General features: G+C 38.3%; 3 protein-coding genes across 6 annotated transcripts in view; 2 read left to right on the forward strand and 1 right to left on the reverse strand.

The window, feature by feature from the left end:
- The first annotated feature begins 16193 nt into the window (after positions 1-16193).
- ELK3 (ELK3, ETS transcription factor) lies at positions 16194-38550 on the forward strand. Its single transcript, XM_026066085.1, has 4 exons — positions 16194-16401; positions 26256-27050; positions 32872-32994; positions 36914-38550. The coding sequence occupies exons 1-4, from the start codon at positions 16195-16197 to the stop codon at positions 37010-37012; spliced, it is 1224 nt and encodes a 407-aa protein (XP_025921870.1). The 5' UTR covers position 16194; the 3' UTR covers positions 37013-38550.
- Positions 38551-44193: 5643 nt separating this feature from the next.
- On the reverse strand, positions 44194-106163 carry CDK17 (cyclin dependent kinase 17). 4 transcript variants are annotated; one of them, XM_026066043.1, is made up of 17 exons: positions 104178-106163; positions 100119-100267; positions 86736-86900; positions 79924-80057; positions 62470-62595; positions 58723-58779; positions 57286-57400; positions 56656-56750; positions 55671-55733; positions 52363-52486; positions 49917-50037; positions 49276-49373; positions 48865-48970; positions 48023-48065; positions 46724-46814; positions 46398-46475; positions 44194-45967 (listed from the first exon to the last, which is right to left on the reverse strand). In XM_026066043.1, the coding sequence occupies exons 2-17, from the start codon at positions 100234-100236 to the stop codon at positions 45930-45932; spliced, it is 1572 nt and encodes a 523-aa protein (XP_025921828.1). In that variant the 5' UTR covers positions 100237-100267; positions 104178-106163; the 3' UTR covers positions 44194-45929. The 4 variants fall into 4 exon arrangements, 3 of the variants coding, with proteins under 3 accessions (XP_025921828.1, XP_025921827.1, XP_025921829.1); XM_026066042.1 differs by lacking the exon at positions 104178-106163 and adding an exon at positions 103233-103302; XR_003253532.1 differs by lacking the exons at positions 48023-48065; positions 104178-106163 and adding an exon at positions 103233-103306.
- Positions 106164-134563: 28400 nt separating this feature from the next.
- The window catches only part of CFAP54 (cilia and flagella associated protein 54), a 144703-nt gene continuing 139777 nt past the window's right edge, over positions 134564-139489 (forward strand). Inside the window, exon 1 of the mRNA XM_026066074.1 lies at positions 134564-134758. Within this exon, the coding sequence (XP_025921859.1) occupies positions 134564-134758 (195 nt within the window). The remainder of the gene's footprint in view (positions 134759-139489) is intronic.

Consider the following 139489-nt stretch of genomic DNA (forward strand, 5'->3'; position numbering starts at 1 on the left):
CAGGGGGCTCCCGCCTGCCTGCGGCAGCGCGGGGGGCACTGCCTGCCCCGGCGCGGCCAAGGGGCGCCCTGAGGGGGGGAGTGCGGGGGAGAAGGGCAACTCGTGCCCCCCCCCCCGGGAGCTGTGAGGGGAAGCAGCGTGTGCGGGGGGCGCTGGGCCGGGGGCGAGGCCGGGCCGGGCGGGGGGCGCTGCGTGACAGGGCGCCCGGCGCTACGCCGCGTCGTGTCGCGACCCCCCTCCTCCGCGGCCGGGGCCGCGGCTGCCGGGGCTACACGGGCCTCTCTCGTGCGAGCGGCATCCTACTAACGGCGTTTGGGGCCGGGGGTGTGTGTGGGGGGGGGCCGCCCGGGGGTCTGTCACCGCCGAGAGGGGCCGCGGCGCCGGCGGGGGGGGGCGGGAAGGAAGGCAGAAACTGCAAAAGGGGCTTAAAAAAAAAAAAGTGTCGGGAGAGTTTCTGGCTTGTCTGGAAACAGCAAGACTAATTGCCATGCGCTTCCGGTTTGAAACTGGCAGCAGACAACATCTTGAAAATGAGTCACTGCAGCTCACAAAGAAACTCTGTGGTTTTCTCCTTCTCAGGTTTATATATTTGCTCTTTTTACAGTTTCCTTTGTAGTCTTCAGCCCTCGACCCTGCCCTCCCCCTCCCCACTTTTCTTAGCCACCCCCTGCCCCAGGATCCTCTGGCCGACACGTATAGTTTCCACAATCAACCAAAAAAGCATAAAAAATGTTTGTTAAAAAAAAAAAGAGCGAGAGAAAGGGAAAGAAAGTGGAGAGTTGTTTTTGGATCTGGCTTTGCTGAAGGTTAGAGGGACTCTGATGCTGCAGGGGGAAAAAGTTCCCTGAATTTTCCACTGGCTGCAGGAAGAGAGCCCATTTAGTCATGGCTAAGTAATGTCTGCACACACACCAACTAATCTCATTAGGAGTTTCCGTTCCCTAACACAGGAGGGTTTTGTGAAGCCCTGTCAGCCTTTCTAACATTGCAGTTGAAAGGGAGACAAGTTACATCTTTATTTACTTAGGGGTGTAGCGCTACAACAAGTTTTTACATCGCAGCATCTTTTCAGGCACGAGGGCTCCAGCTTCAAAAGTCAATGTTTCATTTAATTTCAAGCGGAAAGCCTTGGTTCATCTCATATTTTGCTCATGCGGGCTTTTTGAATAGTTCAGATTAAGCGTAATTTAAGTATAAATACTTTCATAGGATGGAGCGTGAAAATGGGGTATTCAGAAGACTGGATTAAGATAAACATGTTCTTTGCATTTGAGATAATTGTATGTGATTGCATGATAAAATGACTCTCTAGTGCCAAGATATTGAGGGGGTGGGCACGTTTGAACTGTGTATTGACCCAGGTAATCCTGCTGTATTGGTAATTTACTTATTTAATTTTCAAATGATATTTATTTTGTACGTATAACTTTCAAATTAGCGTTTTCTGTAATTATTTAGTGATTATTTATTTTCATAAAAATCATGAAAAAAGTCTCTGTTCAGAATTAAAAAGATTTTGCTATGTTCCAGTGATTTTGAATTTAAATTAGAAGTTAACAACTTCTGCAAAAAAAGGTCTGGAGCAAACAAAGAAAATGGAGTCTTACTTGCAAGTGGTTTTTGACTTAAAGAAAAGTCCAAAAAATGTGAACAAAACTAAATACAATAATACTTAGATACTTACTTAAATTTATCATGTGATACCCTTAAGCTAGCAACTGTTGTGCAAAAAAATAATAATTGGATGAAGAACTAATTACATCATACCACGTGTTTACCTTTGAGGATCTTCAGTTTCCTCTACTTTCTATGTCCAAGCTGCACAGAAAGCTTTTTCATTAAGATCATTCTGCAGAGTTTTATTAGTGGATTAGTGACACTACACGCTATTGCCTCTTGATTTTGTATTGGAGCAGAGAAGAATTTTAAAAATAATATGTAAACCAGAAAGTGCCTGATCTCTGTTTCAGTCAAATGCAGTCAGTCACCAGGTAGTGAGAGGTATTTTCTGATTTAGGAGTTTTGTTCCTTTTGTAAAATTCCAGATTTTGGGGAGAGGTGGGCATAAAGTTCAACAATCTGTTGAATATAACCTCAGAAATTCAATGTTATGGAACAGCTAATGTGATGGACATACAACACCAAAACTCTTATTAGAGAGACTTTCCATAGCTCATTATCTCTGTTTGAAATATGCACATTAAATTATCCAGTTTATTAAATCCAGTTATTACATTAAATATTGCTGAATTTTCAGTGTGACATCTGCTGAATCAGTGTAGATGAAGCATGCTCATTCATACATACATATCCATATAGTATATCTACACTATATGAATTTCATATATAGTATTCAGTCAGCATAAGTAAAAATATCTTGGTGTCCTCATAGAAAAATAGATGTAATAGTAGTATATCAATTATATGCTCAGTGTATTTGAAGAGTGAATGAAAAACAATCCCTAAATGTGTTACAAGTACAGCAATTCTGTTTGGAAGAGAAAAAAATACAAATGTCAAATCGTATATGGTGTTTTTTCACTTCAGTAGTGAAAATGTCTTAAAGGTGTTTCACTATAAATATGATTTATTCTTTACCTGCTTTGATTTATGAAATACGAAGTTTGTAAGAAAAATATATACTATCAGCTAAGGGTTGAGTTACTATCAATTGCATATATCTCGATTTTCTGAATCAACTCCAGGAGTTGTTGCTAAAAAGAAAAAAATACATGCTTTTATGCTATTCGATATCACCAACTCCTCCTAGATGCAACAGATGAAACAAATAGCGCAATCTCAGAGGGAGAAACTCAGCTATAGCCTTGCTTGTAACTGTGTAAACTCAGTATGTTTGGCAAACACTGCACGCAGGCATGGATGCTTTTATGTGTAGAAATAAAAATCAGTTTCGTTTTACTCGTTAGCAATTCACACTGCTTACTGATTCACGGTGCTTCTTTGCTCCTGTTACTTAATGACATTTCATTAAACTTAAGTCATGAAAACAAATCAAGTATGCCACTGCAAAGACTGAAGTATTCCCCTTTGCTGTGCGCTATGTAAACTGTACCTTCCCACTGTAATGCTGTTCTTGGGATGGAGGCCAACTTCGGGGTATGTTAAGATAGAGGTATTGTTGTTATAGGAAGGCAGTAGTGATCAAGGGACTTAATATACCCGAAGCTGAAATGTAGCTTAGTTTAAAAATTTGTTATAGAGGAGTTATAGAATGACTGTTATTTTGCAGTTTCACCAAGTTGCATGGAGCCTGTTGTTGGTTCTGGGGGTCGTATGTTTACATGCAGGAAGATAGGTGTACATGATACCTAGGGACACTGAGGGCCATCAGCTGTATAAAAAATATGAATCTTAGCTTTGGAAATGCAATTACATGACAACATGTTTCTTCAGAAAATCAAAGAAAAGTAATAGATGTTGAAGTAAAAAGATGTTTGCTACAAAGGATAAAGGAGATTGAGCTAAGCTGGGGAGAACCAACGTACAGTTACTTGTAATGCATATAAATGTATTTTAGCTGGTCTATCTTGTTGGTTACATTGTATAAAATATATATGCTCATGTAGTTACCTCTGTATGCTGAGTAGTTCTGTATCATAGCGCTGAATAGCCTAAGATAGAAAAGACTTGATGAATTACTAGTAGTTCCCACAAAGACCTGGCTGGTTGGACTCATTTGTGCAATTCAGACTATCCGTCAGTCCATGGTTTTCTTCTGGTGCTGATGGCTCCAACCTGTAGCATGTCTGAACATTGCTTTTTGAGTCCATCGTAGAGCCAGGGCACTGACTGTAGGACATTGTTAGCCTGTGCTCATTTCAGGGAGTACCATAGGGTTTGAGTTGGTGTGTATCTTTTGTAACTGCACCCAATGGTTCATGCAACAGGCTGTCACTTATGGGCCTTTGAAAATTGTCTTGCACTGCATATCGTAGGATGGGTTCGTCATATAGTATTCTGTGGCTTTCTCCGCAGTATTTTCCACAATAGGGAATCTTGCAGTCTTGAATCATTAGACAGATGTTTACTCGGTCTGTGGCTTGTTAAATGAATCAACTGATAGTCTGGAGGCTGTTGAAAGCTCTTGAAAGGCTGAATATATCTGTTCTCATGTGGAAGGATTTTGCTGAATTATGTATGATTTAAGAATTAGTCATGATTTGCAAGAGAATGTCAAGGTGTAGTTACAGGAAGTCCAGCTCACTGCATTGCAAAACACAATGCTGTGTGTATGGGAACAGAGCAGATGAAGCACACAGTAGACCTCAAGGGTGCACTTCACAAAAAAAAAAGTACATCTTTGTCCCTGTAATTTTATTTAAGTGGATGTGTTTGGGGTTTTAATAGCTACTACCAATTATGTCAGAATTCAAGTTTTTAAGGATTTGCTTTTAAGAATGGATTTTAATTCAAAGCTTTTTCAACGAGACTTTTGCTGCTTTTCTAATAGCAAAATCTCAACAAAATACCTGCCATATAAATTGTTATGAAAATATCACTAAGGCAGTAAATGCCAGCTAATTCAACACCAGTTAATAACTGTATAGACATTCTGCATTTTTAATTTTATACAAATAACATGATTTTTGCAGTACTAAAAAGCAGCCTGTTGGTCTGCTTAATCAGTGTAATTGATATGGTCCATATCTCACAGTGTACTGAATAACTACATATTTCAATAATTATTTTAAAGTTGTATTATAGTTAAGAACATAATATAGCCGTGCCATAAGCAGATACAACTCCGCTGAACTATGTATTTTTTTTACTGCTACGGAGTTATAGTTGCCAATACCATGTCTGATTTTGGCTTGCTTGCTCTAGTAGCGCTGTTGTGACTATCTGTAGCAGTGGTTTTTGTCCTCTTCAAATTTGTGGATCTCTAATCTTTTCTGAGTGGTTGTGTAGATGTCTATATTGCAGCTGAGCCAACTGTAGTACTGCTGTGGTACTTTCTTGCCTTTTACCTGTCCTTTAGAAGGACCCCTGTACGCATGGGCTGCATGTTGAAAATCATTGAGCTGTATGATGACACCTATAAACTTTGAAGATAAATATCAATAAACAGCTTAAAAAAAAAGATTTTTAAAGACTATTTTGTGTGCCGCCTCTACATCTGAGTAGTTAGATACTCCTCAAGGCATTCAGGAGACACTGGGGAAGAATTTCTGTAGGAAGCCACAAACTTTCTTTGTTTTGATCTTGCAAAGCACTTAAGCGTGTATTTATTTTCGAGTGTGTCAGCACTCCTGTTAATGTACTGAGACTAATTGCATGTTGCAAACACTTAAAGGCTTTGCTAGATTAGGCCCTGAATGTAACCAAGGCATTGGAGTAGCTCCTGCTAGCTCCATGCCATCTTCCTGCTCCGTGGAAGTGTCCCCTTAGTCTTTCTTAGCTTTGCTGTAAAACTTGGCAGTGTCAGGATGTACTGAGTGCATGAATGGTACTGCCCGGTCCATGGGCTTTCCCCAAACCCATTTCACAGAGTCATTTGAACCATGTCTGGGTCTCTGCCTGCCAATTTATTATACCAGATTTGGAGATTCTGAGTACAGCTTTACAGAGCAGTTGGATAATCCTTGTAAATGCAGATTAGTATACATTAATACATTTTTGCTTTGATGCAAACAACAGTTCCTAAGTTTCTTCAATTTGAAAATACATATTCTTTTTTTTTATCTTGTGGCTCCTAACTGGAAGATCAGTTCGGGTAGTAGCAGAGGAAATCTCACATCATTCAGTATCAAATTCTTACACATAATCTTGTAGTTTTAGCTGATGTTAAATTATATATTGAATCATTTGATTGTAATCTTTCTGATTCTTACCAATCATTTAAAACCAATAAAGGCTTTCTAAGCATTAACCTAAGTATTAAATCCTGTCAATGAGATTTTACAAAATGGATCTTCCTTTGAAAATATTGGTGAGCAACCAAAAATAAGTTTATGTAAAATATACTTTCACAGTTATACCAAAAAAAATTGGAATTGAATTATATAATTCCTCTAAAGAATCTAAATGTTTTCAGTTTAATGCCCTCCTGTGAGCTTCCCATCCTCATTTTGCAAAACAGCTGACAGTTCGTCTACAAAACACATTTCTGTTAAACATCCATTTGCCTCTAATGTGGTGACAGCACATCTTTACTGTATCTCTGTATATCTCTTTTTTTTTTTGGATTTGAAGAAAATTGATCAGATGTATTTCAGTTTAAGCTTTTTGGGAAGGATCCTAATGAGCATTACTGTTTTTAAATGTTTGCATTGTGGTCGTGTAGAGTGGCCTCTGTTGTATCAAGTCAGTACAACACAAACAAGAAGTTTATAGACTCAAGTACCACTATTATCTGCCCAGCAATTTACAGTAATTCATTAGATGAAATGGTCTTTAAAAAGCACTTAGAAACTTAGAGCAGATTCCTATTTCAGTCATGGTAGTGGAATGTGGAGAAAGTTGACCGCCTTCAGAGGATTTCTTCCAGGTTAGGCTAGCGCAGCTGAGATGGCAGTGTGGGTTTAGACTCTAGCTCTAGGGCCTCTCTGAAGCCTGGTGACTCAGAGCACACTCAGAGCTCATCCCGGCGTCCGTGGTTAGCTTAGCAGGCTCCAGTGCTGGTACAGAAAGTGTGACTGCAGCCCTGCTTCACACCACCGTCGTTCCGTGCTGAAGCTCTCCGACACGCATGCGTCCAGCATAGAGCTGTATCAAGGCTGGGTTGATCCCAGCCTTCCCCGGGAACAGGGTACAATAAAACTGACTCTGTAATCTGGTCCAAGCTGAGGAGAGGGGATATAGTCTTTACATTTTATTTAAGCGTGGAATCTCCTCCAGGACTCGGTGTACAAATGAAAATAATGGCTGTTATGTATCCCCAGCAGCAGAGACACTGGCAAACCAATTGGTGAATTGATGTCATTTCTAAACCTAGGCTGTCCAGGCACTTGTTCTACAGTGAAGTTTGCAGTAATCGCTGAAATACCGTCCCCCTATTTGTCTCTTCTTCATAGTTTGCTGCAACCATGGGAATTGGTTTAAGTTGGTTTAATACAGGAGAGTAAGAACCGGATGGTCTGTTGGCAGAAATCACCTGTATTTTAGAATACGTTCTGTTGGGTGTTTCAGCGTTTAATGAATGATGTTAGGGGAAAGGTGTAGGTGTGACCTTCGGGTTCCTATTGGTATGCTAGACAAGTGAAAAATGTTAGAAGATAAAACAGCTGTTTATTCTTTCAATTAGGTTTCAGTCTAGCTTAGCACATGGTAAACTTGCGCAACAGAACTTTGATTAGCACTGAGAAAGGAGAAAGATCCCAAATTTTTGAGATAGGACATGTTAGAGAGATTCTTAATTTAGATTTTCACTATGAGACCATTACCCACAGGATTAATACAGTGTGCAAAGTGAAAAGGATGCACCTTGACTAGTGCTATGACTAACTGCTGGTTATTTATGAGTAGGGATCATAAAACCTGGCTCCTGCTCCAAGAACTATTGCAGTAGCGCTGACTTCCTGGGGGCGAACGGTCTAGGTAAAATGGCTCTGTCTGTATGTCGATTACCATCTGCTGAATTGTGTTACACCATTTTCGGCAGAATGCTATGACTGAATCCCCTTGCGACGTGAGAACATACAGGTAAGCTGCTTATGTTATTTAATAGTTTAATGACTCATCTTGCTAATCCAGCAAATTCTGAAAATTCAGTGTGCCGGGGAAGGCCGGCTCAGGCTGCCAATGTAAGCTGCTATCATCTTGCTGTGCCTCAGGTTGCACAGAAACTGCCAGCCACCTCAGCTTGCCAAAACAGAGCTACCGGAATTGCATTTCCTTTCATTTTTACTCTGTTCCTCTCTAGCCACAGTGTTATAAAGGTCTGCTTGTTTACATAATTTTCTAGTCTAGGAAAAACCAGTCAAGAGGGGAAGATTAGTTTAAAAATCTAAATATGAAATGTGTGAAAAGTAACATTTGGTACAGTTGATGATTGTATTATTACACTATTTACAGTGCTAGAGGCATTAACATAAGTTACAAAACTGGAAATTTTAATACTTCAGTTTAAGAAAGGAGTACAGATAAGGAAAAAGTATTCACATTTGGGAGTAATTGTCACTTGATACATGAGAAATGAGCTTCTTAGAGTAGCCTGTTTCTGACGACTGTATCCTCTGCCCTCTTCTGTCTTTATCTGGTTTTTGTTTGCATGCATATTCTCCCTGAATTTACAAAAGGGACTCTCAGAGATTTTGTATGGGATGGTCAAATAACCATGAACTATGTCCTACTGATGCTGGCAAAAATGTAAGAGAAGCTCATATGGGGAAAATAAACATATAGAGCTGGCTTTGAAACCAGAAGTCGTTCAGATTGCCGCGCAGCGTGCTTACTGCCAGCACGCCCCAGATGTGCACCACATGAGCAGGCAGCCAGTGGGGCGAGGAGTCTGCCTTCATTTTACGTCTTCCCCAAGGTGCATGGTTGGGGCCGTCAGCGATTTACGTAGTTCTGTTGAGGGCCAGCTTTAGCAATAGTTGAGCAGGTTGTTCTTCAAGCCTTTTGCAGGGAGGCAACTAGCTGTATTCCCTCCTGCTAAGGGCTTTTACTCCCTTCTAATTAAAGCTGTTTCTTGAACTGCATCCTTACAGAGAAATCTGAAAATCCTCACGTTTTAAGGCTGTGCCATCACACCTCTCCTTGGCAGGCGACCCTTCCTTTGCTGTGTTAATTTGCTGGTTGTAGAACTTTCCTCCTCTGGCCATCTGCCTCAGTCTTTCTTTGATTTATTTAAAAAAAAATTTTTTTGAAAACATTGTGGTATCAGATTTGCCTGCCCCAAGCATTACAGGCCACGTGTATGAATGCTTTCTTTGCTGCAATGTAACTTAATGTTGTCACATAACATTTTGCTGGGTCTCGCTGCTGTCTCTTTCGTGGTGCTGCAGTTGCGGGAGCCCGTTTATTTTTTTTAAACGTGCAGGGGCCAGAACAGCGGGTGTTGTTGCTTGAGAAGGTGACCCTGTAAATTCTCACACTTTATTGTAAACAATCTTTTAATAATAATATAAATTTAAGAGAAGGCTATTAAGCAGGAGTGGCAGGGCAGGTGTACCTCATGTGACTCCCTTAAGTACAACAGTCAGCAAACACCCTCGGTGGTTTTTTGACACCTCCTTAAACCGCTTTGGATTTGTGCAGTGATATTACTGTAGTCCCGAAGGCAAATCGGAACCTCCGTGCTGGGCAGTCTTCAACTTTCTCTAATGTTTCCACTGGGTGGTGCTGCAGGAATTCCTATTTTTTTTTAACTTGAATCTGCATTTCCCAGAAAGACGCCTCTAAAGTATAATAGGAGGAAGTCCTGATTTAGAAAGTTTTTGCAGTTTCAACACAATAGAAAAACTCTGAGGATGCTCTGGCAGGAAATGTCCCAGTTGCTGGATATGGAAAAATTACTAGCATACTGTATCATACACACACAGCAAGTTCCCTAAAGTGCTGTGAATATGGGTTGCACCATTAGTTTGATTTATTAACAGTTAACGGAGAAAGTTCTGCATTGAGTTAAACCAGGTATATTTACACACTTACTTGCGAGTTTATTTTTTCAAAGCCAATTAAATTAGCAGGACGATCTCCTTTGATGAATATTTGACAAAGTTTCTAAGTAAACAAATTGATATTTGTTCTTCCTCCTTTCTGGCAGAATTGCTAACTTTTCACCAACCACATCCTATTTATCATCCTTGAAGCATCTCTGTTGAGAAATAAAATGTGAGGACTGACTCAGACTTTTGCCTTGTTCTTTTAAATGTGCCTTAGCAAACATTTGGATGCTTTTGGCAGTTCTCTTTAACCTCTCATGATAAACTCTGTGTTGTACAGGCCAGTTTTCAGTGGAAAGAATTAAGTTTTGCTGATTTTTTTGATTATTCTAGAAAAATATCTTTTCTCGATCAGCTCACATTTGCTTCTGGAATTAAGTACAAAATAAATATGCTTCAATTTTGTTAGAAATGAAAATGTAAAATAGAAAAATTGGCGTGGGACATCTGTAAGCTGTCAGACTTTCTGTACGAACATTCACTTTAGCACTATGTTAAAAAATACATAGCTAAAGCAGCTAGAGACTGCATTATTCTGTATTTTTTTCTAAATATGTTATTTTGTCCTTGATATTTGTCATTACAGAATTGAATTTTTTGGTAATTTCAAAAAACTGTTTTTAAAACTCACATGGCTGTTTATTTTATAAATATTTTTTACTTTAGAAATGAGTGTAATTTAGCAACACCTCAATTTCCAGCAATGAGAAACTGGTTAAAAAAAATTATCTAAATAACATAAGTAATGACAGAATAGCTATATGCTTTCACATGTTAATGCCAGAGTCACCTCAAGGGTTAAAATGAACCTGAGACACTTAGAAAAATAAAACCAGAGCTGCTGTTACAAACTGGGACAGATGTAGGAGGCCAGGTTTCCTGTGGCCCGTTTTCCAGTTTCCTGGCTGCAACCTGCAGAACTAAAGGAAGCTGCGTGCTAACGTGAATGAGACCCTAACAATGCCCAGCGTCACGTTGCTCCGAAAAACGTGCTGTTCGCCAGCATTCGCATACAAAGGCAGCAGGTGGATGTACAAAAAATATACACACGTTTTCCAGACCAGTTGAAAAGGGAAAAAAAGGCATCTGTTAGGGAGAGATGTGGTGTGCTTGCAAATGCACACACTTTCCTGTGAGAGAAGTGGAAAGGGAGGTGTGTGCCTGCTGTGGTGGGGCATAAGAAGAGGAGCTGAATCTTTTGCAGCTGCTTTGGCTACGAAAGAAATCAGTCGTTTTTTCATACGCTCGGTGAAATTAATTTCCCTGCTCTGACTCTGTGTCTTAATCCTTTTCATGTACATGTCTGATCACTCTGGGATTACCTGTAGTGCATAATGCCGGCTAACACCTTCTGTGTCTTGCTCATTTAATTGATTTTTTCAGCCCCTGGGCTTCCCCTGTAGCCTCTCCCGCTCTTCTGTCCCTCATCTTCCCTGAGTCCCATGGCTGGGTCATGGCTTGGAGTCCCAGGTGCTCCTCTGCCATCTTTCTAAAGTGAAAAGGGGCTGGTTTTGTTTTTAATGATTGGAGGGATCCCCACTTTTCACCTTCAAAACTTGTCCAGGGCCAGCAATATTTCTGTTTATTTTATAAAGTTTATGGAGGGGCTATGGAGAAAGAATCCCGTTACAAACCTTGGTGTATCTGTCTGGGAGAAGGGAGGATTTGCAGGCAGATGCAACAAGGTCATCTGAAAGCTAAGGACCTGCACCAAGGTCCTGAGTGCAGCAGTGCTGCTCTCCAGCTTCCTCCGCCACCTTCAGGCTTTTCCTACCCAGGAGCTCTACCAAACTCAACGCCTCAAAGAGGCTCTATTTATCTGTCTCGCAGTTTGTGTCATAAACCTTTCTGGTAATGAGTATTTTATTTAGTTATTTTGCCTCTGCGCCTCCTGGTTTTCTACTGCCTGGTTTTTAAGATGAGTTGCTTATTCGTTTTATTTTGCCCAACAGGTTAATGACTTATTTTTGTAGCCTTAATGCCACTTGGCTAACACTTTGTCATGTGGGAAGTCATGTGTATTGTCTTGATCAGAAAATGGTAATACAGCCCATCAGCATGTGTATGTCTTAACCATTTCTAGTGCAACTTACATAATGTTTTCATAAGACTTGCACCTTCTACTGAAAGTCAGCCGCCATACTCTGAGGTTGAGAGCCAGTCTTTGGCCTTTGGGCCTGTAGTCGCCTCTCCTCAGTGAGGAACTTGGGCCCCCCTTTACAGGAAAGCCAGGTCTTAGATGGGACAATTTTGCCTTTGGAAGCGTCTGTCCTTCTCTACCCTTCTCTTTAGGAAGAATTTGCAATGCTGGCTTTGCTGCTGCTCCAAGTTTAGGCATTTGAGTTAGGCCGTTAGCCTGGATGAAATGAAGGGGGGCAATATTACAAGCACAGGTATTCCAAGTCGCATCCGTCCCATCTCAGTCCTGAACTTAGTTTGGTGCATGGAGATCACATTGCGTCATACTGATCACCCAGTTAGGGGCACATCTGCACGAATATGAATTGGTAATGCAAATGATGTGTTAGTGTGGTTAACTGTCACCGTTGCCTGAGAAATGGACTGTCAGAAAGCTCCATCCTGAAATATGCTTTTGCCATGTAACACTGTATTTCCAAGTATAATTCTTTCTGGCTATGCCAGTAATTATTTGCATCAAAGGTAGTGAGTGGAATTGATCAGGGAGTAAAATTACTAGGCTATTTAAGTCAAGTCAACCTAGCAGATTTGTTTCATGGCTTAGAAAATATTGATGAGTATCAAATGCATTGTATAAATGTTTAAAAAATAGTATGATTGCAAAGCTACATGTGTTAGACCAAGAAAAAATTAATTTTGACTCCTTTGTCTATATCCATTTGATTAGACTTTCCATGACACAATATATATTTCTTCCATAGGTTGCCTGTCTCATTCTGTACCAAGAATGTATGTTACTATCTAAATAAGTGACTTTTTAAAAATTATTTTTCTTTTAATCCTTGTTCATATTTTAGAGAATGGGAATGAGGTACAAAGATTAAAGCCAAGTTTATCAAATTCAAGATACTCCACGTGAGATGCCTGAAGCCTCATTGTTTAGAGTGTTTAAGATTCTATATGACCATATATGTTGAGCATAAAGCTTCCATTAAAGGTTGTTGCAACTGTTAATATTCATAGTTCAGCAAATCAGACCTGAAGGCCTCTTGCTGGGTGTGTAGAGAAAAAGGAACATACAATTAATGATCAGCTGAAAATGTAGTTTGCATGATTTGCCTCAATTAGGAACTATACATCCAGTTGCTATATAAACTATAAACAAAGCTTTATACAGGAACTCAGTGGCAGATGGGACGTTAGGATCTAATGCAGCATTGAGCTGTTTTAATCTTATTGCTGTACGGGCAAACTTGGGGGATATCCAATGGAAGACTTAGGACATACCAATGAAGCGCATCAATACTGAATTTTTAGGTGCACAGGTTCTTGATAAAGCCTGATCAGAACTATGCCCTTGGAGAGGTGACCACAGCTTTCACCCAAAAGAGGGCAAGGCAGGCAGGTGGTGAGGAGCTGCCAATGACCAGTCCCACCACAACCATCTCCCCTGGATCCAGAACCCCAGAAATTATGTGCATATCTGAGCTGTTTAAAGAACTGGTCAGGATGAAACACCATTTTCAAAGGCAATAACCTTTTATATAACAGCCGGCTGGAAGTCACCTCCAGTCGCCAGGACAGGACAGACAGCAGCTGAGTAGGTGCTCCTGTGGCATGGTCTGCTCAAACAGTCTTGCACTGCTCATGCATTTTGCGTTATGCATATGGCTCAGTCACCATGAGGCCAACACTTATTAAATAAAATGGAATCCCAAACTGTTTACATTTGGTAAAATGATAGTCATCAGCAAACAGGTTCATAACGGAAAGTGTAGTGCGAGGTTAGCCGTAGGTGGCTGCGCTGCGAGCGTTTCTGGCCAGAGCTGAATGGGGCTGGAGGAGGCTGCAGCACAATACGTTTCATCCTGGGCGCAGTTCCAGCCAGCCTCTGTGCGGAGACATGGTCTCTGGTGAGCTGGAGGAAGACATAATTGAGGTTTGGAATGAGGAAACTGCGTCTCTGAGGTATTATAATGTTACAGCTAATGTCATGGGGGTAGAGTTTGTATTGGTGCTTCTGTAACCGTCTTCTCTCTGTCATTTCTTCATCATAAAATTCTATAGACAATGTTTCTAGCCTGGGACCCCATGTGTATTTTAATACAGGTTTGAAATGAGATATTAATAAGTTTATTTTTAATTTTCCAGAGCAAAACATGTTCCATTTCTGATTCCTTATTTAAAAGAGCCATATGATACAAGCTGAAATTATTCAGAATATCCCTGTGTAATGTACAGTATGTAGAAACTAAGATTATTTTTAAGCAATGTGGCTGTGTACACCTACACACACAGAGGAAAATAACTTGAACAATTGAGAAATTAATGAAAATGTATATGTGATACCAGATGAATAAGGACACTTTATTAGCTATGATGTTGTAGATAAATAATCCATTAGGGATGCTAACAGTCACACAGATTGTCTAATTTAAAGGAAACTTTTAAGACTGTGAAACAAGTATGTCACTTTTAGATATATTTAATTGTGGCTATACATTTCCTACGCTGGGTGGAAAAGGATTTATATAAAGTGCTGAAAAAATGCAATGAAGTAAATGCAAAACCTTTCAAAGTGCCAAAACCTCCATATAGGGAATTCTTAATATGTATTTACTTGCTCTTAAATACATGTTCCTTCATGGGTACATAATAGCCCTGTGAGGCTTTGCCATCCCTTGGAGGTACTATGTAGTCATTCTGTTACACAGCTGGGTGCCATTAGACATGTATTTCTGCCCATCTCATTCAAGCTGGATTCCCAATTACTTAGGGAAATGAGGCTTTTGCATGGATAATAAAAGCATGACCAATATTTGCAAACTCCTTTTTGGACAGTATACTTAGAGCTTATTTAGACCAAAGTAAATCTCCAACTTCTGTTTGTCTTTTCTGTAAAAGTATTTACAACATTCTCTAGTATCTTTAACTTGTTTTTATAATAGCCTTAGTGAAGTTTATGCAATTTATTTTCATTGTTAACTACTCTATTTCAAAGTCGAGCATGTAGTGAATTAGAAAAAAGAAACATGATTTCTTTAGTGCTCTAGCAGACTTGAATAGGCAAATCTTATTTCCGCGGGCTGCTTTAGTTACATATGATAGAATAGTTGGAAGTTTTATGCCCTCTTGTGGTCAACACACCAAAGGAAATGTGAGGCCGTAAGCCTGATACACACTGGCCATGTAGTGTATTAGGATAAAGAGAATAACATTTTAGGAAACAAAATGAGCAGAACAATTAAAAATTAACAGTTTGTTTGGGTAAAGCCAAAAAATATCCATTGCTGCATATACAAATATCTCTCAAGTAATACTTAACCCAGTAGTCAATCAACCCTGTAATACTGGCATTTTAAAATGTGCATTAGTTAGATATAACATGTCAGAATTAAATATCAGAAGAGACCAAGAAAAAATGATTTGATACAGTGTTAATATGCTAATGCTGTCAAAGTTATTGCAAGTGGGGAATAATCTCTGTTTGTTTAAAAGGTCAGTTGCAGCTACATCTTTTTACAATAGTAAATTGTCTTTGGCACCAACAGTTCCAAGTTTTAAGTTGTGTATGTGCCTCAGCTGAGTTGGTATATAGTCATTCTTATGTTTGTTCTTCTATTACAGCGTGGACAGTTAGCAGGAAAAAAACTATTCAAATGTCCTTAGAAGTGAGACTCAGGCACTGTTAAAACATATTCCTAACTTTCAGCTGCATGTGTGATAATGAAAGAAAAGACCCTTGTTACAGAAAGGTTCAGGCTAAACAGTGCTTACTTCACTGTGGTTAAGTGAACTGATCATTCATCATTTCTGCAAAATATATACAATAATATCTTTTGAGCTGGTTGAATTAGCAAGCAGAAACACCAAGAGCCATTTCAAGCCCCCCCAAGCAAAATACAAAACAGGGCCAGCTGGTGCAAGTGTTGGGAGGAAGAAAGGGTCTGGGTTCTGGTCTTCCGACCAAAGGCAACGCTCCACTCTTCCCCTTTCCTCCCCTTCCTCCCAGTGACATAAACTAACAAGTTCAGTCTGCTCATCAGTACAGTAAACATCAATTTTTCAGTTGATTTCAGTGGGTAATTATGTCAAGCCCTAATTTTTTATTTGCTATACCTTCTTTTGAAAAGTGCCTCCCTGCACTGAACTGGAGGCGTCGACTGGAGACGACCCTGTGCCACGTGAACTAAGTGGGCAATACTTACTCTATTTTAAGTCTCCCTTCAGACTGCAGCAGTGGAAAAAATGCTGAAACGGGAATCCAGGGCTTGCAGGTCTTCTGGGTTTTTGGTTGCCAATGATACAGTAACTTCCTTTGCCAAATTGCACTCTTAGGTAGAGCTTATTACTGAGATGAGCGCTGGCTGGGACATGTGCTCCCGGATGTTTTTCACACCATTGCTCTCCTTTGTCCCTTCTAGGTATGGAGAGTGCAATCACGCTGTGGCAGTTCCTTTTGCAGTTGCTGCTAGACCAGAAACATGAGCACCTGATTTGCTGGACATCTAACGATGGTGAATTCAAGCTACTCAAGGCAGAAGAAGTGGCTAAGCTGTGGGGACTCAGAAAAAACAAAACTAATATGAATTATGACAAGCTGAGCCGAGCGCTCAGATACTATTATGACAAGGTAAATTTTGTTATTCTCGTGCAGACTAAGAAAATAGAAACACTGCTGTTTAATATTTCATCTCTATGTGGAAGCTTGTTAAAAGTTCCCCTAATTAGTTGTTACAGTGGATAACACTACTGGAGGCAATCACAGTAGAGGTAAGAGGGCAGCTAAAACATGCACAGGAAAACAAGGCACATCTATTTATTTCCTCAGAAGGGGAAGTTTTGACCTAGGTTTACACTTACTGACGCTTACATGTGTTTATGCATTTGGCTACCCAATACTTTCTGTAGCTTTTGACAACAATAAAATACGTGTTACTAATGAAGGACTGTTTGATTATTACAGCCTGCGTAGGATCTTCTGGAATGCAGGAAGGTGGTAGAAAGCAGTAAAACTGGGATGCCGCAGATAGATAGAGCGGCAGCTTTGCCAGCAGATATTAGCTGTCTTAGGACAAGGAAAAGACGCAAAAACCCCAACAGTGTGGATAGTGGGTTAGAATTTCAAAGTTTTTGTGGGACACAGTCAATTTTTGGCTAGTCTTGCCTGATCTTTCCTGTAAAACTTCTTTTTTTACAATTGTATTGGGACCTAATTGTTTTAGTTGGAAATAACAGTGTTCAAACATTTCTAGAATTGTTATGGCAGTGCAGTATTACTTCACAAGAATCTCACTGTAACTCTTCATTTGTTAACATTTAGTGTTTCTTAAAAGTTTGGAACTTTTCCACTAAGTCATTTTTAGGACAAAATCTGTGTTAGCTTCAACAGTAGTCTAGATTATATGTTGCTATGATTTAATTAGCAGCAAAATATGCAAGTGAGCACCAATTGGATGTCTTACTGGAAGTGCAGACTAAAAGTAGCAAATAGCAGGAAAAGCAGCTTGCCAGGTGGTGGATGTCAGAACAGGGGTGTGTTTGGGTGTGTTTGTCCAGGTAATAGTCTCACGTTGAGCTCACCTCAGGTGAGGACTATTTTTGCAGTAGAATGTTAAATTTACACACACTTGTGACATTACCTTCTGGGCATCTCAAGTAAAAATAGTGGAGTGCATACTTTGGTCAAGGTTTGTTCCTTAAATTTATTTGCCCTTGCAAAACCTACTTAATTTTGCCCCTCCTTCATGTTGACAAAAGAGGTCACGGTTACATCTGTTGAGGTTTGATAGAACTAATGACACCCAAGGCGTCAGCACAGTTTAGACTCCAGCCTTATAAATGGCAACTTGCATGTGATTGTGCTATGCTGTGTGCTCTCAGAAGCCACTACCAGACAGATAGTGTAGTCATGCATACACTTGGTGCAGAGCCATTTTCAACCTGTTTGTTTAAAACTAAAATCTGAAATAATAACATCTTGGACATAGTAATCCAGAGTTACTTAGATCACTCAATTTGCTTCTGATTTTCAGAGATTATGAGCAGGCCCATAATCTAGAAGAAGTCAGCAGAGGGTACTGGTGGCCAGCACCCCTGAAAATCAGATTTCTTGAATATACTGGCAATTCGTAAGATCACTCTCATGACTAAATCATCCACTTCAGCAGTCTTTGGACTCAGCTTGAAGTATGGTGGCAACAGTATTACAGAGAACTCAAAGATTAGAACAGGGAGTAACCACAGTTTGTACTAGATTGGCCAGACTAGACTGAGAGTCTCTCAGATATGGCAAGACACTAGAAGCAAAAAAAATTAAAGAACACAACTCTGGATCAACTAAAGTATCTTGTATGTTCTCCTTTCTCAATTTCAAACTCTAACAGATTCAAGGAGTTTCCAAATGTTTTTCCAACTTTTTTTGGATTAACATTACATTGATTTTTATTAATTAAAGTCATTTAAGGATTATTTCCTCTTAAATGGATAATTTTAATGATACACCTGAATTAATTATTTTTACTATTTCCTGTGTTCTCAAAGAATACATTAAAAAGGAGGGCTCTCATAGATTGGTATATTAAAAAGAAAAAATTCATAGCCACATTTACTTGGTCTGTTCTCATCCTGATTTTCAGGAAAGAAAGATGAGACTATACAGTGACTAACACTAACGTTCAGCACGGTTGTGGCAGGCTAGCTACCTATGCAAGGCAGAGGAAACTAGATATATTCGTTGCTGAACTGAGCTCAAAGTATAATTATTGTGTATTATTTGTAGTGTACTAATTCCTGAAGCATCCAGTGGTGCTGTGCAGCCAGGCTAACACAGCAACTAAAAATATATTCACTGAGAATTAATTGTACTGAGCAGAATTTGACAGACTTTTTGTTATTCACATTGGAATTGGGAAGGGCTCTTTCTAATATGCTAAAAAACTATTTCTAGTTTCAGATTTAGAGCCGTAAGTCTTGCAATAAAATGTTTTGAGTATTTTGTCCGGTAGAAGTCAGATTTTTGTGCTCGAGGCCTTGCAAAGTTGGCCCGCCTGAGCAGGCACAAAGGGATTCAGCAAGGACAGTGCAGTGGGTATTTCAGTATTTCAAGCAGCTGGTGTGGTGAATTCCCCTGCACTGAGCGCTAAAAAGGCTTCTGCTCAGTGTGGGGAAATTCGCTTCATTATGTCACTCCAGCCCTTCTCATTAGAGACCTGACTGGGATCAATGCAGACAGAGAGCCTGCTGGTGAACGAACATATCCAGGCAAGTCCAAATACACATTCAGTGGCTGAACAGATACTGCTTGAAAATAGGAGAGAAGGTGTTTATGGCACTTGTCCTTTGAGATTTGTCTCTGAAATTTCTTCAAATCAATAGAATGCAATGACTTCTTACTTGAGGCTCCCTTTCTCCTTGTATTCCCTACCCCTTTACCATTTTTTTTTTCTTCCTACTGCATAGCGTTTTCAGTTGCCTTGCCCCCACTTTGTCGTCTCTTTTCTCCCTACCCACTCAGCACCTGCTGGAGGAGTGGCCGTACAGTCTCTTCACCAGGTTTCTTGCTGAGGTGACTGCTCACTGTTCTTACAGCCTTATATTTTGCTTTCCTGGAATATGTGCTCTCTCTCATCTGCAAATTTTATCTAGGTGTGACACAAGGATTTGGGCCATTTTTCCACAAGTTTTGCAGCCCAGTGGAGGCGATCGCTCCTGGATGGAAATAAGGATAAGCTCCTCCTTGGCAATTTATTGTGATCTGGGTTTGAGCCCCAGACCAAAACCATGGCTACTGCTATTTAAATCGAAGGACTAGCTCCTTTAGCAAAAAACAGCAGGAGCCTCTTACTCTCTGTGGGGGAATGGCATGTTGTGTCCCACTGGGTCACAGGCAATGGAGAAGGGTAGATTATTAGAAGAGTGCAGAGGGATAGGGAGCCTGCCGCAAGGTTTGAAGCACGAGAGATCCTGGCACAGGACAGCACACAGTGAATCTGAGGGGGCCAGCAGTGAGTGCTTAGCAGGGGATTCAATCTTCAACTCTTCCCCTGCCTTCAGTTCAGCCTATGCTGCATGGCAGAGAAGGGGAAGAAGTCGAGGAGGGGAAAAATAGCTCCTTGGCTTTCTCCTTTCCTTTCTGCACAACAAAATGGGAAGGACTGGTGAAGGCAAACAGCCCCCCTTAGGATCTTGCACTCCCCTTCCCCAGACCTTTGGCTGATTTGTGTGTTAAACTGAGGGCAGTCTAGACCCTGAGGTAGCCTTAGGGAGCCTTGTGAGATCCTTGCCACCTCCCTCTCTGCTGTCAGTGATAGACGTGTTGGCAGCTCAATGTGCTGGGGACGAGCATGGTGGGCAAACAGGATGAACGTGGTGCTATGGGTTGGGGAGCAGCTGCAGGAAAGGTGAGATGCAGGACCGCTGAATGACACCTCATTTGGGTGGTGGTCTTGTATGTAGAGGGACTTACCTACCTATAAGCCAAGTGATCTGGCCAGCATGTGAGCTTGAGACAAGGGCAGTGACCTTTCAGAAGTGGCAGAAGCACAATGGAAGATCATTTCTTTCTCAGGCTGCCCTGTGCATGTGGCTGACACTAACTGAGTTAGCACTTTATGGTTTGTCTTTGCAATTATTCACTGTAGAGAAATAAAACCTGATCACTGCATAAATGGAGGTTATGGGCTCTGCCATTTTGCTTGGGGAGAACACTGGCTTGTTAAAATTCATCATATGATTCATCTGAAGTTAAAAGTAAATTAATTCCAGTGTTGGAGCAAAATAACACAATTAGGGCAAGTTCCTTAGCCTGGCTTTGAAAGCAAGCATGATGTGCTGTTAAGACTGATGGCTAGAATTATCTAAAATTCAGATATAAAGCACCCCAGGAAATGTATAATGTGGCACAGCTCAACTGTAATTTGCTACCCTGATGCTGGTTGCTAAAGGTTTGTAGATAACCTAAAGACTTTGCATTTCCTGCTTTGTTTTGCGAACAGGTTACCCCACTTCTCCCCCCTCTTTATTTAATGCATTTCCTCTGTTGCCTTAACAGAGCAGCTGCTCAGATGACAGCGAGAGCGGAGGGAAGGTCTCCTGCACGCTATCTACCTGCGGCTTGAGCAGCAGGGCTGTCCCGTTACACGCTTTGGCCAGTCAAACCCTTTTAGGCAGGACCAGTAGCCTTTTTATTGGTAAAGTTGCCCAGTTGCTTTGTTTTTCTGATAGCTGAAACAGCAGATGCCTTTGGGAAGTCCCTACAACAGTTTCACGACTGCCTGAGGCCCCCCCATATCTAGCTGACACCACAAGAAGGAAGTTAGTGAGTTTTCCCGGTGAGGTTTTTTTGAGGGGGAGAGGGGTGATGGCAGGGTGAAGTTCAGGAAATTACATGCGATACCTACATTAATTGGACGTTATGGTTGTGAAAGTCAAGCCCTTGAAAGTTAGGAAATGCAAGAAGCACAGTTGCCTATGTAACCTTAACGTTTACATGGGTTACACTGCATCTTTAATTACACACTCATACTGTTGTCCTGAGCAGCTATTCAGTATTTTGGTATCCCCTCCGAACAGTATGTGGCCCCAGGCCTTACTCAGTGAGTGCTATTCAGCCTCTCTTCCAAAGACAGAATAAATCATTTTAGGTTCAGTTAATGGCTCCCTGCTTGTTTAGATGGGCTGGCAGAATAACATATAGTATATAAATAATACGGGCTTCTCGTCCATGTTTGGGGCAGCACAAGGGCCAGACCTTTTAAGGTGTTTGCCCTTGGCTTTCAGAGGTGCCCCAGACATTTTCCTCTCTCCATACCAGGTCAGACTAAATAGCCTGGTTCCTAGTTCGTGTTTTTAAAGCCCAAGTGTGGATGGCAGCATGGAAGAGTTGTCTGGGGAATAGGGTTCTTTGCTTGGCCTGCTTGCACAACTTTAGAATATAAGGTGATAGTGGAAATCACTACTTTACTTTTTGGAAGGTCTACCCTTGAGTTAACTCAGGGAAAAATCCAAGATTACAATGAAACAATACCAATGTGCTGGCGGTAGCTTACCAGCTAAGAGGTGTTGTAAGGAAAGACTTGAAGGAGCATTAGCAAACAGCTTTATGGAGGTATGAAAGGAGCTTCTTTCAAGACTGATGGGTGGAAGTCAAAAAGGTACTTGTCTGAAACGGCATAAAAGTAGTTAATGGATGCTGACCTTTTGGGAAGAAGGGAGTAAAGAGTTTTACACTGAATAAAAGATGATGGGTAGAGGAGAAGGACCCAGAAAGTCCCTGAAAAGAGAGACAAGATAGTTCATATTTGATGTGAGAGGGAAGGGAGAGCTCGCGAGCCCCAGTGGGCTAGCAGAGACCCTGGCCCAAGCTGCAAGCTAGAAGAATGGTCCGTGTGTCCAGGTGGACACGGGGGAGGAAAGACTGAAATCTGGCTAAATAAAAGTCTTGTACTTCCAAAGGTCCATACAGGTGCACAATTTAGTAATAACTGTGCCTCCATCAAAAATTTATCCGAATTTAACTTGTACACACACAGGGTATAGTAAGCATAGGGGCATAAAGTATCACGTTAACAGAATCTGCTTGCCTGCACACGCTGGTGTGGACACCTGCCCCATTTTTTGGAGCAAACTTTGCAGCCACAGCTATCTCCTGCTGGCTTACATACTTCAGACATGAGCATGAAGATTTCTTAGCTTCCTGTCTTGTTTTTGTAAGGATTACAGTAATTTTACCCTTCAGAAAGAAAAAGTAGTTATTCCACCCACAAGTTCTGGTAGATTCTCACTCACGTGGGCAGACAGCGTGCCTTGGACCTGTCCCCTTACTGCAAATGTCTCTTGGGGCGAGGGGTGGAGAAGGGCAGCCCTCTCCCTGGGCAGGCTTCCCAGCCTGGGGGCAGCCTGGCTTCCTCCTCATAAAGCCCCAGGAGGAATTTGTAGTCTGATCTCTGGGACTCGCAGAGCCAGGGAACTTGCAACACATCCAAATGGGAGCTAAATGCAGCAACTACAGCTCTGGCCCTTCTCCTTCTGTCCCAGGCAGGGGCCTAGAGACCAATTTGCCCTGTTCTGCTGTAAGTTTGGGGACCTCCGGCACCCTCGCTGTGTTGATTACAGGTCATTTCGTGAGAGGAGGAAAATAGCCCCAGTCTGTGTTCCTGACTCTGGAGTTTGAGGTCCCACATTAGTCTGGGAAGCTTAACTAGAAACGGGGTCACAGTTCCCAGGTCACTCCCCACATGGCTTCTGCAGCCAGAAGACTTGCTAGCTCACAGGGTCAAGCCAAGCCACTGAAATCCTTGTGTCACCCTGGCAGTACCATCAAGCCACAACTCCAAATGGCTCGAGCAGGAAATAGGAGTCAGCGTTGACTAGATTAAGAACAAAGAAAGAAATGTGTGAACCACACGAAAAAAAGAGAAACCTAAGCCTGAGTTGCACTAATACTCAGAAAATGGTCAAATAGCTCCCATTTATTTCTGGAGGGCTTCCAATAGTGGTGCATATGCATAGTTAAAAAAAACCAAAAAACCAAAAAAACCCACATTATAGCCTGGTTTAAGATGCAGGGGGACCCAGGCCACTGAGTCTTTGGCATGTAGTTCAGCCAGGAGAAGGAGGGAGTGAGACACGTTCCTCCAGCCAGTGGTTCAGTGCGCTTGCATACAGCTCCTGCTCCAAATTGGTGTTTGAGATCTGTGAAATAGTGACTGCAGCAAAGGCGATTATCCCCCATTGCAAAGGGTGTTGAGAGCTGCCGATACAAACCGGGTACCCCTATGTCTGCCGGCTATGTCTGCATCTGCCACGACGGGGACCGCAGGCATATTTCATACCGCATCATTTCAGGCACTCAGTTTCTGAGTGCCTAAAACGTCCGGGTCTCCTCTCGGGCAGCAGTGTGGGCCGGGTGGTCTCCTCCCCAGCAGCGCCATGCCTGGTGCTCCCTGCAGCCAGGGCCAGCACGTTCGCACTCGCTGCAAGCCTGCTCACGAGCTCATTTACCTGGGAGATTCAAACAGACGAAAAAGGGGGGGCTGAATATGCCCATATGCTGTCCTGCTACCAAGCGAGTGGCTTCGTCTCCCTGCAAAAGCAGTCCTTAGCATAAGGAAACCTTCTCTGCCCTTTCATACCAAGGGCGGAACAAGCCTGACTTGTCACGATGTCTGTCTGTGTCTTCTGCGGGCTGAGCCGTCTTTCGCAGTTCTGAACAGTTCTGACAGACCACTGAGGTGACAGTAAAAAAAAGAGCTGCTTTTTACCTTCACTTCAATTATTTGTCAGAAAAATTCATAAGTGACAGTGGCATTTCAAAGACAGTTAATTAATTTGCATCCTTATTTTCCCTTACATGCTGACGGAGGTTTCCTCAGGCACCACGTTTAATAGAAGCCTCCAAAGTGCTCGAGGGAGCTGCTCTTGAGTCCTTTTCATCTTCAGCCATCATTAAGTGGGCCTTTGCTGCAGGCTTATGGGGATGGAGGAGCCACAATGAGAGAGAGACCTTCCTAAAATATAGCTATATTTAATAATATCAGAGGAAGTATAAACTCACCAGCCCATTTGGTTGCTTTTTATAGCAAAAAGTTCCCCTGTTTCAAGCCAGCACCAGTGTAAAAATGCTGCCCTTAAATACACTTAATCTTTCCTTGCTGGGAGTCACATTTTCCAAGTACTATCTATCTCCGTTCCCAGTGCTGGATGCAGCAATAACTCCAGCTGCCAGGAGCAGAGAGGAGGGATTATTTTAAATTAAAAAGAACATATTAAAAAGGAAAACAAACCCCAGTCTGGATATTTCTTTTCATAGGTGAATTGTGTTGGGGTTTTTTGCATTTTTAAAGAAAAAAATGTAATATCAAGTTTGTGAATGAATCAAGAGTGCAGAAACAGTGTGTTCATCCAATGTTTCATCTAATCAATATAGAAGTACAGACGCCTCTTTCTACAAACCAGTCCTGCTTTTGTGACAAGGAAGGTGTAGTGCAGGCACTGCAAGCACTCAGAGCTATATGCTGTGCACATAAAAATAGGGATGATGTTTGCATTCCTTTTTCTTCCTTTTTTTTCTTTTTAAATCAATGTAACAAATATTTCTTCTACTAGTCTCCGATTCTGCTAGACAGTTGCTGGAAAAGATATTATTATTGAATGAAAAGTAAATTAAATTTTTAGCAATAATGTGAATGTTCATATTCCCTTACATACAGGATGGCAAATGTCTGTTTGCAGAGTATTAGGAGGAGGTATTGCAGATGAGTGCTAGCAGGAGAACCTGCCCCACTGAAAGGGTAACTTCTTTGAAAGTTTTTTTTTTAAGAAGAGAGTTACAGACAAACTGTCCACCAGGGACTTCAAGAAGACAGAAATCACTATTGAAATCTCATGAAAATTGAAATCACTATTGAAATCTCAGGAAAATTGAAATCACTATTGAAATCTCAGGAATTACTGCTCAGCTTAGGGTGGTAAATGCTCTAGTTCTTTCGTAGGCCGGGCCCCCTGACCAGCATTTAGTGCCGTAAAGTGCCTACACTGCTGAGCCCACACTGAGCCCTTCTAGATACAGCATGTTGTATTAGAGCAGCTAACATACCCATTCTGCCATAGCTAGGACTAGAATCAGGACCCTCTTGAAAGATTTCAGTTTCAAAAGGAATCTTTTTTTTTTCATAAAAGGAACACTTTAATTATGGCAAATATAAAGAAAAAAAAATAAACAGTTTGACAAACCTTTGAGAGGTTTGGGATAGTTTCTTCCGAAATCTCGATAGCCGGTTTAGACTGATGAAAGTGTTCTGCCCGCATCAGGGAGCATCCTGAGTCTAATGCATACCAGGAGATAGCATAGAGGCTACAGCAGGACACGAGTACTTCTCCATGGATGACGTGCAACCTATGCAAGATTTTTGCCGTTGTCACGGCTCATGACTGCTGAAGGAAGCACAGTCACCATCAGCTGAGGCCCACACCGCTGCACGCTGGAGGGGAGGAGAGAGTTAGCAGCGGGAGCAGGGAGGCGGTGTTTGTTTTGTCCTTAGCAGCCATTTCAAGAGAAGCGTTTCATATTGTGGGATAGCTGGTCTCAGTCTTGAGAGGTATGAGTGATGGCGCTTGCCTTCATTGCGAAATGTGTGGCGGAGTGGTCTGAATCTGCAAGGTAGCAGCAAAGTTGTTCTCACTGAAAAGAAAATACTCCCAAGCTGCCTCAGGAAGCGGGAGGAAAGTAGCCCACCAATAGGTCTTTAAAGCACAGAAATGGTAATTTTGTTAGACACCATGAGGAGGAGGGGCTGTGACCCCTCTGTTTGAGCAGAGGTATGGGAATGAGCCCAGGCTAAGACACATTTGAAGCCTCACTGAAATGTCCTGATCAGCCGGAGGAGGGAGCGGTGCCCGCCTCCCCCTGTGAAACCGTTTATGGTTGCTATCCTCAGTGCCTCCAAAATACTGACCCTTCTGGCTCATCTGCTTTTGTATTTACAGAACATTATCAAGAAAGTGATCGGACAAAAATTTGTGTACAAGTTTGTCTCCTTTCCTGAGATTTTAAAAATGGATCCACATGCCATGGAGATCAGCCGAGAGAGCCTTTTGCTGCAGGACAGCGACTGTAAGATGCCTTCGGAGAGCCGGGAGCAGCACAAGCACAGCTTGTCAGCACTGAAAAGCACAAGCCGAAATGAGTATATCCACTCTGGCCTGTACTCCTCTTTCACCATCAACTCACTGCAGAACCAGCCAGACCCTTACAAGCCAATCAAAACAGAAAAACTGGAGGAAAAGTCAGAAGGAAACACACCCGTCGAAGAGGTTCGGACTGTTATAAGATTTGTGACAAACAAAACAGACAAACAAGTTATGAGGCCCATGGTGTCGTTGCCTTCCACTTCCGAAACAGCAGCTGCCTCTGCTTTTCTCAGCTCTTCGGTATCAGCTAAAATATCTTCCTTAATGTTACCCAACAGTGCCAGCATTTCATCTCCTTCATCGTCATCCTCCAGGTCCCCGTCTCTGTCTCCCACCTCGCCGCTCCCTGCAGAGCACAGGAGCCTCTTCCTTGAGTCCAGTTGCCACGACTCGGATTCGCTTGAGCCTCTGAACCTCTCTTCAGGCTCCAAGGCAAAATCTCCGTCTCTTCCCCCAAAGGCTAAAAAACCCAAAGGCTTGGAAATCTCCACCCCACCTATGGTTCTTTCCGGCACCGATATTGGTTCCATTGCCCTCAACAGCCCCGCGCTTCCTTCGGGATCCCTGACTCCAGCTTTCTTCTCTGCCCAGGTAAGACTTGCCCATGCCGTGTACTCTTGCTTTAGCCAGCTCTCCCTCTGCTTGGCCGAGAGGGCCAAGCGCTATCCATTCTAATCACCCAATGGAAAAAACATATGGGGAAGAGGAAAACATAGCGGAGACCTGAATGAAACAGAGAAAGTAGGTTCCTCATAGCACTGTGCTCCTGGCTTCCCACGTGAATGTGAGAAAAGCCGTTCTAGTTCACAGGGTGCCTGGAAGGATCACAAGACGGGCAGCTGTTGGCATGAGTGAATCACTTATCAATTCAAACCAGCCTGCAGGTCTACAAAACGAGCAGAAGAAGGCCAAGAAGAAACACACAGGATTTCAGCAGGTCTGAATCTGAGCATGCGCATTGTGGGGTGCTTGGTTAGGTTTCTCTGCTAGATGTAGGATCCGTACAAAAAGTGTGACATTTTCATTAGCTGTCAAAGACAGAGCAAATTAATTGGTTTCTAAGACAAGGCTCTTAAGCCAGCTTCAATTACCAAAGTTTTACGGGTCCATAGATACTTGCCATAGCCTCCTTTCAGTGCAGATCTACTGCATAACCGTTTGTTTTTGTTCTTTATAAAATAACTGTTAATTGATCACATATTTCTGGGAATGTCAATGTCGAGTTCTCATTTTCTGGAAGATAGAGTCCATCAAAAAGCAAGTCTGAAAAAAACTAGCAATTCAGAGGACAAGAGGAAAATCACAGAGCAGAAAATGATTTAGTGTGCTCATCAGTGAGTTTTGTCTTATACTACCAGTGCAAAATCAAAGAAATCTGACAGTAAAAATGTCCCAGGTGGCAAAAAAAAAAAGAGTTGGTGCAAATACTATCATCAAATGAAACAGGCTGAACATTCAATAAATAAATACAAAGATATGTGTTAAAAGGTCTCATTTACTCAGAAAATCCAGGCTATCAAGGGGTCAGATTGTATCCGGAATTTCCCTTTTCTCTGCCCTACTGCAAAAGCCTTGTTGTACAGATCATGCCTGTAGTGCAGCCATGTGTTAGAGATCTTTCTTTGAGCTGGCTGTGAACAAGGTCTCATGTTTGCACAGCGCAAAGCAGGCCTTGCGGAGATGAAAGCACAGGTGTGCTTGTATGGCACAGCACTCTCTCCCATTGAGCTTTTCAGCTGGTTGCAGAGCGAGTTTGTGCAAAGCCGCCCAGTGCCGTGCACTTCAGACACACCTTTAGGCAACTTAGATATGAGGTTTTGTCGCAAATAAAGAGGAATTTTTGGGCCTTTATCTGTCATTTTTGTACATCATAACGCCTTTAAGTGATGTTATGTTTGGCAGGAAGAACAGAAGTGTGGCAAACCAAAATTGAGGTGCATTGACAGGCTTTTATAACCTCTAACTGTGGCATAACCACAGTTAAGTATTTTGCTTGCAGGGAGCAAATTTGACAAATAAATCATATCAGATGCCAGCCAGACACAATGACAGCATGAGTTATTACAAGCTTACTTTAATCTACTACTACCCCAAAACTCAATATGAACAGAGCAATTTCTTTCCTCACTGACATGCTCATTTTGTAATTATTTCTTTAGACACTTCACTTTCTCATTCATCTCTAAAACAGTGTAGCTACCCCTGAAACTAGGACAGGAATTGTGTAGATTACTGTGGGTCTCCTTTTGAAGGCTGTTTAGCTAAGACATTGATGATTATTATCTATCGCCATGCCCTTGCAAATCTATTTTTTGGAGGGTGTCCTATCACAGAAGAGGCAGCCAGGTGGGGTAGCCCGTGGGTCCACTTATTTAAACATTTGGCTGTGTAGCAACATAGCTTCTTTCTCTGTTTTAGCCTTCTATTTCCAGTATGGTTAAAACTCTCCCTGCATCCTAAATGCTTGACGCAGTGTCAATAAAATAAAAACTGTACAAGTGTGTTTAGATAACTGTAAAATCACAATGCAAAATAACTAAAGCTGCAATTTAGGCTGGAAATCTGCAGTACATCTCATTATCCTAGGGAACTGCATGCATTGTATAGCAAACTGTTTCTGATTTGTAAGATCCGCGTGCTCACACGGTGCAGGTGCAGAGCAGCCTGTCACGCACTGGCTCCTGCTCCAGCAGTGATGCAGGTTCAGAGAAGGTCACCCTGTCTGAGCAGGTAATGCCGAATGGCCTTCCATTTTGTCTTCTGACCGCGAGTAAAACCCTCAGGCAGAGCCCCCTGAAAAAATCACGATTTGCACAACCAATTTCAAAATGGAAAGACCGTTTCAAAGAGGTCAGGACATACTAGTACAGTTCTGTGTCAGAGCAATGTCAACTTTTCGTTTGGTGAGCTTTAGAAGAGGCATATTTAGATTTTGTTCGGTACCTGCTTCTTTTGCAGATTACTTACACTTTTTTTCTGGCCCTCTCTTGGCTAACGTGGACATGGAGTTTTGACCAACTGTTTTCTTCAGGCCTCTACTAGCATTTGTAACATTTATAACATGCTGTTTTCTTAGGGACAAAGTAATGTGCATGTAGCACACGTGGTGTGTGTGGTCTGTATGGTTTCCACCTATACTTTCCAGGCTCTGGTGCATACCTAGGAAGTAGTGTACATGGGACAGCAATTGTCCTTTATCCGACAGCTACACGTGGAAAGAAAGATTGTGCTTACATGCGTTCTTTTTCAGAAAAGTCAGAAGCCAAGAGCATCACTGCTTAATATAATCCTCTTGGTGCAATGAATTACTTCTATTTAAAATATTCCTGTGCTTAGACTATAATGATGTTTTTTAAGTAGGAACTTCCAACTGGGTTTCAGATCTAATATCAGCTATATGGCTACATGAGGGCAGAAAATGAAGTGATACATCAATTTCCCCATGTAGCTTTAGGACAGCCTGTGCTGTGGTGGTGTTTACACTTAGGTTTCCTCCGGTGGTTTTTCTGCTTGTCTGGTGGCCGCACTGAGCACAAGCCGGGAATGCACTGTGCTCCTTCTGCATTAAATATTAACAGAGTTGGAGGAGTGCTTTGGCTGGCTTTTGGCTCCCACAGAACTGGTAGGTGTTAGCGCTCTGATCATCAGCGGATGCGAGCTTTAGCTTAGCACTGCTGTTTTGCATGCTAACATGCAAACAGGCCCAGATGGAGTACAGCTCAGTTTCAGATCTCCTCTCTCTCTGAACACTTGCTCTGGCTGTATTTAGGTGTGAAGAAACACTTCCTAGTTTTCCCTATTACTTTTCAAAGAAGTCTCTCAAGAACTGCTTTCTAGTTCTGGATATCTGCAGCTTCTCTGAGAAAAAATAAAGCAGCAGGCCATAGCTCACTGGACTTCTTAGTTCAGTTTGCACAATATTATGGCCATAGTTGAATGTTGTTGGGTCTGGCTGCTTACATATTTGGTTTTAAGGCACTGACCTTTACTAGGCACAGCTGTTCCGTAAGTAGGTCTCTGAGTATTTATCCTGACCTAGTTAGGTGTGTTCTTTGTCCATCTCCTAAATCCCCGTAGATAACCTTCTGCCCAGGGCTGTGTCTGTGGTTCAGTCTGCAACGCAGCACAGGATAAGGGCTTCTGCTGGTACTGCTGTCTTCCTGTCACATGAAGCACCATGGGGCTGGAGGACTGGTCACAAGTGCCTGCTTGCCGAGTATTTCTTCCCAGATATCTTGACAAGAGCTGTCACTTGGTGAGACCAAAACAGAAACTTTCTCCTCCCTAAGCCTCCCCTCGCTCTTTGTCCCTTTTGATATGATCACTGATGTCACCAGCATCCAGGCATAGCTGCTTGGGCTTTCTCCCCATCCATCTGCAGCCAAATGCTGCCACCTCTTCATAATACTTCCAACCCCGACCTCATTGGTACTCCTGTGGCCGCGGTACATGTTATTTTACTGCGTGAGTACCAATCTCTAAATCCTCCCAGCACGCAGCTCTAGCCCTCTGCAGCTCACACAGCAATAGCTGCTGAATTGCTCATCACTTCAACGGGTAACCTTCTACTTCGAATTTCAGTTTTTCAGTGCATCAAACCCAAGCTCTATCGTCACTTTTCAAGCCTCTTCACAACCTTCACTGCGCCCTGTTCACCTGCTTTTCCAGCCTAAGGAGCCCTTTGCTCTGCCAATAATACCATGTGTTTATTGTTCCTTTGGATGTAGCTGTGGTTTCTTCGATTCTGTATTTATGAGCCGCCTTCCTCAGCACAAGGGAGCTGGCCATGTCCTTTCCCTTCGCATTTCTCCATGAACTCTGCTTCTTTCAAGATTCCTTGGAGAAGTCAGTCACTTAAAGACCAGCCAGGCTGTTTATATAAAACAGCCTTTCAGGTATCTGGGGACAGGATCCCTGGGAGGACCTTCTGCTTGCTGCTCCTTATCTCCCCCTTTCTTCCCCTCTACTGTTGTTAAACTAATTGCTTGTACCTTGTTTTGAATTCAATCGCAAGCACGTCAGAGCCAGACTGGGTATTCCCGTGCCTTTGTACAGAGCCTAGAACAACACAGCCAATTCCTTAGGCACCACTTCGCAAATAATACATCCGTCATATGCTAAAATATACATGACTTGTTGTACCTGCCTTTCTGAGCCTGTTCACCACAGAGTCTTAGCGACATAATGTGACGGCCTCCAGTGTAAGCAGTTGTCAAGTGAGATCCCAGTTGCAACTGCTATACGTGGGAGGCAGAGTTTAAATTTTTGTCCTTGTGGAAAGCTAGCAGGTACCAGAACGCATGACATGGCAGCTGTTTAGGGGCAGATACACACTATTCCCAGGGAACTCTCTATTGACATATTTTAAACTCCAGACAGTCAAACTGATGCCCAAGTTGGGCAGAGCACCGAGGCACTAGTCCTACCCAGTGGCACACATACCCACCCATTAGGAATTTGTGCACTCAGATGCCATCAAGCGCTTTGCTGAATAGGACTGATTTGGGTATTTGGCATCTAGATTACGGGAGAGATTAATTCAGTGTGCCAAATACTTTGTTCAGAACTGTCACATCACTTTCATGTTCCTTTCTGGAAACATAAAAGTTACTCTGGGTACAGAATAATTCACGTGACTCTTTTCCTTTGAACAGAGATTTGCATGTGATTTAACTATAGCTCCCCTCCAATTGTGCTTTAAAATGCCTGAGAGAATTCACAGCTATCCTTGTGAGTCCTGACATTGGAAAGAGCAACCTTAGAGCTGAGAAAAGCCTCGGATTCTTAGTTCTTTCGATTTTGGTTCTTTTCAAACTATTAGCTGTATTCCCTGCAGTCCCTCTGGGCACTCGAGCCTGCCCCTCGCCCTGTGAGCCAGTGCACTGCTCGTTTGTTGGATCTTCTTCCATCTCAAACAGGAGCCATCGGGGAGTAAACTTCAAAGGCCGGCAATGGCTCTTTCGACTCCACACACAATTGCATTAATGCATCAAAAGCTGCAGTCAGTTCAAGTTATTGCTGTCCTTCAAAAAGGTAAAAAATTATTCCGAGGGAGACTAGGCTGTGTTTACAGACATCGTGGCAGGCATGGTATTTTATAGAGTAACGTGTGGTTCAAATATAAGCAATAACTATGCATCTCCTTAAGCAAACCTCAATATAAACAAAATCAATCTGCATATGAAGAAACATTAAATGTGTAGGTATGTAGTACTGACCGCTATGGAGACAGGATGCAGGGCTGGAAGGACAGTTGCTCTAGCCCAGTACAGTACATTCAGCATGATTTATGTCTAAATTACTGGAAAGAAGAGTGAATAGGTGAAGTGTTATACTTTAGCTGTTGTGAACCCTATATAGAGGAGCTGTAATCCCTGGAGGCATGCATCACGGGGTGTTTTTTGTCTTGCAGACCCCAAATGGATTATTGCTGACCCCAAGCCCGCTGCTGTCTAGCATTCACTTCTGGAGCAGCCTCAGTCCTGTCGCTCCTCTGAGTCCTGCCAGGCTGCAGGGACCAAACACTCTGTTCCAGGTAGGTCTTTCTAATGCACAGGTTTTGTTTCTGAAAGTGCATATGGGGAAAAAACATAAAGGGAACATCTTCTCACAGGGGCCAGGAGCTTTTCAAATAGTTTGACAAAACATGGGAATTAACAGGCATTTTTAGAGAGAGGCCTGCTTGCTTGTACCTACTCTTCAGACTTGTGGCAGCACTGTCAAACCCTAATGGGCAGTGGCTGTAGTGTGGCAAGAACATATATATTGCATGAAGGAAAAAGAAAGAAACACTGAATCCCAGTGAGAATAAGTAACTGAGTCCTCAGAGCTTCAGAAAGAGACTGCAGACCAGAGAGGGACTGGCCAGGAGAGCAGTGGAACATGGACTCTGGAAAAATCAAGACCAGGTTCGGTCTTGTACAGCAGGGTGGGTGTAGGTTGATCCTTTGGTCTCACTGAGACAGGTAGGACATTCTTGTATTTAAAATAAGGTCACTCTGAAGGTCAAGGCTCCATTTCCAGCTCTTGTGCAAATTATCCATGCGTCCTCAGAAAAATCACTTCATCTCTCTGAGTGCTACCTCTCCATACGTAATAGGAGAAAAGCAATGTTGTCCTGTCTCATGCAGATACCACGAGAGTAGAAATCTCAAGACTTTGTAGAGATGTGGTACATAGAAAAGTTAAGTAAACCACAACGGTTGCAAAGCTCAGCTGCAGCATTTGTTCAATGACTTTGGAAGAGGATCGTGGGGATGGTGGTCACAGCAGCTCCAGCTGTAGCTGCTGCAAAACAGCTGACTCAGTAAGTCATAGAAGCAGTTATGCTGATCAGCTAATTGGCAGGAAGCACAAGAAGCTGATGGCCATCCAGGCAGTCGAAGAATCCAGGGAAAACCCCTGGAATGAAATCCCCGAGTGCTGTGGCTGGCCAGCACTAACGCAGGAGGGGGCTGCTGATAAACAGAGCCCCCGTCAGTCTCTGACGCTCTGGGGGGAATGGCTGTCCTGCTCTGGGTTGGGCTTTAGCTCAAGCGCTCTGCTCAGATATGATCTCACTGGGGTAATAAGTCATTTTACCTCCAGTGGGACAGCTGAGCATAGATTCCTAAGGCTTCACTTCATATAAACTCATTTCTCCATGTCGGACCTTAGTTTTGCACATATGATTAAAATCAGGCAGACATTTCATTTGGGAGGGAAGTGTCTGGCTTGTCCCAGAATGAGCTTGTAAAGACAAACGCCCAGCAACCCTCTGCAGCAACTGAAAGTGAGAAGTGGCCTTGGCTCCTTAACTTCTGAAAGGCCCAAAGGGCCTTTTAAGAATTACGTCCAATTCAGGCACAGGCCAAGATGACGTGTCTGTAGAGCATAAGGTTTTATTTTAACAGCCAATAGGAAATGGCAACCACAGCTGAAACGTAACCAAACCCCACCACGTGAGAGCCCTCCCAGCAGCAGACATGCCCCACCAGCAGAAGCTGGGTTGGCTCGTGTGGGTGTCGTGGCAGCGCTCTCTGATGGCTGGGGGCACCCTGTGTGCCCAGGCAAGACCACGCTTGTCAGGCTCCACATGGCAAATCAGGGAGTCAAGGAAAGAGCTAGAGGCTTCACAAGGTGGTTTTGTTTTCACTTGGCCATTCCCACTGAGAGTTTAAAAGAACCTTTGTTCCTTGTAAAAGGAGTCAAAATCCTGCAAGTAGCTGGAGGCCAGTGCAGCTCTACAGCTGACTGACTGCGTTTCCACCCTTGCTGTTGATTTGCATGCAGGTGGGACTAGGCTCCTCCATTTTTCCTTTTCTTTCAGGTGTGCTCTGCTTTTTGCAATAGAGCTGTGCTTGGCTTTGCTTATAGATCTTCAGCAGTAGTATTTCTATAGTACAAGAACCAGGATGAGAAGCACCTGAGTCCATGGTCCCACTAAGCCCAGAACAAACCTATGGGAAAGTTTCATCCTTGCCTTAAGGTTGCTGGATACAACTGTGTGAATACTCCCTTACAGAGCACGTAGATGCTTATTAACTGGTAAAAACTCTCCTTCAGTGCCTGTAAGGTGAAAGCAAATCCCATGCTTCTGTGCCTACTCACCCTTACAGCAAATGTAAAACATCACTGAAATCCACAGTCTCCTGCACAATTTACCTTGATACATTGACCTGCCTGGAAAGTCTTCCCTTTGAAGCAATACTGCTGTGTAATTAAACTTATTTTGATGTTTCATCATTAGTTTGAAATTACCACATAACTGGAACAGTGAGAGACTTGCACAGAACTGTTTAATTCAAGAAAATGCAGCTGAACGTAAGAATTACCAGGTTAGCTTAAATTAAGTACTAAATTAATCATATTTTCTTTGTTACTGCTGTACTGATGGTAGCACTGAAAGGGCATAGTCAGGTCCCAGATCTGCATTGTATCCAGACGTATGAATAAAGAGCATAGTCCTGGCCCTGGGGGCTACAGGGACAGCAGGAAGAAGGACAAGACGGCTGGGTTCGGGTGGAGACTAGAGGAAGGATGAAACTGTAGCATTAGCATAGTTTGCATCTCAGGCAGCAGTGCCAGCATGCCACCTGCCTAGACAGACACCCAAAGATCACCCAACCGTCTCTTTGTTAGCTTTAGAAATCACATTTAAACACATTTTAATTTACATGTCTCACTTAAGAAACATAGACTAGAAGAGCAAGAGTTTGTAATCAAGTTCTGTGTTTTCATGAGTGTTGGCAGAAGCGATATAGAAACATTTCCTGAGGATTTGTTTGGTTAAAAGAGAGAGATACCAACCACTCCTGGCTCCGTGCTGTACCATGAGCGTGGTGCCCAGGCCCCTGCAGCATACTGCTCCTCTGCCGTTGGTTTGAATTTCAGCTGAAGGCTGGAAGACAGTTATTGTTAGCTATATCTTAGTGGAAGAGTAATCCTATTATAAATAGATCATATGCACACATAGAGGTTGGTTACACAAGACTGGATTTAAATGGGCATTCGCTGTTTAAGGACTGATCTGATAAGGGGTTAAAAAATACACAACTCCACTTGAAATCGGGATTTCTGCTGTTCAGGTCTTCCTCTCTTAAGTCCATAGAAAGAGTGGAAGAAAAAAAGAAAGTCCACAGAGTGCAGACTGCCTCATGGACTCACGCCCTGAGGCCAGATGAGTATCTACTACTAGGGTAATACCTGCCTCATGCTGTGGCAAGTTTATCCCACCTACTTGCTTAGCTTTTTCTCAGGTCAGATTGTAGATCCTAGTCAATACACATCACCGTAGGCAAGTTACAGTCAGGATGCTGTAGTGAACTAGGAATACACTGGTTTATTTATTGAATAAATATTCTTTGTGCAGCGTTTCAGCAGTAGAATCTTAATACTGAAGTGCAGTATACTCTGCTTCACATATTAAATGGTGCAGCGTAGCTAGTTTACAGTCTCTTAGTGAATATCAAAACTCTTAATTACTTGCATGAGAGTAATTTTCACAATTTTATGTATTCACAACTGTGGTTTTTTTCTATCAGAAAACTACATCTTGACTTTCATTTCTGCAAAGATCTTTCTTGCTTAGCCTTTATGAAGGACAGAAAAAAGCACAGACGCAATTAATATTTTGTAGGCTGAAAAATATTTGTAGATGCAGAACGGGTGGCAGGCGTTTCTCTGCATTACTTATTTGACCAGCTTGATGGCAGCTGTATTGTTATGTGAACTTTTATTATAAAATATGGCCAGTAATATTATAAATTCTCTTACATTTAAAGATTATTCAATTTTCATCCTCTGTTTTACGTTCCTAATGTCTGACGCAGGCATTTGGTATACATCTTACTATATAGAAATCAGAAGTCTTGAAAACATCTGGAGTCAGTTGCTAATGCTGAATGCATGTGCTTTTGGGCAGAACGACTTGAGATAAAGAATAATTCTTTTTTTTACCTTTTGGCCTCTTACAGTTTCCAACTCTGCTAAATGGTCACATACCAGTGCCACTCCCCAGTCTGGATGGAACCTCTTCTCCAGTACTGCTTTCTCCAAATGCTCAGAAATCCTGATGATGCCTCATCACGTTAAGGACTCATTGGTGGATTTAACACTTCATTCCTATGGGCTAGTTTTTCCTGTGTCATGAGAAGGACATTGTGAAACCCTCTATTACTTTGGTTTGCACTTTTCATTACATGGATAATCTACTTTTATTATGTTAGCATTTTTAAACAGTGTTTATATATAAAAATATATATAAATCTGTTTTGCATTAAATGAATTATAATTTTTTTATATCATAGCTCTCAAGTGTTGAACACTTCTGTTGTCGATGAAGTACTTCTCTTAATGGATTGCAACAATGTATCTAATAAGGATGTGAAGCTTCTTTTAATCCCTTTTCTGCATATTATGCATTGTGCTTGTGTAAACTATAACCGGCTGTGCCTTCTTTTGCATAATGTCATGTAAATGATTTATATATTTTCTAGTATTAAGATAAAAAGTTGAAAGACAAAACTAGTATTGAACAGCCCTATGGTAGTATTTCAGTATTTTCTCCACAGATAGGCCATATGATGCAGTGTATTCATGTAACTTTGTATTAAGTGCTTTCAAATTGTATAAAAATAACCTTATAATTTTTCTTTGCTGAATTGAAAGACGTAATAAATGTTACAGTCAGGAAGTGCATTTAAGAGTAACAAAGCCACATTTACACACTCATGCCCAAATTCTACTGTGGAGTTGTGACAGGGAGGAACCGGGCTGTGTACATCCATGAAATGTTTCCAGCATTGGGAAGTGCTTCTGTAGAAAAAGAGACTTTGCTCAGAGTTGATTTGGCATGCACTTCTTACAAACTGTCAGCATTACAGCTGGAAAGGCTGTGGGTAATCTCTGTCCTCCCAGGGAACGAGGATCATTCCTGACGGAGAATTTCCAGGTGCTTTGTTCAGTCGTGCCAAGTGCCTTCTTCCCTTTCCCTTGAAAGATTATTCTAGCTGCTAAAGCTCAGAAGGTCACATTTCCCCTTCCCCCGAAGCTGGAAAAGTTGTAGGACTGCAAATTAACGTCTGGTGCTTGTAAAGAGGCATACTGTACCTGTGGGAGGTTTATACATAAACATCTGAATTCTGGATTAAAAACCAACACTGTGTTACTATGTATTTGCAACTTTAACTTATTAGGTATGTCCTCTACCTTGGTTCAGTCATCTAAATGTCAGGTTAGGATTAGGCTAGACTCCCTGGCACCACAGATGCTAATCTTGGCAGGGCTGATGCAAATCTTCAGTTTTCTGAGGTGGCTAAATTGGGTTGAGCACAGTTTTACCATGTAGGTCTTTCAGATGAGACCTTAAAAAAAAAAAAAGAAAAAGAAAAAGAAACCAAAATCAGGATCCTTGCTACAGATCATTAAAGACTCTGCTCTGCTTTCTGGCCAAGCAGCTGGTAAAAAGTCCATTCTTTTTTAATTTTATGCAGTGAGTTGTTTGCTGATTTTCTGCCTGGATGCATTTAAGTGATGATGTATGTAGTCAAGTTGTAAAGTGCTTTTGGATCCTTCAACATGAAAGGTGCTAAATAAACATTTTATTAATGCAGCTCTGATGTTTAAAAGCCATTTTTGGGGTAGAGGTAGTCTGACAAAAAACAGCAGGAATTTTCCTCAGGCTCCTGGGTTGCACAACCAAAAATGACTCCTCAGTTTCACTTAGAGTAATTAAGTGAATAAAAACCTGCCATATCTACATGAAGCACAAGGGCCAATAAACATAGCAATTAGATGCAAGGGATAAGGAAAAAGAATAAAACAAACAAGAAGTTTTTCACTTGAGTCAGCATCTTAAGAGCTCCAAGAGGTACTATCCCGTGCAGTCAAAAAGAGCAGATGAACCTATGCAAAATTTATGAGTGAAAGGAAATTTTAGACTAAGTAAACTCAAAATACGGCCAGCACATAATCAATGAGACTGACTAGTCTAGTGGCAATTAAATCACAAAAGCTTTCAGATCAAACATTTCCCTTTTAACAGATGCGTTCTCTCAGGTACATGGAATTTTTCTTCAGTAACTAAGTTATATAAAAGCAATTATTCACACTCCAGGGCCAACTATCTCCTCATTTTTTCCAAAGCTGTAACTATCTACTTCAGTAGAGTTGCACCTTGCATATACCGGTATAGCGGATGGGAGAACAAGGCACAGAGATGAAGTGTTTTGTGTTTCTCACTATGAGTTTAAAAAGTAAAGATATTCATGGAGTATTTGGTCTTAAGCTTAATAAAAAGTATTGCTGAATACCACACTGCAATAAAAAAAAAAGATAAAAACAGATTAAGATGAGAGGAGGGAGTGCATGACAGAAAAAATTCTTACAGTAAAAAGCATCCAGATTCTCCTAATTCTGTTTCTTCCAAGGTTTTACTCCTATTAATAAGGCAGAATTTTCCATTTTAAAAGGCTGACAACCCCCTCAACCTTTTTTTTTTTTTTTTTAACATGGCAGAAAATAGCAACGCTAGGAAAAAAATCTCAGCAAATTATGTAAAGGATTCAAGAGAATCCCACAAAAGATTTCCAAGGGAAGACACCTAGAAACAGGCAGTAGTACTGTCTTCTCATCTTTGAGAGAATAAAAAATAGAACATCTTCTTTTGCTGGTAAACTTTACAGTTAAAAAAAATAGGTTGTCAAAATAAAATCTGCCTAGCAAATTGATCGCTATGTGGAACAAAAACTCTTACTGTTGTGGACAAAACACAATTATACAGATTAAGTCCAGCCTCTCAAGTCAAACACTTACCTAAAACACTAGATTACTGTGCTTTATGCTTCAAAGAAAATATTCTATTGGTAATTTTCTATTGAATTTTATTAACAGATATCTTTTTAATTGTAGAGAAAAATCAAATAAATGTTTGTAAAATAAATACTTTGAAAGCGTCAATATTTCTGTGGCAGTGGAGACCTCCAAGACTTGTTACTTGGGGAACAACACTAGGGTTACTCTTTCTTGGATATTCTTGTTATTAATTGCAGTTCAATTGCACTGGAGGGTTTTTTGAATAGATTTACACTTTATTCACTGTTGGCAATACATGAAGTTTTCAGTATTTTATAGGCTGGGTACCTAAGTAGGCCATTTTTATTTTACCTTTAAATTGGTTTTCCAGAGAAGCAAACATCCACCAGTAAGGCCACAGCTACTGGGTGGCTTTGTTAGGGGATGACACACATCTGCTGGCTCTCAGCCTGCACTTGCACGGCACAGGTAGGTGGCTTTGGGTCTAAAGAACACTTCCAGAGGGTGATGAATGATAACAAAGCAAAGAAAATGAGAGAGATTTGACACGCGTCCATGTCAACAAAGAACAACTTGCTTTGCGTGCATAAAATTAGCCTCATCAGACAGATATTTGCCAATCTGGAGATAGCTACCGAAGAAGTAGCAGACTGTCACCAAGATGACCGCTTATAGGGGAAACAGACTCTGCAGTAAACAGACTCTGTAATTTTATATCTAAAAGAAAGAGTCTCTGAATTGAGAGACTGTGTGATCTTGTGCCTGGAGGAAGTATCTTTAGAAGCCATCATGACCACCAAATAAATTTAGAAAAGGCGCAGTAAATACAGATAGCCTGTTATGTAACGACATCACTGTTCCCTTCTGGTCTCGAGGCTGTCTATGGATCCTGTAGGATAAACAAACACAGGTCACTCAGATTTAAACCTGCCTACAAAGCCATCAGAAAACTAAAACTTTTGAAATTGCTTTTAGCCCCAAACGGTAACTGCCCTTACCAGCTAATACATGAGTGCTCTGCCTACAGAGATGGAGGACGAGCCTACTTCTTGAGGGCAAAGCGACTGACAGCATAGTGAGAAGAAGTGTAAATTTATTTAAATGAAAAAAAGGAGAGCGAACCTTGGGCGAGGACTCTGGAGCCATCAGTCGCGCAGCCTGCCTCAGGGGGATTTGTGAAAGAGCTTCTTACACAGGGGCACTCCGGGGGATACTAGTGTTTTTATTCCTAACAGATTCCTGTCATTTCAGTTTGTGTCCACTCTGCGAGAAGGGCATATAGATAAAATTAACCTTAATTATTCCTAACGTGGCTCCAGGTCAGCTTCCTCCTTTTGTAAATTAAGGAAAAGCACACGGAAAAGGGGGAAAAAAAAATCTTTGAAAACATGCTAGTAGCAATAGGTACATTTAACTGAAAACAAGCTCACGGCAGGAAAGAGGAGGAGCAGCGGGGCCTGGAAGGAGGCCTCCTGCACCAGCCTGCTGGCGGGGGGACAGGCAAGAGCGTCCTCCCCACTCTGCAATCCTCAGCGATGACACTTCAGGCAGCAAGAGGATCCCGCTACAACAAATGAAGAAACTTTATAGCTCTCTGGGGGATAATTTGTTTCAAGGTATGGCAGGTGAGGCCGAACAAGACTCATATTTCATTAGGAGCACCATGAAAGCAATCTCCTTAAGAGGGCCTGTTTCTTAAATGAATTTAGAGGCTGCAGCCAGGCCAATAAATTAAGCAGTTATTTAAATCAGTAAGTATGTGCATATGTGTGTATGCGTGGTTTAAGTTGGCTCAAAAAGTACAGAACTTAAGCGAGTAAAGGGATTTTAGAGAACACATCAAAATCATGGAAAATTTTAATGTATGTATTTTTCCACTGACATCAATCTTTTATTGCAGTTAACAGGAGAGAGGCAGTACAGTCTTTTGACACACACACACACACACACACACACACACAATGAAAAAACCTAGAACAACCAAACTCTAATTCCACTTCTGACATGAACTTCCACTGTGGCCTAGAACAAGAGTCTGATTTCTCTGTTAACTAAACTCTGCAGATGAAAGAGCTACCTGGCATGAATTACAAAGCCCACATATCTGCTTAGCAATTCTGCTTTTCAAAATAATCCTTCCTGTACAGTCAGCTTTCTACTGTATCAGTTAGCTAAACTCTTGTACAGTGCTTCCATTATTTTTTAAAATTTATGTTATTTTGTCAAACTGGTCTACATAGATGGTGAAATACAAGTGCTGTCCCATATATGTGCACATGTAGCATTAAATCTGTAAGAGCCCAGCCTCCAAATAAAAAAGATAGAACCTGTAAAAATGTAAGCATGAAAGTTCCTAGCAAAAATTAAGTAACTTTGAAACAAATGCAACACCTCCTTAAAGACAAGCACTATCAAGGGAAGAAAAGGTACTGAAATGCGCTGACAAGGTGCATGGACGATTTCAACTCTGCCCTTTAGTGACAAGATATAATAATCAAATGTCTGTGGCATCATGTTGCTTGACTACAGTAAATTTAATTTTTCTTCAAAATGTCACTGTAGGCTACAGCTTGTACCTTTCCATACCCTAATTTGTTTGGATTTCTTTCAAGTCTGACCTTAATTCTAGGTATTTCCTGGATTTATAATACTTAGCTTGTGGATATTTACAACCTACCTTTCATATATTTTGTCCTCAATAACCGAATGTATTCTTAACCTTAATTCCATCTTAACAGTGCCAAACAGGAACAATATACTTTATTAAATTGAAAAACTCATGCACAAACAACAAGCGAGCAGCTCAAAGCATGCTACCTGGCAGTTTTTTCAAATGATTTGCAGATACAGAGTACATCGATTCTTTCATTATTGTTTATTTTAACTTTTATTGCCCAGTTCAGGGGTACACGTTGGCTACTTAGCACTGCGGTAAAGCAGCACAAAATAACAGAGCTGTGCCAAGATGCATGTTTCACTCGAGCGTTGCTGAGCAGCTCATCCGTCCTCTTCAATCCCTCGCTCTTCCCCGCCCCGGGAATCCTCCTCTGGCCACCCGCTCTCCCCCGTGGCCTGTGCACCACCTCATCACCACGTGCTTCTTTCCTCTCTTCAGCCCCACCTTCTCCTCCACACAACTACTGACACCCCTTGGCCTTCCTACTGCTGGGTAGATGGGACACAACAGGTATCTTCTACAGATGATCATTTAGAGTAAGCAACAAACGGCAGGCCACCGTTTGCTAACTGATCGCTCATCTTTAAGCGGAGGCTGTCGGATCAATCTCACAAGTCACCCATTTCTAGTGGTCGGCTTCCAGCCAGACATATGTCGTGGCTGAGGTCTTCTCCAACACCCCCTACAGTTCTCAGCGACAGCAAAAGCAAGTCTGTGGCACCTGACGCTGTCAGGTGGGAGAAAGGAACCTCCAGTTGTGTGAAAATGATGTCAGAGAAATGCCCAGCGACTTCAGGCTTACCGACCGCTGCCCCAAACAGGCAGCTGCCACAGAGCGCTCTCTGCCGATGCAGGAATTTCAATTATGCACAATAAAAAAACCCATAAAACTGACCCGACCACAGATGCCAAATTTCTTAAAAAATACATTCTTTAAAGTCATCTCCTAATGAAGTAAACTGATTCACTCGCAGGTTCTGAGAAAAATCACCTTATATTCAGAGCGATTGCTGCCATTTTATGAAAAAACTTTTTACCTGTAACAAAAAAGCCGAATTCCTACTTAAAATGGAAAACTCCTTTTGTTAGCTGCAGCTGATCCCCATCTAAATTTGTTAATGCACTCCATTTTACCAGTTAAACCTTAAAGTCCTTTACTCATTAATACCACACTATTCCTTTTTCTTTTATGACCTATGAAATGTTACTGTTCTAGAAATGCTAAATCCCACATTTATCCACAGTGAACATTTAATCTGTATCTTCGCTACTCCTGTAAAAAAGCAGATATTTCGCTGATACTTGCTTCTTTGACACTACCACATCTACGACCTATTTCCTATAGAGTTAATCAGTATAAAATCTAGATCAGATCCATATTAACTATACAAAAATATATAACAACTATTTCAGGACAAAGGTTTTTCTGTGGCGCCAAATCTGCCTCTACAGGTAACAGTCCTGCCGGTATCAGCAGGAGATCCATGCAAGCCTGACACACAGACTATGTTTCTAGACCTGGGCAAAACTTCTGACACCACGTGACGTGCAGGACTCGATTGCCAAGAAGCAGACTACAGACCAGGTTTACGGCAAGATCCCGAATGGCCTCAGTTGCGGGTGAGTTATGCTACTTCTCCTGCCTCTACTTCTGTGTTGCATGAATTAAGAAGCTGCTAAGCTCAACACTGACGACTCCCAAACACACAGATCTCGCTAAAAGGTGCCAACAACGCCCCAAGAACTGCAAGCTCACTAAGTCTGTATTTTTAACGACACAGGGCCTTTGTTATTATAAACTTCAAAACAAAACCAAGGAATTCCACATAATATTTATACTTTCAAAAGTACAATATTAATACAGGTCGGTCAGTTAGAAATAACAGCAGTTTGTTAGGTCTACAAGATTTAACGTAAAACCGGTTTACAAATGCTGAAAAGCAGTAGTGGTCTGATAGTCACTGTTACACATGAATTTCTCTCTTCCAGAAAATAAAAAAGTCCCAATTCAAAATTACCAGTATCAATGAAATATTAATAAAACACCCCCAAACATGCCACAATCACTATTCACAAATAAAGTTAAAATGAAATATACAAAAATTCACTTAATACTGTTAAATAACAATAAACTACAAGATTTCCTGAACAGAAATGGTAGGACCCCTGAATGTTTTACAGTGAATGTCAGGAAAAAATTAAGTTACCTATGACTATTTTCATGATATACCAGCCAAAGATTTACATGACCATTTCAAAATATACCAATAAAGATTTACAGTCTCTTTAAGATGCACTAAACAAATAAGTTCATAAAGGTGAACACAAATGCTTAAAAATACTGTAACCATCACCAAGGGTGTACTTATGATACTCACTGAGATGCATAAGCATAGTAGTAACATGTTTACTATCTCTGGTAAACAGATAACATCTAAGATCTGAAAAACTCTCTAAGTTCCCATTTTAAAAGTTCTGTAGCATAGTGAATTCTTATCAAGTACAAACTTGCATCTTTCCAGTTGATTTCAAGTGAAAAATGTAGAAATGGGAGGGCAACAAGATGGGAAAAAGTGACATTATTCCCATCCTCTTGTCACTAGTTATCCTGTTCTTCTGTAATGAAAAGATTCTAAATTTCAAAAGTAAACGGGTATAACGTGTACGAATTCTCTTTTCACTAACTGTATTTCTAAGTTAAAAAAAAAGGTAAAAAAGTCATTGCTTCTGCAGGCCCCATATGCACAATAACGTGCAAATATTGTACGCTGGAGTAACCCTGACACAATTTTTCATCCAGCCTCCATGCTCTGATTTCTCAGTAACTAATATAGGATCTGAGAGCAAATAATAGTTAACTGTTCACTTGTTTGAATCAACTTTCACACCATGTGCTTTTCAAAAACATAATATGCTTTATAATTTTTCAACTATTATAACACATACTTCCAATGTTAAATAAGGAATTAAGTGCCATGAACTTAGAGCGTTAAAGATGGTTCACCTATAGCCAAGCAAAGCTATGTTTACATTCCAGGAAACACTGCAGTTTAAGAAATACAAAAAACCCTGCAGCAGTAGAACATTTTATGAAGAGAAACAGATGCATTCACATATTATAAAGCCATTGCAACTTCTTCAGGCATGGAACTGTTGTGTTAACTATACAGACAGTAGTTATTTAGCAGCAATGATTCCGCAATAAATAATGCACTGTGTTTCTCAGTCCTGCACAAAAATTGCAGCTACAGTTACATCAACAGCTGTAACCTACTGGCTCTAGTGGCAGAGGAGACCTTAAAACCAACTGTACAAAAAATTGTCACACTGTGACAACAAATATAAAAACATAATCTGCAGGTTGGAAATAAAAAGACTCCACTGTGAAGAGGACAGTGTAGACAAACTGCGATTCCAAGTCCACCAAAAGAGAGAACTGCCTTCAGATCCGAGTCCTTGACTGACAGAATAGGCTTGGGCTTGACTCTGCATTGCCGGCTTCAGAAAAGCATGCTCTGCCTTCTGTTCTTCCCATGTCCTGCAACAGAACACGGACCGTGGTAAGGAACCGAAGCACCTGCACAGCCGAGTATTTAATTATTATCCACCTCTGCTGTCTTTCTGTGTCAGGAGAATATTCTTTGTGTCTAATCCAATATCAGGACCTTTTTCTAATTGCACTCGTTGCATTTTTTTTTTTTTAAAATTTGCCACAATTCAGCACCCACACAATAACAGTTTGAAACTCCCAAGATGCTCTTGTATTAACAGCCCCTCTGCCCATCTCTATTTAAACTCATCTCCTTCTGTGCATTTAGCATGTATGTTTCTAGAAGACTCTAAGCAAGTCATTTTCAGGTATTTGAGTTCACTCACACAGACCAATTTAACAGAGTATTTTTTAGTTTAGAATGTCTCCAGCACAGCATTCAACTTGCAGATATGAGAAAATACTGAACTTCCCATACCTGTCTCTGGGTAAGTGGAATTTCGAAAGCCAGGGTCTTTTTGCAACTGAATCTCTTTTAGACTGAATATTGAAACACCTGGAACAGTAACAAACAAGCAAGCAAACAAAAAAATTAATTCACATCCACGCACAACTATGCTTTATTGAACAAAATTCTATTCTCAATGTACAGTTTAAATAAGGGAAAATGTTTCCTATTCTCAAATACATAAAAAACAATATATATCAGACTGTTTAATAGGTTAGAAAGTTTTTCCTTAAGAAACAAACTTAGCTTTAATGTATTATCTTAACAATACTCTGCTGTTTTATTATTTCTCTTACTTTCAGGCAAAGTATGTATCCTTGTTCCAAGACTTCTGAAGTATGCGTGTTTCATGGCCTCTTCTGCTGAAATTCTCTTCTTTGATTCATACTATTAATATAAATGGATATATGCACATTGGTTTTTATTAAAGAATTATTTGCATCAAGTGATTCGTCAAAGGAAGAAGTAGAGTTCTACTTGCTCAATGTTTCCCACCCACTCACCAGGACATCTTTGTTGTCATTACTTTTACTTCACACATGAAAATCTAACATGTGTTATCTAAATTAGTATTAGCAACATGTAACAAGATTGCTAAAATAGTCAAAATAATTGCTGTAAATGGATGCAAACCAAAAATATACTTAATCTTTATTTATAGTTTTAACAACAATTAGAAGACAGACTTCTGGCTACTTTATATTCTAATAGTAAATTGCAATCAAATGCTATTTCATGAGATTAAAAGAAGTTTCCCAATCAGAATGCATTATGCTGCAGCATTTTGCATAAAACGGAACTTAGACAAGGTGGTCTTCAAGCTATGCTCAACATGTCTTCTGGTTGGCATCTCTGGGCAGCAAAGATGCAGACATTTCACTAGAAAAACTGTAGAGAAGTAAGAACTAACTTCAAACAAGGACTGCAAATACTGTTCCCACAGGTTGTGTAAACAGATGAAGAACTGATAAAGAATTAAAATTTTTGGCTGCAGTGCAAAGTAGGGTAAGTGCACTCCATCTTAAATACTAAGAATTTTTAAGATGATGAAGTTACAGTGCTTCTGCCATCCACTCAAAGACTTAGAAGAGGCCTTCCATCTTGCTTCCCAGCACATGACTCATTTTTAAAGCAGATTAAAAGATTAAACACACATACTACTTTACCATCTGAATACAGTGTACAAGAGCAAAGAGTAATATTACATCTTAGTAACTGCTTCCCTAATAGTAAACTAAGTCCATTGTTGCAGAAATGTAATATTTGTACCTAAAAGTTATTTTTTTAACACCTTATTTCACAAGAGCTTTAGATTTTCAAGAAATTATTAACATAGAGTCCAATTATATTTTTACAAGATCGAGTAAAAGTATTGCTCTTCTGGCAGAAGAAATTAAATATCAACTTTCAAATTCCTAGACAAGGTAGGCTAACAATCACTCTTTCCAAATCTGTCTTCCACTACAGACTCAGCTGCATATTCTACTTTGAGATAGATCTAACAGATACTGTAGTTTGCAAGTTTAGAGCCTTTAATATATTATTTCTAAAATTTATTACACTTTTATAAAGCAAAACTGCAAAAGACATCTTACTTGAAGAAACTTCGCTATCAATTCAATTCCTTCCGTGTCTAGCCTAAAAATAGAAATATTTTAAAAATTAAAACAGTTTTTGAACTATATTTACCAAAGCAAAGTTGCAAAATAGCTGATTTCATTCAACGATCTCAAACCTGAAAATAAAACTTAAACAAAACAATGCTTTCACCTAACAACTTTCCTGCATGCTAATGTGTATACACACAAATGCCAGTATCTCATAACCCAACTGCCAGAGAAACACTGGTGAAACATGAATCCTGAGCTTTGGATTGTGATTTAGTAGGAGGATCAGGGTCATTTATTTTAGCAAAAAAGCTTCTTTTTTTTTTTAAAGCCTAACACTACTCATTTATCGGAGGACAAAATGTTAAATCATTTTCTTTAGAGTCAGAAAGCAATGCACTAGGCTTTGCTATAAAGTTTATTTATGGTAACTGTGCTGTTAACAATTCAGGTACAGACCCTTCAAAATCCCCGTAATGGCTTTAGCATTATCTCAAGAGACTGCTCAAGGAAATTTTGCCATTCTGACAACGAGTCTACTGCATAACAGGAGAGATCTGGGCTATCTGGGCTGTCCTAACGCTATGCAGGCATTATTAATCCAAATTTATAGTTCTACAGGTCATTGTGGAGTTGTGCCTTGAGTGATATTACACAGAGTAATCATGTAGTACCAGGATTATGCTTCGCATTAACATCTGCCCACACCAATGTAACTGACGTGTGGTTTTCTAACATTCACTAATACACCATACTTGGAAACATGCTCACATTTACAAATATGCAAAGCCACAGGGATGCATATTTTCTATTAATAAAACACAAAGTACCTTGGTGCATGGTTGATTAGGGGCTGCGGTTTATATTTAGGAAAGTTGTAGTTTCTAAATTCATCACTGGAAGAAATGCCTGGCCATGTTTCTTGACATGGAGTTCCTACATTAACAAAAAAAACAACAAAAACAACAAAAAAGAACTTAAAAATTGTAAAGATTTATATAAGTAAGCATTTAACTTTGTAATTTAAGCAGGAAAGTGAAAAAAAATCAGTCAATGACTCTGCGCTGTACAAATTCAGCTATGCACAAAGTGATCGAGAGTACACTCATTCACCTGGAATACAATGGAATATAAAGTGTCACTGTTTATAGACAAAGATCTACAGTTCTCTGGGAAAAAGTGTTTAGAAGAATAAAGTAAATATACAGATAGCAACATTACTGCTAAAAGCATCCATTTACCCAGAAGTCTGAAAATTAAGTGCAGTTCATCTTCAACAGTCGAACCAGGAAAAAGAGGCCTTCCTGATGCCATTTCAAAAAATATGCATCCAACACCCCTTTATAAAAACAAAGAAAAAGATAAATAAGAGACAATCCATCCCTTAAAACTTTCAGGTCTTCAAGACTTTTATGATGTGTCTTAAATTAAAACATATTATTAAATTAGTTGTTAATCACATGATGCTATTAAAAATATTGTTTTGAAAGAAGATATGCAGCTGCAAAAGAATCATAAAAGACTAAACAAAACCTCTGTCATAGCTATATTATATCTTATTCCTTCAGTTGTCAAATTCATCAACTGCACTGAAGTTCATAATAAAATACCATGTTATCATGTCATAGGAAGAACATGCATTTCTTTTCCTAACACAGTGGTCCTGATGCATGCTTACTCTAAGCAATAAAAAGACACTCTGCATTTTCAAAGAGAAATACCAGCACCTTCCCTGTGTGTCAATCCTGTCTCTAAAATCCAACTCAGTTGTAGTCTTCAAAAATTCAAGGATTAGTATTTGAATGCTGCTATATAATAATGAAGAGTTGACATTTTTCAATTGATGAGAAAAAAAATTAAAATTTAGCAAAACTATACAAACCACATGTCTATTTGAGTTGAATACTCTGAGGATCCCAGGAGAACATCAGGTGGTCTGTACCATAACGTGACAACTTCATTGGAATAGGTCTTTGTAGGAACAGACTTCGCCCTAGCCAACCCTTGATAAAAAGGAAATAAAAGGTAATGTGCTGTTGCTGGCCATAATTCTTCCAAATATTGTATACATTTCTATTTGTTTGTGATTCCATTTTATTTAAATGAGGAAAAAGGTCCAAAATACTGCGTTACTTGCATTTTTTTTGCATGGAATTGGCAAAGAATTCTCTTTTAAAAGACAAATTTACCTTAATATTCTTGCTGAATACCTTTCCTATTATATTCATTAAAGAGTCTTGATAATTACATTTCTACAACCTATGATTTGCCCTTCAATACTTACAGCTAGCTCATGCTCACAGTCTTTTTAAGCATAGAAGGCAGGTAAACAGATCAAAACTTGATGAAATTTATAGGATTACTTCAGAACAGTGAAGCATTAAATCAACAGGACATCTTCCCCCATCGACTCCGACATCCCTTACATACTATTTCCATTGGAGAATTATGTTGCAAGAGGCAGAAGGCAACAGATGAATAATGAATTGGTGGAAATGGACGAAAGCGGAGTTGGACCGACAAGGGTCTTCCATAGCAACATTGTCAATTTATCAGTAACAACTTCAATAAAAATTAGCTCTGTCATGTTAGATGCAATCTTTGGAGAAATTTTTATCCACATACAAGCGAAAAAAGCAGTTGTAGCACAACTTTCAAAGGACTTCCCTGACACAGAGTATAACAGGAAACTCATCCATGTGAGTGCCCCACTCCATGGCAAGTGCTCACTGGAAATCCCAAAGGAACTTGGTTTATCAGTGAGAGAGGATGGAGTAACATCTGACAATTCAGCATGTGGACAGACCCATTCTCTCCCCCATCATGGTTACCCTGCTTTGGAGTGATTTTTAGGAAAATCAAGCATGATAAAGACACAGTGCTTCTTAGGCTCCAACTTAAGGATTTGACCAAGTGCTAGTTCCAAAGGAAGCTGTAAAAATTACTTTCAAACCTCAAGTTAAGTGACAGCAGTACTTATATGCATATCACTCTGATTACTAACATCCTGTAAAAGGTTGACTTTTGCTGAATACGCACAAATTCACTATAGATATGATGTTCTCATCTTTCCTTTCCAAATGTAACTGCAGATAGCTATTTCTCTTTTGTCTTCCTCAGATGAATTCCAGAATCCATTATGGTTGTTTCCACTAATTCATACAAAAGAAACACAGGAACCAACACAATGGTTTGTGGAATATTTCCGTGTGTCCAAGACTGAAATCATAAATAGACTAAAAATACTAACTTCTATAGAAGATTTTAAAACTGAGGGAGACCTGGTTTGGGACCATACCCAATAGACTGAAAGCTACTGCTACAGCTACAGTTCAGCAGTTACTAAAAAAAGGGTACAGAAATCTGTTTGAGTTATCATAACATTCAGAAAACATGGCATAATTCACTTGGGAAAAAAAAAATCCTTCAGGAGTGATAACCTATGGCAACACATAGTGGAGGAAAGGTAATTAAAAATATTGAAGTAAAGAGCACAAAAACTGGGTAACAAGATTCCATCCCAGACCAGACTGAACGGCAGGACAGCTATTACTAGACGATGTATGAAACTGGAGTACTTTTAAAGTACAAACACACAAAATGGAGCAGAGCATCACTCTAATGAACTAACAAGTCAGAGCGGAAAAGTTAACCAATATTTTGGGAGCTCTCTTCATGATTCTTTTAACATGAAGCATAATCTAGGCTGAAAACTGAAATAAACAAACAAAAAAAATCAAACTCTTAACCAAATGAGATTCACAAATGAAAAGGAATTAACCAAAAGCTTTAAACCCCCCTAAATAATAGCCCTGCAAGCCTAAAAGTCCTTCAGTTTGAAGCCTATTAATTTACTGCCTCCAACAGCCTAGCTAATAGGGACATTCAAGATGTCCTACAAATACCATTTCTCCATTCACCTCTATCCATGTCAGCTCATGCTCCAAACAATTCAAAGTAAGTTGTGACAGAGATAGCATAGCTACTTTAAATCACTGACAGCAAGTTGCTTGCTTGGTAATATTGGTCAGGTAACATTTTTCTTTTTCAATTACTGATAAACAAAAAGCAGCAATAACGAGGACAAGTTCTCACTATAACCAGGAAGATACAAAGCAGATTCTGAATCCCAGCCTTTTGAATTGGTAAAAATGTAGAAAAAAGATGCATTAATACGCATCTTAATGTTATTTTTCCTGATGTTCACAGTGGTTTGCAAAAGCACATTCCCCACTCCAAAGAATTTCAAAGTTCAGTGAAACTTATTTTCAGTATTTTCTTCATTTTCTTGAAGAAAATATTTGTTATAGAAGAATTTCAGTCCATACCAAAGTCTGCTAGCTTCAATTCTCCTTTCTCATTAATTAGTAGATTTTGTGGCTTCAGATCTCGATGTAACACCTTTCTCCTATGACAGTATGCCAAACCACGAAGAATCTGGTATAAAAATAGCTACAAAAGAGAACATTTACGTAAGTTAGACTGAAAATACTAATCTATAGATTACTTGTTATTCTAACAGTCCACTTGGGGCACTGTAGAGTTAAATCTCTGTATTGTAAGCAAGACAAAAATCCATCTCAAAAGGTAAGTTAACTTTTCATATGAACACATTCTGAGTATTTTCATTATTGTTTAGAAATCTAAAACCTTTCTATGCTAATGCATTACTTTTACACAATACTTTAACACAACGATTTTAAGAGCAATTTGTTCTGCATAACAGAAGAGAACCAAAGAGCTGTTTTTTTTCCCAAATCATTATTTACCAATGCTCTTCCCCACACTAATGTCTTTTTAGTTAATGGTCTCTGACTAGAAATTCTTTTCTGCTACAGAGTCCCTTCTTCAAATGTAGCTCAGCAACCTTATCCAATTGTGCAAAACTATGTAAATAACGTTTTTGCAGGCTATTGGAAAAAGACACTTGGATTCATGAGTTCATGAAACACAGAGAACTGGGGAAATGAGGATTACCAAAATAGCCTGTTTCTAGCATTTACGTTCATCCCCTCACCTTGACACTCACAGGTTTATTTTAGTCCTTTGGGACAGCAAGCCAACCAAGGAACTGCAGTCATGCACATTAATGCTGCATATATATAGACACATACATAGTAAAGGGTGGAAAAAGGTTTAGCCAAGGCAATTTACTATACCATTGCTTTAATAAACAGTACTTTGCAATTCCTGTATGCACAGAGGGCCTGCACTTGAACACAGAACTTCTGGGTAGCTACTGATGGTATTGGTTACTACACAATAGTCCTCAGCTGATAAAGGTGAGCAAATGGACAATGAATTACTGAACAAAACATGTAGAGTGTTACAAAGAGTAGTAAGTTTACCAATGTGACAAATTCACCACATAATAGGGTTTTTGAGGAGAAACACTGGAATGTTTTTACACCATCATTTTCTAACACATGAGCTTATTTTTGTACCAGATGACACCCCCAAATTCTTTTTCCTAAACTGGACAAATACACAGCAGGATTTTACATCCATCTGCTCTCAGGCTGCTTATATGGGAATTATCTACTCCAGGAAAAAAAAGGGATTAGGATTGTGGATTTTTTTTTCTTTTTTTAAGGGCAGAATGAGAAGCAACGAGTTTTGTTCCATCTATTCATATCCATACTGTTGCAGGGGTAGTCATTCACAAGTGATATTAACAGCACAGCTGTGGAAGTCAATAGCCATCTCTAGTGCGCACTGGGACAGCAAGGATTGGTCAACAAGACAGAGCAGATAAGCTTGGATCTTCATCACAGTTAGCATGGATCCTTTTGGAAACGCACAGGACAACACGGGTGAAACTCACAGTTTTGTCTGAAACAGTAATATCTGTCTGCAGAGGTCACACACATATTATATTATCCACCTTCACTTTGTTAAAAACTCAAAAGTCAACAATAGCTGAGGAACGTGAATGAGGAGATGAATGGGGAGGTATTGCAAATATTAATAATGATACAAACCCCTACAGCTACCCTAGAGTAAGTGTATACAGCTACCACAGTTAAGCAGCTAGTCTGGTTCTCTGGTGCCAAAGGTACTGACCTTGCCAATCTGCTCTTGGGGCATAGTTTGAACCTTGGGCAAAACAAGGAAAAATACACTTTCTCTGCTTAGGTAGGATTATCACTAGCAGATTCTTCTTCTTCTTCAACTGCACTTTTTATAGAAGGGTGGTTTTTTTGTTTTTTTGTTTTTGTTTTTTGTTTTTGTTTTTTTACATTTTAAGTTTGCACTTTCTGGTTCTATAAATTGCACACTGTACTTCACCTTTTATGTAGTTAATTAAAAACAGAAGCCTAATTATGTTGTTTGCTTTCTCAAATTAAACAATTCCCCTTCACACACACTCAAAGGAAGCAACATGGTAGGTTAAAGGTAGATGCCTTTCCCCAGAGATACTTACTCTAATGTGTCAACAAAATAAAATAAAAACCTAACCAAACTGTAATCGATAACCAGGCTGAATCCCATAAGCGCTTCAACAAAGAACAGATTATACAACATGCTACTAAGGCAAAAACGAGGACAACTACTCTACTGGAGTGTGCATGAAACCCATCCCTTTACATTATTTGGTACATTGTACTGTTAACCATGTTTCTGCCATGTGCTACTGTACAAGAATAAAAGCAATTTTCCAACCATGTGTGTGCATTCACCATTTTGTTTTTTTAGGAGCACAACTTAAAAGGTAATACAGCTGTGTTTTTTTTCCAAGAGGCATGGAAGAGCTTCTCAAATTCATCTACCATACAAATAACATCCCTTATACTAATTATCTATAGCTTAATGAAGATGCTTTGAAAGTACAGTCCAGCACCGGCCACAACATAGCTGGGTAAAACTACTAAACCAGACTCCTTGGGCAAGTTCAATTCTTTCAAGACAGTATTTGCCCTGTTTGGAATCTTGTTTATAAAGCCACCAGTTAAAAAAAAAAAATCTAAATATTTAGTCTCTAAAATCAAAAACTGCTCGTTAAGAGCGACTTATACTTGAAACTGAGTCTGTTTCACCAGGTCAGACTTGAAACTGAGTCACTGGCCCAGGCCACAGCTCTACTTAAAATCAACAGACAATTAAACCTCAAAGAAAATCACTTCTATTTTATTACTCCTAGAGAGATGAACATCACTGCTTCTTAAATATATATTTAGGCAGTGGCATTCAAACCCACAGTCATGATTGAGACCACGTTTTCCTTGGCGCATATACAAATTCTATTAGAAGATAAATCTAACTAAAGACTTACCTCAATAAATGAGGTAAAAAAATAATGGAAGGACAGGAAGAGGTCAAAACAGTTATGAATTTCTTTTTAATGAAATTTTTATTAAAAAAAAAGCAACTTCAAAGAGAATGAAATCTTATGAAAAGTGATATAATCTCCTGTTTCAAATGACTAAAACACTTAAAAGCTATCAAAACTAAACAGAACAACTCCCACTGACATCAAATGTAGCTGAGCCAGACCCAAAGGTGGAAAAGGAATTTATGTTTCTTAACTTTAAAAAAAAGCTCCAAACCACATAACTTGTAATTATTAAGTTCTCTAAAATTCTTAAGTCAGAACAGAAAAAGCTGGAAACAAGTCACTATCATTAAAAACACTCACCTTTACATTGTGCATACTCATGATGTTACCACAGTCATCCATGTACTGCTTCAGGTCCTTGTCCTGTCAAAACACCACCATCATTGTTCAGTAAAATTCTGGACACTAAATTATGTGCATGCTATTTATTGTTAGAACCGACAAAGAAATCATCCACCAGAAAGCAAAAGTTTTTTGACAAAAACCCACATTTTTTGACAAGAAAACACAAAAGCCTGAACATGCAGAAAACTCTGGCTTTGCAAAGGGTAGAAATGCTCATGTTTTCCAGCAAGTTACACTATCCCAGCACACATTATTTGTTACTGCCTTCTCCTCCACCTTCTGCATCAGTGTATTTTATGAAATGCTACATTCCCCAATTACACTGGAAGAGCTTTTCTTTATCCCTCCTATTACACTTAAATATTCCAGCATATTATACAAAAATATTACATAAAGCTTCAGTGAGAAAGCAGCTACGATGGAAGAGGCAAGCAAGTGAGGCATGTAATTCTGGACACTTGCTTGAAAAGGATGCAGTGTAAAATGGTTTATCTTGAAGTATGCATTTTTACTTAGAAAATTTGTGAAAACTGTGTCATAATAAAAAAATATCATGGGGGTAATAGCATAATTATTTTTTTCTTCATTAATGATTTTGGTACAAGCAGACATTTTCCTCAGAAAGAGGAAAGGTAGCTCACAGTAAATTGCTACTAATGAAACTTTGAAATTATCAGAACAATATTTACTTATTTACGGTAATCTTACAACTGAAAATACTTTTATAATTTTCCATTCACTCTAGCTGCAGAAGAAAAAAATTAACAATCACAACATTTTTAAAAAGATGCCACAGACTTTTGATATGTCCATGTTACTTAGAAACAATATTCTCTAAGGAGATGCATCAAATGTGATTGAAAAAAAAAAGTGATTGAAAAAAATGTGATTAAAAAAATGTGATTGAAAAAAAAAGCTCAGTAGTTGTTTCAATGCTTACCAGATACTCAAAAACAAGAGTCAAAGACTTGTCCGTGTGAACAATATCATGTAATGTAACAATATTTGCATGTTTCAGATCTTTCAATAATGACACTGCAAAAGAGAATTTTAAGTATAAAATAAGTAAATGTGAGACAGAAAAAATAAATGCAGTACAACTAGCACATCTGTACATATAAGGTGTTTGTTTAATTTTTAAGGTTAAGGAGATATTCTACAAAACATAGTATTCATACAGCATAAGGTAACCCAAATATACAAAAGGTATTTAATCATCAAACATTTGAAAAACTTGTAACCAGAGAACTGTAAACATTTCCTAAATCATACATTTCAGGCAGAAGTAGTCATTTCCGAAAATGTATTCTGAATCCCTGAAAGCCACTCACTATATACACATAATTCAGTATAAAACTATCCACATCTCAAACACTGTGTTTGAGAACGCAACAACCACCACAAAGTAAATACATTTGAAACATTAAGACTTAGTTTGTCTAAAGTTCCAATTTTCTTTATCAAAAATTACATCAGTTTCTTGCAGCCTGTGTTTTTCCACCAACAGTACTTTGGACAAATAGAAAGCAAGAAATATCTGAAATTCTAGAAAGCATAAAAAAATCATAACCTTCTCTTATGGCCGTGCATGGTGCTCCCTCTTCATGCTCCAGCCGAATTTCTTTCAGAGCTACCAGGTTCTCTGTCAATTTACTTCTCCCCTTATAAACTGTTGCGTAAGTACCCTACACAATGGAAAAAAGAAACTCTTAAAAGCTGTTCCTTCATTGAAAGATCAGTTAAAAAGAAAATATAAACTTTTATCTGAACTCATAATAGGTTTCATTTCAGATATGATTAGTTTTTATATTTTCTTCTTTTGATACAAGTAAAACAAGCAAAATCTTTTGCAAACACAGAAGGCACAGGGGATGCTCTAAAAATTATATCAAAAGCTTCTGAGAATATATCTACTGAAGAAGTTTGATCAGGTGGTGTTAGTTAAGTTCATCAGGTTCACTGCTGGGATAATTTACCATCTTGGAAGGCCATATTTTGACTAAAACTGGCTCAGGTATCTTTAAACTATGCTGCAGCTGTTTTTCCACAAAACACCTAATACTTTTTGATATAGCTCCTTATCTTTGTTACATATTTTCTGTAAGAACATTTTGGGGGTGGGGGGGGATCGAACTTTCATTTTTGTTGACAAAAAGAACAAGAAATATCATGAAGCTCATCTTTTTCAATTTACTTAAACAATAAAATATTCAAGACTCTTTTAAGATGCTTTACATAATGACAAGAAATACTGACTAAATCACATATTTGCACAACTAATTCCAGCAATTTGAGAGAGGAAGCAATACCAAGCTACAAAACCTGCCCTGAGTTAGAGTACATATCTTGTATTGTTTGTTACACTTGCTCAGTAATGCAAATGAGATAAAATACAGCTGCAACTAGGACTTGCTAGCGATTAGATTAATATTGCCCTAAGATACACAAAATTACACCATGCCTAGTGAGACATCTAACAAATGAGAGGTAAAATTAAAAAAAGATGCATTTGGAAATAAAAAGAGCGCAAAGGGAGAACTAACGGCAATATTCACAGCTCACATATTGACCAGCCCTGCTTCCTTCTGCAGTGCTTGGTGCATACCATCCTGGTGCTCCTCGCCCATTTTTGAACCCATTGGTCAAGCTCAGTCAAACTGGATAGGTCCTAAACCCACCCCCACCCCCAAATTCTACAACTTCTCTGGAAACCAGTGGCTAGCTGGAAGGCAGAAAGCCCAATTACTGCCCTCCCAGAAGAAAAGGCAAAGAGAACTCTTGCCCGGCTCAGCGGTGTTGTGTCTGCTTTTCTTCCTTGTTAAATATATATAGAACATTTGTGTGGCTGAGACATTGTTACACATAGCAAATATGTTTGGTTTCCTGAAAAGAAGAGAAATTCAATAGGTGTTTCCAAGCACGTAGATATTTTCAGTTGACACAAGTAAATTATACAGAAAACTTTGTCATCAAAGCAGTAATCATTTCAGAAGAAAGCTATACGCACCTCTCCAAGCTTTTCTAACTTGATATAGGTTTCCATTTTTCCAAATCCAATTTCTGACTGAAATAAAAACAAATGGTAAATTGATCACAGAAATTAGTGACACTTAAATTTATCAGCAAGCTGAACTTTGTTTCCAAAAAATACCTCACAGTACTAGAGACCTCAGCTCCAGGTTTCCTCTTCCGTTCTGACCTCTCAATGCCTCTTCAGTCTAAAACTCTGCCAGTAAAATCTTTATATATCATTCTGCCCTGTGACATCTTTAAATCCCTCCACAGACTTCAGCTTTTCCTCGGCAATTTAAGTTTCATAGCCCATGCCTTAAAGTCTCCCCATACTGGGGTACTTCTGGGGTACTTCTTTTTTCAGTGGCTGACTTTGCCTCTGCCACGCAAGTCAGGAGCACTGTATGCCTATATCTTCATCAAACACCTTCTGAAGATGGTCTGTAAGATCACTATTCTTTTCCTATTCGAATCCATTGCTACTCATATATTTAACAGTTATCTCTTACAATTATTTTCATGTAAGAATATTCTCAATTACATTAAGCCTTTATATTGGTCTTACAGTAGAAAGAATGCTGGAAGCAGACATTCAAAATATGTCAATTTTGAAACTGAGTTACAAAGTGCTTATAGCCTGTACACGGTCAAAATCCAGAGACTTCATGGGGTTCTGCTTTACTGACAACTAAATATACAGGAAGACAAAAAAGCCAGGTTTTCTCCTTAGGACCACTCCTTCCTTCCACTTCCAAACCTAGCTCTCCACTTAATATTTCTGTCTAGGGAAACATACTTTCACATCGGACTGGCTTCAGCACCTACTTCCACAACAAGTCAAAATATGCTGATCTGCTCTTAAAATCCTATGGATATTAAAGGTGTATATAATTTCATTGCGTGTAACACTCAATATGTAAACACTCTTGACTGTACTAGGATTTGACAATATGGAGATATACCAACAGAAGCCAGATAAAAGCGTCTGTTAATTTTCAGAACATATGCATGAAAATACATCTGAAGTAAGTGCAAGACCTTGTCTATAAACATATTACGACAAATCTATGATAAAAAAGGACAAATAATTTTTGCTAATATAGTATTAAAAATAATTCTGCCTTATGAAATTAGTGTTAGGACTGAAATGTTTTAGAATTGCATATGGATACTTTGGCGCCAAGTGTCTTTAAGAGCTTGGTGAAGCCAGGCTGTTTATCCCAAGATACTTGCAAAGTTGGTATTCTGACAACCTTTTAACTCTGCTGAGATTTTAAGCATACCACTGATACGGTTACAGTGTCAGTAAAATAAATATCATGTTTTCAAAGTATATTTCAAAGTACTTAACAGATGCATCTGAAAGTGAACTTAGATGGTATTAGAAATAAAAAGATATGTTTGTGAGTTCAGAGAAGAAACAGAACAAGAACTTGTAACTGTTGGTCTTGTTTTTGCCAGACAGTCTGGAGTATAACTGTTAAAAGCTTCATTTCTTAGAATGTTTGATGTTGTTCCTCAAGAGTGATAAAGTTAGAATCTTCTTTAGACTATAAAATCTTACAATATTTCTTACTTATAGAGGGCAGATATTCTTTATGACCTGCCTGTACATATGCTTTGGCATCACTATCACATTTTAGTTGACCACCACTCAAAAGAAAACCTAGTTTTTAGACTCCTCAAACCAAGTAAGGTTTCGTTTTTCTTTCAAAGTCATTCCTGAACAATTTTTTTTTTCTTCTGCAATACATATCTGGCCATCCCAATTTACACAGAAACATTAATACATCTTTTTATGTTCTGTTATTTCTAAGGGTTGATGCATAAGAGACGCATGCATTCTGCTGCACATGTAGTACTGTACTTGTATACACAAAATACACAAATACTGTAAAAACTATTTTTTTGTTATATTTCAAAGAAATACACCAGACCTAAAATATCACAAGTCCTCACTTTGTCCTTTTTAGGGCATTTTTGCTTTAATTTCTACTAAGCCTTGAAAAGAGACATGCCTTTGAAGCAGAGCACAACATTCATATATCGTAATTACTAGTCTGCTAGTAACCTTTCAACCACAACCCAACAACAATGAGTTGGATTTTATTTTTTTTAAAGGTTAGTTTGAAATAATAGAAGAATAATGGAGCAAATGCATGCCTGCAGGCCACAGCACTGCCAGTAGGTTTTATTTGGACTTTTAAGCCCTGAAAGCATTTCTAAAAGGCAAAACAAAACAGTCTTGTGACAGGAAGTCAATTCTGTACACGGATCATATTCATTAGAGGGCACTGTTTTTCTTTCTTTCTTCTAGAATATAAAGAGAACTTCAGCTGCGCTCACTTAGGGTTCAGTGTTGAATGAGCAAGGGAGCTGAAACACACAGGAAACTCTTTCCACCCCCCAAACATTATATCCCAGCACTGAAAAGGTTATATTGAAAAGGTTACTTCAACACACCTGAGTCCAAAAACAGAAGTTCTGAGAAATATATTCTCCAAATCAATGCTAAATCAGTAACTCAAATAAGTGGCTAATGACCTACAAAATTCTGAAGCAAGTATTTAAACTTGCTACATTATTAGTACTGCTTTCAGTACTTCAGTCCAATCTTTTCTTCTTTTAGTATTGTTCATGTAAAAGGCAACATGCAAATCAGAGCTTTTGTCTGGAACTATTGCTTATTGAGGGGAAAAATACATGATAAAACTCATAACCATTGATTTGTTATACACATTATTAATTCAGGAAGTGTAAAACAAGGATATCTCACAGTTAACTAAGTTAATTCTGTATACAAGCTTTCATATTTATTTTTCAGCAAATACGCCATTAAATCAATAGAACAAAAACCAAAGTGGACTTTATAAAACTATCCAGTTTTTCTGCACAAAGCAATGAATTCCCACCAATGAATTTGCTCAGAAAATCAGTAATGGTCTAGAGATTCTTTAAAATGTGGATTAACATTAGGAAAGATGATAGATCAGTTATGATTGGAATTTGATGATTTTTGTGAAAATAAGACCAAAGCATTTCTTACACAATTTCAGGGATGTTCAAATCTAACAGAGTGCCTCGGATTTCTAATATTTATATTGTAATTAGAAACATAAGAATCTTCCTCTTCCAGTCTACAAGGCAAGACTTTCCTTTAAAAGAAACATAGTAATCGAAATTGGTATATATGAATTAACTAACTAATATCCTTAGGAATTCAGATACACTTTAAAAAAAACAACCAAACAAACACGAAACTACCATTCCAATGGCAAACTAACCATTAGAAAGAAAATTTGTTATCAAATACAAACAGAAAAAGGAAGAAGAGTGCCCTTTAGATTATGCTGATTATGGACTTCCCACTACAGCACACAGGAGCTGCAGCCTTGATCTAAGACTATGCAGACTGACCTTTTCTCAGACAGATCATCCCTGCTCTAAAGAGCTTATGGATCTAAGTATGCACTTTTGAAGTTGAGTTTTGCCACTGAATGGATCACATCCCTCACTGGGAAACGACAGGGCTAAATTTGCAGAAGCAAAAGGAAAGAAAGGGTGACCTTCTCCAATGGATTCTGGCAGGTGCTCAGTACACACTGAGAGTGCTCTGTCTTTCAGGACATAAAAGCCCAAGGTGCGAATGAAGATGAACCCTATATGCCATAGGGACATCTGCAGTAAATCAAAACCTAAGACAGAAGAGGTCAATTTTACAAGCCAGATACATTAGACTTACTAGTGATGCTCTACGAGAGCGTCGACTCATTGGTTGATCAAATGGCGGGCTGTTAATCTGCAACTTTTCAAGATAGCCATCAGGTATCCTGATGTCAGCAGGCAGTGACAAACGCTTGTTCAGATCCTGAAGTAAATAGTGCAAAAAAGAGAAGGGTCAAGTAAACTTAAATAATAATAATAATAATAATAATAATTTTTGTTTTAATATCTGTAGCGTTATTATTACTATAGTATTACTATTTAAAACTGAAATATTTATATAAATGAAAAATAAGTAATCTTAGAGAAATGTTTGTCTTTTTAAAATGTGTTATATAACGCTTACCAAATTGCTTAAATAATGGGCTCAGAAAATTCAGTGTCTTACAAACTCATTCTGTTAACAGGAGGAATGAAATATAATTAATTACACTGAGGATAAATATACTGAATTTACTCGAATATTTATAAATATCTGGAATACAGAAAACTGAGAAATCAGAAGCTGGTAAATAAATTTCTTTTCATGTAATAATTAAATCAGAATAACAATTTTGTCAGTCTTACAAACAGAACCATTTCATTAATGGAACTAAACTATTAAAAATGTTAATACCTTTTTATTTCAAATTCTTTACAATGGTATCTTTAGAAAACCAATCTGAAATTAACATAAATGCCATTTTCCCTAAATTGACTCTGTAAGTTTTCATCAGCAAATTTTTCAGCAATATGTATCATCTCTAAGACAAGAGGGAAAAAAATGACTTCACCTTTCAGCAAACTTGAAACAAAACATAATTTTGTGGGGCTGCACATTCTCACCATTTTTGTATTTTTAGTTTAGCTTTAATCTCAAACATGTCAGAAAATGAAATCCCAAATATTCTCTTCAAGCGGCCAGTCGCCATCACAGAGCTATATGGAAAACATACCCAGACTCACAACAACGGAAAGTAATTGCTAAAACAAAGGACTTGTTGTTCAGCAAAGGTAGTTAATCCAATTAAAGTCATACTCAGTATCAAACTGTACAATCCATCTACACACATCCTACTCTGGAATTAGGAGAACATCTCTGGAACCACCTCAGGTTTTGCATTCTTCCCAGCAGAAGAGGTAGGCCAGCTGGTAGACCCCAGATTTAATCAGTAATGACCTGATGGCAGTAGGGATGCTCTTGATGTTACTATTCTCTCTTATCTATCATCTCAAGCTTTGATTTCTGGGCATCCTGAACTAATCTAAATGCTGGCAGCTACATCCCCATGCTGTTCCCCCCAGTTTTGGCCATGTGTTCCTACTCATGTCTTTGCAACAGCTTTGAACTATTTCAGCATGCTAAATCATTGGGAAGCTATCTCACACGGAGCGCATAGCTTTCTGCCAGCTTTCTGCTCTGAACAGGTTCAGTGTAAGGTCAGACACACTCGGAGCAGGAACGACCAAGAGGACAGCAACACGTGGGCTGAAGGGGCAACAGGGCAATCCCAGGAGGCCAGCCGCTACACTGGCTTAAGCCGTCAAGGACCTGCATCATTAGACTTTTCAGGACTTGAGATCTTGGTGGACAACTTGGCAAACTTTCAGCATCACCAATGTATTTGAACTATGTATATGCATGAACTGGTCATGTACCTGAAACAACAGCTGAGCAAAAAATATTATTTTAAAATATATTAAAAAAGAATCGAATCCAGCAATTAATTTAGTTTCTGGTAGGATGGAAGTGCTAATACACACGCCCACCCCCCAAATGATGGGTGTACACATGCTGTTCACTATCACCACTGGGTACGGACAGAAATCCTTGGACTGATGCCACTGAAGCTTGAACTTCTGGCAGTTGACTCTCCTGTTCTTTCTTTCACTCCTCGTATCCGCTTAAGTACAGAGAATAAAATCTCTTAGCTTGCTCTTTGCAGCCCAGCATCAGCTTCTCTAAGTGGAGAATTCAGTGCCCATATTTTTCATTTTGTACAGAATTCTTAACTTGGAACCACAACCTTTAAACAAAGAAGTATTGTTGATGTACAGACTGAAGAACAGAGAAAGGCAGCTTTGATCACCATTTTGAAGATCAATTAAAAGAAAACAAAAGCATCTCTCAGTTTTGGCAGCTTCCTATTTCTTTACTCATTTTCAGCTTCTGCATTTCACAGTTTTTAAATCATTGGCAATTTAAAAACTAACTGCCTGTGTGGTTTTGGGGAGAGTGCAGGAACTAATTAATTGTAACGAGAGCTAGGAGTAACCCCTTCCTTAAAAGGATTTTTTCCATTACAGAATTCACCTTTCTTCTTTTTAGAAAGCTCTGCTAATGCAACAGGCAACTCAAATTCAGTAGTTAGCAGCATCTGAAGGGAGAAATACCTTCCCCCAACCCCAATGGGCTTCAGTTTATTAAAAACAAAAAACAAAAAAACAAAAAACACTTCATGAAAAAAAAAAAGCACACCACCCTATTATTTAGTGCATTCTTCAGAAAATTCAGGTAGCACGTCAAACCAAATGAACTCAAAGGAAGGAGCTTCCTGATGCCTTAAAGGAAGCAGCTGGATCCCCGCACTACAGTGGCAATTCCTAGGAACTGCTGGGACGAGACTGAGATGGCAGAAAGAGGACCTCCCAGATCCAACAGCCGGGCAATATCCTGATTTTCTTTCTCCCATTTCTCAAGAACAATAAAGTGAAGCAGAAATTTGCCAAATCCCAAAATGGCAGAAGAAAAGAAAGCTGGGCTGAGTTTTTCAGCGTAACCTGAACACAGCAGATACCATCATTAACCTATATATCCTGGGGCAAAATAGCTTTCTCCCACTCCTAGCTATTAACTCTAGAAGCAGGGAAATCTGCTGTAATGCTCTTATTATTGTTCCATAGTGCTTATTTGACAGTATTTTAATAGAGTCTCTTTATATGTATACTAAAATCATTGACCACAGCTCAGAGGCCTCATGAAATGCTGACGGGGTTGATTACATCCCGCAGCTCACTCTCCACCTCCTCTTCTCGCACGGCACTTGTCCTTCTGGCAAAGAGAGCGCTGCTTCACAACTAGGCCTGCTGCCTTGAAGAAGCGTTCCCAAGCATATGAAGTTGAACGGTTTGTAGAAAGAAGAAAGCGAAAGCAGCCTTTAGCCCTAATGGCAGCCCTCAAACTGTAAAGGATTTACTGTTTTGGAGTCCAGAAAGCCAAAGTACAAAACTACTGGTGGAGGTTACTGTACCAAACCATAGATAACAATATTTTAGGTACAAGAAAATATATAAAGAAGAACTTCTAAAAATTACTGTCTCTTCACCCTCCCTATTACTTCAGAGATCCGTGTGACTTACCCTCCATCCTAAACTGACTTAAGCTGTGATTTGCTGTACTTGTGCCCCACAAAACATCATAAAGATACTGTTTGAATCTAAGTACTTACTGATGGTAAAGCCCCTAAATTGACCCAGTCGGGGGAGAGGGGGGCAGGGGGAGAAACACCAACATAACCTATTTTATACAACTCCCAGGCCCCCCCCCCAAGTGTTTCTTTAAAACACAAACACAACCTCACAACCTGAGGGGAAAATGGGGAGAGGATATCTTTTTCAGGATATCATCTATTTTTAAATATAATTTCTATACTGACACTTGTATACAATGCACAATACCTAATGGTTATCAGTCTTTCCCCCCCCCAAATGAATGCTTAGTGCTGGTAGCTTAAAACTCTGTCATTTTGCAAATAAAATGAAAACACTACCCACGCTCCTTAACTTCTCAGAGCTCAAGAAAGTCTCTCCTCTGTGAGGAAAATGCAATGACTTAATGGAAACTGCTGCAGATACCCTAATCATCTACACTACTATTCCACTTGTGACACTCAGGCATGTGTGGTTGTGTTGCAAGGCTTACAAAACCATGAGCATTAAAAAAAATACATATATATATATATATATATATATATATTTTTTTTTTTTTTGAAATTTTTACCTACCACAGTCAGCAGCCTTTTATGACACCAATGTTCCAAAGGATATATAAGGTTACTTACATGAAGTCTACTACTATCATTAGCCTTTATCTAACTACTTAGAAATGGCAAAATTAAAGAAAATTATTTAGACTGTACACCCAAATATCTGAAAGACAGGAATTACTACATTCTGTTTGCCTGTGCCGCCTTACTACCACCCAGTTTTTGCAATAAATGAAGCAACCATCTCATGGAAAAAAATGCAATCTGAATTAAATACTACGCGGCAACATGGAAGGGGGCTCATTAGAAGCGCACGACAAATAAATACAGTGTTTCCTAGCAGCTAAGTAGCAAAATTGGAAACTAAAATTACATCACTTTGACATAGCTGAAAAACCCAGTAATTTAACAGAGATTACATTAAAAAGAAAAAAAAAAAAAAGAAGCCCCTATCATACGCCAACCAGTTTTGAAGCTGGGGTGTTCAAGGACTAAGTAGTCTGCTGACACTTAGGGCAACCTGATTAACTGGCAGCAGCAAAAGACCACAAAAGTTTCCACAAAAGGTAAAGTATGTGCCGGGCAGTAAAGTCGGCCGGGGAAAACTAGTCCATTTCTGCACTGGCAGTAAAGCCTCTTTATGGACAGGACGCACAGGCCAAGCATGAGCCTTGGCGTGCGGAGCCTGGAGTTGCACGACCACCACGCTCCCCAGCTCCCCTCCCTCCCCCTGCTCTTGCGGCAGCTCCTGGACGTTCCCGTCGCGGTCTTGCTATTGCTGCTTCAGTGGCACCAAAGCCTGCTTCTCCTGAATGCTGCCGTTCCTGGTGATTTCGGCACGCTGCCAAACTGCTCTAGTGGAATGCGAGCAGCAGGGGGAAATGGTGATTTTTCCAAGTATTTCTCATTCTCTTAAACCATTGTGGAATTCCACGAAACAACGGAAAAAGACACTTCTCTGGGCAGAGGACTTTGTCCAGCCTAATTTCATTTACCACTCGAATCTAATGAAGTGCTAGCATTGCTCAAGACAAAGACCACAAGACACCATTTATAATGGAAACTATTAGACAACTTAAATGTGCAGGCTGTTACGAGATCCTGCTATGATGTTGTTTAAAGAAGTAATAAGGAAGCATATACAAAATTAATGACAGGATTATTTTCACTATGCTCTTTAATTTTTGATACGTAAGATCTTGAACTTGCCAATACTACACAGTTAAACACCCCATTTTAACACAGAAATCAATTTTGCATCTCTCTGAATCTTTTAAACTTTTGCTTCATTTTTAAGTTAGGAAATTAGAATAATTCCCTAAATTATTTTAGGTATTAGTTTTTAAACACAACAGGTGGGCTCTTAAACTACGTACACATTCCCTCGTCTACGCAGAGGGAACCTGGCTGCACTTCTTTGTAACTGTAACAACCAAAGGTTTACTGAAATGCAAAACCTTAGTTTTCAGGGACCTAAAATACATCACCTAAAATAAACTATGCATTAGAAAACTAAAGTAATAGCATTTTTCTGTACGTCACTTTAGTCCTCATTTGGAAAAATAAGTTTAAATTTGTGAAAAATTTCTTGTGAATTCATAACATTTTCCAGTTTGACTCTTTCACGGTTATCTTTAGGGTCAGCTTGCCACAAAATAAATCCTAATGTTCAGTAAATGTAGTATTGTTAAAAGTTCAAATGCCTACAATTAACTATGTTGCTTAATGAGCTACTTTTTGATCCACTTCCAAACCATATTCTGCAGAATACATTCAAGCATCATGTGCTTTGCTAGGTAACCAGAATGCTCAGGTGGCATTTCCACCCTTCTACATTTCAAAACCACGTTTTTCTTTCCTCATGTGTAATGGTTAATGCTTAATCTTGCTTCATCAGTGGCAGAGAAATGTATACTATTTTTATAACTTGTTTGAAACCAAAATAACATTTGTTCCACTCCGCTTGATTGGAGATAAAAATGCAAGCACTTGTCACTCTAATATCAGTTTCTTGTCTATGGAGATAAAATATCCCGACTTGTCCTAATCTTTACTATTTATTTCCAACACTAGCTACAGCAAATGCTCTGAGAAAAGCTACACTTTGTCAAGCCTTTCCTTTGGTCTGGCTAGTATCCAACTGACCTGCTGTAACTTTTCATGTATAGTCTATCTATCACAGACTACTTTGGGGCACGAGAAGCTCTGGTAGGTTTTCCAGCTTAAATCCTGCAGGTTCTGTGGGCTGAGTAATTTAACATTGTAAGTAAACAAATACACCTTCCAAATCTAAACACCAAACAGGTCCTGTTGTTTCACATATATTTGGAAGTAAAAAACATTCTACCTTTTGACTTCTTCACCTTCTGGTGCCCATTTGGACATCCCAAAATACTACTGCAAACATCAGCATCTTCACTTGCCATCCACAGTAGTCCCTTCACAAGGGTTTAGCACTAGCATTCTGTTACCATATTTCGCTTTCACATCCAATTCTCTAAAGTGACTCTGTTTCTTTTCTACCTATCCAAGTCTGCTCTCCTGTTCTCCCTAATACAAACTTACCAGATACTCCTCTTTCTATCTGGTTGGCTTGGCCCATGTAATATTCTTTAGTGCCATGGCTTGAGACTTTCTGAAAAGTCTAACTCCTGGTTAATAAATCAATTTTCACCCCTCTCTGAAATCTTGTCAAAAAATTATATATTTCCACATAATGTATCTATTCTTATCTGTAAAAGGAGCACCGTTCACTTTTCAAGCATTGAATCCGGTACTAAGAACAACTTCTCACTTTCCTTAATTCACCATTTATGCTTTGTCACGATGCACTACACACTTCAGTAAATCCACGTGTAACGTAAAGAAGATACTTACTCAGGATATACAATGTTTGAACTCTACAGTTAAATGGTTATGGTTAAATATGGTTAATGGTTAAATATACCACAGGAAAAAAAAAGGAATTTCAAATATGCACACTTTTAAGTCTGTCTTCTGATGACACAAGTCACTAACTCATATAACACACATTTAGATAACAAACACTAATGTTTTGTACAAAATAGAATACCAATAATCAAAAATAAACAAAACCAGTAAATAACCAGAAAACTGCTTTAGTGAAGAATTTGTTGAGGCTTTCTTGCATTCAGTTCTCACTATGCTAAAATGTCAGCATCTCAAGTGGGAAAGAAGAAAAACTGAGACTACTTTCATTTTTATCATTCACTAATGTGCCAGTTTGCAGACCGTTGCTTTCTTCCTGTAGTAGCAACAATAAATCTTTCCCCATATCTATTGGACTGCAAATGTCAACAATTTTTTTTAACTGAGAGACTGTTTCTTTCAGAGTGTTGCTGCACTTGTAACTGCGGTAAGGGAAAAAAAGATTAGGGCTTCTGCCAGTGAGGTAGTAGGAGGTGAAAAGAAAAGCAGTCCTATAGTACTAAGCAAACGGTCAGAAAAATCAGAAGGAAAAACCATGATATATTGTCTGACAAGAGCATCAACCTCAATTCATTACTCCTTCTGTGTCAGATTAGCTAGCCTGTATCTGAAGCCGAGCAGCTGACAGCCTCCAAAAACGGCAGTCCAATGCCTGTGGCCACATGTTCCCATTACTTCCTTGGAGGAGAACACGCTTGGAGCTGACGACTCAGTGATGTGGTTTCAGAAACTCAACCGGCAGAAAACTACGCCTTCAGAGCAATGTGAGTAATTACCTGCTGATGGAAGTTCGGGAGCCAGGGGACGAAGGAGGCTGGCTCTTTCAGGAGCTGCTAGCCAGAGGACTAGCGCAACTCTACTGCCAAGCTGCATTGTTATAAGCCAGTCTTTATTGCATTGGTGATGGTATTTTTCAATACCATCACCAAAATTTTGTAACATCATCATAAAGAAAAATAACTGCCAAGTCTGAAGTCACCAGTTTGACAGCCCGAATAGTCCACTACAGATCAAATGAAAACAATTTGCTCTTTTGTGTAAGCATCGGCCTGAATTAGCTTTCTCACTGGTTTTAGCAAGCACCAGAGAGATGTGTCAGCTGCAACCACAAGCTGCTCACTAATAAGTCATAGTGCTTTTGTTCACTGAAGAATGCTTCATGAGATCTCAAAGCTACATCTCAACCCTCTATGCAACACAGTTCAACTCCATGGCATGCTTACCATAGAAAAAAAGAAATCTTCTACTTTCCTCACTTATTTTAAATAAAAATGTATATTATGTGTTACTTAATAATATGCAAAGAAAATAAATTGAAAAACACTTGCATATGCCAATGAGAACTTAACACAGTCATATACAATCTTAAATGAATGTACTTACTGTACCATTTTAGTATCAGATATCATGTGAAGTTGTTTTCTGAAGGCTGCCTTATCAAATTTCAGTGCATTTTTGTCAAATGACAAAGTTAGCATAGTTAAAGCCAACTGGATTCTCTAAAGAATTCTGACATATTACAAGGTTGCTAGAGGCAAAAGCAAATAGAAAAAAAACAACCCCAAATCACAGAACATATTTATAGAGAATCCTGTTGTTTGGTTACAGCAGTGCAGACTTGGAGACCTCCAAAGTCTTGAAGCAAAATGCAAGCTCAAATATCCACCATAAGAAATTTATACAACCTCAGCATCATGCTTTTTTCACATCCTTTTAAACAAGCCTCAATGATTTTAACTAAACCCACTGTTTTAACAGCTGGGATGAGTTATCTATGCCAGTTTTCCGATTAGGTATATCAAACCAACATGTCTGTCTGTGTATGAAAATATCCTAAACCCTACAGACATGAAAAGCCAACAGGAATGAAACAATATGTCTATAATACAAATAATAAATTTAAGGTACCACCATTTGTCGTGGAGCTACAGAGAGCGAGCATGTGAACAAACTTTAGTTTTTAAAAGACAACTCAAAAAAAAGAAAAGTAACTAGATAACACTTATCTAATTCCAGGCTTCAAGAAATGCTCAATGCTAAAGCGTGGCTCACACTGTAATGCTCATCTTACAGCAGGCCCATGCTCTAGTAACAGGTGTAACTATAATTTCATCATGATGCAGAAAATGGACTTTTTCCTTCTCCTGCAGGATGGTTTGTATCTGAACATTATATTTTTCTTCTACACCCAAATGTTATGTTTTTATTTTACTGAAAACATTAAATCACAATGAATCAATTACCATTCTATTAAATTTGAGAAAAGCGTCAAAGAACCTTTTCTTCTATTACAAGTAGTAGTGAAAATACAACTTTAAGGCCCATCTGCAAAAGATCACTGCTACTTCTCACTCCATAAATCCAGGCTGTTCTTTAGACACTCTGCCAGTGTGCAATGCAATTGAAGAAAGCATCGGTTTCAAGTATTTAATTGGACATGCCCTTGTGGAATCATGTGGCTTGAAGTTGTGTTTGATCATTACACAAAATTATTAAAGGTGTGGAATTCATTAATCAATTAGATCATGAGGGTTTTTTTTCCCAATATACTAGTCAAAACAAATACTCAAAATATTTTCAGGAATTTTGTCATAAGGTTGAGCCCACAACCTCTAACCCCAACAAATAGCTTTCCCGTTCTGCACGTAGGGGTGCTAGGAAAAGATGAGGAGCTAATTGTAATCAGTGAAATATGGGTATTACCATGAATTCAAAGCCTTAATCTCTATTTTGGCACTAGGAGTCACATTTTTCTGGCACACCTATTACCATCAATCAACAAAGCAAGGACTTTACTGCTAGGAATTAAAGAAACTTATCACCAATATCTACAGTAGTTATGGCCACTCAAATAAAGAAAATATATAACAACAAAGAAAACCAGAAGCGCAAACAGCTAGCTTTTGTTTTATTTACTTGAGCACAGTGAAAAACTTATAAAAAGAAAACTTGCCAACATCTTTCCAGTAATATTTATAACTACTACTATTTTTTAAATTCACAAAGTCAGCATCACAGTTCAATAGGTAAGAATTTATGTCATGTAAGCAGTTAAAAATATGAATTCTGAACAATTTCTTCTTCAAATTATTTTTAACAGGAATTTTAATTCCATAGATATGCTGTTTAGACACCCAAATAGCTGAATAAAAACTGCTCTTTCATTTTTTTTTCCTCCCCTCAAAAAACACATTCAGGTTTTGAATTTACTTCCTCTCTCCCAGCAGTTTTAAGGTGATGGGTTGAAACTGTTTAGAACAAATACAGTATTCAGAAACTGCATTCCAGGAACTTCTATTCACAGCCAACAAAATGAACAAAAAACCCAGAGATGTAATATATAAAACCAGTTTTGAAAAATCTGAGACAAGATAAATAAAACTCAAATATGAGATATTACTTTATGTTTGTCAAGTGTCAAATAAAGACATTGAAAATTTGACCATTTTGACCAATTTCTGTAACAGAGAGGGAAGAAAAACTGCCCAGAAGTAAAACGCAACATAAGGCGATCAGCTTTCAAGAAAAAGAGAGATAGAGGGAAAGGGCACTGGAAAAAAATACGACAAGACACCAAACAGAACAAATTACTGCGAAAACACAAGTTTCAAACAGCAAGAAGCCTGGACGGAAGAAGCGAGAGTCCTGAAAGGCAACATCATTTCTTCCCTCTCAAGACTCTCTTCCTGTAAGATTCTCATTTCCAGACAGCAAGAGCACAAGAGATAATGAAGGAAAAACCCCCCAAACCCCGAATGAAGCTGCAACAAAAGCAGCAACAAACTCAAAGCCAACAACACAAGTGGTCTAATAGAAGAGCTCTTTGTAATGTCAATGCTTCCAAACACAAGACGCTCGCATCAACACAAAGCTGCAACTATCAAAGGGGATGTCCCACGGAGAAATCAGGTAATTAAAGAAAACTGCTGGAACTCAGAGTCTGGAACTGACTGTCCTGGACAGGAAAGGAAGGCTGGAGGGCAGGGTACGAGGTAGCGTCCCACTCTGGGATGCTGCATCCAAGCACTAACTTTTCATCTGCTGTGCTCCAATGATTGCCAGCGTAGACTGCCAAACATGTCCAATATGACAGATTACTTTTAAAGGGATCTTTAAAGAAGCAAGAAAGGAACTAAAAAAAAAAAAAGTTTTGAAACAAAATCCCCCAGATTAAGACAATCTTTATAAAAAGCATACTGACTTTTATAAAGGAAGTAGGGAAGCAGGGGAAGGCAAGAAACTTAATAGGAAGGAAATAGGAAGCAGCAAGAGAAATGCAAGAACCTTTGGCATGAAGCTTAGAGGTCCCTAACAAAAGGACAAAAAGGCATCACTACATTATCCTTATTCCCCCAAAATCTAGTAAAAGACAGGTTCAGAAGTCTGTTTGTTATCCAAGCTGAAATAATTTTTCTTGTAGCAGCAACATTAAACAGAAGAAAGAAAGTCAGCTAATCAAATAGATCAAAAAGAGGTCCATCTGTTTTGTCAAGGCCATATTAATAATTTAGAACATGCATGTGTGTTTTTAAAAGTGGGATTTCCAAAGCATCAAGCTTCATGTGAACCTGAAGGCAGATCCTGAGTTTACAAAAATAACAGCATAACTTCTTGTGCAACCTTGCAAAAAGTTGAGTGAGCTGCCAAGTGTGACTGGATGGAGGCAATACTGGAGTTCAACCTGTGTGAAGTCAGTAATAGAGTAAAATCAAAGAAGTCTTGATTGCATTTGACTCCATCTTTTTTACCCCTGTCTGGCATTAAAATCATCTGGTAGGTGACCATATGCTTGGACTCATGTAAGAATCAGGAGAGAAGCTGCCCATTGTCAGGAGACGCAGAAATCAGATAAAACCTAACAAATAAGGCAGGAGGAGTCATACGGCTGACAAACACCCAAGTAAGGGGGAAGGAAGAATTTTTGTTCAACAGTGCATGACTGAACAGGCACCGCGGGGAGCAGTGCTAGCGAAGCATGACTTAAGTGGGTTCAGGATCCTCTCAAGTGGCAGGAGATCTCGGGCTGAATGCTCACGCTCTTTGATACAGTGCTTCCTGCAGTGACAGTCCAAAACTAATGACAGGAGAAAAGATCTTACTGCCTCTGACTGAACACCTGAATAAATACTGCTGTCCAGTCTACTGTTCAAGAAGTTAAACAGCTGAACGGAGGCCACCAGTGCCCTACTGGCACATGGGAATGGCAACCATGAACCAGATTCTAACTCGAATGCTACAATCAGAAAATCTCAGCACTATGTCAGTTTAAATCTCAATAATTTTTGTAGGTTTTTCTCTGGAGCAGGTACATTTGCCTAGCTGGACCAACTGCAAATTGAGTTATTTGATCCATGCCAGTCAAGACTGCTGAAGTATTCATAACTCTGCTATATGGGGGGAACTCAGCAAAAAACACATTTCCCATCCGCGTTCTCTCTCTTCTGAAGCTACCCAGTACAACGCATGCCTGGACATGGGACCACTTCGTACTGCTTTTAAGCTCAAGAGAGAGAAATACAGTGGCCAACCCTCTCAGGGGAAAACTGTACCCAATAGTGATGTGGTAGGAGCAGTGTGATCTGGAACAAGCTCCTGTTACTAATGTGACAGTCAGATGGTCAGAACTATTTCTCAGGATGAAATATCTGGGAAACAGGCTGGTGAACAGTGAGCTATGGCCCAGTGCCAGTTCACATACGAAGACAGCTTACAGACCTCGGACTTCTGCGGAGGGAAAACAGATGTTCCAATTTGCAGAGACTGCATCTCCTATTTTTTTATCCACTACAGTTCTTAATGAAGCATCCAGTATCCAGTGCATGGGCACAAGGCCTCCAGTGAGCACTTATTACTTGAAATGTTTTTATATTAATGTATTACTGTCCATGTCTTCTTTTTAGCAAATCAAAGCGAAAATGCTTTAAGCTGTAAAGTAACTCCATGATCTGGAGAAGTGTTTCTCATTATACGATGAGAGCATCTACACTTAAAATATATATACACATACGTATTTATTCTTAGGCTATATTGCTTCTGGCACTTGAAAGGAATGATTACATAAATGTGTTCTGATAAACAATTTTACTGATTCACTAAGTGATCATTAGTATTAATACTATATTACAAACATTTTAGTTAAACAAGAACTGCTGTTGGGAGCCAAGTTCCTCACACAAGAGATGTTTGCAGCTACTGTCAATAGAGTTGCTGAATGAGAACATATATAATGAGTTTAAAAAGGAAAACAAGTGCTTTATGGACCATCCATAATCTATGAATTACAGGCAAAATAAATTTTATCTAGACAATACCATGACATTCCAGTACGTTCTTTTTCTTTTCCAAGCAAACTAGGATCGATAAACTGGAAAGAATCTAACCCCACAACTGCAATGTTGTCAAATGCAGAAGCAAAAGCATATCATCTCCCTGTTTATATCAGCCATGCTGGCCTAAATTTGATGTCATTTGTGGGGATAACAGATTGAAAGTTGGTATCTCCATAGCCGCTACTGTGGATAGAAAATTTTCACCCCAGATAATTCTACACTGTAAATCAGGATCCTTGTTGCAGTATAACTACTTATCTAAAATGCACCAAATTTAGGTTACACAGAAGTATGACGATTTCCTGTCTAAAGTGGGTCAACCTAAGATTATGAAATTTCAACTTTCTTTCACAGAATCACAGAATCACAGAATCACTGAGGTTGGAAGGGACCTCTGGAGATCATCTAGTCCAACCCCCCTGCTCAAGCAGGGTCACCTAGAGCACATTGCACAGGATTGCATCCAGGCGCATTTTGAATATCTCCAGAGAAGGAGACTCCACCACCTCTCGGGGCAACCTGTTCCAGTGCTCTGTCACCCTCACAGTGAAAAAGTTTTTCCTCATGTTAAGATGGAAGTGTCTGTGTTTCAGTTTGTGCCCATTGCCTCGCGTCCTGTCGCTCGTCACCACTGAAAAGAGTGGTGACTATGAAGATTCCTATTCACTATTTCACTATGAAGATTCCCCTAGAACAAGGTGTGTGTGTGGGGGGGGGAATGCAGCTTCTAGCTGTGTCTGCATTGTGCATTTTGCACTCCTCTAGCTTTCAGAAAGTGTGTGTGTGAAAATTTTGGCAAGATTCAGGTTTATTTCTCAACAAAATATTTCAAATGTTCTGGCTAAGAAAAACTGTCTGCTCTTCAACAATGTTAAAACCTTATTTGTAGCTCTCATTTCATTAACAATTACAGAAAACAGCTTTATTGTATGAAACACTGCAGTGCAGACTGACATGAAGGATCAAGAACTACTACAGTATAAAAGAAGGGATAAGGACTTTGATACTGGAGTTTGAAATATATCACATTCACAGCCTCTTCATGCTCTGATCAAAGGAAAAACTGTCACAGCTGGCCAAGTGCCCTTCTCAGGGCTATGCTTGCTCAACTACACACCATTCAAATCTCTAACAATTTTATGTAAAATGAGTTTGCTGATATACATTTTGGATCAAAATGTATATTCTGAGGTACAAAACATCCCCAGAATATTAATATTCAGTATCAATAATTAGCACTTAAGTTTATGGTATGCATGTTCTTAGCAAGCATGTAAAAAACCTGTTTTTCTTTTGATGGGTGACTAATTTGCATATAAATAGTCTACAGAATCCTAAAGGAAGTTCAAGTGAAGCATGAAAAACTTGGTTATATCCAAAAGTCTTAAAAGTACAAAGGGCTATTCCAAGTTTTCAGCTTTACCTGATTAGTTACCTTAAAAAAAAAAACAAAAAAACAAAAAAACAAAAAAACCCCAGGACTTTTGTCAAATCAGTACAGAGAAACAAACAAGCCACATATGTAAGAAATTACGCATAAATATTACAAAAACAGTGAACATCAGCCAAATTAAACAGAAAGAAGGATATACTCCTAAGACGACAGGCACGTTCAATTTATTAGAAAACAGAGGAAAGGAATATTGGCTTATTAAGTTTATCCAACTTTTTATAATGTTTTAATCAAATATCTTCTGCAATGGATTTGAAGTATGATTAATGACTTCAGCAGACTACAGCAAATAAAGATCACACACAGACTAATTGACTCCAAACTATACATATAGCATATAGCTTATAACTCATCCTAAATGAACTAATAGGGAATATGGCCTAAGGCTACACAATGATGCAATGACAGATCCCCACACACCCACAAAGAAAAACTGAAGTGATAAAAACTCAGGTCTACACAAAGATTTTTTTTTTCTTTCCTTTATATTATCAAATTACTACTACTGAACCAACCAGCTCCATTGCACAAACCACCCAGGCCAGACAAGTAAGATTTGGTAAAACAAACAAAGTTTGTATTCAGTTCCCTTGACGGTCAGGGAAGCAAGCAATGCCATTCCATGAACAGCAAAACCAGTAAAACACTGTTTTCTATGGATGTCCTTCTTGAGATTGAGCTCATACGTGGCTACTGTGGCATTTAATAAAGGCTGCACCTTTTCTAGAAAAGGGTGCACTAGTAGTTTCTCCTGATTCAGAGTTTTTTTCCTCAGAAATTAACAGAAAATTCATATGTGAGGTTTCTACCCATGTGACTGAAAATGACCCCCAAGAAGAATGGAAGGAGGGAAAGACAGGCAGACAGTGTAATCCCTTAAACCCTTCTCTTAGGAAGCCAGCTAAAGTGCACGTTATACTGGAAAGATTATGATTAGAAAGATATTTTAACCAAAGGTACAAAGATAGTTTTAGTTCTTTTTCTCTGACATGCACAAACAGGTTAAAAAACTCCCAAAAAACTATAAATCACTTCTATGTAGTGAACCTTATGTCAACTAAAAATATTTATCAAAGATATCATTCTTAAAATTCAGAAGTGAGAGTGTTTTCAAATGTTAGCTCAAAACCTTATTTTGAAAGTCACCATGCCAATACTGAAGCAATCTGGGAGAAAAATTGCAATTATCACAGAATGTACAAGAAGAGCTGCCAAAATGCTGGCACTCTCATTGACTGAGCCAGGCAACGAAGAAATAACGTTACTTTCAAACCCCAGAAACCAGCATTTGGAATTTGGAGAAAAATGAGGAAATTAACACTGGGTAAACAGAACTTAAAAGAATTCTCATAGGCTCTGAAGCAGCAATTTTAAAACTGTTTTACAACGTAAACAGCCCACTGAAAAGCAGCTTTTATTTGATACCCTCTAAAAAATTACACAGGAATGTCTCACATTTGGATAAATACTTTCCCTAAATTTAATGCTTTTTTTTTTTTTTGAATTCTTTTATAGCTCCTTTCAGAGTTTCATGAACTGAAAACCTAATCTAAAAAATCTTAACCCCCTCTGGAAGACTTGACACATTTTCATTTCAGCTTGCTAATTTCATTACCTACCATTAACTTCCTTATTTCTTTCCTGTTCTAAATGCATGTTTCAAAATGCAGAGAAAATAGGTAACGAGTAAAAAGTGAGTAAATCTTTTAAATCATTTCCCTGATGGGTTTGAGTCTCTCTAGCATACATTCTGATGTGCAAGCTTTTAAGATGATTTTTTTAAATTTAAGCATCCTGCAAAAATCAGACTCAAGTCTACAGTCCAATTTTAACAGGCTTTTGTTCAAACCTGAGATTAACACACAAATGTAGGCAGTTTGACAACAAAACCCCCAGGTGCTAGAAAAGATAGAAATAATTCATACAATTAATTCCTGAATTGTTGAAATCAGACCAGCGTTACCCGCTTGGAGTCCTGGAATTACAAGCAGAACGGAACTCCTCACAGATCAAAAATTTTTGGCATGTATGCTCTACTGTAACTTATCCAGATCTGGTTCCCAAACCCTGTATTTGATATCATACTTTGAAGGAAGATTTTAAAATCTTACGAAGTGCATATTGTTGTACGTGTTACAATGCGACAACTACAAAATTTTACGTGCTACTATAGCAGCATGGAAGGGCTCCAATATAATTATAACTTTTGCACACTCTAGAAACAGGGAAGTGTTCTGTTTTTCTTTGCCAAGGGAAATGACAACAAAGCAAGCACAAGGGTGGTTAGTATTCGTAATGAGACTCATAAATAAAGGAAATTATGCGCACAGTTATTCATAAGGTACTTTTCCTCCTTTTGTTTACCATCCTGTAAAGTTCCGTTCATTAAAAAACAGGAAGAGAGAGAAAGGCTGAAGCGGTCAGGACCATCTCTTCTGTAGCATTTGTTTTACAAAGATTAGAAAGCAGTTTTACTGCTTTCACATACTATAAACACTAATGCTACACTTTTAAATTTCTTCCTAAAAATTGGAGTTTCAAAACAGACTTAGTTTTTCAAAACGGAACAGCTCAAACAACGCAAGATAATGATCTCATTTCTGCGTGACGAATGGGAACAGAAATTTAAGCAATAGTATAATAACGCTCTCCACACTAAATATACGTCAGCCTGTTTAAAGTTAATTGAGAGGAAGACAACCAGTTGTACGGAACAATTAAAGCAATCCCCAAGTCTCCTGTCAATTTAACTGTTCCTTATGCAAAGAGTGAATTACCTCCATAGAGATTCGCCTGTGTATCCGGTTTCTGAGACAAACACCTGTGGGAGACTGAACTTCATCAGACGAGGTCCCAGAAGCTTGGTCACTTTCACCATCTGACCCCATTTTCAGATTTTCATGAACAATATCTAACAAAAAGAAATTGAAGCCAGTCAACCAGTGTTCCACCAAACATCCCTCTCATACACGCAGAGAACAACACTATCTTTACTATGCAGTGCTGTTTATGTCAGCATCAAAGGCTCATCATGGTAACAGTAGTCTTGATTTATTTTATTTATTTTTTTTATGGCTCAGGAACCACAAAAATGAAAAGGATTAATTTAACAGAAATACCTACCAGGATAGAACTTATACACAAATTTAACCATTGTTTTTCTTATTTGATTTGTAGCAGCACTTAATCTCCAAAACCAGATATAGTCAAATCCCAATTTTAATTCCTATAAGCCACCTTCCCTTCAGGTCTTGAGTTCCTGAACTCCCTCATTTCATCTTCTCTTTTTGCTGCTCTTGGATCAAGAAACCTGCATTTGCAAAGGAAAACTGAGACTCACAGAAAAATATAAAACAGTACTGAGAATATTTAAGATTTTCAAATTAGGCTACCTGATGTTAGACACTTAAATGTATCTTCAGAAAGAGTAAAAAAACCCCTAAAAATTCTGAAAGGTGTAGCCTTATTTTTAGAAATGCCAAATATGGCAAACTTTAGATATAAACACCACCTGGGGGGTCAGGGGCAGGAGAAAGGGATGTATTCTGGCTGCCTCAAGAGAGGTCTACAGTGCAAAGGTGGATTCAGCAGAGGACCTGATGTTCTTAATTACTTAAGTGAAATCTACGGTCTTACACAGGGATTTATGTAGCAGACTGCCCCGGTTGTAGGGTACTGCGGAATTTTTATGTAAACTGAAATTAATACTTCCATCATAATCTTGTAGAATGATCCATGTAAACAAGTTTATGTATATCATGTCTTATACATATATTACTTTTAAGCACCAGAGGATCTTCCGGGCTCCAGAAGATAAATACTGTAATGGACGAAGAGAAGATCAAGATGGTGTCAGTAAGAGGCAAGACGCTTGCAAAAGCACACACGACAGGAAAATGGTCCTACAAGACAATCCACTATGATTAATGCTCCATCATCGTCTCTGAAAAATTTCAGCTTCAAAATATTATAAGGACTAAATACTTCAAGTGAGGGAGGGGCTTCAAAAGACACCAATTTCCCTGATCTCTCCTGTTCCTAGATATTATGCATGATCTTGTATAGGGTAAAATAGGGACCTGAGGGACAACTAAAAATCTCAGATTTCTGCTCCTAAAAATACTAATATTAGCAAAATATGCAGAGCTCAATGCAGTCTTATCACCAATATTCCTGAAAATACCATCTGCACAGAACTAGAGCAATAAAAAAAAACAAAAGAGAGTATGCAAGTTTGATCACTATTCAACAGGCAGGAAAGCTGGCTTTTCTAGAAAAAAGCCTTCAGGCAAAAGCTCAGTTATGAACACACCTTCTAAAAGGTTTGCCTATATTGGCTCGCATAGAACCATGTAGACTTCAAAGGATTCAACTCTTCCTCAGTACAAAGAATTTCCTTTCTACAAAAAACAGCATGGATATAAAAAGATTAGCTTGAAGGGTACTGGCAGTGCATAATTCAACTCAAAGTAAGCTAGTTAAACACACAACCTAAGCCTGTATCCGATACACAAAGCAGAATTTTCAGAATGCATTGAGCAGCAATATGGATCTAAATTGGATTTGAATTAAAAATCCCAATTGCATCAGAATTTTCCCGGCTCATGCTCAAATTTGGACCGAATGAGAGAAAAAAGCTGCACTCCTGGTGTAATAAGGAGAATCTGCTGGTTTGAAACAAGATAAACATTCATCAGTGCTTCTAAAGGCATGTTAGAGTGAATGGGAGGGAAAAGATTTTCAGCAACTGGCTCCTAAAGGTCAGCCTGAACCTTAAGTTAAGCAGACAAAATACTAACCTTCTTTGCCAAATCTATAAGAAATTTCTCTCATTCTTCACAGTGACTTGATAGCTGTGTGCTTAAAAATCCATAACAAGTTGTATGAAATTAATGCTAGTAATACAAAAGTGTTATTGAAACCATTATCTGCAGCAAAGCTGTTGATCTCAGCACTGTTGAGTGCTGGAAAACAGTACATTCACCATTTCAGTTCTTTTATAAATACTCTTTTTTAAAAGATTCTTCTGTGAGTCATGTTATCCATTTTAGCAATTGCAGCTCTCAAGATTCTGTTCTGTAAAATTATGTGTAACAGCTACTGCTGTTCCCCAATCTAGCTCAGTTATTGTAAGCCCACTTACAGGGCTCCAGAGCCTACTTTCTTTAAAGAAGCTAGAAGAGAGACCATTATGTGAGGTCAATATGGTAGATAAAGTTAAGAAAGTATTATATTCTAAGCAAAGAAGTAATTATATCATTTTTTGAAAAGACTGATACACAGAATAAAGGAATCATGTGACTGTCACCTTCATACAGTTCAACATAAAATACACAATGTTCAATTCACAAAGCATACATATTATGAAATTACTGTAAAATTACACTTCTTTGAAATGTAGCATTCAGAACTACAAAGAACATCCCAGTTGACAAAGATATTTCTTCTACTAAGAAGACCATCTACACAATAATACAGAAGTAAGTAATATTTCAAGAATCAGTAGTTTAAAATCTTACATTTGGGGCAGATAATATAGCTGCAAGAAGATTCAGCTCTCTCCAAATCATGAATGAGAAGGCAAAGCAGATCTGTGCCCCGCAAGTCTATATTCTAGTATTTTAAGACTTAAATAAGATGAAGGTCAGTCTATTTTGAATATTATTGTGATATAACTATTTTTGATAAGTCTGGATATAAGTTATATACCCATAATGGACCAAAATGTTCTAAGCAGGATACCATTTGTAGCATCCAAAATATATTGGGAGACTCTTGCCTGAATTTCTGATGGGCTGAATATCCAAGTGCTCCTATCTACAAGGGTTCTCAGATGCTTTAAATATTAACCTATTATCTAATTATGGACACTTTAAGCTTTTTTTTTTTTTTTTAAATCTTGGCTGTGTTATCATCTAATATAAACGTGTCCTTTTATTTTATTCAATTAAAAGAGCATTAGTTGAGCCTTATGTTAGTTACTTTAACAGCATAAAACCAGGAAATGAGGCATTAACCTGACCATTTTAATCATTTTACACAAGTGCACAATGATAATGTTTGATCAAGCAATGATGAAAACTCATGCAAATACTTCCCTAATTTCACTAAGCCTTTCTATAGACGAGTTCACTTGCACCAAAACCAGACTGCACAGTCTTCAGAGTCTTTAATGGTTCCATAATTTATTGAATTGGTGTCACTGAATACCATAACCACTCTCTTATGCAGATGTTTGACGTACTCTACATACCTAATTAAACAGCCAGTGAGCTCTTGCAATGCAAAGGTGTGGATGACTACAATATAACATGGAAACTACAGAAGCACATTTGAAAGCAAACGTTGCTGTCATTTCAGTTATGAGGAATTCAGCACAGAAGAAATGAGAAAACAAGGAACCTTTAGTGTAGCAAATGAAAGCTCTTCCAAGTGAGCTAAGATAATATCCACTAATCAGCCAGTAGCGAGTCAGAACGCATGCTCTTTCAAACTTACTTCAAATGATTACAAAAAAATCACATGGTTTGCATATTCAGTTCCTTCCGTGTACTCTAGCAGAACTTACTTTCCTATGAACTGACTAAATTTTATGATTAGTTTCACTAAAAACACTCTGAATTGAGGCAGGGAACAGCGAGAAACTCCCTTTGTTGTTAACACTATCAAACTACAAAAGCAGTATGGAAACCTCATTCCTTTCGATTCAAACGTTTATCAAAAAAAACCCAAAACATTTCCATAATTTTATTAATGCAATTGGTAAAAGCATGGGTAAACTCTCCCTGCGCTGCTGCTCTGGCTCCCCGGCACAGTTTGCTCCAGCTCAGAGCTGGCCAGAGTTGGCTTTGCATATTCCAAGGGCCTCTTTGGTATTCCCAGTTCCCAGAAAACAGAACAAGGACATCTAAGTTGGCTCTGCCAGATCAGGTCTAACAAGGGTTTATTAGCTCTGGCTCCATAATGGACTGCAGCAGTTAAATGCTTCTGGAGCTGCAAGGCTTTAGAAGCTGTACAAACGTACATGAGCTTAAAAAAAATCCAGCTAGACCTTCAACTGCATCAGTGGCATGGCTAATTCACAACTTGACCTGAGACATGTAAATTATACAGCATTACAATGATAAGGGAGTATTAAAATAAAAATGACTACAAAATTTTAGACAAAGATACCCTCCTTGGCCAGAAAATCAGAATTTTTGTCTCCAAGAAAGATTTAACAAAACCTAAAGCCAACAGAAAAGTTTCCCAGCACAAAAATCTTAAAAATATTTTGGGATTTTACACACATTAACAGAACAGCAGAAACTCATGTTCAATGCTCAGGGAAAACACCCCCCCCCCCCCAAAAAAAAAAACAAAAAACAAAAAAACCAAACACGTTTCTCAGGCTTCTCAAGCAATTTTTATATTGAAAATCTCATTCAAATCAAGTAGCCTGAAGATGCACCTGTGGCAGGTTTTGTTTTATTCTGTTTTTTAACCAAATAACCTTCCTTTTACTGCCATTATTTTGTGCTACTTCAAGGATTTCTCTGATTGCATGCTCCCACCACTAGAATACAGGAAAAAGTGGAAAGAAAAAGGATGAATTAAGAAAGCAAGGAAAAAAAAAGTAGTTTTATGTAGTGTGGAATATTTGACCATTTCATTGCTGACATCATTACCACAATGTAGAAAACCTCAGCATCCTGCTGAGTAATGAGCATTCCCATACGGCAGGAACAAAGGGAGGAAAGATGTGAAGAAGGACAAAGGGAGGAAAGATGTGAAGAAGGAACAGGCAGAGCACTAGTGCCAATGCTTGTACACATGTATACCGCCCAGCTAACATGTACAAGTCGCTTAAATTTTCAGACAGCAAAGGTTAAAGAAAAAACAAAACGTGAAAAATAAAGCTTCCAAAGATTCCTCTTTACAGAAAAGGGGAAAATGGATAAGTAAATTGTAGAAAGTTCAGACCTAGAGAAACCTAATAAAGAATGTAACACAGTATTGCAAATAGATGCATTAATGGCATCATTTCACCCAAAGCAAAAAGAGGTTGTTAATGCAGATGTGTACGTTTTAAATCTATTCCTTCCTACTTCAATGAAACTGCAAGTTCTGAAGGAATCTGTAGCTATTTTTAATACATGGCGTTTTAAAAAAGTATAAATAAAACTCACAATCTGAATACTTTAAACACATAGAACTTGGTCACCTAAACAAAAAATAAAACAAATAGCATGCTTCTGTAATACTTTCACATTAACATTTTCAGGTGAAAAATATTGCTTTGAAAAAATTGGAAAATCATTAAAACAATGAAATTTTCTTTTGCAAAGCTGATTTGAAAATCACAGTGAAAGTTTTAAGAGGAATAACTATTGACAAATTTGCATTAAAAAAATTTATACTACCATGCTTTTAAGGCAACACAAAAAAGCAGGGTACAAAAGCATACATCTCTCTATTCTTGTACACCATTTGTATATGCCTGATTTGACAAATAATCCATAAAAGACTCAATATTCCTGATCAGAAACATAAAGTACACAATTTTTTTTAAAACTTTGTCTCCTCATTGGATTCTTGGCAATTGCTACTTAAGCAAAGCTTGGTCAGGCAAAAAAAGGACAAGTGAAGTGTGTAGAAACCTGAGCGAAATCAGGAATTGAGATGGTACTCAAAATGTGCATAACAAAACCTTTTTTTCTGTGATAGCAACAGCCGCTAAACTCCACTCAAGAGGAAGAAATGTTCTTTTAAGATTAAATAGTAGCACAGACAGTAAAAAGGTAAGGTTTTGAATGTGATGTGTGATATTATAGTAGAGGAGAATAGAAATGGTTTGATCAGTACCTAAAAGATTCACAACTCTAATCTTGAAGGAGATCAGTTTAAATATCACACGCTTCTAAAGGAGGGCAGAAGACTGAAAAATTCACAGCATCCCAATTAAACTGTGCCTTGCTCTCATTTTCTAGTATCAATTAATTAAGCATAATTTAACATAACACAAAAACAGGGTAAAACATTAATGGTGACTGGAGGCAGCAACATGACAAATTATTTGAAGGAGAAGAAAAATTGTTTTAACTGTAATTTTCTCCACAGAACCACAAATATAACTCAAGACCACAACAAAAAGATAATTATAGCTGAGTGGCCTTAATTTATCACTGAAAGAAGGTCAATTGTTTTTCTTATACTGCTGAAAAATCTAAGTAATACACCTTTTTTTTAAATTCCACATACAGATTATCCTTTTTTTTAAACCATATTCAATTTCTTGTAGTTCTCATCAATGCTTAAGTGAGGCAGACATACAGGGTCCTTACAAGCTATTAAGAAAGAATATTTTGCAACTTATGCATGTCAAACAAATTTGTGGATGATTTCTGCATGCTTTTTTAATTGTCCACTTAAAAACCTTAGAGAGGCATTCAACACCTTAAACAGAATTTTCTGTAACAACCTTAGAAAAAAATTGCTGCATTCCCAGAGACTTATTAAAGCATTAGAATAACTGTATCTCTTGCTAAGAATCAATACAGACATTCTTTATAGAAAAATGAATTTAAGAGTAAATAACGTAGTAAATTACCTAATCTGCTCCCATTTCTAGGCATTGCCATGAAAGAGCCGAGGCTGCCCCCTATGACGCTATGCGGTCTCCGCAAAGGGGGCTTCTTGAAAGATCCTGTGTACTGGTGGAGAAACGAGTGCATGCTGTGAGACGTTGGAGGCCTGCCATTCTTCACAATGGGCTCTACAGTTCACGAGCACCAAAATATTCATCCCCGCAAGCAAGGAGGAGTGTCAGGAACATGCCAGAAGAAAAAAAGAAAAAAAGTTACTAGACAGGAAGTCACCGCTCTAGTAAGATTCTTTTTCATAGTAACAGTAGACCATAATACTACCTCCATTTCTATATTAGCAAATTAATACAAAGCATAGCACAAAATATTACAGAAATTCCATTTTATTAAAATCTGTCACTCTAAAGCTGGACCAGTATATGGTCTGACACATTAGAATACCTTCCAAAAGCCTGAATAAAACCAGAAAGTAGCCCTTAACATTAGTATCTTTTTTTCTTTTGAATTAATTATTTCTTTTTGCACAATGCTTCACCTTCACTATAATTTAAACAGACAAGCTGCTGTATCAACTCACATGAGCAGCAAATTCCTCAACAAGTATTCAAGAAATACTCTCTTTCTCAAAATTTTTGAGGGACAGTAGTAGTGAGGCCTCGCTACTGGAAATCCTTAGAAGGAAACGTACCTGACTACACACTCTACAGCAGTCATGCCATAATTAAGTTTATTAACTTAAAGCATACTGGAACAATTAAGGATTCAATGAGTTATTTTGGCTTTTCCATTGGTTTGTGTTGGAAACAGTTCACAGGACCTAGACTCAAAATTAGGACTGTAAGACTTGCTTCATTACTGATAAACACTTTCTAAAAAAGAGGAAACGTTAGAAAAAGAATTTACGCAAAAGCGTCAAGAAATTACGAGTTAGCAGGTTCTCAGCAAGCCTCACTATGCCCGCGTGGACTAGCTCTAAGACTGCTCTGATACTGGAAGCAGTCTAACTATAAAAGCACAGAGGACTGTACACACAGGTTTGCTTTCTGTTGTTTCCTTGGTTGGTATTTTTTATACCATTTTATCCCATGCTGCCATTACAGGTACCCTTCTTTTGGTATGATATAGAAGGTGGAAAAGCCAGCACCCAAGGATTCAGCAAGGGCTGCTCCGCGCCCTGGCACTGCTGGGCTCTTTCCAGAGGGTCACTTGCCCTTGCTAGGACAAGGAGCAACCTGTGGCACTCCTTCATCACCCCGATTCACATGCTCACCTGAAGGGACCCCAAAAATCTTGCTTTTCTTGCCAAAATAAGAAGAATACAGCTAGAAGAACTTATTTTATGGAGAGCAAAATTTCAAGGGTGAAGGAAAATAACAGCAACAAATACCAAGTAACAGAACCAAGACAGGATCTCAAAGGGCGCCTCCCCCCCCCCCCCAAAAAAAAAAAAAATCCCACACCTATGTACAAAAGCTTTTTGGAGATGATATTATGACTGCTCTAAAGAAAAGAGAAGTACATGGACAGAGCTACCCAAGGGCAGGCCAATAACTTTAAAAAATAATTATTTGAGATATTTGCATAAACATATGAATAATATATTAGGACAAAAATCACTTTTCACTTTCACCCAGCTACCGTAGGATAAAGAAAAGTCAAAAAAATTGCTTCAGGCAGAAAACAGAATGTGAAAGGACATGTCAGCACTGCTGCAAGCCCGCCTGCAGCTCTTGGTTAACATCCTTCATAAACACAGCTTCAAAGCGGGTGACTAAGAGTAAAAACACACCGCACATCTGTGTGTAGGTACATGCAGCATGATTGGTGTTTTCACCTTTAAAGCTCTGCACACCTCTGCCCCAAATCTTTTTTTTTGTTTCTAATATATTACATCATCTCTTCTGATTTAAGAGCAATACCAGCTTCCTTGTTCTATACCTTCAACACTAGATTTATCCCAGTGCAGTAGACAGTAAATTCCTTCCCCATCAATTTTCTGCCAAAATCTACTACTTCTGCAAGACAGGAAACCCACAGGTTCACACACAGCATCACTTCTACTGCATTACATTTTTTCAAATTATAACTTAATTTCTACCTTCCAACTTCCTTACTAAACTCTGGCTTGAATTTCACCCAGTTTTTAAGACTAAAAACCTCACACTGCGTTCACACACAGTGCTGAACAAATTAACGCTAACTTTGAAAATCCAAAGAGCTGTTCAGTCACAGGTTGTTGGGTGGATTCTGCTCAGAGAGTTATGAGTGGCTATAACTAGGATGTTTGGTGGGTTTTAGTTGAGAGGTGGCATAATTTTGAGGGTAACTCTGGAGCGAAGGGCTGAGACAGACTGAAGTGTATCACGTGTGGTTAGACGTAACAAGCACCTTGTATGCAAAAAATGCAAATTCTGCATCAAAGGAAACATTGCTTTCCTCCTCCTAATGCGAAACTAAAGACACCAGGGCACAGTTCAGCAAGGGTCAGAGAAGTACCAAAGGCAGCAAGCGCAAGAAGGGGCTGGACACAAGGCTGAAAGCAAAACCTTGGCTTCCCGCAGCAGCGGGAGAGTATGTAGCCTCGGCCGTGTGTCAAATCGCACCCCAGAGCTATACATCCGCTATCACTTGAGACTCTAGTATCATTAACCACACAGGAGTGTACGTACGTGTACGGAGCATGGCTACATTCACACATGGACAGAGTTGAAAACCATTTCCCCTGTATGGTATGGTTTAAGCCTACTCGTGCTAAAATTAATCTGTCTCCATTTATTGCACAGCACAGAAGAAAGGCCAGAATTGGCAAATACACTGAATGACTAAACAGGGATTAAATTTTGTGTTCGTTATTAAGATGGAAGGGTAATGAACAAAGATGATTATTTCAAAACATTTTGTTTTCCTCATGGCTCTGGTAGATTTGCATATATTTTAAAGCTGAAAACTATAAAAACAAAATTCTTAAAATATTTTTATATGTAAAAACAAATACAGATCAATGATAAGGATGGACACAGATAAATTAATAAGCAAATTTATATAAAATGAAGGGCATATGGTTAATATATTAAGATCCAGTTATACAGAAATAACTTTTGCCAGCATAACCTTCCTATATTATCGTAAGTACTGTTCTAAATTATATAGAGCCCACTTTAAAATTTAGCAACAATAATTTAGGTCATGTAGTAGGACAGGCACAACTTCTGACAGAATAAAATGAAGGTTACAAGAACTCGCAAGTTATTAGCACACTTGTGATGAAGAGAAGTATTAATAGTACTTGATTACAGTTTTTTTCTAATTCTAGTACACATTAATTTGCAAAAAAGAAGGATCATATGGTATTCATTTTTTAAAAGGGTAAAATATGCAGATTTCTGGTCCGAGAAAGTATTTTTGCTATACTTCACTAAGTTTGCATTGTGGTAGGCTAGAAACATTTAAAGAAATGGTTACATATACTTTCCTTTCCCACTCCCCTCACAAAGTAACAGCAACAGCTAAAAGTTGGAACAAATATTCAAAATGATCATCAAGCAGCCTGCTGCTGGAAATGAACTTACAAGACTGTTTATTATTAGCTTTTTTGTGTTTAAAAGCTAGGAGATTTAAAGAAAGTGCTTTCTAAAAAAAATATTTGGCTTCCTCCATCCAAAAATCCCTAAGTACCTCTTCCAAAGATTTCACTCCAACCACTTTAAGAATTCATTTTTTTCAGGATTATTAATATTTTGAGTCACTACATTTGAAGGCTAATGGTGCAGTCTTCACAGTGTGGATATAGTGCAGCTGCTTTGTCTTAAATAAGATGAGCCAAAACTATTTGTAAAAGTTATATACCTTTATTATATAGATCCGTGAACTGCTTTTATAATTTTATCTCCATGATTATAGGTTTGGTTTGTCTTCACAAAGATGTTTCACTACATAAAAGTCACCGACATACCTAAAGTTAGTATCAGTAACCACCCAATGGCTTGGCTGACGCAAACTTCTTGGAGGGAGGGAGGGAGGGAGGTGTTTCTGGTATTACAGTAGATGTTTTTATGGCACTATCAATTTAATATTCAGCAGTGGCCATACGACAAACTGACAGGATTAAGAAAGGAATAGAAAGACACCAGGAAATCACTGTGCTACCGTGTAAATGCATGAGGCTATTGCATTTTAAGTATCATACACAGTTCTGGTCTTCCCATCTCAAATAGATGAGAACCGGAAAGGACTCTCAGGAATGCAACAAGGTTGATCAAAAGCAAAAAACAGCTTCTACAGAAAGATCACCTGGGCAACCCAGGATGCTTCAAGCTCCAACAACGAAAGATGCAGAAGGTGCATCCAAGCTTACCGCCTAGGGAGCTGCTGCACCCAGCGCCCTTCCAGCACAAGAGCTGGGGTCACCACCGGCAGAGCTGGCGGTGGCAGGCTGGACGCGCCCCATGGAAGCGGCTCTTCACAACGCACTGTCTGTGCAAACTCCTCACCACAGGACATTGCCAGCACCAGAAGTGCACACGATTCAAAGGGATCAAGAGTCCTCACGGTTACCAAATACACAGAAACAGCTCTAGTTCAGGAAGCCTCTGACCTGCAAGCTCAGAGAGGGGGAATATTGTAGTATTTTGGGCTCTGGTCTTGCACTTTCCCTTAAACTCATCACTGGAGCTAGGAGAAAGGCTATACAGACCTCTAGCAATTCTTCTGTCCTAAGACTTTTGTTACATCTTTGTAGTTGGTTGCATGTTTTGCTACTGTTGTCACAAATGTTCTGGAAAGAGCCTTATCAATTATTTTTCTTCTGCTCTCTTTCCTCACTCCATTTAATTGTGCTAATTCCAAACTGATAAAACTATAAATATGTAAGTAAGCTGAAAGAAAGACCACTCAGTGGCTCTTTTTTAATTGCACCTGCTCAGCTTTCATTACATTCTCTTCCTATTTTGGCTACAAGGAACTATTTCCTCCTTTGACTCACCTTTCGACGAGTAATAACCAATTACAAGTCTTAAATTTCTTATGAAATGTACCAAGCTACCATGCAAATCTACTCTTTTTTTCCCCTGACACAACCATGCTACCTTGCTAAAGTGTGCATCTTCAGCAGGTCTTTCAGTTTAAAATTGAGCAACATACTACCATGGTATTACTGTGATTGTATACCATGGTATTACCTGGTTTTCAACTTTGGTGTAAGCTGAGAGGCTATTCCGTTTTGTTTGGATGATTTTCTTGTACTTCTTTCACTCTACCACTCAAACTTCTGTTATTATTGGCATAATGCAAAAAAACTGAAACAGCACCATTCAAAGAAAATATTCTTTAAAATGCAAGCAGACTGGATTACTATTTTTTTTTAAGAGTTGCTAAACCACATTGCTGCCACATTCTGTTTCAGAATATGCACATATCTTTCAACAAAATAAAATATCCCATAAGGTACTACTGTCTTACTAAGTTTGAAATGATGCCAACACCAATGCCAACAAACATAAGAACAGAAAATAGCTCAGATGAGCTGCTGAAATCCTTCAGCTGTGAAGTGATGGAATTTATACTTGAACATAAATGGAATTGATTTTATTATTCCATAATTAAGAGAACTGCCAGACTAGAGTAGGACAATAATCTATCTAATCAAGAAGCTTGTCTAAGGGATTAGTTAAAACTAAATATTTCATAAGGTTATAAAGATGCTCCCTCATTTTCCTGTAACCATAATTTAAATAACTGCAAACTTTGGCCTAAAATTACTCCCAAGTTAAGCAATTTTTCAATAAATCCCCAATGTTCCTTCTCCCTGCACATCTATCTTAACAGAGGGTCAAAGTACTACTTCTTTCCTGTGTTGGATTCACTTAACTGGATTTACTTAAACCGAGCTCCAGTGAGACTGCAGAATTGCCTGGCATTTCTATGCAAGGCCTCAGCAAACAACATACTGTCACTCGTCAGTCAGTTGGTGGATTAAAGAAAGAAAGTGCTTTCATTAGGAATGTAAATGCACTTTAACACATTTTCTGAATATGTAATACCACATATTCAGCTACTTTTTTTTTTTTGTTGTCCCATGAGCCTCTCTCTTATGTGACAGACTGTGCTAGCTTTCAGATTTCACTGTCTAAATTTTGGAATGATATTTGCTTCAGCTAGCTTTAATAAAGAATCAAAATCACCTTCATACAAGATGACATTTTCTGGTTAAATCATGCATCTCTGATAGAGCTGAATAAGTCAATTACTCACCCACTCCATTCTGGACATGGAAAACATATACTAATGTTTTTTATTGTTGGATGGGTTTTAGGGGATTCTTTTTTTTTTTTTTTAAGAGTTTCATTCAAATACGCAACAGGATTTTTTCTTCTAATCAAAATGAGATAAACAGATGTTGGAAACCTAAATTCAACATCTGTAATCTCTCTGAATCAGGTATATTCGGGAATGAACCTGGGTGTGTTCCATATGAAATTTTACGCAACAGCAAGCCTGCCACAATTCATTGCTGCTACCAAAAGGATGGTCCTAGGTCCCTCCCTGACAAGAAGAGAGGTAATTCTGATTTAGGTCTTTGAACTAGATCATCACAGGACCAGCACAGCACCAGTGCTGACACAAGGGGAGAGGCAGGATCTCACCTGCCACTTCCAGCTGCACCTTGACTGTGGATTGGCCAAACATGACATGAAGTCTCACTATGTGCCCTGAGAATCAGCTACTGGGTTTTGTAGGGGAGAACTCTACAAAGTTTCTTTTCCTCCCACCCTGGCCTCACCCTCATGCCAAGAAGCTTCCAATTCTTTTTATTTTTTCATTTTGATAGAGAATGCGGGGAAGGTGTCAAAACTCAACATATGTGCACCTAAATCTTCATTTTCTGGACAGCTCTGCATGCATGAAACTTGGGATCTGTCATCATAACCTTTTAAGTAATTCATATCACCTGCATCAAAGTCATAAATGCTACTGCTGTATAGCTTAATCATATTTTTTCATCATCTAATACACATTCATTTAATCAATCTGAACACATGATCTTCTAATGACCAATTTTTACACGTCTATTGGCAATATAGATTGATTTTTTTTTTGGACTTGCAGTATCAAACATTTTTAACAACCTGAACTGTTTTCCTGAACAAACTGTTGTGAAAAAGCCCCTTCTTTCTTCAGAAATCTTCAAATGTAAGCATTTGAGTTTACAGCAATTTAGAGCAGGTATCTTGTGCTGTACAATATTTGATTATACTGCAGCCTCACTCAGAAAAATTAATAGCTGATTGTAGGTGATGTCTCCCACAGAAGAAATATTTAAATAACCTGAAGCAGCTATACATTTATCTGTATTCTCATGGAGCTGCATGAGGAACACTGCATAAAATACTGTACAGTTATACATCATTTTATGGTGCTGTTTCCTTGGACTCCATTATGTGAAATTATGAGACACCCAGGAAAATATTAAAGGGCTCGAAAAATAGAGCAACCATTCAAAAGCACTTAAAACTTTATTTATTCATTTAATAATAAGAGGCAAGCTTTGAAATGACTATTACGACACTAAAACCAAAGTAAAATGTCAAGGGATTCCTCCCATTGCTCAAAAACAATCCATGAGTGTAGTAGTCATGTCTTGAGCAAACCTTCTTCACTTGGAAGACATATGACAAAAAATTGGTAGACCATTTGACAAGAAATATGTTGATAAAAACCTGAAGAAACAGAGCCTTCAAGTTCCTCCCAAAAAAAAGTATCTCAATGATTAAAACAGCAGTATAACCATCTTGTAAATTTTTTCCCCTTTTTAATTTTGGAATGAAAAACAATAGAAATTTTTTCCAAGGAGATTGATTATCCACAAAAACAAGAGAACTCACACAAGATAAAAATGAAATCAAGACATATGAAAAACACCACAAGAAAAATCTTTCAAAACTGAATTTATGTACAATGGATTTTTGGCTTCACTGTCTAGGTACCAAGATAAAAGAAGATCACAATCAAATTAAAATATTCAAAATCAGAAATCTGCCTTCAAGATTTATGTATTTCATACTGTTTAAAAAACAGTTCTCATGACAGTCTTTTGGTCATCAGAATACGTATCTGAACATAATTCAAACATGGTAGTCCCATATCTCCTAACCTATAGGCATGATACACCATCAGTTACTAATTTTCCCTTTAAAAAGCATAGTTCCAAAAGACACCATACTACATTAAATAGTTTAGAACACAGTTGCAGATGCAATTTAAATCAATGTAAGTCAGCACTGCAGCCAAACTAAGCTTTGCTTTCCCCACACAACAACCCTATAGCTCCCAACACAAACATCTGTGAGGCCATACCATCAACAGGATCTAGCAACAGAAGATCTAGCTCCCTTCAGCCCTATTTTCAGTAATACTGTGTTGGCTAGTTATGTTTATTTTACTTTTCTGTACTTAACAAGTCCACCTGAACGCCCATAAACATATGGCTGTCCCTGCAGTAGGAGTAACTTACTGAAAGAAATGCGTAGTGTTGGACAAATGTTTCTAGTATAGGCACAGCTATTCTGAAAAAGGTTGTGATGGTATATTACAAACACACTTCTGAAACCAAGAGCAGCTGTAGTTGTGAAAGCACACCTACTTGTGGTATTGCCTCTACGTTGACCTACTTCTGCTGACAAAGGTCTGACCTGAGATCAAATTTTTACCTATCCGGTGAGCCTGTGTCAGCAGAAATTTGTTGTGTCTACAGAGTCCCCTTCTGCAGGCAAGCACCATGTTCTCCTGCTGAACCTGTATTCTCCTTGGGAAGGAATGCGCTGGTGAGCTGATAAAGAACAAACCTACAGGTCCCTGAAGTGTGCTTTCAGGCACTGAATTTTTATGGTAATTTCGTTTTATAAGCACCTCCATGCATTAATAGAGCCTCCAGGTTTTGTGGGAAGCAGCAAATTAAAACAGAAGGGAAGAAAGAACACTGTGTGTTGTGCAGCGGACGTGGGCTGGAGAAGCCGTACTGAACTGTAATAACAGAAACTGTTGTAAGCAACAGCACAGAAGGGCACATACTGGACTATAATAAAAACATCTTCAGCATGGTGTAAGGGAGAGTTATGAAGCTCAGTATTTAGTCCCAACAAATTGGCAGTTATTTGTGCTAACCTATGCATTGAGAATGACTGCTATCACTTTGGGAGGTTTTTTTTTTTTTTAATGTTTTTATATTGATACTTTCCTCCACATGTTAGAGGTTGTACTGATTTATTATGGGTTAGTATTTCTTTGCTCATGTTTTCAATTCAAGTACACTGTCTTGAAAATATATTGCAACATACTGTTTTCCTTGTATATCCAAGGAATCAAACAGAGCAGATGGGAGTTTCTCAGCTGTACTGAAGATGATTTCTAATGACTTCAACTACAAAGACATTTGGATGTTCTGAGACAGTTTTGCAATGTGTCGATTTTTAAAAACATTCCTTCCTCTTATCAGAGTAGTAACTAGTCATTAAGGCTTCAAACCTACAAACACGTGCACACATTCCTGCAGCTGATCTTTCCATTACTACTCACACATGTAAAATTAAAAAAAAAAAAACACTATGAAAGTGTGTGGGGGACTGGATCCTATGATCACACATCAATGCATCAAATGGAGATAGATATTATTCTATAATTCTATGAAATACATAAAGCCATTCTATCAAAACCTCCCCTGTTTTTGTTTAACATTATATAATGGTTTTCCTGCTGAACTTTTACTTATATATTGATGTAAGAGCTGTGGATGTATTTATGAACATATCTTGTAATAATTCTTAAAAGCATACTTGGAATATTTTTATATTTAGAATATTAGGCAATACAGACCTGTTTCTCACTCTCATTAGAGAGCATATTCATAAGTATTCAAGTATCTGCATAAATTTGACAGTTAATTGGACTTTAAATATGCATGATTTGGATGTTACTTCTAGCCAAATTTCATTAGTGGGTCAGTGGCAAGGAAAAATTTCCGGAGCAAATTTAGTTGTCAACTGCTACAATTTGCCATTTAGTATTTTTAATATTAATCTGAATGCATACATTAAAGTAAAACCTAGAATTAAAAGAACAACCCAGTGCATCATTATCACGCTTGAATCAGGACAGAATTAAAAATAAGAAATCCAACTATTTGGTTTTGTATGTTGAAACCTTAGAGAGCATGAAAGCTTCTGTACTTGAAAAAAGAATACCCCAAAGTATACATTGTACAGTTCATAGGACTTCAAAAGTTTAAGTATATTAGGCATTTTGTTGCTCCCTTTATTTTTATGATTTATGCATCTAATTAGGTGATGCTTCCTCACCCAGAAGCCAATTATGATGAAAGTAATTTGTAAGGCAGATTTAATCATATATTGGTTTCTGGTCAAAAAGTAATTTGATGGTGTAGCAAAAGATACTGTTGATTATTCTACACTCAGTAGATAGCTCTGAGCTATTGCCTTTGAACAATACGGGTTGATCCCTGTTAATCCCATTTTGCTGCTGATCAGTAAGTGTTGCGTGCTGAAATTGTACTGACATAACATGATGAAGGAGGCTATGTGCAAAAGGAGACTGTGTACAAAAGATTAGTTGATTTGGTAGTATCAATGCACTGTGAAGAAAAGTTACATATCTATTTTTATGCCTGTGAACCACTCGTAGGATAATTTGTTCTCCTTTAAGAATACTGTTCTTTAAAAGTAAGTCTTCAAATAATCCACTCGAAGTTGGAGCTAATGACGAGGTTGGTCTAAGGATCAGTGCAAGGGCTACGTGAAATCACAGGCAACTGTTCTGGGAGAGGAAACCAGTTGCTATGGGGGCCAGAACAAGACACGTTATTGAACACAGATGGGCATGACGAAAGGTCCCTGGTACTTTAAGTACGCACATATGATCTACACCTAGAATGACAGTACTGAACTCCAGTTCACTTTTTAATCAAGATTTTACAGGTTATGTATGTGAAAATCAGGTAGAAATGAGTGTCTATCCTAGGTCAGTACAGATTTGGATTTTTATCAGCATAGCCTCTAGGGTCCTGTAAAAATGTTATCTTTTAGTGAACATGGCCATCAGAATGGAATAGACAGGAGACAAGATGGGTGAAATCTCTAGAAGAAAAATGAAAACAAGGCAAAACTTGTCAAAAACCATGGAAGAAACATTTTGGAATAGTTATTTCACCAGGTAAGTCTCATAACTGTTAAATCCAGCACCTCTCAGGTCTTTGGACTTGCTTCTCAGGCTAGTATTGAAGTATTTTTAGTTAGATTTTAAAAATATATACGTCTAGCATATATAGCTGTTAGAAAGCCCTCATTTTGCAATCTGACCTTCTTGCCTGTCTTAAAGAGAAAGTTAATGACATCCTGCCAGGTTTTCAACAATAACATACCTGTAACTATGGCTCTATTCACCCTGGAGCTTGCTGCACCATGCTCTCAGCAGGCATAAAGGTTTGCAACAGTTAAAGTCTCAAGTTTTAATCTAAATAAAACCTAGCACTATGTAAACACACTACGTTCAACCAATCATAAGGTAGTTTTTCTCTGCATAAACTAATTTCTATTCTTCCCTTCTGAAATTAACTGTCAGATATACATGAATTCAGGGTCTACCCCTGGCGTTTGGCATGCCAAGAGCAGCTGCAACTCCCTTTAACGCTCTCTCAGTTTTGAAGTCCATGTTGTAATCATGGTGAAGAGAGACAATGTACGAAGAATTACTCTGTGAAGACTGTTCATACCCTGATTTTGTAACGCTTTGGTGATAAGCATGCAGAAGACCTCTAATAACTGCTGGTTGAGATAATTTTCAGATAACTATTATAACCTGAGAATAGCTTCACACATTGTTTAAGATGGTGAAAACTCACACTCCCCCAAACCAGTTGCTGCGTCCTCCTCTCTCCCTCAAGCTGACATCCAGGATGTGATCCAAGTTAAAATAACCCTTTTTATTTTTCCTGGATCCAGTTTTCAGCTGCATCAATTCAGTGATCCAGTTCACTACGTTCACCTCAGGCAGGTGATGATTTTTGACACTCATTTTCCAGTAATATTCTGAACACTTACATGCATAATAATGAAATCAATCTGTCAGATGTATATAAAGGCCTGAGAAAAAAATGCATCAGTAACAAAAGCTAATGCAAGTGAGATCATGTGGGACAACTAGTCAGTCTCAGGAAGTACTCTATAGATATTAGTGCAAAAATACTATAATTGTTTCAGAGTAGATCTGTTGTGTAAACACACAAAAGCTTGGTTTGTAAAAAAGACATCATTTTCCAAGCTATTAGGCATGACCCCTTGATGAAGACAAGAGAACAGTGATGAACAAACCAGGGATTAAGGGTAAAAATGAAAAATATAAATAGTTCTGCTTTGCCAAAAGGTAAATTCAGCTTTCCAAAGCTTGGTATGCAACAAATCTTGGATGGGGTTTGAAAGTCTGCAGGGCAAATTCCATTGCCTCTGCTGCTGTTCATATTTCCCAGTCCTGTCAGTTTTCAGTGGGACTATTCAGAATCATTTATCGGTATGAAGCTAACAAAAAAAATCAGATCACTTGAGAAAATCCTAGGTGTCAGCAGAGCAAGAGAAAACACCCGTCAGCACAGAAGATGAAAAATGACTTAAATGCAGAAGTCCAGGAAATAGAACAAAGCAACAAAATCTCTTCTAGCCATTACTACTGCAGGTAGGATTCAGAAGCAGTATTATCATTAATGCAGACTTTACAGCAGCCAGTATGCTCGTGGGATCAGCCAAGGACTTGCATGCTAGTTACCCTGGATGTTTCTAGCTGCCTTCACATTCCTAAAGCAAAGTACTATTCAGAAACGTGAATAAGTGGCAGAATTTTCAGTCTAGTAAACTGCATCAGCAATGATAAGGTAAATAGTTTTATTAAATAGTTTTAGTTATAATATTTAGCAATTATTATCATATCACTGAGTAATGATTTTTGAAAAATAAACTGAATTTAAAGCCAGACAAAGCTGATGGGAGACCCACTAAATTCATGTTACAAAGAATATGTTTACTGAAAGAGCATCTATGATCCTGCTAATCACCACATTAAAATATCAATTTATGTAGCTTTTGATAAACAGCTGTATAACAGTTTGATATGGAAGTGAACCAATACGTGACAACATACCAGTTTGTTACAAGAACTAAGGTAGTAAATATAAGGAAAAAAAATCAAAACAGGAGGTTTGTAAGGAAAGTCCTTGCAATTATGAAAAATGAACTGAAAAGAAAAACGAAACAAAACCCCTCAACACTCACTCACTTGAGCAGGGCCTAATAATATTTTTAGATTTTTGGGAAAGTGAAAGATATGCTTACCGTTATCTTTGCTGCTGTTTTCTTCAATTGTCATTTGTTCTGCTAGCTCAGACAGAGATTCGTCAATGGTCTGGCTTCCACGCAAGGTTAACGAAAGTCTCCTCTTAAATTTTTTCATTCTATCAATATTAAGGCTGGCTTAAGGAAGCCTGAAAAAAATTAAAAGACAAAAAGTGAGAAAAAAAAATTAGTTCATCAGAAAACTAAATTAACTCACATAAAAATGCAGGAAGACTTACAGGAATGTTTAGTCAATATGTAAGTGATCCTTAAAACAAACCAAGATCATTCTACTGGACTAAAGAAAAATGTATGTTGTGAAATTAAAAGAATGATATGAAGAGTGTGTCAAAATCACCATGACTAATGTACTGCCTAATGAAATATTTTATCAAGAAGTCTAGACTTTAAAAAAAAAAAAAAGTACTACTAGTATCTTCAAAAGATATGAAAGAATCTGTTAATAGCTTTAAAAGTTAGGATATTTTAAGTTTTTATTTAAAATCAACTATAGAGAGAGATGCACAAAATAAGTTTCAAATATATCTTCCCTATTAATTTTCTACAGAAAACTAGGAACACCCAGATAAATTATCATCCACGTTTTCATATAAATCAGAAATTTTGCATAGAATGTTACACTGCATAAAACTATGTGATTTTTTAATGTCTCACAGGAGATTTTTCTGAAGCTAATATACTATGCTGGATGAATTATTACAAAGTGGACCTGATTTTAAATTATGTTTACTACTATGCATTGGAGGAATACAATGCAGTATTAGGGCAGTAAAGATGAGAGAGCAAAGTTTACTGCTAAAATTTGGCCTAGAATTTCTTTAATTAAAATCTTGAGAGGTGTGCATACAATTTTTCAAGGCTAATTAGATCACTTTTTAATTTTATAATCCACCAGTGAAAAATAGCAGCCACTGGCAAACTCAATGAGAGTGCAGTCTCTTGCCCCCTTCATTGCAGTCACCCTGCATACACTATCGCAATCTCCCTGCAGGCTCTTTCGCCAAAGCCACTGAGGATGATGATGCAGGAACCTTCGCGCTCTTTCAGCCCTTTTGTTTAAGAATGAAAAGGGACTGAATTTCTCTATACTTTGCCCTTTGCACGAAAGGAGGAAGGGGACAAGACTGAAAGCCTTAAACACAAAAGCAATTCCCAAACCCAGTCCCATCTAGGGAAGCAGATAAGCCAGGCGTTTCCCTACAGTTAGGCAGCAAGTCTAAATCGGGAACAAGGCAGGAGGCATTTTCTCTGCAGAAAGTGGTAAGCAAACAAAAGAGGTAGTAACAACAAAAATATAGGGAGATAAACCTGTTGCCACAAGTTCAAGCTAGCGTGCGAACCCTGGAGAGTGCCCTGTGTTTGCACCTACATGACAACAAGCACTCTTCTGTCTTTCGTTACCCCATGCGAACAATTCACCCGAGATGTTATTGCACAATAACTTGTTCATCTGCTCACAGCCAAGAGTCACATAGGCAGTGTCAAACACACAAGCACAACATACTTTTAATCCTGAGCTGCTCATATATATTTTCCTGCTTCTATCAGCTTCTTTTACACTGCAAAATGTACACACATACAAATTAAGAAAATCAATTAAATGTTTCTTTGATCTCCTCCTCCAAACAGAGGAATACAAGAAGCAGAACTCTAACTGCCTACATTTAATAACAAATTGTGAATATGATTACTTTTATATTGGCAGGATCCCTTTAAGTATACACTTTCCAATTGCATAGCTTACTCTCTGTTTAGATGCTATATAATAGAAAGCAGAACAACTTGGAGGAGCAAATTGGAAGCGGCTGGTGGTGGGAAGAGAACGCATTCATGGACTGAACGACCACAAGACTAGATGGCACATTATGGTAAGTAACACATAAAGATGGATAAATGAAGACCTTTGGGACTTGACCGCAAAAGTCTGAGACGAGTAATATAATCACTGGCGAAGTCGGAACCGTGTCCAAGGGCAAAGAGATAGACCGTAAAACATGATCTTAGAACAACCACAGCTAGTACAGGCAGAAATAGTCAGGCACTGGGTACAGATACGTAGGAAATAAAAGTTGCGGAGGTACAGTTATGTCAGCAGTTTCAAAGACGCTCCTTTTTCTTAACCCAGCTGTGTGCGTGCAGTAAAGCCACACCTTTGCACGATTTGTTTCAATCCCTCTCACTCAAGGGCAGGATCTTCTTATTGTCAAGAAAGTGAATCCAGAGAATATTCCAATGTTTCCTGTTCAGGACCTGCTTCAAAGAAGTTATCTGGAACTGCTGAGCTGCTGGGTTTAACTTTTCCAAAATGATGGCCTATATCTCTCTTCATATTTCCCCCCCCCCTTTTTTTTTTTAAATGTGAAAGCACATACCCTTTTTATGTGGATTCAATCAATTCTCTTACCAGCCCGCATCTTCCAACATATATTGTTCTCAATGTAATAATTATGTAATAATACCCTGAAGTTATCTGACTGCACAACAGTTTCTTCCCAATTTTCCACTTGGGCAGTTACTGAAAATAAAGATGATGCTATAGGGAAACAGACTGTTCCTGGCTTTTAATCCTGCAAATATTTAAGCCTACACACTTTTTATCAAAAATATCTACTACTGAAAAATATTACATAAAAATTAACAGACACATGGATTACAGAATCCAAGAGATCTTCTAAATATCAAGCTTAAATAAAAGTTAATATTTTGTTAGCTATGCATACCAAATTTCTACCGTTTGGAGAGGATTTCATGGAGTGCTGAAGCACTATTTTTACTAAGATTCCTGCCAAGTTCAGAGCTTGATTTTGAAGAAATTAAACAGTAAGAAGGAATCAGAAGGGGGAATCCATGTGTAAGTAACTCCTTCCTTCTATGGAAATGCAATGGAGATTTTTTACAGGAAAAAAATGTTCACTGATAGTTTTCTCCCTTAAAGCATGGCTATTCTTGCTAATCAAACATACATACATATATACATACATACATATACATACACACACACACACACATATATATAGTCTAAGGCAAAGCAAAAGGAGTGACCAGTATCTAGTACTTAGAAGTTCAGACATTTCCAAATTCCTTCATTCTCACCTGGGCTGACGTGGCAGACACCTGCTAACTACTGAGATAATTAATACAGAGACAAGGTCTCACTGAATAGAGCTTCAGAAATGCAACTGAGCAGAAACCAGGGGTAGTACTGGTTCTCTGAAATGGCAAAAATTTCAGAGAAAGTCAATTTTAATTCAGTTTTTAAAAAAAGCACTCAATATTCATTTTCACCAAATTTGTAAGAGATGTGTACTTTTTTTCCCTCTGTGTAACAGTAAATCTGATATAAATCCAAAACGGAGTTACTTGATTACTAATATATAACTAGTGGCTATAACTAGATGCACTAAGACCCCCCCCCCCTTTTCCCTTAAGCTCTTACCAATTCTAAGAAGAATCTGCACTGTTTATTTTTTTCCTGAGCTGTAGAGCAGAGCCCCAGTTTTTGACTATTCTATTCTTTAAATGCAGTAAGTACATTAAATCTACTCTGAACAAGCTGTATCCACCCCAACTATTTTAAGTGTCATGGCAGATACATGCAACAGTTGAACCTAACTAACAGAAACCCAACTCTTTTGTAGACAGAATGAGGACAAGCTGCTATCTGATACAATCGAGAAAAGGTAGCAAAGATGTACATCTTCAATCCATATACTGATATGAAATGAAGGAAGCAACAAAATATTAAAAGAGACTGCTGCTTCTTATGAGTGATCTTCAGTCTAACCCTGAAGATTTCTTGGACATTTTTGTTCTTAGAAGTAACACAACAGAATCCTAGAAAAACTTTGCTAAATTAAACTTAATAGATATTTTTCTCCTTAAAACCTGCAGAAAAAGTAGTTCCCAACATTCACAGTCATTAATTCACAATTAAGCTCCATAGTCTCAGACTTCCACTTTGCTCTCAATGTCATTTAAAAACAATCTCTACAATACAGTTTGGAAAATAAACTCTACAATTTTAAAATCTGATCTTACCTAGATGATTTAAACAAGCAGGTTCCGGTTCCCTTGCTCCATAACAAATTCATCTTTCCTGTAAAACTTGTAGCAGAGCACTTTACATTTAGGAAAAGCAGATGTCCATGACACCCTGGATATGCACTAGACACATCCTGGCGCATTTTGATTCCACAGTAATAGCTCATCTAGATTCTGCACGCAGCTATTCACCAGAAGTCACAGGGCTTATAATGCTGAAACGACAGCTAAAATTCTCAAAAGACCCCCCCCCAAACCCTCAAGCCCCCAGATGCTCCATGTCTTTAAAGCGGAAAAGGAATGCCTAAGGTCTCTCACTGTGACTAAAATAACGTTGTGCGAGCTTAAACAAAGTCAGTTAAAATTCTCAGAAATAATGAAGTTATTTAGGAGCTTGAATTCTAGCCAGTTTATTTCAGGAGGGTCACTGAGTATTTAGTGATAGTTCGCTAAGATCTTGCTGATTCAAAGCCCTTTGAAATCAATGGGAACCTGCCCTTCAACTTCATAATAAGCTTTGGATCAGACTAAGTGCTGACTCTTCTGTCTCCATATGTTAAACTGCATTAAGACACACCTAAATGGAGAATAAATATTTTTAAATGACTGTTCCATTTAGACACACACCAAAGTTGCTACTTAACTGTTTTTACAAGCTGCTTTACAATATGGTAGGTGCTTTCCAAACATCTAAATGCAGTGGGTGTTCTGAAAAACTCATTATCTGAAGACTACAGCTAAAGCTGGAGGGGAAGACAAGAACAGAAAGGTTGTGCAACAAAAGCACGCAAGCTGGGACACAGCATGGACCTTAATGATGTGCTAACAAACTAAAGCCTCAGGCACAGGACATCAAAGCAAGCGGACATCAGCACGGCCAGTTCTGCGCTGAAGGAGTGGACACATGAGGTAGCTCCACACGAACTCCTAGAACAGGAGAATGTGCAAACACACACAAGGGACATGCAACCCGTTTTTGAGAAACTGGTGCAACCCAAACTGGCACATTCAAACAGCACTGGGCTAAATTGTGTAAAGGTGGATTACAAACCAGGAGGAAAAAGTAGGGCAAGGCAGAGTTTTGAAGAGATCTGACAATTCTGTCAAGAGACTTGCATTTTTATAGGATGTAAGATGGAAAAGCAAGTAAGATGCTACTGGTTGCACAATAAACATGGTCCACACAACTAGAAAGAAGAAAAGCAAGAATCATGAAATCCTCTCTCATATCCTGGTCCTCAGTATTACAGTTCTTAACGTTTCTCAAAATTTATTGTCTCATTCACTGCATCTTTCAGAACTGAGCAATTAATTATTTTACCTTCTACTGGCATTTTAATTACACCAGTTATATGTCTGTAAAATAACTCTTTTACAAATATTTTCAAACACATTATAAACCATGCATCAAATTGATGTATTTGGCTGCATTAATAATTTTCGATGCATCTAATTCAAGAATAAGTGTTTCTGAAGGTGATAATCCAAGCTATGTCAACAAGAGATGTCTCAAAGGCTGAGTACTGTGAACAACATTGATTAAAAACAGAAACAGGAAACACCTGGCAAGGATATTCTTCCCTTAATCTAAAATCAGCTTTCCATAATGTTTACATTTAGTAAAGTGTCCCCAATCTACCTGAATTAAAAAATTATTGATCACACACACAAGCATCTTGCACATGACTTTTAGAACAAACTATTAATTACACTAATGAGAAACATATGGCCTAATGTATCTAAGATCATAAACCAAGAGTTTCAATGTTTGTGAAATTCATCTCATACGGATTTACTTCCTTACAATCACGATTCTGCTCTACAAGAGTGGATCATAATTATGGCATCTTACTCATTTCATCTGTTTTTTTTTTTTTTTTTTCCCCAACTTACATCTGTTCATGTCAGTGAAAAAAAGAGTCCTTACTGCATTTTTCAGTGTTCAGCCTTTAGAAGTAACAGAGCTCTGGCCAGCTAGATTCTATTCTTGCTGAGCGTCAGGAGCAGAACTGCTGACGGAGTTCTGAACTTCTGTGCTGCATTAGGCCAGAGAAATGACATCACGCAGCTATAACCAACATAGGACAAACAGAGCCTTGCACTGAAAACATGCATTCTGAGGTCACGCATCAGAGCCCGCACTGACCTCGCAGGGACAAAAAGGACAAAAACAGCTTTTTCTTTACTAAAACAACAACAACAACAATATGGAATTAAGTTTTTGAAGTGAGGCCCTTTTTTGATCACTTACAGAATTGCAGCCAAACAAGGACTGAAGACTGGCGAGAAACATGTATTCAAAGGTGAACTTGTTATCAGAGTGGCAAGCTGTCCTAGATCTCAGGGGCAGAGATTCCTCCCAAAGTGATTAAGAGCATGTATATTCCACTCCTGATCTAAATCAGCAGCTGGAAGACTCTCCATATGCAGAGGAAATCTATGGAAATTAGCCTCTCCAAATTTAATTGATATTGGGAATACCTTTCCTTCCCCTCCCCCCAATAATCCCTTTGCCTTTAAAGAGTAATAAAGAACAGAAACCAAAACAGGCTTTAAAATAAACCCTTGAAAAGTTAAAGAGTATATGATTCATTAGTATATGTGTATTTAACTACACTCCTGGTACAGAAACTAGAAGGAAAAAAATCTGCCAAAGGGGCCAAATTTTGCAGTTGTCATACATATTATATGTTAATCTTCTTTCTCTTGGACTCAAGGTTTTACTTAAGTAATCACAGCAAAGTTCAATTCATAAAAATGTGCACACGTATTCTCTCCCATATAGATATAAGCAATATCCAATAGCAAAATCAATAAAGAAATTGCTTTTGATAGCTCCCTAGATTATTGTACCAATTAATAGCTCCATATTAACTATGAAAGGTTCCGTTCTCTCAACGGACAACGGAAAAACACAGTACAACTCTGATTAAACTGGCTGACGTTTAAGCCAACAAAATGAATGAGCTGACTGGCAAGGCTCCTTGCATTTGTTGACAGACCCACAAAACCAAAGGTCTCCTCTCTCTCGATGGGGAAGGCAAAAACCAGAAGGTTACCTGACTGTACACTACCAATGTGCTACAAATTTTTCATCTCTAAAGGATATAATGAGCATTGGAACCCCAAAACAATGTCTGTAATTTTACTAGCTTTGATAAATAACCATAAAGACTTAATAGGGCTTCAGGGAAAAAAAAAAATTAAATTCTGCTCCACAAGCATTTTGCTAGTGAAGTCCCTGAGAACACTATTAACACAAAAAGCCTGCTCCCTAATACTGAGATTATTTTACAGTGACAGATTTACACTGATGCAGTCATCACTTCTGTGATCACCTTCCTCAGGCTTGCGAATGAGCCAGTCTTTGGTAGAGAATTAAGTGGAAAACCTCTCCCAGGCTCAAGAAGACAATGTGAGCTCTGAGACTGCAAAGGAGCTGTCATCTGTTGCGAGCCTCAGCAACTTTGTCAATAAAAGGCCTGGACTTGTAAAAACTAAAGGCTTTCTTTTTCCCCCAGGATTCAGGCACAAAGTGAAGAATCTCCTCCTGAAATAACCTTCTCTTAACCTCCAGTAGCTCTCCGTGCAGTAGCATCACCTCTCCTGTAAACATCTGAACTTTCATGACCAGAGTATTCAACATTTCCTTCTTTCTGCACACAAAAAAAAAAAAAAAAAAAAAAAAAAAAAAAAAAAAAAAGTTACATTCACAATCTAGGACCTAAGGCAATGAAAAGTTTTCCACTTATTTTGATGTTCTTGAATCAAGCCCCAAGAGACATTAGAAATACACTCTCTAAATATAAACTAAGATAAAAACTAAACACACCCTGATTTGGCTAAACAAGTAACAATCAAAACAACAAAGAAAGACTTTTTTTTTTTAAATCGTAATTGAATTGCATCAGGAGAGCTACTGAGGAAGCCTTCTTATGGCCTGCTTGAAAATTAACCATCAAGCAAGAGCTATTACAGTACTCATTCCAGCAAAAAAAGCTTTGCAATTATCGAACTGCAGACAAAAAAAGACCATCCTGAAAAAATGTTTTTCCGTAGTTAGTGGGTACAAACACTACAAATTTACAGCACACAAGTCTTCTCAGAAACATCAAATTTCTGATTTCATTATTTGTTGAGCCCCAATACATTGTCTATGTAGCATGAATACAACAAAACGCAGGGAAAGGTCTTACCTTAAAATTTATAACCCAACAAGTAAAACTGAACACTTTCATAATCACTGTATGCACAGATGCCTCTGCATGTGAGTGATACCAAAAAGTCAGGAATGGTTTAAAGACAGCTTTGGTTGTGTTCCTATTACACTTCTATATGAATGCACAAGACAACAACTATTTAAAAAAAAAAAAAAGGCAAGAGAAACAAAACTGTTTACAATAATCTGAAGGGGTTTTGGGGGGAAGAAAACACACTATAGCAACACAGGGAGAATTTTCAATTAATGATTAAAGAGACAGCATAAGCTATTTCTCATATTCAGGCTGAGTATGCGCAATACCTGCATAGATGTATTTTAAAGACAATTACAAAGGGGCAGTAAATAAACCAGTTTTTGCAATAAACAGACTTTGAACTACAGTTCAAAAAATGTCTTTGAATTAGTGAGCATCTTTTACCTAAATAAACCTGTAAGTTGCTCTGATTCAGTATTTTAAGACTTGCAAACTACTGTTTTATCTTCCCATCCCCAATCCCTTAACCGATACAAATTCAGAACAGAAAATCTCCCAACAATAAGTCAATTGGAAATTTTCCTGCTGTATTCATTTTTACACAGCAGTCAAGATGCCCCAGCATGGGACCAATTTGCTCTGTTGGAACAGTCAGACAAATGTTGCTACATGTGTCTGAACTGTCGCATGCTGCCATTTAATGGTCCTCTGGATACACACACAGAGGGCTCTTTCTCACATTGCAGTAAAATTGCAAGGATACTACACAGATTAAAAAAAAAAAAGACACTATTCCTAATGCAAAGGATGATCCAGCTGACAACCTTGGGAAGAAAGAAAAGTTTTGACGTACATTTGCTGAGCAGCTTCACAAATTATGTTGGCACCAAAAAGGTGATGGCAATACGTAGTACGAGTCAGAAGAGAGTAACAACAGCAGCGCCCGCCTATACCAACTTAATACCTTCATGGAACGATAGCACTGATCACAAGTGTGCATCAAATGCTGGGTAAATGTCCATGCTTGGAGTCAGTGCGATATTAAGTAATGTGTACTAGAGAAGCAACATGAAAAACTGCAGAGTTTTGCCTTTGGCTTATTTAGCCTAGCTAAACAAAAACCGAGAGATGACATAAATGCAATCTGTGAATATAATGAAGGACAACAGCAAATGCTGTTAAGGAAAGATGACATGGGGAAACAAGAACAAATGGATACAAAATAAAGCATAAGCATTCAGCACAAGTGCCTTCATCCTCTGCAGTTCAGGCTGTTACGATTCTCACCATGCAACAGTCACTTGCCAGCTCTTTTTGTCTCTATGCTTCTACTGCAGCGATATTCCACTCCAAAATCAAGTCATCCGACCAAACCTCACAAAAAGTATTTTTCAAGGAGCTTAGAGAAAGTATCTCTTCATTTAAACATAGAAAAATAAGGCAGCTGCCATGCATCAAACCATCACGACTGTCACTTTTGACTGGAAGGCAAGAACCCCTATGTGCAGACCAACAGATTTTGAGACTGAAGATTCTTCTGCATCACTGGATGCTCCTTTTCCTTGTCTGTGCAGATTATTCTTCCCTGCACGACTTTACACACATCCTTAAATATTACTCTTTCTCCAAGTAACTGACTTTCCAGGCAAGGGTCCCCAAATTCAGAAATCAAGCAGAAGAATGAAATCACAAATTTGCAATTTGGGTGCTCCTGGCTAATCAGTCTGAGAGGCCAGGGACCTTCCAGACTGAGCAAACAGTAGAGCACATCAAAGGACACTACTCGAGTTTTATATTACCTTTCCTTAGTACAGGCAACTCTGCCTGACACTATCCAAGCAAGTTTTCTAGACCTTGAAGAAAGACAAGTGGAGGATTAAAGAACAACAACAAAAGATTACACACAGTGGAAACAGTGACAAGATGCCAGCTGGACTCTTTAAAGAGAAGACAAATGGCAACCGGTCAAAGTGGAAAAATAGTGGTCTGTAAATAAATGACAGATCAATAATCTAGTATTAGTTAATAGTAAAAATGGGAAAATAACAGTAATAACAATTAATAGTAATAAACCAGACATGAACAGTTAGCAAACAGTAACTGAAAGACAGTATCAATTTTTTTTAAGGGTAATTCAATCAGGTAAAGCGATTGTGATTAATATCAGGCAAGTAATGCTGATATTGTGCTTGGGTCTTTCAACAGACTCATGGACAAAGCAGGCACATGGGCAAGTAGCATTTCTATACAGTCCTTTAACTTACTGCTTAAAGCCCGAGTAAGGATAGCTGGGTATTTTATTTCGAAATCTCTAGAGAGAAGCAGTGAAAGAATCATATGATAGGTACAAAGCACTGTTCCTGGGTATGTCACTGTGCTGGGCACATCCATTTGCCCCTTTTTTGTTTCGCTGGCAGAGGAAAGAAGTGAAGTACTATGTTTGTCTTCAAAATAATTTCTTCTGAATTCAATGCTGAATTACTAATCATTCTTACGTTGTTAGAATCTATTTCCCGTGCAGTCTTAACCTGTCAAGAACTGACTGTGGCCCAGTACCTTCCACAGCAAACTAAATAGCGTTCTCAATTTTAATTGCATTGTAGAAGCTAATATTGCTACTGCTGTCAGTGACCTGGATAATGCTGCCAAACTGTAAGACCTTTCTCTCAAACTGTAAAACAAACGAACAAAAAAGTTTATGAAACAGTAAATCTGAATTACTGCCTATACAGAGAGATACTCAACAATGCCTAGAGTGAGGCATTTTTGCTTTAAAGCTCAAGGAGGAATAATGAGCCCTAGCTGTTATTATAATGTCACATATGTGTGACATGCATCTTGCCCCTTCCCAGATGTTAAGAGTTGCTAGTGCATATTAGTTAACCCTCAAAACAGTCCAGCGGAGTTACTCAAGAACATGTAAGACCTCCAAAATAAAAATCTTAATTCTGTTTAGCTACGTGGAAAGAAAAGTCCAAGCTCCCTAATTCCTCCCCCCGCCCCCCCATTACTTTCTTTCAGAAACTTTTGGTTTCTATAATGCTTTTTTCTTTCTGGAATCTGTGTGTTGGGAGGAAGATACACCTATTACAAAAATATACGGATTAAAGCAGCCTTCAGACTCAAAATTAGTATGCAAAGTTTAAGAGCAATAGTTGTTGTCTGAAGTAATTAATTTGGAAGGATTTTTTTTCCCTACTGGCACCTGCAGCTTTGTTTCTTAACTTCCTTTTGAAAATTTTGCTCTGGCATGCTATATTTCATCCTTTGAAAGAGAGGGAATTATAAAGTCAAATTTGCACTGTCTGTCATCTCAAAGGGTAAAAGATTAAGTTTTGGTCGATATAAGTTAAGGCCTGTTTCTTCAAAGTTTTACGATATGCTATTTTTTCTGTCAAACTGCTGTTTCCATGCCATATATTTCACCTGGTCCAGAACTACCCAGTTCAACTTGTAAAAAGAAACAGGCTGGGAAAACAGTTCCTTCCACCAAAGGATTCTTTATACTAAATTTATGTGCATTCTAAAGGAAGTTTCTATCTGTTTTACCACCCAGATATGCTACTACTGAAGTGTAATCAGAAGACTCTCTACCACTGCAGTTTGTTTCCTTTTGATAACTAGGATCTGAAGCTTGAAATTAAACACTCAAAGGAGCTTCTGTGGAGCAATGGGATTTTTACTTCAAGGATTATACCACGCTTCAGATCAATAACTTTTTTTTTTTTTTTTTAAGGTCAATCTGTGTTTCTGCTTAATAAAAGGGAACCCAAGAAAGCTTCTGCAGAAGGAGTAGTGATCTGTGCCTCATTAACGATTGGTAAAGGCACAAAATGCTCAAGAACCACGATACTGAATTTTAGTCATGTGCAACATGAACACAATTTTGACATAATGTCTGATTACCAGATCTATAAAGTAAATAAAATGAGCTTAAAGATTCCTTAAAGGTTATTCTTACATTATTATTTCACTCTTTCATGCTTATGAAAACTTCAGAATGAAAGTTTGTCAAAGTGTTGCATTGAAGTGAGCCTCAATTTTTATCTCCCCTGAGTGCATGTTTTTAGTACACGTACTACCTTTATTGCAAGATTTGAGAAGGAAACTTCTCAATGGCTGAACGGTAAACTCAAAAGGGAGAGACTTTCACTATATTAATTATAGATTTATTTAACACAGAAACAAGATACATATTCACAATTAGATAACTTTACATTTGTGTTCAGTAAGAATAAGCAAACTGCAGTTGCTACTAAGATAGTTTTAATGAAGTCTTGTTTATAACAACCCTAAACACGGAAACATAAAAGTGATTTATCTGTCTACTGAACTGTGCATGCTTCCTTCTGATGAACTGTTCAGAAGCATTCTTTCCGTCATTTCTGATTTTAATCATATGAAAGCAACTGTTTTTTCTTCCCAACATGGTACAGATGCTTTTTGTAACAGTAATCCTGTAGACATTACCACTTCCCGCATTAGAAGTGTCTCTGGGCCAAATTGAAAGAAACTGGACATTCTATTTCTAGTTCCTATTACTTTAAAAATTAATAAACGGAGACATTTCATTAAGGTGGTACTAAGGGTCGGGTATCAGGTATATTGATTGTATTAATCTCACACTCTCTCTTTTTTATATTATTATTATTTCAAAGAATTAGGACTATCTCACTGCTTCAGTAGGCCTTTGGTATACCCTTTTCTTTCTATCGCTCCACACTTGGTGAAACCTATGTCACCTTTCCTCTGGGGTCAATCTCTCTTACCCAGATGTCATAAGGAACACTTTTTTTTTTTTTTTTTTAAGTTTTTTTTTAATATGGTATCATGGAGATGGTATTTAAATAAGCACTTCCAACATAACTTGGGGACTTCCTAGCTCTTCTAGCAGATCTTCATTCCCTCGGCAGTTCAGTAGGGTCCAGCTGATAATACCAAGGATTCCCCATCATATATCCCCTTCCATTTAGATGTGCGCAGCTTGCTTTCTGGGCTTCTGCTTATTACATTTATTTCTCCTGTTAAGAGCTTGTTGTTTCATCTTTTTTCACTATATTGCTGTGCTGGCCATAGACCATAAGATTCCTCATCAAAGGAGGACTACGGGTTGACACTCTCCTCTTTCCTTTATGTGGGCAGACATGCATAAACCAGTCAATCAGTGGGATTTTTTAATTGCCCTCCTTTCTCTACTTCAGTCAGGAACACCTTATCTTGGCATTTCTTCAGGTTCATCACCCTCTGCTGCACTCAAATCACAAGTGAGCCAATCTCAACAGCTCTAAGGAGGCACTACAGATACTTCTATGGACAGACACCTTAGCTCTGGAGACAATCCCAACAACCATATTTTCCACCTTTGTGAATATATTCTTGTTTGAGCGGAGCTGCTCCAATAAAAATGTAGATGAAGAGCTCAGGATACTGACTAAAGTATGAGAAGCTAAAACCAGAGAATAAAGGGAAAGTCCACCATGTAACTATAAAGATGTCACAAGGTAGTAAGGAGATTTACCCAGTGTGGATTACACTTCTTTGATCTAAGCAATGAACACTTACAGAAGTACTTTGCTCTTTCCAGCTTAGCTATCTTTACTCTTTCCTATTGAAAGCATGGTCCAAAATGTCTTTATTGAACATGAAGAAGGAAACAGAGGCACAAATCATTATCTGATTATGAAAGATCTCCCCTTTGAATTCACTAACTTTTGGAGCTGCATGAGAAACTTGATGATGGCAGCAAACTTGGTATATATGAAGTGCCTCCTGCCTGACTAAAATTTCAGTAGAAGCACATTCACTTTTGCTTTACAGTATAAACATACAACAATTTAAAGAAAGCAAAGGTGTTTCCAAGAAATGTGACTGAACTTGCTAAATTAAAGAGGGGTAGTTAAATAATTATTTAATCCATTTTAGTTTCCAGAGAAATAAGAAATCAAAACATATATTATCTTGGTATATTGCTACTGAAGCATAAAAGCATACTGATGCATAAAAGCATATGAGCATAAAAGAAATCTGATAAATCAGAAAAATCTGATACAGAACTTTATGAAACTGCAAGCAACCAAGTGAACCAAGTGAACATATTAAAACTGTGTAATTAAAGATCAAAACACAAGCCTAATCCCATTTCTATGATTAACAGCTCTAATCTGTACTTCACTGTTCACATTATAATTTATATGAAAGCTACTTCAACTGTCTGTGCGGCTTATCGGTCTTCAATTATGTTACAGCATATGAGCTACTGAAGAGAAATGAAGTTCATCACCATGCAGCACTAAAAAAAATTACCAGCTATTTTCATTGCTAATATTTTACCAATATTTCAACCTCTGTTAAAAAAAAAGTTGCTGGCAAATTAAATGTCATAAGCAATGCATAAAAGCTTGCTTTTGTTAGGGAAGTCACTCAGGAATATGCAGCTTAAAAAATTACGAGAAAACAATTTTTAGACCTAAAAATAAATCGATGTTTCCATGGCAAAGCAACTACAGCCTCTAGAGGCTGAAGCTTCTGCACAGAACTGCAATTGGGAATGAAGGACAGACACAGGGAACCTATGAAACGACAAGAAAGCAGGAATGGAAGTAGAAAGGAGATTCACAAGTTATTTAAATCACTAAAGTTACTAAGAGTGAGAAAGGACTAGAACGAAGTACATTCAACAAGTTCTCTCACTGATAAAAAGTGAAAATGATGACATGGACTTGGTCTACATCTCAAGATGGTAAATGGGGCTGTAGAGTGCCTAATTACTAGATCAAAACCCCCACACGTTCACATGATGCAAAACACCAGAGCTCTCTGGCCTCTCTGTATGAATCTGTTCAAACACTTGGTAACTGTAATTCTGTTCCAAGCCCACACTGAACAGAGAAGCATCTGTCCTACCATAGCCAACAGAAAGCTGCAGAACAATGGTGTTGCATGCTCTCACCAAATCAACAGAGGTGTTATTTGCTTATACTTGATCTGGATCAAATTTCTACTCAAGTGTGATCCAGCAGCGATAGTAATGAACAAATCTGCTGTTACTGAAAGTGAAGCTGTGATCTGAGGTACAGGTGGTTGGAATAAGCTGGCTGTACAGAGAGCTTTTCAGAGAGGGACAAAAACAGAAAAGCCCTAAAAATTCTCTAAGCAATCTTACTCCAGGCATGAAAGAAACAAGTATTTTCAAGAAGTCCAGTTACAGGTCAATACTCTTTGTATTTTGTTTAAGGAAATCTTTTTCACAATTTCCTTATCTACTAACCTTACTTTATCTTGTTACTTAAAAAACCAACCAACCAAAAACCAACCAACCAACCAAAAAAACCACCCCACTATCATTGATCCATCTCACTTCCAGGAGAACCATTAGCCAACAACAGGCACCTCAGAGACCAACAGGCTTGCTTTGGATTCCATTTATTAATGGAAGTTTTCTGAAATTCACTAGAAAACATACAAGATCAAGCAGGTTCATAGCAGCAAAATAAGAAATTTTCTATTCTCCAAGCCTATGCTTTTCAAGTTCAAGTCTTTTAAAGAAAAGAAAAGTTTAAGAAGAGCACCTGCTATTCCACCAGACCATCCTGAAACTAAGGCTTTGTCCTGCATAGGACCAAAAACTGAAACATTCAAAATCAAGATACCATTCTTTTCTTTATTTAATGCTGTGAGTCTTTATGACTTTTTACTTAACTTTATCAATATCAGTCAGAGATATCACTAAAGGATCTAGCCTCAGGAGGCTGCTCCTTCAGAAGCTGGGCTAATTTGTGGTTACGATCTTCTCATGAAAATAATGTAAGAAAGGTTGAAGGTTTATCGTCACTTCTGCTCTATCACAAAATATGCCAGTGATCTGCAACATCCTGTTAGTGGATCCCTAAGTACATAAGCCAGCTTTTAATCTTTAAAGAGAATGAGATACTAGAGTTCCAGAGCTTCAAAGGTCTCTGGTTTCCTTTATTTTACAGCTATACAGGAAGCCTCAAATCAGTGTAAGTCAGTACCTGCAAATCATCTGAACGCTTGGGCAATGGAATAATACCTGTTGAGAACATCGGAATTGATCTAATTCCTCAGAAACACAAATGCAAGCTCTGTTTTGGTATTCTGTTTATTTATCCCATCCTCAAAGAAGATGGAAAGACCAAAGTCATGATGAAACCAGAAAGGAGGCCATGAGAAACTGCAGTAAAGAATAAAGTCCAACAACAGATTTATCAAAAGAGATCCAAACCTTCCCCCCCAAAATCTTTTTTTATTCAGAAGTAAGATAGGATTCAGAGTGGTTCTTTACCTGAATTAATTTTAACTCATCCCCAGCAGGTAATTCAACAACATAATTTCTTTACTTTTCAGAGACAGCAAGAGACAAATGCAGCGATTCATGTGAAACTGTAGCATAAAAACAAATGAAAACTCTTACACACAACAGAACAGTATATAAACTTCTTGCTCACACAATGTGAATAATTTTCCAACATGTGTGTGCAGCAATGCAGGAGAAAAAAAAAAAAAATACTATCTTGTTCTCAACGTTTTTTAAATCAGATAAATTTTAAAGCAACATTGAACCACTTAAATTATGAATTCAGTTTCATTAACAAAAAAAATGTTTTTATCATATATTCTAGTGATTTCAATCAGCCTGCTTTGAAAAATGTTGGCCACTTACTCTAGTCTGTATGTTTTTAAAACCGTATTTCCTTGCCCATAAAATGTGAGTAGTCCTTTCAACCGCGATGAAGTAGATCAGTAGCCAGCCATTACTGTCATCTCTGTTCAGCTCCTTAGACTAAGATGGCCAATTTAAAATTCATGCAGCTGAAACTATTCAAGTAAAAATACAGAACTATGCTATTATTTCTAATTAACTTGTACTCTGCATAGCAGTTTCTTCAATTTGAAATAGCTTCAACAAAATAAAAAAAAAAAAGAGAGGAAAAAGTAACTCAGCCAATTTGATAGAAAGGTTTGATATTTTACATAATTCAGAGTTGTCACAAAGCACATTTGTATCTGGTTTTGGTGCAAATGAACCTAAAATTTCAAACATAATAAATTACTAACCTGCAACAGATTTTTTTAAATCCTTAAAACAAGAGAAATATGCCAACACCTGTACAACAATACAGTTCTTAAGCCTAAGTATTCATGACAGAACTGATTTCTGGGAAGCAATAAGGATTCTTTATTATGAAAAGGCTATGATCTATAGTTAAAGGCTATACGTTTTTCAGTGTTGATTTTCTGTTCATTTTCTCAACACTTAGTATTTTTAACTATTTTAACTTCAGCCAACAGCAAGAGAAAAAACAAGATTGCTTAGATACCACTTAGGGATGAATGTATTATTACTGAGGGTACAGCTATTTAAAACATTTGTATTATTTAACTACATGTAAGAGCAGATATTGCTAAACAAGAGATAGCTAATAGAATATAAAAATTTATATAGCAATACAAACACATCATAGCGATACCAACAGCTGCTCGATGCTTTCATCCCCAAGGGTGGATAGTATCACCATTTCACCCAAAATGGATACACTTTACAAGAAAAATATTTACATAAATATAAAGAAGAATCATAACTTTCCTCATCGTTTTTTTCCACGGCCATTGTTGAAAAGTACATAATCCAAAAATAGTATTTTGGGACAGAAAATATAATGTAAACAGTCCTCTTGTACACTAACGTTCTAAGAAGGATTCACTCTGGACAGATGTGCATAGCTATCTGCAACCTTCTACAGGGATCATTTAAGTCATGCACTAGACAAATTTAGATTAAATGCTGGGATGAAAGCAGTTCAAACATTAAATATGTTCAGAATAGTGAAGTATCAAAATCAGACAAGCAACAGTATAAGTTGGGTCAATAATTCAATAATGCAGAAACATACTTTCCTCATGATTTACAAAACAGTTAACCTTGCTCCAAGTTGAACTAAAATACTGACATGACAGATTAACTTGGTTTTAGCACCTGCTTTCCCATCTCTTTCCCCAATATATAATCTTTGATTATATTATCTTGTATAACAGTATAACCAAATACTTAATTGGTATTTAGAAGTTCACATCTTGCTATTCTAACAACGGAAGAAAGTAAATTCAGTTTACAGTTGCTTCTGGTCTGATCCAGAGTCCATTATGATAGACACTGCTCAGCAAAGCACTCAGAGCCTTGATTACGCCTTAAAGGTACTCGAATTTGTGTGGGGTGCATGGTGCGTTTTTGTGTGCGTGTGTTAAGTTGCTCTAATACACCATTAAGCAAGGAAAACCAGAAAGCTCTTGCAAACTGCATGCAAGATAAGTCTTGGTTCTCTCAAGAACAAAAAACCAAAAACAAAACCCACCTTTTAAGTAAAATAGGACAGAACAGGGACAACGGATTTTGTCTCTCAGCTCTCCAAGGCCTCTACAGAATAGAGAAACTCATGCTGAAGATCAGACTCTGTTATTCTTTTAACTGCTTGGGTTTACAAGATCATATGAGGCTGCCTTTATATACTATATATAACTATACCACTATTCTGGCATAGTTTAGAAATACCCTGCTTACATAAGTGTACTTTAATATGCATTACTGCTCCCCTCAGTTTACTCTTCCCTGTGGGACAGAACTCATTGCTGACTGCACTAGATATGTGAAACATCAGTGTTCCAGCTTTGCTCAAAGTCATCTTTTTGCATATCAGAAATACATACTTACAGTCATAAGAGCAAATGTAGCAAAGCTACATTGAAGATTTGAAATCTAAAACCCCAAATAGATATTTGTGACTGAGGCCTCTACTGAAAGCATCAGAAATTACCTACTATATAAATTTATCAGACTAACAGTCTTCACAGATACTTTTGGTATTGATTTTTTCCTCTTCTAGCTTTGATTTTAAAAATCTCCAGTTTTAAGCAAAGTTAAACTTTGCTTAAACATCAGTTATGGTTTTTTTAGAAATAAAAATATCCCAAATTAAAATTTTACAATAAGAAGTTGTCAAAAAATTGAAAGAACTTCACAAGTCTATTTTTAACCTTGAGAAAAGTGGTGTGAATTACATAGGAAAACTAATCTTTTTTTTTGAAGTTCCCAGACTTGAGTCAAGTAAGATATCTTGAAGAAAAGCTGAAAAAACAAATGGGGATCAAAGCAATGATACGTACAATCAACCCCATTGAAAAATTAAGATCACATTTTCTTTAGTGTTCCCTGCTAAACTGTATAATGTACACATCAAAAATGAATCCGAAACATTGACTGTTTCTTTATTAACAATCAACACACCCACCCCATCCCCATCAGTCAATAAGTATATATCATATAGACTGCAGAATCAAATATAAATGTACTAGAGTTATATCTTAAACTTAAAATCTTAGAAGTTTGAATCTAAACAAACAAACTTCATATTCTTCACATTTAATGCATTACTTTTTCCTCCCTCTCACTCTTTGATAAGTATTATATTTCTTCTCCATATCTATATCTCAATCTTCTCAAAGTCAATTAATTAGTCAATTAGTTCTGTCAACGTGCTTTTGGACACCTGATGCCTAGGAAATATGCAGAATAATCAAGTAATTAAAAAAAGAAAAAAAAAGGAAGGAAAAGTAACTTGCTGAAAACTAACTTGACTCTCCAGATCCTTAAACAGAGTAGGCTCAGTCTAAAGGCAAGAAGTTGCAAGGGATTTTCTAGTTCAATAGAGTAAAATGTCAGTAATGCCATACAACCTGTTTTATACCATAAGTCTCACTGATGATTCAAATAGAGATCATGACCACTTAAGCTCATATTCTTATCTGAATGCATAAGGAAGTTAAAAGCTGTCTATCCCCACAAGAGAAAACATTACTAGCATGACAACAGTGGAGTTACTTTGTATTTTAATACTGACAATGGAATATATTTACATTATTTCTGAAAACTCATGCAGCATGACAGCAGGTAACTACAATGCAACAAGACATATGGTTTCAAAATAAGTTATTGCCCCAGAAAGTAGCCTCAACAAACAACACACCAAACATCTGAACTTCAGTACCAAGCGTACTACTTTTATTCTGCATATCTAAATTTTATTTTATAGTTAGAGCAGCAAATTCTTGTGGATGAAGGGAAATAAGTGCTCACTTATCACTTATGATTAGACAGAGGAACAGATTAATTGTTGAAAAAAAGCATTTATTATAGTCACTGAACGTTGTAATTAAATGGAATGTGGAAAAGTGAACAGGATATGTTTTTAATCTGCAGTGAATTAAAAAGATTCAAATCATGGAGGCTGGAAGACTTCACAGAAAGTTTTGTAACATTTTTCAGAATTAATTCCAAGAAACTGCTGCTGTAGATAGCAGTATGCAAACCAATTACTTTATAGCTAGCTCATGTACCATGTCACCTGCTGTGACTGCAGTGTAGATAGATCTGGAGATAATGAAAAAGATATGCAAGTCATCACATTCAAATTTTGACAAAGTATTTCCTTCAAAAATTTCCTCTCATGTTTTTGTCTGAAGTGTTGCTACCTATACTGTCCCAAGAATATGCCCTTGCCAGAGTCCAAAAGGTTTTACTAGCATTTAGAGTTTATGTTTTTATCAAGTTTTAGAAGCACCTTGGCTTCTTGCTGTGAGGAAACTAGAGTATCAGTTGCAACTGTTTCCAAATTGCAGATACGTGTCCACTCAGAGTTGCCTTAAGCAAATGGTTAATGTCAATACCTATTAGCTAGTCCAAGTATAAACAAGTGATTTATAGGGAAATATTCTCTGCCCAATAACATCTGTATTACCTAGCCCCCTAAAGATACCACTGTGAAAAAAGAATTTGTCACTTAAAAGCTAAGAAAAAAAATTACTTACTGAATTAGAGATTAACCTGGCCTATTTCTTCTCGAGCTTATTTTAATTTTAGTTTCTATCACTATCTAATTTTCACGTTTTTTTCCTGGGTGTGGGAGGAAGTCCTACCCCCTGCTGACAGGAGAGATAGTAGGAGGTAGCAATTACTAACGAACTAGCAAGACAAGATCTTCATTATAAAGCAGCAATTTAAGAGAATCTGTAACAGGAGAAATACCAACACCTTCCTTTGGTGGCAGGGAGGAAGGAAACACGTTTTGGACCCCCAAGAGCTTCAACTACATTCCCAGAATGATGCTCCTGCAGTCACGTATCTCACACACTGGTGATCTGGACAAGGATGCACAAATGCTTGTACATGTATTCAGAGCATGTTTTCCAGACTCATACCAATTAGTTCCTTCCCTTCTGTTTCCTATCAGTTGAACAAAAACATTGGGAAAGATCCAAACAGCGACATTTTGACAGCAAGAACGCAAAGGCATTCAAATAATACCAAGGCAAATCTTAAATAAACCAAGCATGGAGACACCTCTTTCCCTAATACCTGCTTTCCCACGATATGCTTCCACAAACTCTAATCAGCTCCTTAACAAAAACTTCTCACAAGCTACCGAAATTCTGTATGCAACAGATCAAGTACCTTCCCAAGAATCAGTCTGTACCTGAAATAAGATTAAAGAGCTTTAGGAAGTGTTAGTGACCAGACAAAAAAATTTACTGAACATGTAACCACACAGCTCATAGGCCTCTCCACATACTGGGTCTTCAGCTAGACTCACTTGTGCCAAGACATTCATACTGCACCTGATAAAGCAGTGCCTGAAAAGCACCTTCCCCCTTCAGCGGGGCTCTGGTAAGAACAAATAAACATATAAAAACAAGATTTGAACATGAGTATGGAACTGCGCATTTGTCCCAGATCAAACATCGGAGGAGCAAAGCGCAGACCTGGCCTGCTGAAAGCCAGGTGCCGACACACCCACCCTCACATATGCAGCTCAGGATGCCCCATGGGTGCAACCGATTGATCTACATGAGCTGTCCTACTTCCCAGGTCTATCTTCCCCAATTCTTGATCACCATAATGAAAATCCACAATAAAAATTTCTATAAACCCATTAAAATACCTGCTACCTATAGGGTTAATAAAATTAGCATGGATTTGCTTTTCAAATGCATATTGCCGCCAAATCTATAAGTTAAAAATTAAAATATAATTTACAGATAAAAAGTGCTGGGACCAAAACTTGTTAAGCCTAGTTTTGCTATATATACGCTGCACATTGCACAAACCTTTTAGAACAAAGTTACATAAACCACATACCCTTTTTCTTTCCAGGCTAGGTCAGCTCTTGTTTACCTTTCAAACATGAGAGCACAAAAGATAGGTAAGAAAGCCAAGCAGAAGTGAAGTTTAATTGATTAAAATTTTCAATATAAAGAAAATTAATATTTTAAATTGCACACGTATATCACATCAGGGTGATATAAAGTATCAAAATATAGCAGGTCAAACTAAATCTGTTTTCTTGGTAGAAGGAACAAAGCTTTCAGGAGAAAAATCAAACTGGAATCTAAAGACAAAGCCAGATGCTTGTGGCATTGCAGTGCAGTTGGTGTAAGGGGGGCCAAGGACACTTCTTAAGCCAAATTTAATGATTTCTGAACACTTGAAATATATTCTACATTTTGTACCATCTCTTCAAAATACACATTATTAAATTTTCTTCATAATATAGAGCAAGCAGAACATTAAAAAAAAAAAAAGAGGGGAGGGAAAAGACTTAGAAAACAGATCCTAGCCTTCGTATTAGCAAAAAAATCTTAAATAATCTTTCCATTCTCAGGTGTAGTAAAAAACATGCAAATGCAACGACTGTGCTGAACCCCTCATACCAGAACGTTCAGTCTCCAGAAGAAAGTAAAAGCGAGAGCATGGATCAAAGCCTCTCTGCTACTATCAAAACAAACAAAGTATTATTCTACCCACTGCTCAACAATTTCTGGAACTTCATTTCTGCTGCAGTTCACTTTTTGTAAACCATTGGCAAACACTTTTATTGAATATATTTCCTTAAGACAGCCCAATAAATTCAGAGAGTAATTCATTTTGGTTTCCTTACGGGATTGACAACATCTGTTTCACAATTTATTACAACAGTTACTTGAGAAATTGTTCCAAATGTTTTAAATGTGTATCATCCTAACTGACATTTAATAAAACATGACATGGATCAAGGATAAATGTAGAATAAGGGCTACTTATTAATTTGGCTGGTAATGTATCTATTCCAACTGATTACAGAAAATAACTACCCTGGTAATACATTCAGTTAAGTTACCTCTATGTGAATTACCTAATTCAGTCATCAAGTCAAGTGAGAGAGACCTCGCCATTATCATTATGTACACAATAGATGTATTTTGCAAAACACCTTTTAAGACAAATTGAAAATGTGCAACTTTTTGGAATACACAAGTTTGATGAACAGCACGTCAATGTGCATATACAGCGGAAAGCTTGACAGAAAATAACAAAGGTAAGAGACAGAGACGACTGGCCAGTTACAAGGAGCATTCTGTCTTTCATGAACTCGTACTAATGGCATTAAATAAGGCTGTAACTCAGGGAGAAAAGCACTGCACATTTACAATCCTCTTTGCAGTCCTACTGTGGGAATCCTCCTTTAGCAAAGCTTGCAGAGCAGCAAAGCTGCCCTGGAACACCAGGCCATGGAAAATGCCATCTTTCTATTCCAGTCGCATGACCGCCACGTAAGAAAAACATAGCATAGGGACAGGGCTCAAGGAAATGGAGTCAGCGGTATGCATGGCTATTTCTAGTTTACTTTTTCAAAAGCCTCCTGTTATTTTCAACATCATGTACAGGACAACACGTACTTTTTTATCCATGCCACTAAAAGCTATTCTGTATATATATATTACTTATTCCTGGAAGGGGGAAGGAAGGAACAAAGCTTATCCAAGGGTTTTCCTCTTAAGAACAGCCTGGGACTGAAAACACACAAATTTATTCTGACTTGATATAAAGACATTTACCAGTGCCACCGGGGCTGGCTTACAGACAAGTTTTCCCATTGACCTGCAGAACAGCAGAGTATAATTAATGCCAGGCAGAAATCTTTAATTCAAGAACCCCTTTTTAATGCAGTGAGGCAAAGTTTTCCTTGTGCCTCACTTCACAAGTTTATGAATTAAAAATAAATGTCAGAAGAACCTTTAAATCTACTAGCTTTTACATGGGCACGTAGATTTAATTAAGGAAATATCTCATACCACAAAAGCATGCTATCCATACTGGTATATGATCTATGTCAACAATTTCTCTTATTCTGTTCATGGAGCATAGTATCAGCTTGCCTTGTCTTTAAAGAACACTGCAGGAAGTCTAGGATTATGTCTGAGTTTCCAGCAGTTTACACACAATGTCAGGCAGCATCCTAAATATACAGCAGATACAAGATTTGTTGCAGAGAGGATGCCTAACATTAACATTAAATATAATATTAACATTCTTACTTTTTTTTATTTACCATATATTCTGTAATGCTTCTCTTGGGCACAGCCTCCAAATTGTTATGCTGAATATTCATTTAACCTTTGTCTTCTTTCCATTATTCTAATCATTTCACCAAAGGCACTTCAGAGCTTTCACATTATCAGTCTCTAGCATTCGACAACAGTATTGTCAGGCCTAACTCATCAGCTAACCCACAAGAACAAAACAACCTTGTTTTCTTGCGAAAATGATCTGAACTGTAGTCTGAGGCCTTTATGACAAAAATAAAAATTGTCTTCCTCTTTTTAATTTTAGATTATTGTTTTAAGTAGGCACACATAAAAGGCACACTAGCAGCTATGTACACATAAGCATTGTTTTCAGAGGTGCCAGTAAATGCACAGTCACTGAAATATTCCTCTCAAAGCTTTTCCCCCCTCAGAGAGGCAGCACAAATTGGAGAAAGATTCACCCTGCGAACGAATGGTGTGCATTCCCCTGTAGCTTGCAACATAACCTAACCTCTTCCCTAGAGACAGAAAACTATCTTGATACCATCGTTAAGGCTTTAGAGAGCAAAAGTCTGCCACTCTGGAAGACCAAATGACCAGTTTAGTAAGAATACAGACAAGATGGGAAAACAGGATTTTACCATAAGAACACTACCAAGTATCTACTGTTCTCGCAGGGAAGTGGCTTAATGCAGCAATTTAAGATGCTTTGTTGAGCTTTCAAGTAGCAAGGTAGTTTCATCGTTAACACAGGACGCAGCAGATAGGGACACCAGACACCCTGACTGCCATCAGGCCTGTGTCTGCCCTGGGGAAGGAACTCCATTCCCAGCTACCTACAGAGATGCACAGCTGACAAGTCACCAACCTTCTACCAAAACAAACAAACAAACAAACAAACAAAAAAACAAAAAAGCCCCCCACACCCTCAAACTTTATTTTTAGATCAGATAATCTATGCAGATTTAATTGTATAAACGCCTTGAAGATATTGCTATTTCATTCAATGATCCCAAATACTAGAAGCTTATTGCCGTTACAGTGCATCACTTCAATAGCGCATCACATGCTACCAGATCAGAATTTTAGCATGCCATGTGATGCAAAGAAAGTTCACTTCCCCCTTTCCAAATCAATTAAACATTAGCTTAGAATAATTATAAAGAACTGTTAAAAAGCAACATTCACTTTTAACCCTAAATTATTAATACTTCTTTGACACAACATGCCTAAAATTGAGACAGTTTAGCGATCAAAAATAAACAGTATTTTTAATTGATTTAGTATATTATTTATTATAAACTTCTATTTTAGCTTGATAAAGACTCGAATATTCTTTATGTTCACAGTGGATTATTATTTCAAAATGTGGTCCAAGCACAGCCCACAGAGGCGAGACTGTTAACAAGGAGATATTGCTTATGACAGCATGCAGGTCTTGAGAGAATTCATTTACCCTCTCAAGGGCTGCTAGAAGATTCTGGGTAACGAACAGTGAAAATACTGAATAAAGTATTTATGATTTACACAGTATAAGTCATATGCCGATACACCAGACATACATTCATAACGCGCCCAATGTGCATTAACTAATCATGAAGTGTGCAATGAAAATAACTGCAGAAATCACTTACAGACCATGCTCTTGCATGTGTGAAGAAAAAAAAGTGGTTACATCTCACTTGCTACATGAAGATTTCACCCAGCCATAAAATTTTGCAATTATAATCTCCTCCTCTCAATATATCTGAATGTTCCGCTAAAGAAATGTCTCTGAAACTTTCCATGCATCTTGGAAATAAAACAGGTTCCAGATACTTTATGTAGGAGTTTCAACAGTCAAAAGGCAAATTAAAGCTAAAAATAGATCACGTTTATTAAAGCTACTTCCAGATCTCTTAAACAAAAATATAAAGGCCTACAAGACAAAGTCTACCGCTGCCTAATATAATTCTAAATACCTTTTGTCTTCTATAAAGTCATAACATCCTTCCACCCATCAGCTGCCTTTCTCTTTACTATGAATTTAATTAACATTTGGATTTTTTTTTCTATTTTTCAGTTTCAATTCAAAATTAGATTACATAATAAACAACCCTCAAAACCCTCAACCCTCTCAAGATTTATTAGAGCAATACAAATTCTTTCAGCTAATTTTAATTTCCCTGTGAAGCCTTCATCTTTTTTTGTCTTAATAAGCAACTGTTAATAGAATTACTTGAGTAAAGAAATTTCGGTACCACATATGTAGGTAAGGATTTCCAAGATACAAAAGAGCAAGGAAATCCTGGGCTGAGTGATTCTGTGACTAACTTTGCCAGTTAGTCATTCAGTGATCCTGGACGCACCAGGTAACATCAAAAATGTCAGCTCTTCCAACTGAAGAGCCAGGCTGATTTAGATTAAGGGGTTTTTTTTGTTTGTTTTAAAGAGCCCTCAGAGTAATCTTAAATTCAAAACTAAATATTAGTAATTTCTAGTAGCAAACAAATTACTAAAGAAGACAAAACCACAAACAAGCAGCAGTGATCTATACATATAAAAACACCCAAACCCAACAACATAGGATGCATCCTGTGATGTCCCCTACTCGCATGTTTAAAAAATACCTTCTCAAAATACCGATGGACAAAAAAATAACAAAACTATACTGGAAATTAAGGACAAAGGCTGCTTTTTGCCTCTAGGAAGTTTAAACCTGACCAATGGAATTCCCTCTATGTAACATTCATATGCTTCAAGGTACATTCAAAAAATGAGATGGGGAAGCAAACGAATCACCGCTCAGAGTTCAGTAACTAAAATGCAGCCGCACCTATCAATTAATGCAGACACATTTGCAAAAGCATTTCATAAGCATAATTCTGGAAATAGCAATCCATTGAGTACAAAGGCGAAGCAGGGAACAGTGCTCTAGCAAAATGCTGGCCAAAGAAAAGCGACATCAGAACCGCGCGCAGGAATACACCAGCATCACCAGGACACTGTGTGTTAGGACATGTGAAAAACTTCTTAGCTTCAGCTCCATCTCCTTCATCAGGTAACTGTTGATCTTGCAGAGTGTGTATTTGAGAAAAACGAAGAGCACCATCCAGGAACCACACCTAGCTTTTCTTGAATGTCATCTCATTTGATCTACTGGATTTCATGACTGGAATTTTAGAAAATGAACGCATCCCTCTGGCCTACTGAACTTCAAAATGTTACATTATTTTTAGAATAATTATCAGCACATATTATGAAAAAAATACTGTAAGTAACATCTCACATTTAGAGAAAACTCGCAGCACAGAGATCCAAAAGCAGGTAAACATACACTGTATTGGAGCAGACAAATACAAATGTCTTACTCTTTTTAGATGGAAATATTGTTGATAGCACAGAAAGCGAAGCCCTAAGACCTAAACCTTCCTCTAGCTTCAAAAAAGCAAGCAGATCTGCAGGATTTCGCATGGCAGCACTTCCCTGACCAGCCCGGGCTGTAGGAGGCTTGCCAAAGCGGCACACCCTGGCAGCACAGCTCTGCCTCGGTCACAGCCGCACACACACGTCCTCGCTTGTGAAATCCGTATTCGTCAGCTTTGCTTCGCAATACCCAGGAAAACTGCTGCTAACCCTACAGGTTCGGCTCAAAAATACAGCAAAGCTACTCCTCGACACTGATGCGAGGAGGTGGAAGGAACACCGCTAAAAAAAAAAGTTAATCTCTGTGCTCTAAAACAGAGGGAAAAGTCTCTATTTCAGACTGCTTAACAAAAAAGCTCACTATACTTTATCATGAAGAGCCGTAATAATGAAATCCAACTGGAATAGTACTACCATTTAGCAAAAAAAGCGAGGCTTATGCACACTGAGAAGGGAGCTTTGTCAGGAGTTAAAAAAGATGAAAGGACCATCAGAAATGTCTCACACTTCTGAACAAAATAGAACACCAATTTATTTTTTGAAGCCTCTTATAGCCATAAATAAAGATATAAACAAGTTACTTAGAAATAAAAAGTAACAACACAAATAACATGGCAACTACCATGAATAATTCTGAAAGGCTATTAAACCATATAATTTTCTTTATCCCTTTTAAACCTCTGAATACATGGAAAAAATATCCTGTCACTAGGATCTACTAACAGTTAAATACATTACCTTTGGGGTGTGGCTCTTCTCATAAAAATGACTATACAGAAAAGGAATTTTCTTCGTCAACAATTTTGCTTCCTGTGCATTATCAGAACTCTTTTTGGTCCTCCCTCCTTAAGTGACAAAAGCTTTTTTATAGCCTACTACTGGCAGCTCTGTATACCCAATGCAGTGAAGAGGGTATATTTCTTACAGTATATAGTCAACAGGAATGCTTTCCAAGTCTGTGTTTCAGAGCTGCCTGACAGCAGCGAGGTTAAATACGTCTTATTTTTGTCTGATGTACAACAGGAAATGGCACCAGTGCAATTACTTTGACTGAGATGTAAGGCAGTAACATGGCTTAAATAGTCCAGGGCAGATCCACTTACACTGGTATAAAAAGATCTACAGCAAGATACCACCTAACCACAGAAAAGGGGGAGGTATCCTATTGTGGTAGTATAAAGCTGACTTACCAGTATTTCATAAATATAGCACCTTCTCCTCCTGTTGTTTCTTCGAAAATGTCCAAGTATCTAGCAATATATAGACTTTGTTAAAATTTTAGACTTATCAGGGGCATTACTGCTGTTAATAGCTGCCTACAGCTGACACAGCAAAAAAGTCCAATTTTCAAAAAATTCTTCAGCATTCATGCCCTGAAGATCAGTATCTTAACAGAGCCTCAAGGTAAGCCCATAAAAATTGAGATCAGTCCCTAAGTACTTCTTTAGCTAGTCATAAACCATTTTCCATGAGAACTGACCAACACTGCTGTACAAAACTTGTTGCAGTTATCCTAAAATAACATCTTCAACAGATTATCTAAAACAGCATATAATGTGGCAAATAACATCAACAATCCAAGCAAATCATTCTTAATATACAAGCAAAACAGAGATTTTGTGTCTTATCTTCCAAGCAGAAACAAAAAAACACCTCTGTGAAATAAGACACAATTTCAGTTACCAAGAGCAGATACGACAATCCAATAACGTAAAGATGTAAATTCACAACTAACTTTATGCATTGTAATGCTGTTAAAAGTCAATAACGAACACCATTTGCAGGATTAGTATATGCTCAAATCTTCAATAGGCTTATTTTATCATGGAGTATACACTTTCTAAGAACCAGGTTCTCGTAACACAAAAAAGTATCATTTGCATCTGTTCTTGCAACCCTAATTTTTGAAATTGCCATGAGATATAAAAGCAGACCATTCAAGTATCTATTTCAATATTAAGATAAAGTCTTGCACTACTGGAATTTTAATTCACACTCAGTATCTGCGAGCGGCAGTGAAGAATAATCAGCACGTTTTGTTGCTTACGTATTAAGGACCCAATCACATAAATACCAAGGGGGGATTCACAGCACTCATCTTTAGGCACCTAGTAGAAAGTTTCAGACCAATTCTAGGGACAGTTAAGAGTTTCCTACCATCAACAAGGAAATGCAGGGCTCCAGCTTCCAGCCACCCTCTCTTCTTTCTTCACTATCAACCGTGCGATTCATCCCTTCTCTCTTCCCTCAGTACTTGCCAGATAATACTGGAATCCTATTCAGTTTACTGATGGCGGCAAAAAGTTATTCAGAAGCAAGCCCTTAATTAGCTCAAATTGTAATGTAGTAACACAATACCACTGACTGTGATGGGTTCGCTGTATGGCAAATGTGGAAGAGAGGCAGTTCTACGTTAATATTTTGGATGGGACTGTCCTCTGAATGTGCCTCTCTACTGATTGCAGAGGCAAGCAGAGAAAACAAAGCAGTTGGGATCTGGCACAATTCATATCTTGGGTGAGTGTAAACTATTAACCTAAATAATCTCCAAGCTTGACCTGCATACTCCTAGAAGCGATTAAAGAGCATATAGGTGTTTTGCTTAGACAGAGCTACAGGTGTAAATCATCACTAGCTACCCATTCATCCCCCACTATAACTTGTTACAATGATAAGCACTGCGACTTAAATCCTGCTTTAAAGTCTACCTCTTCCATTAACAGAAGTATTCACAAATACCAGGAAACCAAAATTCCTACCATGTAAGAACACTGAAAAAAATCTAATTTTAAAGGAAGCAGGTTCAGAACACTTAGTTAAAAACACTTTATATTTTATACACACACTAAAAACAAACACACTGCAAACAAACACTGCATTTTAAAAATACAGTAACTAAGCTACTACCAAAGCACCTCAATTCCATACTTTCAGAACACCTAATCTACTTGGTATTGTTCCTAAAATATTAAAACTGCACAATTCAAGAAGAAAAGCATATACCCGCCAAGCAAATTAATTAATATACATCATTATGTTATTTTTCCTGTGCTTCCAGAAAAAAAGGAGTATACTTAATACCAAAGGGCCTTCCTCTGCCTAAATATATTTTTCACACTATTTTTTGGCTTATAGATGAAATATTTTGCTTTTAAGAACTATATCCAGATGAATCAAAAACAAGCCACAATAAAACATTTAGGTTAACTGCATTCCCTGATAAACAACCTAGTTATTACAAGCAGCAGGTTTAAAAATACAGTGACTCGTGCAAATGGGAACATTATAAGCTGTTTATCTTGTTTAATCCTGAAGGTAAATAGCATAAACTTCAAAATATTTGGCTTCTTTGCTATAACCTACTGAATCATGTTGACAAAGGTCATGAAATACTATGGAGAATGTTAAACTTTTGGTGTCACCTCTGAAATTGTGTTATTTGAATAATGTGCAGCTTAGAAATAAAACTATTTTCAAGAATGCTCAGTGTAAAATTCAGTGATTTAGATACAAACTGCAGCTTGAGCAAACCCAAAGATTTCTTCTTGTCTCTCCTGAGCTGATCATTTATTCAAAAAAAGGACATAGACCCTGCGCAACTTCCCTATTAGGTCTCTTTAAAATATGACCACTGCAGTAATTAGCTTCTTTTTTTTAACTGCTGCCTATTCAGAGATTTCTTTTGAACTCCTAGTATATCTCAATTTCAGTTTATGTAGTTCAGCTTTCAAATATTATTTTGAAGAAAGATTTTGACTTTCAGCTTTCTTAGATTTCTTTCCCCCAACACCAACAATTTCAAACAAAAAATCCTATTTCATAACTCCAATCTCTAAGATAGACACATATTTAAAATTTACTAACTATGAAATCTAATAGGATATTTTCAGCAATTATTTCCCATTGTCCCTTCTTATTCAGTATCAAACTAAATTTCTGCACTATTATTTTACAGGTCACTTTTAAAAGACTTTAATAGAGCATATACAATTGATATATTTAGCAGCTGATGACCTCCTTTCCTCTCTGTACAATAGCAAGTTTCCCTTCTCATCTGCTCAGGATATTTTTAAAAATAAATAATTACAAACTTTTGTTTTGCCACGAATTCTGCAGAAAATGACTCTTACTTACATGCGAAAACAAACCTGAGGTTGAAACAAAAGGGCTGATTTTAAGCCCCATCAGTGCCCCAACATGGTCACCAAATGGCCACAAACACACCTGTTGGGATAAACAAAGGCAGCAGCGCAGGCATGAGAGCAGCTGGCCAAAGGGGAACGCGAACCGCTGCTTTAAGCAGCGGTGCCAAATTCATGCCAGTTCAAGTTGCTTATGGAGCAACAGAGGTATTCACAGGCAGCACGAGCCCAAGCTTAGTCTCCTACAATCACACGGAAAACCTACGTTTTATATTTAGTTTTCAGGGTAAATTTAAATAAACGACGAAATACTTTTACAAGCGGATACTTAACCAACGCAGTAAGATATTTATGACAAAGCTTTAAAGATTGAATGGTACTTAACAAGGAAACAGCCCTCCTGCATATTTAAATACTCTATTACTGTTTCTGACAAATAGATCTTGATAAACAGAGGAAGAATAAAGGACGTTGTTCTTGCAGTAAGCTAAGGACAGAGGACAAAATGGCTTTTTATTTTTCTCAGTTAAACATATATAACCACAACTTAATTGGACTACACAGTCTGAATTCCTAAATCTAGGATTCAGAAACAATTTCGCTTTAAGAAATACAGAAAACTGGTGAAAGCCTAATAAAAAGTGATTATTTCATAACTGATTCTCCTCCTCTCGTATATTATGAGTGCTATCCCTTTGAAACAAGATTCCCCTGTGATCACATCCTGAAAGCAGACCAAAACTTAATACCTGTTCTGTATTAGTGAGAAACTATTCCAAAGCTTTACAGAATGAATCCCAAAACAAAAAGCTTACATTATTAATCAGTTGTATTTGATTTTTTTAATTAGAAAAAGAAAATCATTAATTTACTTTAAAAGCTAACATACTATATTCAACACTTTTAGAGCCTGACATAAAACGTCACACGAAGTGAACATTCAGGAAACTGCCATTTTTCTAAGCATCCATTCTGTACTAATGACCCATTCTGTAGTAGCCATTGTTTTCTCAGTTTTGTGCCTCCCACCAAAACGATCAGCAGTTTTCACTTTCTTCTGCTCGATTAATGAAAACGTCCAACAGCAAGCACTGGGCAGATTTTCCAGTCCTCCTTCAGAAACATACTTCGACAATGATGAGCCTTTATCATATAGAGTTACATAACTGTAACTATTTATAGTTAACCACTTGATTCACATTATCAGCCAGGTTTTAAACCATTTAATACATAGACACTTGATCATTGTAGTTTCTTATTCAAAATATCACGTAACAACCAAGTAAAAAGTTTTACAGAAGTCTGTAATACCAACATTATGTCACGCAAGTGCGTAATCTTATCAAGAGAGTGAGAAGTTAATTTGACAAGATCAATCTTCCATAAATACATGCTGAACAGAAAAAAACTCTCTCCTTAAACTCTTGCTCAGTCAAGATTCACATCCATTACTCTGCATATCGCTAACTTTTAAAAACACTGAAAGAAAACTGAAGTTGTGCCAGAATTCCGGAATTTCTCAATGTTCTGAGACATACTGAAAAACATTAACATCATTAATACTCCAGAAAGCACCTCTGTGAACTTTCTACAAGTCTTACCGTGCAACTTCAGTGGCTGCTGATCAACACCCCCAAGATTTCTTAGAAAGTGTTTCGAAGAGTCATATATGACTATCATCTGCTTTTACTCCTGAATATAGAAATATTTAATGAACTTTGACTTCCTCTGAATATCATCAAATGCTAGCATTTTCTTTAGCATTTTTAATGGACTAATAGCATTGTGAGAATTCATTTTCTTCTTAAAATGCATCCTGCCTTATTGTCAGTCTGTGACAGCATTCAGCTGTCCCTTCAAGGCCTTCAGCTTCCCTTATCAATTACATTCATTTATTTCAACTTCAACTTCTTCACATTTTTGTAAATTGGTTTCTTTACTCCCATGTGCTATATAACTTTTATCTCAGTTTCCTCTCAACTACTGGATGATGGGTTTTCCGCTAAAAAATATTCTTTGATAATTCCTGGTAATTTATATTTTCCATAAACTTCAATAAATGTTACCTTTAATGAGTACTGTGTAAAAACATTTATTGCACATACCTGAACAAAACACAAACACATCAAGATACCTCTGTATCAGTAATATAAGCAGAGTTGGAAGTCAAAAATATTCAAAAGAATCATTTCTGAAATAGGGCTGTCTAAGGTTATGGAAGTTCACGATGACACAAGCCTGTCAGTACGGCTACACGCCTTCAAGTTTCCCTAACCCAGAGAGTCCAGAAGAAAAAGTCACGATCCTGCCAATTCTCACACAAACTGAAAGCCTGCAAGTATCCTTCGGGAAGCTGACCAAGCACAGCAGTGAAAAATCAGAGACCATTGTGCACCTCTTCCAACCTTTGAAAGCAGCAGCAGTGAGGGAAAGGAGTGCAATTGTGAGGAGCAGATTATAATTAAATGAAACATAATTAGAGGGAACACAGGAACATTCACTTATATGAGATATCTAGGCAGACCAATCTAAAACACAAAGACAGACAAGAACTGTGGCTGGAAGTATAAATGCAAGACTGCTTCAGGTTTTTTTTTTGTCCTGGTATAATAATAATAATCTTGTTCATCATAATATATGCACAACAAGTTGTTCCAGAGAAGATTAAAAAAAAAAAAAATAAGATCACAGTCAAAACATAGGATAAAACTGTATTCTTCAACTTAGTGTACTTTTAAATTACTAGAGGAATAAGCAAGCAGAAGAGACATGCAGTTATTTCTTCCTCTGCTACATTTTTTGACCATGCTACACTTTCTTTTCTTTTTTCCTCTTTTTATGTCATTCACGCTTATACATAGCATCCTATGTTATGAACCTGATGTTCCCTATCGAAAGAAATTTCTAAACCTCTAATCCTTTAAAAACATGTACTAGACCTCAAAAGCCTAAATATGACAGTAAAGCAGACACAAGGATTTCCAGTAAGTGCATCTATAATATTTTATAATACAGTCAGACATAGGGTATAATGATCTCCAAGGAAGTGGCAAAAGCCTTATCAACTGAGGACTTGAAAATGGATCAGAAAATGCAACAGAAAATATGCAGTCAGAATTCTGTATTGGCAGGGAAATAATCAAACGACCCAATTAATTCCTCCTGCAGCTTCCACAATTCCACGTAATGGCATGAAATATATATTCCCACGAGGTGGCCAAATTCTAAACATAAATCTGTAGTCCTGCATGACTTTATACTTTCTCCAACAACTGATGTTTTCCAACAAGGTAGAAATACAAAAATACTGTAAAGCCTGTCTTAGAAATCATCTTTTTAAGACTATGTCCTTTCTTCATGCTGTCCATATTCATAGCCTAAGCCTGTAATTCTGTGCTATTTTAGATCGTCATTTTAATTACATAAGTAATATTCACTAGCTCTTTCAGTGAAACTTAGGATTTCATTGACTATGCATAGGAGATTACACTGTGCAAAAATTAGAAACTAAATAATTTTTTCTAAAGCTAATCTGATGCAAATTGCCTCATCTATGCATCCATTAAAGCTACCGTTTTCCATACAACTCGATCACAGAATTGAAGTAGAAATCTTTTTTTAATGTTCTTGTGCTTCAAGTTGGGAAGCTAGACCAAATTCCAGTTTTGTTTATTCATTGAGACTATCCACATCAATAGTTAAATGCTTGGGGTTTAAACTGCCATTTACAGATGTTCTAATTAGTAATTTCCATTGAACTCCTAAATTGATACTTCCCCTAAGATGAGTCCAGAAAGTCAAAAACCCTGTAAGAATTATCAATCCATCAGGCTGGGTAAGAGTGTGCATGTATGGATTTATATTTGTTACAGAAGTTTGACCAAATGAGCACTAACTCTCACTCTTCATAGTTACCAGAAGTATATCATACACTCTTCACAAAATGCACAGAAAAAAAGAAACCTCCCCACACCACTAATGGGTATTTCTGGGAACCTAGTATTTCTGGAGGAAATAGTAACTGTTCTTTTGTCGTTAACATGGAGAAACGTTACTAGGCCCCTGAAAGGCGTATGCTGCAGGACAGAAAACATTCATTAAGAAATCTAGAGATTTGACTTCTTTTAATAAAGGTCTTAGAAAATAAGAAAATTAAATATTTTGATCACTAGCCAATAATTTTAAATGTAAAATACTTCTAGCCCTAACACCCAAGTCAAATAATTTCTAGAACAAATTATAAATTATCGGCACACGAACTGGCATGAAAAAATTCCAGTTCTTACTCTTAGAAGGAAAAAAAGTCACTATAAACCTTCTGCAATTATCTGTACTGCAAGAAAGAAAATGATCACTAGTGATAAAGAGGTTTTTTGTTCTTTGAATATGAGGGGTAATACTAAACACTACAAATAGAATAAAAATCACAGAACTCTTGAATACAAATTTGGCCTTTTAAAAGCATTTTCACATGCTCAAGTTGTGGAGTAATGTTTCATAGCAAAGTCTGAAGTGTCACTGATTACAGTGGTGTCCAGCTGCATCATTAGATACATATTCAGAGCTTGCTGAGCAAAGATGCAAGTGTTAAAAAAAAGCACATAGCTAAAAGCTTAAGATATTTGTAACTTAAGAATCATAAACAACATTTAGTGTCATTCAGAAAGTGAGTTTGCACCAGAAAAGCTTTATTATTACTGAGTTTGAATTTTGGACATGATGCTGTCCATTTTCAAAGTGCACCAGATTACATACTCAGGAGAGATGAAACTAATACAGGCCTTTAAAAAAAAAAACACACAACAGCTGAATAGTCTTCTTGGCTAGGAAATAAAAGCTGATCAGTGTGTGAAATAACAACACCTTTCACCAAAAAGTGAAGAGAGAGTAAAAAGAATTTTCAAGAAAGATTTTAACGCAGGGTATTCATTGAAATTAGTCTCCAAGGAAGCCTTTCCTGGGTGCACTTTTTAGGTGGGTCTACTCAGATAGACTGTACTGAATCAACACTTACTAAGACCAGAGAAATATTTTTTTCTTCTAGCAGCAGATAATTATTTAAGAAATTAGAAGAATTTATATGTTCATAATCCATTCAAAAATTTTGCATAGTTCTTATGTAAGAGCTCCACATTTTAACAATAACACAGGCATGCAGAACATTTTAATATGCATGTCATAAGCAGTATCTTAATATCTGTGTCATATTTTTTTATGTTACAATGTTATGAAGAAATTGAAGCCAGAGCAATTGAGGAGAAAACAAACAAACAAATAAACAATCAGCCCTGCTCTGTTTTTCAGTTATTCTCAATCTGATTACATTTGGAATTATATATTAGAAATTTCACTACACATTAGTGGTGTTTTACCTATTAAGAAGATCAATTAATGCACTACATCCTTAGCCAAGCTTAAAAAAACTGACCCTCTACTTTCAAACTATAATTTTGTTCAGACAACACAGAATCCCATTTGCAAACTCTTCAATATGGATGTGGGTAGACCCCACCTACCTGATTTGTGTAGAATGCCATTCTGGGTAAACATGCAAAACATGCACCAAACAACATGCAAAATCAAGGTACGAACTTTACTGCGTTATCCTTATTAAAGATTTTGTAAGCCAGACTCTTCACTGACAAAGTGATATTTAAATAATGCCATCAAAAAAGATGCTTTCATCTTTCAAATTTAAGTGGCCTTTTTAAAGCCCAGTTAACACTATAAAGATTCCTGTATGATGGAGGAATGAATTCAGTTTGCTCTTTCAAGTATATGTAATTTTAAGAAGGTCTCTCCCTATCTATTTCAAACGTATGTTAATACATGGTTTCATACCTGTTGTTTTTGTGTTTATTATTCAAAACAAGTTTTTCTCTCATCACTTACTGAAGTGCATATATAAATACGAAGAGCTGAGTAAAGAGGATGCAGAATTTCTACAATAAAGCAATATCACAGTTTCTTTAATATCTTAAGCATATAAAATGCCAGATCACCTACTTTATTTTTACACAACTCTAATATGGAAACAAACCTGAATCTGGTACTAAGCCTAGTTTCTAAAACGCTTTATTCAGTCCCAAACCTTCCAAGTATTTAACCTTCAGTCGACTAGTTTCCAGTGCCATTAATACAACTAAAAAGGAAAGGGGCGGGGGGGGGGGAGAATGTCAGACCAGGCTTCCCCTCGTCACGCCTACAGCAGGACAGATAAAAGAAAGCTGGCAGGGATCTTCAGTTAAATTATTAAAGGGGAAAAAAAAGTTATTTACTAAAACAAAAGGAAAGGGTGCAAAAACTGAAGTTTTTTTAAATCGAGTTATTCATGATATATCCCCCGGCGGTGGCTACCCGGGAAAGGACGGGCAGCAGGAGCTGGCCGGAGCGCGGGGCCAGCGGGCGCTCCGCGCGCTGTCACCGGGGCGCGGGGAGGCGGAGGCCGCGGCCGCCCTCGCCAACCTGCGCGTTGCGGGTGCGCGGGCGCGGGGTGGCCCCGCGATGTGTCATGGGCGCGGGGGCCGCGGGGAGCTGTCAGCAGAGAGCGGCCTCCTCCTCCTCCTCCTCCTCCTCGAGGAGGAGGAGGTGGCGGCGGTGGGCAGGAAGGTTGCGAGCACAACCGGGATCGCAAAAAAAGAAAGAAAGAAAAAAAACAAACAAAGAAAAAAGAAACCAGCCCGAGGTGCTGGCCGCCCCCCCCCAGGCCTGCGCTCCCCGGCGGGACGAGGCCCGGCAGCTGCCGCGGCCTGCCCGGGCCCCGCCGGGAGCCGGGTTTCCCCCACCCCCCGCACACGCAGGGCCGCGGCTCGCCGCTCCCCCCCGCGGCCAGGCCCCAGCCTCCCCCCCGGCCGCCGCCGCCGCGCCCAGCCGCGCACACGGACCCGCAGCGCACCCGGGCGCGGGAGACAATGCGCGGCCGCAACTCACCAGCAGCGCCGGAGCTCCGCGGGGCCGGGGGCGGTTTCTCCTTCTCCTTCTCCTTCCCCTCCTCCTCCGCCCGCCGGCGGTATCCGGAGGCCGCCGGGAGCCGAGCGCCCCCTCGCCCCCCCTCGCTGCCCGAGAGCCGCCGGGGCCGCCGGCCGCGCTCCCGCCCCGAGGAAAGTCACTTTATTCCCCGCTCCAACATGGCTGCTCCGCCCGCCGCCGCCGC

The sequence above is a fragment of the Apteryx rowi genome, unplaced genomic scaffold, assembly GCF_003343035.1.
Source record: "Apteryx rowi isolate R43461 unplaced genomic scaffold, aptRow1 scaffold_237, whole genome shotgun sequence".
Lineage (NCBI taxonomy): Eukaryota > Metazoa > Chordata > Aves > Apterygiformes > Apterygidae > Apteryx > Apteryx rowi.

What these genes read in the sequence shown, in the direction of transcription:
- CDK17 (XM_026066043.1), bottom strand. Translation starts at nt 100,236, where the DNA reads ATGAAAAAATTTAAGAGGAGACTTTCGTTAACCTTGCGTGGAAGCCAG. An exon ending in ATGCACGGCCATAAGAGAAG is followed by an intron (nt 56,751 to 57,285) that starts GTTATGATTTTT and finishes TCTCTTTTGCAG; the next exon opens with TGTCATTATTGAAAGATCTG. An exon ending in TGAGTATGCACAATGTAAAG is followed by an intron (nt 52,487 to 55,670) that starts GTGAGTGTTTTT and finishes TCTCTTTTGTAG; the next exon opens with CTATTTTTATACCAGATTCT.
- ELK3 (XM_026066085.1), top strand. Translation starts at nt 16,195, where the DNA reads ATGGAGAGTGCAATCACGCTGTGGCAGTTCCTTTTGCAGTTGCTGCTA. An exon ending in TCAGATACTATTATGACAAG is followed by an intron (nt 16,402 to 26,255) that starts GTAAATTTTGTT and finishes TTGTATTTACAG; the next exon opens with AACATTATCAAGAAAGTGAT. An exon ending in GACCAAACACTCTGTTCCAG is followed by an intron (nt 32,995 to 36,913) that starts GTAGGTCTTTCT and finishes GGCCTCTTACAG; the next exon opens with TTTCCAACTCTGCTAAATGG.